This window comes from Populus nigra, chromosome 8, assembly GCF_951802175.1.
Source record: "Populus nigra chromosome 8, ddPopNigr1.1, whole genome shotgun sequence".
Classification (NCBI taxonomy): domain Eukaryota; kingdom Viridiplantae; phylum Streptophyta; class Magnoliopsida; order Malpighiales; family Salicaceae; genus Populus; species Populus nigra.
Window position 1 is genome coordinate 10,367,784 of NC_084859.1, and position 102,164 is coordinate 10,469,947.

General features: G+C 31.3%; 11 protein-coding genes and 1 non-coding gene across 18 annotated transcripts; 5 read left to right on the forward strand and 7 right to left on the reverse strand.

The window, feature by feature from the left end:
• Positions 1–3,863: 3,863 nt before the first annotated feature.
• LOC133701338 (pentatricopeptide repeat-containing protein At3g47530) lies at positions 3,864–6,566 on the reverse strand. Its single transcript, XM_062125218.1, has one exon. The coding sequence runs from the start codon at positions 6,387–6,389 to the stop codon at positions 4,479–4,481; it is 1,911 nt and encodes a 636-aa protein (XP_061981202.1). The 5' UTR covers positions 6,390–6,566; the 3' UTR covers positions 3,864–4,478.
• Positions 6,567–13,378: 6,812 nt separating this feature from the next.
• On the reverse strand, positions 13,379–13,462 carry TRNAL-CAA (transfer RNA leucine (anticodon CAA)). Its single transcript has one exon. It is a non-coding gene; the product is annotated as a tRNA-Leu (tRNA).
• A 12,595-nt stretch (positions 13,463–26,057) lies between these two features.
• LOC133701182 (polygalacturonase QRT3-like) lies at positions 26,058–29,303 on the forward strand. Its single transcript, XM_062125010.1, has 3 exons — positions 26,058–26,581; positions 26,678–26,929; positions 28,063–29,303. Exons 1-3 carry the CDS (start codon positions 26,372–26,374, stop codon positions 29,065–29,067), a joined length of 1,467 nt encoding a protein of 488 aa, XP_061980994.1. The 5' UTR covers positions 26,058–26,371; the 3' UTR covers positions 29,068–29,303.
• Positions 29,304–33,868: 4,565 nt separating this feature from the next.
• LOC133702116 (UDP-N-acetylglucosamine diphosphorylase 2-like) lies at positions 33,869–40,707 on the forward strand. Its single transcript, XM_062126336.1, has 15 exons — positions 33,869–34,146; positions 34,245–34,299; positions 34,384–34,535; positions 35,855–35,894; positions 36,500–36,592; positions 36,681–36,793; positions 36,889–36,963; positions 37,187–37,226; positions 37,342–37,424; positions 37,520–37,597; positions 37,906–38,049; positions 38,629–38,696; positions 39,425–39,539; positions 39,625–39,781; positions 40,427–40,707. Exons 1-15 carry the CDS (start codon positions 33,991–33,993, stop codon positions 40,522–40,524), a joined length of 1,467 nt encoding a protein of 488 aa, XP_061982320.1. The 5' UTR covers positions 33,869–33,990; the 3' UTR covers positions 40,525–40,707.
• Positions 40,708–44,519: 3,812 nt separating this feature from the next.
• LOC133700731 (uncharacterized) lies at positions 44,520–45,193 on the reverse strand. The gene is made up of 2 exons (XM_062124374.1): positions 45,046–45,193; positions 44,520–44,959 (listed from the first exon to the last, which is right to left on the reverse strand). The coding sequence occupies exons 1-2, from the start codon at positions 45,191–45,193 to the stop codon at positions 44,649–44,651; spliced, it is 459 nt and encodes a 152-aa protein (XP_061980358.1). The 3' UTR covers positions 44,520–44,648.
• Positions 45,194–45,254: 61 nt separating this feature from the next.
• On the reverse strand, positions 45,255–46,728 carry LOC133700730 (uncharacterized). 2 transcript variants are annotated; one of them, XM_062124371.1, is made up of 2 exons: positions 46,617–46,728; positions 45,255–46,266 (listed from the first exon to the last, which is right to left on the reverse strand). In XM_062124371.1, the coding sequence occupies exon 2, from the start codon at positions 46,165–46,167 to the stop codon at positions 45,517–45,519; it is 651 nt and encodes a 216-aa protein (XP_061980355.1). In that variant the 5' UTR covers positions 46,168–46,266; positions 46,617–46,728; the 3' UTR covers positions 45,255–45,516. The 2 variants fall into 2 exon arrangements, with proteins under 2 accessions (XP_061980355.1, XP_061980357.1); XM_062124373.1 differs by having other exon boundaries at positions 46,528–46,676.
• A 2,390-nt stretch (positions 46,729–49,118) lies between these two features.
• LOC133700522 (organelle RRM domain-containing protein 1, chloroplastic) lies at positions 49,119–53,191 on the forward strand. Of its 2 annotated transcripts, none has more exons than XM_062124086.1 (4): positions 49,119–49,454; positions 52,217–52,285; positions 52,415–52,521; positions 52,617–52,838. In XM_062124086.1, the coding sequence occupies exons 1-4, from the start codon at positions 49,280–49,282 to the stop codon at positions 52,629–52,631; spliced, it is 366 nt and encodes a 121-aa protein (XP_061980070.1). In that variant the 5' UTR covers positions 49,119–49,279; the 3' UTR covers positions 52,632–52,838. The 2 variants fall into 2 exon arrangements, with proteins under 2 accessions (XP_061980070.1, XP_061980069.1); XM_062124085.1 differs by having other exon boundaries at positions 49,123–49,454; positions 52,603–53,191.
• Positions 53,192–55,526: 2,335 nt separating this feature from the next.
• On the forward strand, positions 55,527–61,330 carry LOC133701725 (choline-phosphate cytidylyltransferase 1-like). 4 transcript variants are annotated; one of them, XR_009843611.1, is made up of 9 exons: positions 55,527–55,959; positions 56,078–56,191; positions 56,692–56,787; positions 57,372–57,414; positions 58,260–58,415; positions 58,510–58,590; positions 59,963–60,073; positions 60,884–61,004; positions 61,076–61,330. XR_009843611.1 is itself a non-coding variant. In XM_062125769.1 (8 exons), exons 1-8 carry the CDS (start codon positions 55,805–55,807, stop codon positions 60,905–60,907), a joined length of 780 nt encoding a protein of 259 aa, XP_061981753.1. In that variant the 5' UTR covers positions 55,527–55,804; the 3' UTR covers positions 60,908–61,330. The 4 variants fall into 4 exon arrangements, 2 of the variants coding, with proteins under 2 accessions (XP_061981753.1, XP_061981752.1); XR_009843610.1 differs by adding an exon at positions 60,178–60,469 and having other exon boundaries at positions 55,539–55,959; positions 60,884–61,330; XM_062125769.1 differs by having other exon boundaries at positions 60,884–61,330.
• Positions 61,331–66,642: 5,312 nt separating this feature from the next.
• LOC133701933 (polygalacturonase QRT3-like) lies at positions 66,643–68,460 on the reverse strand. The gene is made up of 3 exons (XM_062126132.1): positions 68,398–68,460; positions 68,028–68,255; positions 66,643–67,671 (listed from the first exon to the last, which is right to left on the reverse strand). Exons 1-3 carry the CDS (start codon positions 68,458–68,460, stop codon positions 66,643–66,645), a joined length of 1,320 nt encoding a protein of 439 aa, XP_061982116.1.
• Positions 68,461–72,692: 4,232 nt separating this feature from the next.
• LOC133701934 (polygalacturonase QRT3-like) lies at positions 72,693–74,295 on the reverse strand. Its single transcript, XM_062126133.1, has 2 exons — positions 74,056–74,295; positions 72,693–73,751 (listed from the first exon to the last, which is right to left on the reverse strand). Exons 1-2 carry the CDS (start codon positions 74,293–74,295, stop codon positions 72,693–72,695), a joined length of 1,299 nt encoding a protein of 432 aa, XP_061982117.1.
• A 2,516-nt stretch (positions 74,296–76,811) lies between these two features.
• On the reverse strand, positions 76,812–79,507 carry LOC133700353 (polygalacturonase QRT3-like). The gene is made up of 3 exons (XM_062123854.1): positions 79,274–79,507; positions 78,889–79,116; positions 76,812–77,955 (listed from the first exon to the last, which is right to left on the reverse strand). The coding sequence occupies exons 1-3, from the start codon at positions 79,457–79,459 to the stop codon at positions 76,864–76,866; spliced, it is 1,506 nt and encodes a 501-aa protein (XP_061979838.1). The 5' UTR covers positions 79,460–79,507; the 3' UTR covers positions 76,812–76,863.
• Positions 79,508–94,907: 15,400 nt separating this feature from the next.
• On the forward strand, positions 94,908–99,142 carry LOC133701387 (protein RGF1 INDUCIBLE TRANSCRIPTION FACTOR 1-like). Of its 2 annotated transcripts, XR_009843560.1 has the most exons (5): positions 94,908–95,560; positions 97,072–97,146; positions 97,235–97,375; positions 97,820–98,437; positions 98,532–99,142. XR_009843560.1 is itself a non-coding variant. In XM_062125287.1 (4 exons), the coding sequence occupies exons 1-4, from the start codon at positions 95,270–95,272 to the stop codon at positions 98,120–98,122; spliced, it is 810 nt and encodes a 269-aa protein (XP_061981271.1). In that variant the 5' UTR covers positions 94,908–95,269; the 3' UTR covers positions 98,123–98,530. The 2 variants fall into 2 exon arrangements, 1 of the variants encoding a protein (XP_061981271.1); XM_062125287.1 differs by lacking the exon at positions 98,532–99,142 and having other exon boundaries at positions 97,820–98,530.
• Positions 99,143–102,164: the final 3,022 nt, after the last annotated feature.

The window sequence follows — 102,164 nt, forward strand, 5'->3', positions numbered from 1 at the left end:
TATCCTCAACACTTGACTTATGTACAAGAAATTTATATACATTATTATTGTATGCATATCCAATAAATGTACAATCCATAGTTTTTGGTCATATCTTTACCTTTTTAGGATCATATATTTATATATTTGCAAAACACCTCTACACTTTAAAGTATCTGTAGGAAGGTTTTTTTTACCTCTCTACAATTTATATGATATTTTTTCAAACTTTTAAGAGGCATTTTGTCAAATATATAATTAACAGTTAAAATTATCTCTCCCCATAAATTATGAGGTGTTCTTGAACTTATCAATATGACATTCATCATTTAGTTTTTTACATTCCATAACACCATTTTTTGTGGTGAATAAAGGTAGTGAGTTGTTGGATAATACCATTTTGGGAATATAATTAACCAAATGATGCTTCATATTCTTCACATTTATCATTTTTTATTGCCTTTACCTTTTTGTTAAGTTGATTTTAAACTTCTTTCTTATAATGTTTAAACATTTTAAGAGCTTCTTCTTTGTTTCTAAGAAAATAAATATAATAATACCTTGTATAATTATCTATAAAAATAATATAATAATTTTTTTCACCTCTATTTTGTATAATTTTAAATCAATAATATTCGAGTTAACTAAGTCTAGAGGTTCACTAATTTCTTCAATTATTTGAAAAAAAAGTTTTATAAATTCTGATTTTACATAAATTTCACATTTATGATTTTTCTCATAAATTATACTTGGTAATAATTAATGATTTATTTGCATAAAATTTTAATTCATATGACCTAATCTACCATACCACATATCACAAGACTCAAGCAAATAAGAAGAAAGGGCAATCTTATTATTATTCTCATCATTGGTTATAATGGTCATTTTGATTATTTTACACTTGGTCTATTTATTATCATTTTTTTTCTTATCTTTATTTCTTCATAATAGTTTTTTGTAGTTTCTCTTCTTTTTCTTTATACTTTTTTTTTGAAAAAAATACTATTTTTTGTTCTTTACACTTGAAATATTTATCACTCTGCACTTGGTCTATTTATATCTTTTTTTTTGTTCTTATCTTCATTCTTTTGTAATTGGTTTTTTATTTTATTTTTATTTTTTCTTTACACTTTTATTTGAAAAATTATTTGACAAAGACTAAGAAAAATGTGTTTCATTGTAGTAATTGTAACATTGTCTTATTTTTCTACTATGTTAAAAATTAGTTTGAGATCTTACATGTTTTTATTATTGTATATGATTTTTATTATATTTTATTATATGTAAGTATCAACTTTTTTATTCATATTAATATATATTTTTTACTCGATGTAAAAAAAATACCTTCATAACACTCACATATTAATTCTTTTGCATTTGAAAACAATTATTCAACTTGTAGCTAGGTGAGTTGTATAGACACATTAACACTTATTTATTTATTTATTAGCACAAATAGTTCTTGATTTATTTAATTAAATACATGCATAAGCTTTTTTATTTATAATTAGAATTTTTTTTGTAAAAAAATGCATTTTAAAAGCTTGCATTTTTTCTTTACCAAAAAAACAACTATCTAACCAGTGGCAAAAAGTGAGTCAAATAACTAGTTAAAAAAAACACTAAAAGCTTTCAATCTTTTATTGTTCACCAAGACACATATTATTGTGGATTGAAACAATATAAAAATGATGCACCTCACCACTCCCATCACGGTGGTGAGGCATGGGTGCAGAGATGGCACGCGGAGGAGCTCTGGCCGGAGGTTTTTCCCTCCCTCCCTCTTTCTCCTCTTCCCTTATAGAAAACCGCGCTAGCCATTACAAAAAAGCAAGAAAGTTTGACTCTTTATTTGTTAAGTTAAATTAGGTCATCATTCTTTTGATTGCAATGTATTTGATCTTGAATCATTTATTGAGTTAATTTGTATTTTTAATTTCATCCATTCACACTTGATTTTGTATTAAATTTGATCCTCATTCTTTTAATTACAATATATTTGGTCTTGAATCATTTATTAAGTTTGTTTTCTTCAAATTCGTTTCTTTACACTTGATTTTTATACTAGATTCGGTACTTATTCTTTTAATTGTAATGTATTTGGTTTTGAATCCTTTATTAAATTAATTTGTCTTTGGATTTTATCCCTTGGAATTTTATTTTTATATCAAATATCCCCTTCTAATTTGGTTTTAATTTTTTTTTTTGTCAAATTTGGTTCTCTTCCATTTTAAATCTATATTTTTTTAAAATTATTTTTTTTATTTTTCAAGTTTATCCCAAATTATTTTGGTTGGTTAGGAATTTTAAATTGTTATTTTTTTGAGTTTGACTTTCATGTTGTGATCCGGCCTCATGATCCATGTTACAAGTTTTGAAAGTTGGGCCAGATTAGCTTCAGTCATTTTTAATTATTTTCTTAAAATTTCATCCATCATCATTGAGTTCGTTGGAAATTAGTATTCGTTGTTTTTTTATTTGTTCTGGATCCATTTGTTAATTTGATTTTTTAAAATTTTACCCTTTAATTCAATTTTTTTTTGTCCTCTCAATTTTTTTTCCGAATGAGGTCCTTATTCTCTTAATTGTTATTTCTTTATCTTTCAATTTTTTTTATTTCATCATTCAACATTTTATTTATTGGAATTTGATCTCCTAGGTTTTTCTCATTGTTTATAAACCCTACTTAGGAGTTAATCTAGGACAATTATCGAGTCATAGGTCAAATGGGTTGACTCAAGTTAACCTAAGTCAACCAAATCCTTTTGTTTTATAAAAAAGATCAAAATTATATAATTTTGAAGAAAAAGAGAAAGTAAAATAGTAAATGGATTTTGACCCTATTTTGACTAGATTTTCCCCAGGTTAACCGAAACATGGGTCAACCCGAGTTTTTAATCGTTTTACACTTGATCAATTCTCCTCCAATTTCTTTTGAAACTTGGTCTAGTCTAAGTTAAGGGTCATGGGTTAACCTAGGGGTGAGCAAAAAAACAAAAAAACAAAAAAACTGAGAAAATAAAAAAAAAACCGAGAAAATAAACCGTGAAAAAAATCGATTAAAATTTTGAAAAAACCGACTGGTTCGGTTTCAATTTTATAAGTCTGAAACCGAAAAAACAAAAAAAAACAGGAAAAAACTAGCCAAACCAAAAAAACCGAGCGAAACCAGTTTTTGTCCAAAAAACCGAATTGAATCGAAATCGGTCGGTTTGAACCGGTTTTGGTTTTTTTAAAAAAATTGGGTTTAGTTACTTTTTTCTTATAAAAACCGAACCAAACCGAAAATGATCACCACTAGATCAACCCGTCGGGTCGAGCCAAGTTTTAAAATAGTAACTTTGAAGATGTGATGCTTCCAATTTAGTCAATACCTAGGGTTATGAGGTTACAAAGTTAACACAAGTTGAAGTTGTTTTTTTTTTTTGTTTTTTTCTCCAATTATAGCTTTTGAAGTTGTTCATTTTTTTTAAAAAAAGCTTTGTTATTTTCTTAAGTTTTTTTTTTAAATTAGGTTATTCATATCTCATGATCTAGGTGAGAGGTTTCTCCGGGTGATCCAAGTTCATTTTGAAAATCGTCTTTTTTTATCTTTTTTTATTTTGTCCTTTGGAATTCAATTCTTTTTAAAATTTAATTTTTTTTTATTGATTATCCTGTCTGCATGATTCTACTCGCGAGTTTTGATCTACTCGCGAGTTTTGATAACCTCAGTTGATTTTGTTGGTGCTTTGTTTTTAGTTTTTATTTATTTATTTATTTTTATTTTATCTTTCTACATTTTGTTTTCTATGTTCGACTATTGTTAATTTTTTTTTTAGTTTTCTTTCTAGGATGTGAGGTCATAATTTTTTTTTTTTTTTTCATTCTTTAAAATACAATAATAGTAATTGAGCGTTGTTTTTTTATATTACAAAAAGAATTAATGTGGACCCACAACAAAACGCATGCAATCTATCTAGTTTATAACTATACTTCTAATCTCTTGCTCTTGTCAGTTTAGTTAATTTTTGCATGATATCCAAGAGCTCGGTCTCGCCAGTGTACACTAATAGAACTCCCCCAAGCCACCCACTATATACCTTAATGAAGACCATCAGCATGGGATTTAAGTATAACAAAACGGGTTCTTCCGATGTATAAACTAATAATTCCAACGGCTTTTGCTCAAGGAATTTTGTGGGGGAACTCAGGATGAACTCACCAAACTTTGGTCCACCACGGTTGAAAAGTTCCAAAATCCTCCTTTTCCTTTAATGTTTTGAAAACTTCAGAGTGCATCGTCAAAAACCATATTTAGGTATCTTTCACATATGGACTGCACACAATTAGATGTATTCAGAGTGAAATCTGCCTCGCCAAATCAAATGGGTTGACTGGAATCCAAAATTTGTTATCAATGAGCATAGCGTTTGCAAGAAAGCTTCCCAGCTGCCGACTAACTTGTGAGAATGTTTATCAAAGTTCAAACTCACGAAGTTATTATCAAAGTATCATTACCAATAATCATTGCATGAGCAGTGTCCTCCTCGAAAATGATGGAACCGAGTATGATCTGTAATAATTACTTGTCTGTTATAAACCCCTGAAAGGATCTTGGCAAAATTGTGGCAATCAACACAAATTCTGAGATTCTTCGCTATTCTGATTGTCGTGCCTGGTGGTGTTGCAAGAACTCCAAAAGCTATAGCCAACTTCTCACTATGATAAGAAAGAACATACCTTTTTTCTTCTGCATCTAAATTGGGCAACTCGGATGTTATTTCAGCAACATAACCAGCAATCTTCAGCTGCTTACTAATCTCGTCCAACATCTCATAAATCTCATCCTTTTGTGGATGAGAAACATCATCCACAACAAACTCATGGACCTTACCTTTCAATTCAATTGAACTAGAGGCAGGTGTGGTTTGGATCCCCTTCTCCTTCATGAACTTCCTCAATTCTGCCGCCTTCTTCCAATTGTCAACGGAAGAATACAAATTGAACAATAAAACATAATCACCAGCCTCTTGAGCCTTAAGTTCAATCAAATGTTCAACAACATGTTCTCCAAGTATAACATTGCGATGAATTCTACAAGCCCCAAGTAAGGTCCTCCATATGGTTGAATCTGGTTTGACCCTCATTGACATTATAAGCTGATATGCTTGATGAAGCTGCCCAGCACGCCCAAGAAGGTCAACCATACATCCATAATGATGAATATTTGGCACTATCCCAAATTCCTTGCTCATTCTAGCAAAGATAATCATCCCCTTGTCAACCAACCCACAATTACTACAAGCGGACAGAACTCCAGTAAAAGTCAGATCATCAGGCAAAACACCCATTTTTAGCATCTCTTCAAATGCTCCAATAGCTTCTCTCCCGTATCCATTCATAGCAAGACCTGAAATGATAGCACTCCATGTAACCACATTCTTATTGTGCATGCCCTTAAACACACCAAAAGCCTTGTCCAAATTCCCAAACTGCGAATACATTGCTATAAGCGAATTACACAAGTTGGTCGCATTATCATACCCTCTTTCCACAATATGACCATGAACCTTCTCACCAAATTCTAACGCACCCAAGTTTGCACATGCTTGGAGTAGAAGCAAGCACGTTACATCATCCGGTTCACATCCGAGCTCACCACTCAGCATACCATCAAATATTACCAAAACATCTCTAGTCCTACGATTACGCATATAACAAGATATTAACACGTTCCAAGCAATAGTGTCTCTATGACGCATTTCATCAAACACTTTGCAAGCTTCGCTACCCTTATCGCAAAGTGAATACAGATCCATCAAGTTAGTAAGCAGCAAGCTATCAGATTGATGCCCACCACTTAAAATCCTTGCATGAACCTGTTCACCACCAATTAACGAACAAATTCTAATATAACACCTGATAACAAAAGATAAAGATACAGGATCTGCACGCAAACCTTTTTTTCTCATTTCTTGGTACATAAAGAACCCTTCAATAGGAGAGTTACTCATAGAATAAGCTCTTATTAATGTGTTGTATAGAAATACAGATGGGTTCGGAATTTGAGAAAAAAATTGGCGGGAATATGAGATATCTCGGATGGGAGAGTGTGCCATGCGAGACAAGAAAGGGAGAGAAATGGCAGGGTAGTGAAGGAGCGAGTTGCGGATTAGATGGCCATGGATTTGGAGCAAATGGGACTTGTGGGTGCATGATTTTATGAGGGAAATCAAAGGTTGGTGGCTTTTTCTTTCAAGGCTTGAAAGGAGAGGGTTTGTTTGGTTTTGTTGATGACGATGATGTTCTTGGAATTGTTTTGCAATTGATGGAGGTGTTGTGGTGGTGTAATGAGAAAGACAGAGGTAGTGTTGGAGATTGAGAGAGGAACGGTTTGAGTTAAAGAGATGGAAGGCTGGTGTCATTTGATGCTTCTTTCTGTTACCTTCGTTTTGATTGAGAGAGGAACGGTTTGAGTTAACGAGGTAGGGTTTATGTTTTGCTACCAACGGCTAACCAGGTTTTGTTCGCTTTTGGGTCTGCTGTTGCTGTTTATAGAGACGGGGGGGCCTAAGCCCTGCCCAAGAGATCAAGGATTTCACACGGGGTAAAGCGATCCTTGCACTATCATTGAATAACAAGGAATAGATATCAAAACCAACATCTAACCGGAATACATAAACATTTTAGTTCTGAAAGAACCGAAATCCATAAATGTTTTACATGGTATCAAAACCAACATCTAACTATATATGTTTTCCTCATCCTCTTCCTCCTATCTTAGTTCTGAAATTCAACTTTTCAATCATCCCTCTGTTCTTTTCATATCTAATATAATCACTGTCAAACTTAATCCTGATAATTATCTTCTCAAGAAAGCACAAGTGGTGCCTTATTTCAGAGATCAGGATCTCTTCGGATATCTTATATAATGGTACCATACCAACACCAACCCAAACCATTTCTATCTCTGACAGTGGATTTATTTCTGAAATACTAAATCTCGTGTATACTTAGTGGGCATGACAGGACAACCTCATTCTTAGCACACTAATGTTTTCCCTCGCTAAAAGGGTGCTTGCACAGGTGGTCAATTACTCAACATCTCACATAATGTGGCGTGCTCCTGATGAAACCTTTAATTTCTTCCAGGTCTTGTGCGAGAATTGTTCAGATATGCACATAATTGGCCACTGCAACTAAGGGAAATCAATATGCCATAGATTATTTTCTCTTCTTCAGGAAACTTACAGACGAGTTAGCCATTGTTGGACAGTCTATAACTCATGATGATATTATCACTTACGTGCTTGCAGGATTAGGCCATGAATATGACAGCTTCGTGGCATCCATCTCTGCCCATACAGACACTCTAACACTTGAAGAAATTTATTCTCTTTTATTGACTATTGAAGCTCGCCTTTCTTAACAACAACTTGTTTTTACAGTGCAACAAGCATCTATTAAAGTTGCTCAATGTCATAATTTCTAGTCTTTTGGAAGATGTAGACGCGACGGTCCTCGAGGACGGAGGCGTGGACATCATGGTGGCTTCAATTCTACTACCTAAAGCAATGACCAATCTTCTCTTATTTTCCAGGTTTGTGATAAACCATAACATTATGCTCGTAGATGTTACCATAGATTTGATCTTGTTTATTAGGACTCTACACAATTTTCACTCAAGCAAGCTATGAAAGTAGTGAAAAATAATGATTAAAAAACGGAATGGCATGCAATATACAAGTGCAATTCATCATCTCGTCAATGATGTGGCTAATCCGAATATGACAAATAATGACTACAATGGTATAGAAAATGTTATAATAGGAAATGATAAAGATTTTAAAAGAAATGACAATAATCAATATAATCCTTTGATACCATGAGCTATTTAAATACATGAAATAAATAATCAGTTTTTTTAAAATGTTTTAATTGTATCCCTTTTTAATGCTGATGCCAAGAATCCTTTGGCATCTTTAGCTTTTCTTTCAAGAGTAACTAATCAAATATTCATTTCATATACTTTTTTTTCTTCTTCCATCATTCATTTACTTACTTACTTATACAATAATATCATAATAAATAAATAAATTTCACAATAACAACATTAACATAACATAAGAATGTTATCAGTATTGGGAACCTACCTCCTATGTTAGAAGCTCCTCCTCTAGCTCGGGTTAGTAGCGCAGCTGCTAAGGTATTTTCTATAAATCAATTCTCTTATTAACCAGCACTAATCTTAACAAACTCGGTAATAAAAAAAAATCACTATTATATTTAACTTTTCATTCTTAATGTTCCATTTTGATTTATAATGGAATTAATCGTATCAGCATTTAAATTTCTTACAAATAAACATTTCATCATTCTTATCTTTCTTTGTTCATTTATATTCTAATTACAACATATATCATATCTTGATAACATCCTTATACTAACTTAATACATGACTAATTTGACTCTTCCTTTCATTATTGTTGGCCAACCCTAAGAAAAAAAACATGAACTTGTTGATTTCTATAATTTTTCTTATTCAGAAACCATTTTTCTTATTTTTTTTATTTAACAATTTCTTCAATTACACTAAATTCGCAATTTATTAAACTCACCATCATTAAGTGAAATAACATCAAATACTCAAAAAAATCATCATTAATAGCACAATTACAACACAATTTATAAAAACTATCAAGAAAACTTACTATTCATTACTTTACACATGGCCGACCACTTAGGGTCTCAAAAATCCCCCCCCCCCCCAATTTATTCATCAATTCATCATAAATTCATTCATTCCACACTGATTCTAAAAATCCAATTTCAAGATAATTTACATTTCCCTTAAATTTCCATCTAGAACCCTGATTTGATTTTGCAAGAATTATAATGAAAATCAAGAAATTTTTATTCAAATTGACATAAACACGTTCTAAATATCCTTCTAAGTCATAATTTAAGTTTCGAACACAAACCACTTTAGGTTTATTCCAAGTCTTTTTTTTCCTCTCCTCCTTTCTTCATTTTCTCCTTTAAACAATCTTTCTCTCTACAAATCCTTCATAATCTTAGTGTTTTCTTGTGTTTAATCCTTCCCTAAACCCACCTTAACCCTTAATCTCTCTTTTCCTAAGCATTTGCAGAAGAATTCTTTTGAAAAGTTCTCCTTTCTTTCTTTTCATATGTTGTCGCCAGCCTGGAAAGAAATAAAAGAGAGATGGAAATTTTCAAATTTTGAAAATTTTCCCCACAATTCCTTCATTTCATTATTTAGTTATTTTTCTAAACTTCTCCTAACATTTAATGCCCTTTTTTATACTAACTTGGTTCAATTTTCTTTTCTTATTTTCAAAAAAATCCCTTTAATCATTATTTTTTTTTGTCAGAATAAAATCCTCATGATGTCTTATTTATCCATTCTTTATTATTTTATAAAAAAATTCCTAGGGCTTACAACCTGTAATTGTCATCTTACTTCTACATATGAAAAACATTTTGAAAATACTAGTCTCTGTTTAAGTATTGTTGGTAGCATGCAATATTTTACATTTACAAGGCTAGATTTAGCATTTGATGTATATAAAGTTAGCAAATTCATGTATAAGTCTCTTGATTTTCATTAACTTGCAGTCAAATGCATAATGTGTTATCTTAAACATACAATTTCTACAAGTTTACATATCATCAAATATCCAAATTTCATATTGCAAGCATATTCTTCTTATTCATATTGGGTAGCCGAGAGAGATGATTGAGGATTTGTTGGTGCTTATTGCATATTTCTAGGATCTAACTTAGTCTCCTGGAGTTACCAAACAACAGTATTGAGGTAAAATACAAGGCTCTATAAAATACAACAATATTACTTACATGGATCAAGTCAGTGTTATCTGAATTGGTTTTCCTCAATAACAAGCTCCAATCCTATGGTGTGACAATATTGGACCAAATTATCTCAACTCTAATCTTATGTTTTATAAAAAAAAAACAAATCAAAATAGATTTTCACTTTGTTAGAGATCAAGTTTGTAGAGATCAGTTGATTGATGCTTTGACCAAGCCATTACCACTAATAAAATTCAAACAAGTGCAAACCAATATGAATGTTCATGCTCTACCCTCTAGATTACGAGGACATATAGAGGATCAAACACTTATAACTAAAGATAAAGAAGATAAGTTTTTTAAGTGATTGCCAATGATATAAGGCACATGAAGTGCCAAGATTATAACAACAAACGTAGAAGGATAATTATGAGCATATATAATCTTAAGTTATTGAAATTGTATGGATATAGGAATTTGATTTTGAATTATTCAAGTAAAGTAGGAAATCTATTGTAATTCTATTAGTATAAAATCCATATGTATGCTACATAAAAACACATAAAAAAAAACATTTTAGCCTTTTAATTTTCTTACAATTACGAAGGAATGATCAACTCCAAGCACTTGGATAGATGCATCCAAAGTTGGCTAGCCAATTAGGACACATGTTCCCTTCAAAAATACTCTTAACCTATTGTATTATAGCTAGGATCAACCAACAAATTAGGTAGACTTGTGATGCATTGCCATTTGGGGTAATAAGCCCACAAATATTCGATAGGCAACTCTTAACCGCTGGCATGTATGGGGCTATTGATACAAATAACCCACAGCTGACCTCACAGCACAATTACCTAACCAATCTTTTCGTTGATTTGCCTCTCCCTGGCAGCACTGCTACGTGTTTTTTTTTTTTTGTCAACGGTCCACATATGGGTTGAAAGTTGCAAGAGACTAAAAACTCCATCCAAGTACAAAAGAAAAATAATAATAATTGCAACCTATTCTGTATAGTGTAGAAAAATTAATGCGGTGCCTTTTTGCGTTAATTTATTTTTTATATAAAAAAAGCTCATCTATCTATCTTTGAGCTTGGACCGACCTGCCCATGTTCAATCTCCTAGACGTTATTCATTTCAACCGTGCGATTGGATTATCTCTCCCTCCAAGTCTTAACACTAGAATTATAGCCTTTTCAAACAATGGCTCGAGCATGACATCTACTCAAGGAGCCCTATATAGTCTTAAGATTATCAAGAAGAAATCTCAAACGGCGAATGATTTTACTATTCATTTCTTCACATATAAATACCGATTGTATAGTGATTTGTGTTTTTTTTCCTTCAATTTTTTATTTTTTTAACATTATATTTATTAAAAACTAGATTTTATAATTTATTTTTATTTAAGTACTATTGATTTATATTTTTTTTATTTGATTACAATTAATTTATTACGATCTCAAATAAACATCTTTATTTTTTATTAATGCATGATTTTTCAATAAAAAATCAACTTTTTTGTTTGAATGAGATTTAGAGTTACAAGATCAAAATTGAAAAGAAAAGAAAATGGCAGCCCTTTTTATCTAAAAAAAAGTGTCAATGTTTTCTAACTTTAAAAATTTTCAAAAATCACTTTTGGTCCTATTAATTTGATAATTATATATTTTAGTTTAAAATTTTATTTTATTTATATTTTAATATTTGAACAGAGAAACAATTTGTTTCTTTTTCTTTGAGAGGGGGGGGGGGTTGTTTTTTATGGTTAAAAAGCATTAAAAATTGGATTATTGTGTAAACAATTAACCATATCCAGACAACCATTGTGGTGGTTAGAAATTGAAGAAGTAGATGATGTCTTATCTAGCTATACGAACTATGCGTTATTTACCTTTAATATTTTTTTTTAAAAAATAAATAACAAGTTATTCATCTTTATGCCATGATAAAAAAATATTAAAAACCCGGACATGCGGACCTAGCCTTGTAGGCTTGTGCATGTGGCCTTTTATTTTAGCCAAGTTCTGGGCCATCGAAGGCTAGGTGCCTAGATATTTTTTTTTAACTTCTATCTCTATTCTTTTTCTTTTTCTTCTTTGGTTTACACTATATTATTTTAAAAAAATTAATTAAGTATATGCAGGGCAAGCCTATCTGGCAGGTATTCAATTCTAATTAAAATTAATTATAAATATTTTTAATAAAATATCATTTAAGTTTTACTTGGTTTTTGAATAAAATTATATTTGTTTTTTTTTATTAGCATGTGTTTTTTTTATGTAACCCTACATAAATTTTTTTCCCTTTAATTTTATTTAACCACTTCCCTATAGTTATTTATTTTTATTATCATTTAATTAAATAAGTAATTGGTTACAAAAAATAAAGTTAATAAACTCAATCAGGTCTAGTGGTCGTGAAGCTATCAGATATCTTAATTTGCACGTCCAGGAGTCGTGAAGCTATCAGATATCTTAATTTGCACATCTCTCTCATCTTTTTGGTTCAATCTTTAGTTAGTATTGACACCTTTTTTTTGCATTTATAAACATATATGATTCTCAATTTATATAATTAAATATATGTATTAGTTTTTTTTATTCACAATAAAAAGAAATTAGTGTAAAAAAATACATTGGAAACACCTGCACATTTCTTTTTTTTTTTTCATTAAAAGACTTTTGATCCGACTCACGCAAGTAAATGAACTTGATATTATTTTATTTAATATCATTTAATTTTTATTGTGTTTTTGAATAAGATTATGGATATCTTTTTTAAAATTAGCAGGTATTTTTTGTGTGCAACCCAACATGATTGTTTTCTATATATTTTATTGTGATTATCTATTTTTGTTATTATATAATTAAATAAAAAAATAATTTTTAAAAAATAAAGTTATTGAATTTAGCGGCGTTCATCACCTTAGTTGCAGACTTGACATGTTAAACCAATTTGGCCATTGTCAATTTGAGATGTTGTTACATCGTTATTAAAAAAAAAATGAAATCTTGAAATTTTGTTTTAAATCAAATTAAGTTTTAACCTATCGTCTATCTTTGGACCATATATTTTTATCTATGTTTTTCTTTTAATTTCACACCATTGTTATTGATGGATGTTGGAATCTCTTTTTATATTTGTTTGTGTATATAATTCTTAAACTATTGTTTTAAATTTCTGCATTAGATTTTGAACTCTGGTAAGTATATTTTTTTTTCTATTAGAAAATATATCAGCAATGCAAGGATATTTTTTTTAATATTTTTTTTATTGGACTCATAGCATAAGTACCACAAAACTAGTAGAATTCTAAACACCAACCAAAGTATTTTTGGGTCTCTAGACTGTTTAATTTCAATAAAATAAAACTTGATGAGATTAGATCTTTTACTTTCAATTAAAATGCACAAGTGATGTTATGAAATCGTGTATATTAAATAATATAAAAACAAAATTGTTAAAAAAAGCAATAAAATACAAACATATGAAATTAAAACATAAATGTAAAAATAAATTTTAAAATATGAAGCTCTTTAAGAATAAACTATTCCCATATCCTTTACGTTCAACAGTCATGTCAGAAGTGGGATTTGAACCCACGCCCTCTCACGAAGACCAGAACTTGAGTCTGGCGCCTTAGACCACTCGGCCATCCTGACAATTTTGTTAGAAGTGTTGTTTAAATAATACATATAAACAAATCTGGCTAATTTGATCTATTATAAAAATTTAATAACAATACCAAAAAAATTTCTATAACTTAAATATTATTTTACATTGATTTTTTTTTTATCTCCTAGCATGTAACTGTAAACCAGCCACTTGCTGTTGCATGTAAACTATATATAAGTGAAACTAAAATTTCGTACCCCGGCCAATATGTCAAGGAGAATTCCAAATTTGCAACACAAGCAATTAAATGTTCAATTTTATTTATTTTAAAATAAGAAATTACATCATCTTATATTTATTAACATGAATATTCAAGTCAGCTTATATGTACCTCGATTAATTCTATAAACTTTAAAATTAACAATTATATAAATTTTTAATTACTTTTAAAAAATTCTACCTTATAATTATTGAAAATCAAACTCAAAAACTAACATTATAACATTTTGGGTGGCCTGTGCCTTGCAGTCACCTGTTCACCCTCTTTCATCCAACCAATCAAAAGAAGAAGAAGAAGAAAGATTAGTTGACAACATGGCAAGGAATTGCTGAGGAGATTTACACGTCATGACCATGCAACTATTAGAAAATAAAAGAGATTAAGTGTGTTTATTTTTTAAATAGGTTTTATAGCTGTGATTTAAAAAAAATATTTGTAGTTGTAATTTGTTGGATTTAAATTAATATTTACTAAAAATATTGAAGTTTTTTATAACAAAAAATATATATAAAAAAAACAAATAAAGAATATTTACAAAACTTAGTTAAACAAGTATATAATAAAAACTGATGCATAAAATTTACGTTTTAAACTTAATTTTTAGTGAATCTTGCAATATAAAACTTAATTTTATACTATATCAATCATGTTGCTGCATTTATTTTACCGCCAACGTGAAAGCTAGACAAACACAGTCTTAAGAAATGAGACAAATAAACACCATAGTTATTAAATCACCTCTAGTGTTTTGGTTCCATTAATTTTGTTCCTCATCAATTTAATTTTTTAATATAACCCTTGCCTTTTATGATTTTATGTAATATGAACCTTCCATCCAAGTCCATTCTACGCATTATTAAATATATCCTTTTAAGTAACCCCGTTTAACAATTCAAAACTTACGAAATTAATTTGAAAAACATTGTTTCTAACATAAAACATATGTAAATTAAGTCGAATAAAAATAACACAAATAATATAAAAAAAGAAGGAATTGATCCTAAAAACCATTTATTATTTTGCGTTAAAATAAAATTATTTGATATGTAGCGAGGCGAGTCGAATAGATGTGTTAACACTTTTGTTTTTGTATTTATTGGCACGTATAATTCTTGATTTATTTAATTAAATGCATAAATATGCTTTCACTACCAGAAAATCGGATAACACCAACGGAATTACCGACAGAAACTTTCTGTTGGTAAAAATTCCCGACGAAAATAATTCTGTCACAAATTATGTCGGACTTCTCCGATGGACAAAATCTGTCGGTGATTACGCTGGTATATACCGACGGAATTATTCCGTTAGTATATACCGGCGGCATCGCCGACGGCGAGAAATTTTTTTTGAAAATTACAACGGCAGGATGACGTGGATTTTATTCAGACGAATTTACCGACGGAAATACTGAGGGATTCAAACCCGGACAGACAAGCAGGGACGTGTTGCTAACACCGGCGAAATCACCGACGGTGTTACCGACGGAATATTTCTGTTGGTGAGTCCGTTGGTAAACGCCAGTATATACTGCCTCTGCCGACACTCTCTCTTCCTCTCTTCCTCTGTTTCTCCTTCTTCTTCCCCTTCTTCTTCCACATCCCACCTTTCCTCTCCCAAACTGCAGCCAACCACCCATCTCAACTCTCCCCTCTTCTCAACACAAGCTAGCACTCAAGTTTCTTATACTTTTGTACGTGGTCACAACATCGGTTAATTCTTGTGGATTTTATCATTTTTTATAAGTAAATCTATCATTTTTAGTTTTGACTTTTAAATGTGAATTTTATTGTTTTTTTAGTATATGTACTTTGTTAAAGAAACTTCTTGTATAATTTTGTAGTTGTTATAGTTTGTTTTAGAATATTTTATGAAATTATATTTATATGTAAATTGTTGAAATTTTGTTTGAATTACACCGAATTATATTATAGCCTGTTTAACGGGTATGTTTTAATTGTTATCAATTCTACTGCGAAGTTGTGATTTATGTAAATTTATATATGTATAAATTTATGTGTATGAACGTTGATAGTTGATAATTGATAATGAATATTTAACATAAGTGTTTTTTTAGTTTGTTGGATAATTGATAGTAAATATTTAACATAAGAAACCAATATTTTTTTTTATGTTTTATAGAGATTCAACAGAAGTCATGGATGATCGTTCATGGATGTATCGGGACTCACTCCAAGGATTGTGGAGGATGAATTATTGTAACGGTGTTCAGGGTTTTATTAATTTTGCAACATCTATCCCAAGGAATTTTACTGATGGCGGTATTAGGTGTCCATGCAGGAAGTGTAAAAATTTAAAATTTTTGCATCAAGATGTTGTAACGATGCATCTTCTAACCAAAGGGTTCATGCAGGACTACTTGTGTTGGTATGTACACGAAAAACTATTTGTTCCTAATGAGAGCATGGTTGAAAGGGTGGTCGGGTCAACTTCTAGTGCTAGCAACATGCATGAAGTTGGAAATGAGAACAGTAATCGTTACAGGAATATGGTTATGGATGCAATGAGAATGAGTGAAGGTAATGCCAGTGAATTTCCAAACATAGAAGAAGAACCTAATGCAGATGCAGCAAGGTTTTTTGATCTGTTAAAAGATTCTGATGAGCCATTATGGGATGGTTGCACGAACCACAGTAAATTATCGGCCGTAGCACAGGTGTTCACCATCAAGTCAGATCACGGGTTGAGTGAGGCCAGTTATGACAAGATTATCGAATGGGCGAGAAGCATTTTACCTGAGGGGAACAAGCTGAAAGAGAACTTCTATGCTGCCAAGTCCATGATGAAACCCATCGGTTTAGGATACCAGAAAAAGACAACAGCGGTGTTTGTATTAAAGGATCGACTTCTAGTGAGTTTGAAGTTGACTACTATGGTAGATTGGAAGAGGTCATGGAACTGCAATATCATAGCGAGCAGAATAAAGTGTTTTTATTCAAATTCTATTGGTATGACACAACTGACAGAGGAATCAGAGTAGATCCTCACTATGGTCTCGTTCAAATCAACTCAAAAACTAGACACCGCAACGTAAACGACGTCTTTGTTTTTGCAAAGCAATGCCAACAAGTTTATTACACATACACCCCTTTCTTTAGAAGGGACCGATCAAGAGTTGATTGGTTATCTGTTTTAAAAACAAAACCCAGGGGTCGTGTCGAGGTTGTTTAGGATGAGAACGAAGACACAAGTGTGATAGATGAAGTCTTTCAAGCTAGTGAGTTGGTTGAACCATACCGAGTTGCTCCTTCGATTGACTTAGAAGAAAATTTGAATTTTCGTGTTTTTGATGATAGTCTTGTTGATGTTGACGCAGAGGAGATGAATGCCGTTTTAAGCTCTACTAGTGCAGTACAGAATGTTGATGAAGAAGATGATAACCACATTGAATAGCGTGATGAAGCGGATGATAACAATTCAATTGAGGACAAAGATGAAAATTCTGACTAAACACGTTGTAAAACCTTATTTTTATAACGTAATATTTTGGAACATGAAATATTTATTCTTTTTTAATTGTCAGCTCCTGTTATTGTGCTGTGTGTGATCTAAGTGTGCAGGAGGATAGAAGAAAATTAAAGTAGAAGCCGCATAAATATTGACTGTTTTACCGACGGTAACACCAACGGAATAGTTTCATCGGTATTTCATAGAGAGTTGGAAAAAAATTACGGGCTTGTGCCACATTTTCCGACGGAATCACCGACGGACATCACCGCTCACCGACGGATATCACTGACGGAACTATTCCGTCGGTATATCACAAAGAGTTGGGAAAAAATTACGGGCTTGTGCCACAATTACCGACGGACTAACCGACAGATATTACCGACGGACATCACCGACGAAATGGTGACAGAAATCACACGTCCCAAAGCGCACGCTGTCAGAGGCGCGCTATTACCGATGAAATTAAATGCCGTCGGTAATTCCCGACGGCATTACCGACGGATAAAAACAAAAGGCGGCAATTTCAAAAATTTTGGTGCGCATTTCAATTTATTTCCCGTCGGCATTACCGACGGAAATAAATGCCACCGACAACAATTAATGTTCCGTCGATAATTCCGACGAAAATATTGGCATATAAAACCCCCCCTCCCCCCTTTCGGTTCATTTTTTCTCTCGGCTCTCGTCTCTATTTCTTCTCCTCTCAGTTTTTAGTTTAAGTTTTGGAAGAGATTTGATTGTTTTGGTGGTAGTTTTAAGCATATTAAAAGGTATGTCATGTTTTTCTTTATCTTTGTATTTTTTTTATTTTAATTATCATTATTTTTTTGGTGTTCTTTATTTTGTGTATTTTTATAGATAAAATCTAAAAATCAACAGTATTAAGGTATGCCTTTTTTATTCCAAAATTTATTTTGAATTAATGTATTGTTTTTTTAGTTTTGTGTATTGTTTGTTTTGTATTTAGGATGTTTTGTTTAGTGTTATTAAAATATAGAATTAAATTTAATTAGTTTAGATTAATTTTAGGATATTATTGTTTTTATTTGAATAATTGTTATTGTTGAATTTATGTTATAAATGTGAATTGAAATATAGAATTAAATTTAGTTAGTTTATATTCATTTTAGGATATTATTGTTTTTATTTGAATAATTGTTATTGTTGAATTTATGTTATAAATGTGAATTGAAATATAGAATTAAATTTAGTTAGTTTAGATTAATTTTAGGATATTATTGTTTTTATTTGAATAATTGTTATTGTTGAATTTATGTTATAAATGTGAATTGAAATATAGAATTAAATTTAGTTAGTTTAGATTAATTTTAGGATATTATTGTTTTTATTTGAATAATTGTTATTGTTGAATTTATGTTATAAATGTGAATTGAAATTTAGAATTAAATTTAGTTAGTTTATATTCATTTTAGGATATTATTGTTTTTATTTGAATAATTGTTATTGTTGAATTGATGTTATAAATGTGAATTGAAATATAGAATTAAATTTAGTTAGTTTAGATTAATTTTAGGATATTATTGTTTTTATTTGAATAATTGTTATTGTTGAATTTATGTTATAAATGTGAATTGAAATATAGAATTAAATTTAGTTAGTTTATATTCATTTTAGGATATTATTGTTTTTATTTGAATAATTTTTATTGTTGAATTTATGTTATAAATGTGAATTGAAATATAGAATTAAATTTAATTAGTTTATATTCATTTTAGGATATTATTGTTTTGATTTGAATAATTGTTATTGTTGAATTTATATAGATATTAGGTTGTATATATGATGTTGATGAAGATTATATGGATTGTGGTTATTGTAAAGATTGCAGGTTTGAAAACTGTGGGTAGTCTTCAATATAGGGAAGGTGCTGCCGAATTTTTATTAATGATTGAATTCCTAATGATATTAGGTTGTATATATGATGTTGATGGAGATTATATGGATTGTGGTTATTGTAAATATTGCATGTTTGAAAACTGTGGGTAGTCTCTAGTATAAAGGAGGTGCTGCTGAATTTTTTTTTTTAAATAATTAAAGTTAATTTATGTAATAATTCATATACATTTCTGTAGATGTGTCGAATGAAATCTACAGCACGTCGTCAGCAGACGGCTGCGCATAGTTCTTCTAGCAGTGAGGAGGACATCTCTTTAGGTGCTGATCACGGCGATGCATCTGCACCACCATGTGATGCTTCCTCTTCTAACGCAGTTTCACAGCGCAGGAGCGGCGTGCCTTCACAGCGGGGTCAATTCACCCGCAAGTACCAGGCATAATGGAAAGATGACCTCTCAATGTAAGTTTGTTTAGGTTTTAGTTTTTTTTTAATACTTATAACATAATTTATGAACAAATAATTAATTTTTTTTATTTAATTTCAGGTTCACAAACATTGAGGTTGCCAGGACAATTACATTGGTGATGAAATCGTCGATGGAGATTCTATTGTTTCAATGGAGTCAGGTCTCCAGACATCCTGAGTGGAGACCTAATATCGATGCCTGGTTTCGGCAATTTCAGGTAGGTGTTAATTTTTAATTTTCAGTTTATTTTTAATAAATAATTTTTGTAATTTTATATCTTGTACTCTTTTTATTTTCAATGAATTATTTATATATACAGAATAAATTTGAGTGGGAAAGCGCGGACAACAATGTTGTCAGGAGAGTATGGGAGAATCACGCGACAACTAGGTAAAATCGAAAATAATATTTATTTTTGATTTATAATTTTATGTTCTAAATTCTAATTAGTTACTATGGATGTAGGTTGCGTGATTTTTGATACGACACGGTCTTGAAGGCTGGAATGAGGTGGCAGTTTGACGAGAATTTAAACCGCCATTCATCTCGGGGCATATATGGGCGGCATATATTAAGCACGTGACGTCTGAGCGGTTCTCACGGCGCTCACAATTCAGAGCCATCAACCAGAACCGGGAAATTCATGGTTAGGTGACCACGCACACCGGCGACTCCGTCCCGTTCAACGCACATGCAAAGCGGATGGTAAGATTATTTTAAATGAAATATATCGTTAATTAATTTGTTGTTTCTTATAAATATATTTCACTTGCAATCTTTTTTTTCCTTACAGGCTACGTCTCTTGGACATGAGCCAAGTCCAATGGAGCTATTTGTAGAGACGCACGTGTGGAGTCAAGACCGCCAAAAGGGGGTGCAGCAGTACGTGGACAATCGTGCTCAGCATTTTATGGTATGTTCGATCAATCAAATTATTTTGTAAGTTATTATTTTCTTGAATTGAATATGATGATTTAAAAAAAAATTCAGGAGACCTATAATAGCCGGTTGAGAGAGAGATATGAGGACGATCCTTTGACCCAACCAGATTTCGATCCGGATTTATGGATGGAGGTCGGATCGTCTGGTGGACCTGATAAAAATTGGGTCTACGGTCTCTCCAACACGATGGCTGATAAATTACGGTCGGCCCGTAGTGTCTCAACCGTTGGGAGCTCTCCATCAGTATCGAGCACCCAGTTAGAGGAGTTTTTAGCCTTGAAACAACAATATGAACGCCTCTCGACGGATTATGCTCAGCTCCATCAAATGGTCATGGAGATTAGATCAAAGATGGGTGATGATCCATGTGCTCCTTCTTTTTGGCCGTACGGTCCCGGCAACAACCAACCTCCTCCTCCTCCTCCTCCTCCTCCTCCAGCTTCGCCGCTATTTTAATTAGTTTAATTTTGTTTTTTTAAAACATTAAATTTGTAATGAATATTTTGATGAATATTATTTAACATTAATTTTACATTTTTAATGTCTAATGAAAATTTATTTGGTTATAAGTTTTTTTAATTGTTAATAAATAATTTTTTTAAAATATTTTAAATTTATACCAAGAGTATTGTAGTATCGTTTACAATATTTATGGTCGTGTCACAATTTCTGACCGAATCATCGACGGACTTCACCGACGAAATAGTTTCGTCGGTATTACACAGAGAGTTGGAAAAAAATTACGGGCCTGTGCCACAATTACCGACGGCATCACCGACGGATGTCACCGACGACCATTATCGACGAAATATTTCCGTCGGTATTTCACAGAGAGTTGGAAAAAAATTACGGGCATGTGCCACAATGACCGACGGACTCACCAATGGAATTACCGTTGAATAAAATTAAGCACAAGGTACAATGAATCTGTGCAAGTTTCAAGCCTAAAAACTTTTACTTAAGGATGTGTTAGAGAATTATATAAATTATATCTTGGGGTTTTACCTAACAGTTTAAGCTTTTAGGTTAAGATGGTTCTTTGACATGGTCTATTCTTACTACTCTTATTCAATTTAATAAAAATTAAGCACAAGGTAGTCTGATGATGATTCTTTAACATGATATCAGAGTCTTGTTGACAAAAAGATCATGAGTTCGAATCTCACCACCCTCATTTTACTTAATAAAAAGTAAACATAAGTTAGTATACGAGTTCAAATCTCACTACTCTTGTTCTATTTGATAAACATTAAACATAAAATAATATAAATTATGCAAGTTTTAAGGATAAAAAACTTTAATTTGAGAAGATATATTAAAAAATTATATAAATTATATCTTCAGATATCTGAATTATATAAGTTTCAAGTCTCAAAATTTTTATTTAAAAAAATATATTAAAAAATTATATAAATTATATTTTAAAAGATCATCTCACAATTTAAATTTTTAAATATTTAGTTGATACCTCTAGCAGTATATTAACAATTTATCCCGTATGAAAGGTGTACAGTTTTTATATAGTAAATAGTGAATAGTGGTATCAGTTAAAGATGGTCCTTTATTAAGAAATTAAAGCTGCAATCATCAGGAATAAACTAAGCGACAGCATTTGTAGAACGCACTTGCCTGCCATGAAGACTATTGTCATCACAATTCACTGACAGCAGTTGTCAATGAATCACTGCCAAGAAAGTGGGAAAAAAAAGGAGGCTGTTTTGTTTTCGTTGTTCTAAAGAAAACTGTAGAGAAGCGGGTTGCTTTCCATGATAGCAAAGATTGCCTTTTTTGGGGGCCTGTTGTTATAATTTGCTTCATTTCTTCAAGATGAAGCAACAGTTGAAGAAACAACCTTAAAGGCTTATACCAACAACGTTAATTAAGACATCATCGGCATCATTAATCTTTTCCTCGTCGTCTTCTCTTTTGCCAATCAATTACTCAACTCAATCCCCTCATTCTCGTTATATTATCGAATAGCTATTCCATTAATTATTGTTTCCTAATTATCTCTTTAAGCCTAAGCATGTATGCCCCATTGAAGGAAAAAACCCCACAGGCAATCATAAGGTTCCCACACTCCTCTGCGCTAGCGCTCTCTTTGTTTTTATATTTCAAAAGTATTTTTAAAAATTTTAATTTTTTAATTTTTTTTGTTCAAATTAATATTTTTTAGTGTTTTTAGATCATTTTGATGTGCTGATGTTAAAATACTTTTAAAAAAATAAAAAAAATATTATTTTAATATATTTTCGAGTTAAAACATTTTAAAAAATAACTATAACCACACTTCAAAAACATGCTTATAACCTCATAAGGGAAGGGGAGGCAAAATATATATATATATATATATATATATATATATATATATATATATATATATATATATATATGTTACTTTTGAGAGGGTTAGGATATCTACAATTACCTAATTTTGACAATATTTGATTTTGATGATGCAAGAGGTTGATTTTGATAGGGGTAAGTGCAAAAAAATAAAATAAAAAAAGGGTCCTAGGAAGGGCAGGGCGTACGTGCACTTTAAAAGATTGAAAAAAAAAACCATTCAAGACTTTGAAGCAATTTTAATAGATACCATAATCTTTGGTCTGCAGTTCGGAATCAATTATATACATTAATTTTGGGTTTAATACATTCCACGGCTTTCATTAAAAGAAGGGGAAAAAACAAAGGACGTTCTACTGCTTTGTTCGTGTTTATATTTATTTATTTTGGCTTTAATTGCAAGGTGTTTATCTTGCGCACAACTCTCTTTCTGTTTTGTTTGACTATATTTAATTCATTTGCTCTCCTTTTTGCTTACGGATCTCTACATGTACCAGTTTGTGCCCTACAAATTAAAGAAAGTCTAATTCAAACATATATATAAATATTAAAACATTATTGACATCGAGTATTCCGTGTTATTATTCATAATAATAATAATAGTGTAATTATTATTTTATTATTTCAATAAAAATAAATAAATGAATTTGTTTTTGAGAGTAATATGGTGTATCATTAGTCATTATAACATTGACGAGAATAATTAAATTTTTTTATCTTTTAAATACATTGTATAAAAACTATATTATTTTTAATAGAAAATTTTTTTTATAAGATTAATTAGTAACAATTCAGTACTTTTATTTTGTTAAGCAAAGTGTAAAAATTATATTATTTTTACAAGTAAAATTTATTAAAAGGCTTATGAAGGGGTAATTTATTTTTTTTTATATTTTCAAAGCATAGTTTAAAGATCGTATTAATTACCCTTAAAAGAGAAATTTACCAAACTGCATTTAGGGATTTTTTTTATATTTTCAATCAATATTTTTAGTTATTAATAAGTTGACTAGGGGTGATTTAGTCTTTTGATAAATAAATTTTATTTTTTCAAAAACTTAGCACATGTTAGCAAGAGGGCGGGGCATGCAATGTCGTTACATGTACAAACACTATCTTCTAAGGCAATGTTGGAAACATTTCGTCATTATCTTTTTGTTTGTACTGCGCATGTACAAAGCCGTATAATGGTTGGGCTCCAATAATTTTTTTTCTTCTCCTTTCTATTTCTTTTTTTTTTCTCCTTGCCAAAATATAAAGGTATCTTTTCATTTATTTTTTATTCAATTTGGTCATTATTCTTTTAATTGTTATTTGTTTTGTTTTTTCATTTTTTTTCAATTGATTTTTTTCTTCAATTTCATCCCTCATCATTTAATTTTATTTAATTTTTATATTGAATTTGATTCTTATTCTTTTGATTGTTGTTTTTTTTCTTTTCCTAATTGAATTTTTTTTTCATTTTTATTCCTCAACATTTGATTTCAAATTATTTTTGTATCAAATTTAGTCCACACTCATTTTATTGCTATTTATTTTGTTTTGGATCCTATTTTTATTGTATTTTTTTTCTCAATTTTATCCCTCAACTTTTTATTGATTTAGAATTTTGATGCGTCATTTTTTAGGGTTTGCTTTCTATTAGATTGATCCCAAGCTCATGACAAAAGTCATGAGTTTTGAAGGTTAACATGTGTATTGTTTAAATTAACCAAGTTTATTAAACCCTATTGAGTCAATAACCTGAATTTCAAAAAAAATTGATTTTCTAGAAATATTTATATCACCTCAACATTTTTTTTTTACATTGAAAAAATTTAAGTGAGCCTAGATAATTCTAACCCTTTTAGCTCATAGGTATTATTTTTGTTGTCCTCAAGAGGCGTAGCGTGGTGGCAAAGGGTGAGTTCGAGTCAGAGCGTGTACCTCTTGTAAAAGCTTGAGACAGCCAGGGTTTTACTCATTTATCTGGACCCACAAAGTACGATTTCCGGGAAGTGAGGTTTCCTCGAATCCAAAAAATAAATAAATAAATATTTTTATTTATAGCATATAAACTGCTATTATAAATAAATAAATAAATAAATAAATATTTTTATTTATAAATAAATATTTATTTATAGCATATAAACATATAAATAAATATTTTTACTCACACTCCCACACACATATCATAAAAACTCCTACGTACAAATAAACTGCTATTATATTATAATATTTTTAAATTAATTTTGTTCAATAAAAAGGATAACAATATTTTATCAATAGTCATTAATTAATTAACTCTCTAAATTTTTCAAAACTTTTCGAATTCGGATTAGATATGTAGGAAATGGTTGCATTCTACTACTCTTATGAACGTTTTCAAGTCATAATGAATTAACTAGGAAATGTTAAAGTCACAGCCACAGCTACACTATTTGCTTTAATTAATACTAGGGTTTTTTTATAAGGATTTTTCCTTTGAAAAAAGAAAAGGGGAAGAGAGGTGAACAACGTATGGCTTGGTCTATAATCAAGGACATGGATAGGTAGACCGAAACATCATAAATTATCAAAGAATCATCTCAACCTAATAGTTGAAGCTATCAGATGAGGTTCCAAGATATAATTTATAGTATTCTCTAACACGTTCACTCAAGTGAAAGCTCTTTAAACTTGAAACTTGCACATGCCTACATTACCTTGTGCTTAATTTTTTATTAAATAAATGAGGATGGTGGAATTCGAACTCGAGATCACTTAGTTATCAAGGCTCTAATACCATGTTAAAGAATCATCTCAATCCAATAACTTAAGCTATTAGATAAGATCCCAAGATATGATTTATATTATTCTCTAACAAAAACAACATTGTAATTTTACAAAGGCAGACGGCTACATGTTTAATTTAAGAGATAAATTGAGAAATACCATGAATTGAATTTACAGTGATTATTCATATATATATATATATATATATATATATATATATATATATATATATATATATATATATATATATATATATGCGTTGTGCCACATCATGACATAGATTAAAAACAAAAAACCACATCATCACATACAGTTATATAATTTATTCACGAGCGAGCTTTGAAGATTGCCCTGTCTCAAGTAATCTTGATCCAGAAGATATTCTCATAGCATGACAGAATTGCCTTGTTTTGTAAAATTACCTTTTTTCTCACAGAATGTCAAACTTGTTAGGAGGATACATAAAGTAAGAAGTGGGTAACTTGCTCTCTCACCCTTTCCTCCTTCTTTTTTCTGTTAGAAAAAATTATTTCGAAAGCGCGGATCCTGTAGCCTAATTCTCTTACATTAAAGAAAGGAAAAACCAAACATAGGTGCCACATATATAAATGATCCCTAGCTCTACGAGAGGGACATCATTATGTTTGCTTATAATAAAATCTTAGTTACGCCCTCCTCTTGATTTCCATGTTATAGCTTGTATGTCTCTCCCAGCTCCTTCTCCTTCTCCTTCTCCCTTTCCCTCTCCCTCTCTCTAACTCTGTGTATAAATTTATACACGAATGCCTTCTTTTTCTTCAACAACTTCTCTTTAACATAGTAAGGGTCATCAAAGAAAAATGATCATGATTATTATGGGGTTGGCTAGTTTGTTCATAGTTCATGTCAATGGAGAGGATTCTCTTGCATTTGATCATCATCAAAAACCCTCTACTGATGGTCACTATTATGACCAAATGCAAAGTATGAAAGCTTTTAAGCACTCTTTGCTAACTCGTCGACAGTTGGCCACTCCCACAATCTCCTCCTCTCCAGCTCCGGCACCACAGGTAGACCATATCAGTGTTTGATTAATTATTCTTGGTTGGTAAAGAAAATAATTATTTGAATTGAGTACTTGACAGTTTAATTTGTTGGTGATGCAGGCTATGAATCAGCCACCTGCGTCTCGTCCACATGTATATGAGGTTACATCATACGGTGCAGATCCAACAGGGAAATTAGACAGTACAGAAGCCCTTCTAAAAGCTATAACAGATGCATTTAATGGTCCCAGTGAAGGGTTCTTGATGAAGGGAATCGCTAATCTTGGAGGTGCTTACATTAATCTTCAAGGTGGTAATTACAGGATCAGCAAACCTCTGCGATTGCCGGCTGCTGGAGCTGGAAACCTTATGGTACGTATCCCCACAAAGAAATCTCAATTTCTTAAACAGATGAAAGTGATGTAAAATGTGTCTTTTTACTCTTGGCATGCTTGATTTACCATGTGTATTTATCATCGTACTTTTCTTCTCATTTTATGGTATAAGGTGCCATGTGGCAATATGAAAGTAACCCACATGGCGGGACAGATTCCCGATATTGGGTGCCGGTTTGGGTCAACATTTTTTAGGACTCCTGCTTGTGACTGATTTCTGCTTCTAGATAATTTTGTGTGTGGAATGGTTGATCTGTCTAAGATGAACTAGGAAAATATGCATAACTTGTAAAGGAAAAAAGACGCCTCCTCTACAAGCTTGAATGTTGTTTTTCTGACTGTCAATTTAAGCTTTAACTTTTTTCCTTTTTTTTTGGGGTGAAATTTCGGATATGAAGTTGGGTACAAATCAATATTGGAAAAGCACCATATGACTTTTTTTTATTATTTTTTTATTGATTATTAGTTTATTTAGCTACCTTTTGAACAAATTCGTGAAGTTAGTTGAGTCTGATTGTTATTGTTGTTATAGTTATATTTTATTTAAAAATATATTAAAAGAATATTTTTTTTAAAAAAGTATTTTTGATATTAGCACATTAAAACTATCTAAAAATATCAAAAAATTAATTTAAAGCAAAGAAAATAATAAAAAATTTATTTTAAAAAAACACTTTTAAAACACAAAAATAAACAAGCTCTAAATAAACACTACTCCAATTATAAAGTCCTCATAGTTCCATTTTGCTTGGATGCGATCATAACTCCTTTTTCTATCTTCTAATTAGGCTTTTAAATAAATTAAGGACGATATAATAAATAATGAAGCCTTTAAAGTAACTTAATCTTTGATACAACTAGTTAAATAAATAAAGAAAATGTGTCTCATGAGAATTTGAACAAAAAAAACTATAATCAATAGTTTCCATGTTTACCATTCAATATATACGAAAGTGTAAGAAAGCTAGCAATTATAGGTGAGAGCATAATATTGTAAATTTCAGGAATATCCAAAGATTGCTTAATTGTAAATTATATGAACCACAAGCATCAATTTTGATTATTCACTTACACTCATAACTAGTGTAATATCATATTTTGGTTGAACAGATTAGTGGAGGGACATTAACAGCCTCAGATGACTTCCCAACAGATGGATATCTTATTGATTTATCAGCTTCGTCGTCGTCGTCATCCTATAACTATGAGTATATAACTATCAAAGACCTCATGCTGGACTGCAATTATAGGGGTGGAGGCATTTCAGTTATAAACTCACTCAGGACCAGCATAGATAATTGTTACATTGCACATTTCAATACTGAAGGGATTTTAGTCCAAGATGGCCATGAAACCTATATCCGCAACTCCTTCCTTGGCCAGCACATTACCGCAGGTGGTGATCCGGGAGAAAGAAACTTTTCAGGCACTGCAATTAACCTAATGGGAAATGATAATGCTGTCACAGATGTGGTCATTTTCTCAGCTGCTATAGGAGTAATGATTTCAGGTCAGGCGAACACACTCTCTGGTGTACATTGTTATAATAAGGCAACAGGTTTTGGAGGTACTGGGATTTATTTGAAGCTGCCAAGTTTGACACAGACCCGGATTGTGAATTGTTACTTGGATTACTCCGGCATTGTTGCTGAGGACCCAGTGCAGCTAACGATCTCTAGCAGTTTTTTCCTTGGTGATGCATACATCCTATTTAAATCAGTTAAAGGTTTGGCAAAGGGAATCAACATTGTCGATAACATGTTTTCTGGAGCTAATAAGGGGATCGAGATTGTTCAGTTGGACCAATCAAAAGGGCCTTTTAAGCAAATCGACCAAGTTGTGGTGGACAGGAATAATGTCAACGGGATGAATCTGAAGGCAACAGTTGCAAAAGGCTCTGTGCAAGGGAATGGCACTTCATGGACTATAGACTTTAGTCCAGTGCTCTTGTTTCCTAACCTTATTGATCATGTACAATACTCAGTAAGTTCAAGTGGCACATTGTTTCCTAGCCATGCTTTAAGGAATGTTTCTCAAAACCGTGTTGTAATTGAGTCTGATGTCGCCGTGCCTGCAAGCGTTTTCGTCACCGTGGATCAGGGAGTATCAAGTTGAAGCTGACTTATTTTTTGAGTTTACAGCCATCCGAATGGACAATTGTGAATAGGAGAGCAGCTTGACCCTTCTTCATAGATTGAACAAGTTTCTGTCAAATTCCATCCTGAATATATTGTAATACTCAGACTTATAGACTATAACACGTACGACAATGGCAGGATTTCTGTTCTCATCCTGGTTTCTGCAATTTGACCTTGCTTTATTTGATATTCATTGACAGATTCAGCAGTTCATTACGTTTTATGTCTCTTCCAAAGTGATTTTTTTCCTTTTGCCAGGTCAGTACGTGAAACTGGACAAAGATCTTAATTCGTTTCTTTTTCTTTGTTAATTGCGAGCACCACAAGCTTTTATTTATATCTTGTCTATCGATATTTTGATTTTGATACAAGCTTCAAGTTGTTTTGACAACCAACGTTTTGAAAATAGCATATCAAATTATTTATTAGTTGACAAAAGTCTTGGAAATGTTGCGAAATAAGGAAAGAAATCTTAGATTTTAATAATTTCGTTGACCTAACGAAGCTATTGATTTGATGCCCAGACCTCATCCCAAGATTTCGTTAATGTGAATTCGTTTATTCGAATTAACCCTCGCTATTTTCGATACTTCAGTTCTTGGACATTATTTAAAGTTGGTGAGCCAACTCAATTGGAAAAAAGTGCACTATGAAAATTAGATAATTTGCATGGAGAAAAGATCAAGTTTCCAAGTCCAAAGTCTAAGGCACGTCTTTCTACGAAATTGTATTTTTGAGCTCATACATCAATCAAAACTACTTTGAGATAAAATGATGTTCAAAACTACATCAATCAAAACTTTGCTAGGGGTTGGATTATTATTAAAAAATAACGTTTGAAAAAATATTAAAACTTCTTTTAAAAAAGTGATATTGTAAAAAGGATTTAGCTACCTCAGGTTAACCAGTTAAATCCACAATTTAAATCATAAGATCAAAATAACTCGATGAAAAAAAAATCATAAAACTTATTTTTTAAAAAATAATCAACGTCAAATGATGAGTTCCTAAAAGAAAACAAAAAAAAATGATGTCAATCTGTATTAACTTTCAAAACCTATAGCCCAAGTCATTAGATCGGAAGCAGTCCCATGAAATCTAATTCCTAACCAATTAAATATTGAAAGATAAAATTAAAAAAAAACTATATAAAAGGATCAAAAACAAAAATTAATAATTAAAAGAATGAGATCAACATTAAAAAATAAATAAATTAGAGGACAACTAAAATTTCTTGATTGAAGGATGAAAATGAACTAATTAAATGTTAAAAGATGAAATTTAAAAGAAATATACACAAAAAGATCCAAAATAAAAAATAGCAAGTACAAGAATGAGTATCAATATAGGAATAAAACGTAAATTTAAGGACAATTGATTTTTTCATTAAATGATGAAATTGAAAAAAAAAATCAATTTTAACAAAAGGATCCAACAAAAGAATGAGGACCAATTTGAAAAAAATAACATATCACAAAATGGGATTGAATGATGAAATTGAAAATAAATCAAAATATTACAAAAAAAAAGACAAGAACTAAAATAAAAAATCAAAAGAATAAGAATCGAAGTTAAAATTTCAATAAATAAGGGGGCAACTATGAAATTTTCGCATGACCAACATAAATTTTGAGGGAATGAGAAAGAAAAGATGAGAAAAAAAAGTGTCACTGGCATTACACCAATGCTGCCATGTGCCGCCCAAACAAGAAGAGAATGGCGTGTCACTTAACAACATAGTGGAAGGGAATTTTTTGCTTCTCTCAAACGTTGGCATGTGAGTTACACATTTTTTTGTAATTATATTTTAAATTTATTTAAATATTAAATTGCTTATAAGTTAACCTGATAATAACAAAAAAAAACCAATATAAAAACATCACTAGAAACTGGTTTTAATTTTTTTTACTTTAAATAATAATTAAGTCATTCCATTGTATTTTAAAAATATAAAAATATAGAATTGTCACTAATTAATTTAATAATGGCCAACGGACTTGAGAAAATCTCACTACCTCCAATAGCCACTTCAATAACTTTTTGTGTGAAAGATAAACATATCGTTATACTATTGCAGTGAATTTCCATGGGTTTTAAGCTTTTGTTAATATTCACATTAATTACAATATTTAACGTGCTTTTGAATTTATTTTTTTATTTCATTAACTAAAACTCTCTCTCTCTAAAAAAAAAAACCGCTGGCTAGAGAATCATTATGCTTGTTCCACCAGCGCATACAGACAGCAGGAAAACGAGGAGATCAGAATAAGACTCCCACCGATTTCATCAATGGAGAAAATATATTGCGAGTTCATGTGAGCATATCCAAACTCTTTTTAGTACAGATCATCGAGTTATTAATCTAGCTAGTGATGATCAATATATAGATTTCAATTCCCATACTGTGCAAACAGACAGGAAAGAACAAGAACTGCAGAAATACGTGTATGGCTTCCCTGTAAAATTAATTTATGCAACTGCTAGAATCTGATTACAGTAGCGTGCCTCTTAAGTCTTAGAAGCTTACATCCGAAGAAATTTGTTGTTGAATCCTTCATTCAGAAAAGAAAAGGGCTTTCCTCATCATTTGATTTGGCAGTTTCAACCATTAATGGGTCCAAACTGCAAACAAATTCATAATCTATTAACTCAGGAAAACATTAGAGAGCTTGGTCGGCAAGATGTACCAAATTTAGCAAGATGGTGTTTGGACTTTTAAAGTGTTTTTTTATTGAAAGTTGTATTAAAATAATATTTTTTTATTTTTTAAAATTATTTTTAATATTAACTCATTAAAATAATCTAAGACACTAAGAAATATTAATTTAAAATAAAAATAAAATAAAAATTTTAATTGTTTTTTTAAAAAAACTTTTAAAATATAAAAATAAATAAGATTAAATAGGTCCCACCATGTATGCAACCTATAAATGTTTTGTTTTGTTTGGTGGTACATCCTCCTCTTCTCAACCCTTCAACCACCTGAATACTATTATTACAACAGCCACACACGTTATCAAACTACTAATTAAAAAAAAAAAAAAAAAAACTACTAATTAATCAATTGTAATTGTAACAAGAAGAAATTATTATATATTTTGAAATAATTACAATTTATACATTACTGTTTATCTAATTGGTTTTATTTTTAATATTAAGTCAAATATCCATGAATTTATTAAAAAAAAAAGTTTTGAAAATGCTACCATAATATTGTATCATCAGGGTACTAGAGGCATGGAGCCCTCCTATCTAGCTGGCTAACAGTTGCAGGGTAGGAGGCAAGCATAATGGACCCTCAATTATGTATATTTCTCATTTTAATCCCTCAAGTACCGATTTTATCATTCAAGTCCCATCGACACTACATCTTTCCGTAATTGGATTCTTCCAGTAAAGTCATTAGAGTTAATGTTAATTAGGTCACATGCTATTCTATTTTTCTTAAATGATGAAATAAAACTCCCAGTTATTGTCTTGGATTTTAGACAAGTTAAATTAAATCAAAACAGTAATGAATGATATTCATATTCTGACCACACTCTTATTATTGCAAGTGTTGATTACAAAAGATAAACAGGTGACAATCATTTTAATACAAGGACTTGATTGAAGAAGGTAGAGTTGAGAGGTGGAGGACTCAATTGATAAAATCGGTAGTAAGGAGACTAAACCAAGAAAATATTTAAATGTAGGGGACTAATCTAGTTACCCAAGAGAAAACACACAATAGCAAGAGTCACTAATCATGTGACCCGTGGTTCGTTGTCTATTAGATAATTTTATTTTTTATAAAAAAATTATATATACAAGTTTTTTCAATGTATTACTGTAGTTTAAAAAATTTAAGTTCAAATTAAAAATTTTATGCATACATGTAATCAAATAAATCGAGAACTATGTGTGTCAATAAATAAATAAATAATTATTAATGATTCCTAAAAATAAAACTTGAAAAATTGAGGGATAGGTGTAAATTAAGATATTTAATCTTGAAAAATAAAACATTTACCCGATTATATTTGCTAATTTATTTATTAAAATAATTTTTTATTCAAGAAAATAATAACAAAAATAGAGACACAAATTAAGTTAATTAAATAAAATAAAAAGGAAGAAAACATCATTCAAGACTATACATATTAGAAATATTATCTAAAATTAAAGTTTATTTTTATTTTCAAAAATAAAATTCATCCATACAAAAGAAAAGAATATATAGATGAATTAGAAAAGCTCTTTAGATTTAAATATATAACTAAAAAAATAATTATCATTTAAAAAAATCTCTCCAAACAAAATAAAAAAGAGACTGAGTTCTAATTTAAATATAAATAAAAAAAGTATTAGAGAAAAATTCATAAAAAATTATTAATTATTTTTAAAAGTAAAAATATGATCGAGTACTGTTGGATCTAGTAAATCAAGTCAACTTGTCTGATCTATTTTATTAAGACTTGTGTAACTTTTATTTTGTTTTTGTTTGTAATTAAAGTGTAGGGCATGTTGTTCATCTCAAATTTTTTTTATAAAAATATTTGAGATATCGCTAAGCTGAGTTACCTAGATTTCAGCAGCTATAATAACTGAAAATTCAGAGTTTATACTTTTTTTAATCTAAAATCCTGTGTATCTTTTAAAATAAGAAAAACAAGCCTTTTAGAGTTATAACTAATTAATTATTAATTTGAAAGTTGAAACTGCCACACAGGGTTAGTTCCGTAATTTAATGGGATGGAAAAGGTCGTTACTCACAGGGGAGGGGAACGAGACGTACAAACTAACAAACTTGATAGCTGCTACTGTTCCGCTCGCTCGCTCGCCCACCCCCTCCCTCCTCTCTATATAAATAAGCCTTTATAAACAAACCGAAACCGAGAGAGAGAATCTTCGTATTGAAATGAGGGAACCCATTGAAACCAACAACGGATCGCCTCCACCACTACCTCCACAAGCTTTGCTCGAGAGGCTTAAAGATTATGGCCAGGAAGACGCTTTTGCCCTCTGGGACGAGCTCTCTACTGAAGAGCGAGAACTCCTTGTCAAGGACATCGAGGTCAATTCACACCCTCCCACCTCTGTCCTTCTATTAGATCCTTCCCTCTCTTTTTCTCCTTAAGAGTTTTTTACGCTATATCCGATTACTGATTGCAGAGCTTAGATCTTCCAAGGCTGGATCGGATAATTCGATGCTCGCTTCGATCTCAAGGTCTCTCTAATCGTGTGCTGCAATTAATGAATTAATAGTAATGTGTAGATAATTTATTGTTTCATTTTGTTGATTAATTTACAGGGCTACCGGCGGCGGCAATTGAGCCGGTTCCGGAGAATACCGTGTCGACGGTAGAAGATAGAACGGTAGAAGAAAGAGAGAGATGGTGGAAGATGGGATTGAAAGCAATCTCTGATGGCAAATTGGCTGTTGTGCTATTATCTGGTGGCCAGGTACAACTGTTCGCCTTCTTCTTATTAATTTTTTTTTTCTTTTAGTAATTAGTGTTAAATTGTTAATTGCTTTTTGTTTTTTCTCCTTTTGTTTTCTGGTGAATTCTATACTTTTGAACTTGAAAAGTGGTTGTTGTTTGTTGCTTGAGGCAATACATTCATACATACGTGCATCTTTTTATTTATCTATTTATTTATTTATCACACTTTCAAGCATGATTATGGTATGATGCGTACCTTTTGGGATGATGTCCACGCAAAGACAATTTGATAATTGGATTTGTGTGTGTGTGTGTGTGTGTGTGTGTGTGATCAATTAATGATGTTAAAGTAGGAACCGATGAGTGAGTAGTCAATCACTGTTTACTTTATTGAACACTATTTTTTGAATGATAATGATTGTTACATTAGGTTTGTCTGTCTTTCTCTATATCTCTATATGGGTTGGTGTAAGAGTCTATTTAAAAAAGTGTTTTTTTACTTAGAAATGTATTAAAATATTTTTTTTTTATTTTTGATATCAGTATACCAAAACAATATGAAAACACAAAAATAAAATTAATTTGAAAGAAAAAAATATTTAAAAAAAAAACACTTTCAAAGCGTAAAAACAAATTGTCTCTAAGTAATGTTGCATCTATGGAAGCCTAATTTTTACCATTTGCTAATGGATATGTTTAGATAATAATTGAAAAGTAAGGGCTGTGATTTGTTCTTTCAGGATTAATTATTAGCACATACCTAAAAGATGCTTTAGGCAATTCTGCACACTTTTTTCATCAGAATCTATTTGTATAAGATATGTCGGCTGATGCCTTTTTTTTTCTTTTTTCTTAAGACCAGCTAGAGTGGTATGTACTGGGATTAATTTGAGCATCATTGGATGTGGATGGGAAAATGTTAAGATAATAATTGTCTTCAGATCGAATGATGTGTGGATTTGGGCATATATCATCTAGTTCCTTACCGGCAAAATTTATTTAGAAACTAGTGTAACGATTACAGTGATGTTCAATAATTATATATTATTTTATCTGTTAATTTATTGGAGCCATTTATTTGTGGACCAGCTTCTAAGATTCTTTAATCCCTGTCCTCGTATTGAGAACTCTTTACTGTGTTGAATTACAAAAACTATCCAGGATTAATATATTTCATGCTTGGATGGTTGCAGACACATTCTTGCTTGTGTTGCATGTGTATATGATCTTTTTGTCCTGTTTCATTTCTCCTTTATACTTGCTTAATACTTGTTGCCCCATTTCTATTGTGAGCTTGACAGGGTTTTTGGTGTGTTTTTTAATAACTGAAATATCCAGGGGACAAGGCTTGGAAGTTCAGATCCAAAAGGATGTTTCAGTGAGTAATTGTCAATTTCTTTTGATCTGGATAACCATTTCTGCAGTTGTGGTTTTTTTTCTTTCTTTGTTGATGCTGTCTTGCAACTGCACACACAGACACAGACTCCCATCCAAAACTGCAAATGCACTCGGTAGAGGTAATGGAGAAAATGAAATGCATTTAAATGTGGGTAATCACATGCTAAGTATATGAATTGAAGCAGAAGATAGTTTAGTGGCTGACTTGGATGTAAGATAACAATTGAGTGAAGAATGGATTGAATAGATGATTCTGCAGCTCTATTATTTTAAATATGATTCTGGAACATTTGGTGTAATTTCCTTTTCTCTACAACTTTGTAAAGGTTTTTTATTTTAATTTTGAATAAGGTTTTTTCAATAAAAAAATAACAAGAATAATTTCCTTAAATTCCTCTTTTTTGCTTATATGTACATGATTAACTTTAGAATTAACTCCTCTCCAATTAAAAAAAAAAGAATATTATGCCATTCCATATACTAGTCAGATGTATCTGAAACAGAGAACTTTATTGATTTGAATATGAAAATAATATCAAACTTTTCCACAATTGTCTGTATTCACATCATATATTTTCATTTCAGATATAGCGCTTCCATCTGGCAAATCACTCTTTCAACTTCAAGCTGAGCGAATTTTGTGTGTCCAAAGATTAGCAGCCCAAGCTTCAAGTGAAGGTTAGGTTTTATCCTTTAAGCTCTGAACCTTCATGCCTTGTTTGACGTGCTATCCTTAAAATTTATCATATGAATTTATCATGGGCAGGTTCTGGAAGCTCAGTTTCGATACATTGGTACATAATGACCAGCCCGTTTACTCATGATTCCACACGATTTTTTTTTGAAAATCACAAGTACTTCGGCCTTGAAGCAGATCAGGTAAGAAAGCTTCAATTCATCAACTATCTAGATAAACTCCATCTAATATTTTATCCTTTTTTGCTTAATTTGAAAGAGAGACTTATTGGATGCAGGTTACCTTCTTCCAGCAAGGCACCATACCTTGTGTTTCAAAGGATGGCAGATTTATCATGGAGACTCCATTTAGGGTATGGTTCCTTCTCATAAATGAGCTAATTAGAGCCCAAAAGATGTTTTTGAGCCAACATAGATGATAATACAGTCCCCTGGTTTTTTCTTTGGAATCCTTAATAGGTTTTGATGACTTCAATTTTCCTCAAAAATAATGATTCTATCTTCCCATGTTTTTGAGGGGTCTAAATTTATCTTTTACTTCAACTATCATATTAATTCTTGATTTTTTAAAATTAGGTAGCTAAGGCTCCGGATGGGAATGGAGGAGTATATTCAGGTATTATTTCAAAATCTACTGCAACATGCTAGAAACCTCTTTTCAACTCAGTTCCCTGTTTTCTCATTATGACTTGGCTGCCTGTTGCCTTGGTTTTATCTTAATTGCTCTTCAGCGCTGAAATATTCAAAATTATTAGAGGATATGGCCTCAAGAGGGATCAAGTACGTGGACTGCTATGGGGTTGACAACGCACTGGTGAATTTCTCTTTCTGCTCCTTCAGTCCTTCAATTCTATAAAATTCCATAAGTTTTCATAATTAAAGATGTAGTGATTAGTGTAATGAAAGCAGGTACGTGTAGCTGATCCAGCTTTTTTGGGATATTTCATTGATAAAGGTGTAGCAGCTGCGGCAAAAGTTGTTCGTAAGGTATGTAATCTTCCTGTATGTTGAGAACATCTTTAATAAAAATATAAGCTGCTGCTACAAGGGTTCTTCTCTACAAGTCAACAGGGGTTATAAGAACGAAAGATGTTGAGTAAATGACTGACGAAAAAGTTAATAAATAATTGAGAGAAAATTGCAGTTTACAGTGGTTGAATGCATTGATCTAGAAAATTTAGAAGATAATTTTCTTATCATACTTTTAATCAAATGTTGGATTTAGTGTTTTTTTTAGTACAACATGAATTCTCAAAATTAGTGCAGCTTAATAGCTATAAGCTATTTGATTGCAGGCATACCCCCAAGAAAAGGTTGGTGTTTTTGTAAGGCAAGGTAAAGGTGGACCTCTTACCGTGGTTGAATACAGTGAGCTGGATCAGTCACTGGCTTCTGCAGTCAATCAACAAACTGGACGCCTTCGTTTTTGTTGGAGTAATGTATAGTCTGTTCTTACCTTGTACTTTTAATCTCTCAGATTTACATAATACATATTGCGTTTCCAGATGAAAAAATCAAATTATTGATTTTCAGAAGTTCGCTTGAGTTTCTAGGGTTCAATAATGTTTGCTGTTATATATGAGATCACAATTTCTGTCTTTTATTGTCTTCATTTTTCTTTTCTATTTAATGGGTTTTATTTCAACAGTTTCGTTCAGGTCAATATTTGGTTGAATGAGACTTATATTGATGATTTCTGGAATTGCACTAACTGATGCTCCTATGCTTTGGAATTCATAGTGTCTAGTTAGATACTCTAGGCAAGAAGTGTGCATATTTACTTGGAAAATTGCAGGTTGTCAGACTTCTATGAAACTTTGGTTGTTATTAGAAGTGGAGTGAACTATTGAAAATGGTTCCAAAAAGTAATGCTACATATTTGATAATGGTATTTCATCATATTTCAGTTTTCATTATGGGTTGCAATGTGCTTCGAAAGGTAATGCATTGATCACGGTTTAGCGTTCACTGAACATTGCCTTCCTGAAGCTGACACTATTGTGACTTTTTGTTTTCAGGTGTGCTTGCACATGTTCTCTTTGGATTTTCTAAACCAAGTGGCAAATGGCCTTGAGAAAGACAGCATGTAAGTGACTCTTTCTCTTGCATAGAGTGTGGTTGAATAAGATTCAGCTATTTCTATGTGATATGTCTATTCTTTCCTGCAATGTAGTTACATACATGTTTTTTTTAACACCATTCCTCTTACGTGATTTTGTTGATTTAATGCTCACATTGGAAACATATGCAAGCAAGGACTGCACATAAAACATAGTTTTATGTGCAGTTCTTATTTCTGCATCATTGACATATTTTCTATATGTATTCTTGTTCAATATGGATATTGCTTCAGCTCCTTTGCTTTCCCTTTTTAATCTGTAGAACTTATGAAATAAATTGGTAGAACATTAATCCCATCTGTGCTTGGATTGTTTGAGAGAAACAAAGAAGATATTACCAGCGTGGTTCCTTTAATTCACTTGATGCTAGCACACACTGAATTTTGAGAAGAATATAAAAAATTAAGCTTATATGGTGGGGTTAGGCAGGGGATTTACAAACCCCCGCGAGTGAAGAAAGTATGGACTAATTGAGCTCCTTTCCAGTCTTTAAGGGATTATATCCTACCTAAACCAGTTTGGTCAATGTATACAATCAATATTCTATATATGATTTTTCATGTTAGAATAAGACAAAATGATGATGCTGCAGAACTAAGGTCTAAGCTAAAACCTGAACTTTGCTTTAAATTACAAATATTTTGAATAAATATATCCTTATTAAGCAGTTTGAGCACCTTCATTGTGAATGCAGTTACCATCTAGCTGAGAAAAGAATTCCTTCTATTCATGGTGATACGATGGGATTAAAACTAGAGCAATTCATATTCGATGCATTCCCATATGCTCCTTCAACTGCTCTTTTTGAGGTGATTATGTTTACAACTCTTGCTTCATCGACCCTTGTTCTTTTTTCTTTTTTCTACTTTAAAAATTGTTATAATACTAGTGCAGGTACCACGTGAAGAAGAATTTGCACCTGTAAAAAATGCCAATGGGTCAAATTTTGACACTCCTGAGAGTGCTCGGCTGCTTGTTCTTCGACTGCATTCTCGCTGGGTGGTTGCAGCAGGTGGCTTCTTAACACATTCGGTGCCTTTATATGCTACTGGTAATTTCATGCTTTACTTTGCTTGCTTTAATCACAGTATTATTGTGAAAATTAAGCGAATGCCTCAATATAGAAATAGGAACAGAATATAGTACTAGGGAAAGGAGAGGAAGGGATGGTACTTCAATCTAGTCAGATCAATGAAGACCCGGAGATCTTTTCTTCTTCGAGTGATAATTGAGATCAATCAAAAACAAAAGGCTTCGACTAGCTTAGTATTATCTTCTTTTGTTTATATAGATGCGAGATTTGTCCATGCTCAACCATTTCTGTTACTCTTAATTCGTTTCTTTTTTTGCCAGTAACAGAGGGGTTTTCCGGTAGAAAGGAAGACCTCCTCCCATCATGTCAGTCTGGCCCTTCCTAGTGATTAATGGGATATGAATTAAAGTACAGTTTTTCATTAGAAGTTTTTAAAATTTAAACTTGTATAAGTTGTCCACGTTGTATGCATTCACATTTGAGTTCTGCTCTATGGCATTTTGCTCAAGATGGGTCCAGCCCTGTGCGAGTTTTGCCTTGTGGTCTTGAGAACTAAGATCAGCGGAGAGTGGGAAAGAGCCGTAGTTTCATTTTTCAGATCACTGTTCCATCTGCGAAGAAGTATTGCAAAGTATAACTGTCTGCCTGCTTGATCTGATACAGGTGTGGAGGTATCACCACTTTGCTCTTATGCTGGAGAAAATCTAGAGGCCATATGCCGGGGAAGAACATTTCACGCACCTTGTGAGATTACATTCTAGTTAAATTTGTATCCAAATATTCTTGATTTGTACGGATCCCATTGGAAAGGGGTTATCCATCCCACGCATGTGTTGTGGTAGATTGGCGAGGGATAAGAGTTGCAGGTTTTGTTACATCCTGGGTGTGATGTCAAGAATGATACAATTTGATTAATGTATATCATTCAAGTTATTGTTGAGCAATGATAATCCTCTCTTCTTTTTTTCCAATTAATTCTCATGTGCCTGCTGTAATGTGTCTACCATAAATCTACCACTTATGTCGAGTTTCCGATGATGTTGTAGAATGCGGTTTCACTGTTCTCTAGACTCACCACCACTCCTCATCCTTTTTTGGTCCCTTAAAAAAAATTTATTTTGGTCCCTAATTTTTTTTATTTCATCACCGTGCCATGTTTGCGGGTTTTATCATGGATAAATATTTTTTTTATTCATGTGCAATAACGGTGTAAAAAATATGCAATGGCATTTTTTATGCTTAATTTAGCAAAATAGAATTTTATTTATCAATTTTAAAAAAATAAAACAATAAGGATGAACATTGATACATCAAAATAAAAGCATTCCTTTTTTTAATTTTGCATGGGAAATTATAATTTCAATACCTATTGTCTTAAGTTTTTCATTTTTTATTGCTCTTTTTACATGGGATTCATGTTTTAGTATTAAACTTTATTTGTTTTATATTTCATTCTTTTAACTTTGAAAGAAAAGAGAGGGTCATCGAAAAATAAAGGAATGGTAGAAAAAATAGTTGATTGGCCTCATTGACTATTAAAAAAGCTAATCTTGGTGTCATTGGTTTTCTCTTGATGAGAGAGGCATCATTAAGGTCTTTTAAGCCTCCGTATTGCTGGAAAAAAAATATATTGGGGTTAAAGAAGAATTTATTTTTTCAGTTTAGTTTTGTATTGTTGAGGAAAAAAAATGAGTATTGAACACTCGACTCCCTAAAGACTAAATTTTCACAAACAAAAGTTTGGATAACTATAATGGCCTTACCGATCCAAAATAGAATGTATAGAATGTGCATGGTAGCTTAGAATTGGTCATCCAAAACAATGACTCAATGTGCAAAATCTTCCCCACAACCTTCCAGATGTTTGCACGTGTATGGTATACTAATTTGGAGTCCGACCCTATTGAAAGGTTCAGTGACCTCTGCGCCTTGTTAGTGGCATGCTTCAGCACCAATATACCATCCAATAAAATCTCCATGGAGCTATTTGGTATTACCCAACAAGAGTGCGAGTCTACATGGGTATATTTGAAGAGGTCCAGTGAGGAGATGCTCAAGGTAGAAAAATTGCTTGAGCTAATAATCTTAGAGATTTAGATAAGAGGGGTAAAAGAGCATGTCATTCGGAGAAAACTTTATGCCTTACTAGAGAAATTTGCTCAAAATAAAGCAAGTCATGGAAAATCAATGGGTCTCTTTGTTTTTATAATGACAACTAGCATGAAAGACCTTCTAAATAAAATCATTCTCCTAGTATAAATAAAATACCGAGTAAGAACCATGAGGATTAAACCTATGGGTATTTGATGTATCCCAAGGATTTATAACTCCCTTGAATCAAAATAAAATCACCTTTTCAAAGTTATCAAGGCAGATAAAATAAATATCTTGGTATTATCACCAAGACATGTTCCTTCTAAGGACCTCCCCCATATATATCATTTAAATCACCTTAAGTTGCATAATCCTTAAAAGAAATATAATTTTATTTTTGAAATAAAAATAATATATTTCTAACATACATTCCATATCTACAGATCTCCAATAAAGGATTTCGGGTACTTTTCAAGGAAGGGATTGACTTGGTCTTCTTAGGACAATAACCTCACAATCTCCAAATTATAGGCATAAGGTCTCTCTATTGCAATAGCACATTCTCTAGATGATGCTTAAGGACCTCTCACTAATTCGCTAGGAGTTGATCTTGGATCCTCTATTCTTCAGTGTAGTCTTGGACTGGCACATTCTCCAGATGATGTCTAAAGACCTCTCACTAATTTGTCATGGGTTGATCTCAGATCTCTCATTCTCCAATGCAGTCTCAAACTGACACATTTTACAGGTGATGCGTAAGGGTCTGTTACTAATTCATCAAGGGTTGATCTCATATCCCTTATTCTTCAGTATAGTCTCGAACTAACACATTCTTCAAGTGATGTCAAAGCGTCTTTCATCAATTTATCAGGGATTGATCTTAGATCTCCTGCCTCTCTAATGTATGATAGGTAGTGTTTGTACCTATTTTTCATCTCTAATAGATCCAAGCACCTTACCCAAGCCTAATATTTCATTTGGAATTTTTTTCATAACCGTACATAGGTCTTTTAGTATTTTATACTGATCTAATACATATTATTTTGAGTTGAATACAACTCAAAATATCATAAGGGTGATATTACTCTTTAGCCTCTCATATCCACAAAGGTACAAGATTCTTGAGCTATAAATACATCATAAATCATTCAAACTTTAAGTTTACAATCTCTTCATTCTTAACATTTTTAACATGTATATTTTCAGAGTTTATCTTTCTAAAATATCATTGTACTTTACTGACTTAAGCATATAATAGTCTCCATATCCATCAAATAAGATCTTTTACAGGTACCAACTACCAAACACCTTAACTTACTAGGAATCATCAATTACTAGCTACTAACCACCTGAGTTCTCCGTATCAATCCACTCAACACCTTGACTAAGAAGAATTAATTGGATTACTTAAACTAAAAGATTAATTTATTATCTCACACATAAATCTTATTCCTAAACATCTTAAATTTTAGAACCTCATCAGTTATACATCTCTTCTTTTTCTTTTCCCTACATGCTTATAGTTTGCACAACAAAATGAATCAAAAGTTAGGGAAACAATAAAACTATAAAATGCATTTTCTAACATGGCAAAGTTAAGTGAGCAAAAGAAAAGATAAAAAGATAACAATTTTCTTTTAGATGCAGAGAAGATTGTGCAGGCATAAATGAGGTTTATTAAAAAGAGATTTAGTTTATTAATGAAGAATATAAAAAAAAATGAATAGATGGGCTATAAAAGAATGATTGAAATTTGTGAACTGAGGAAAGTTAATAAATAAAAAGAAAAGTTAATTAATAAAAAGGAAAAATTGCAAGGAATCTCTTGTAGTTTAGTAATTTTTTAATTATTTTTATTTTAAAAAAAATACATTTTACATCCTCAGTCAATATAATTTTTAATTAAATTTAGATGAAATGATGAATTTACCCTTATATATAAATTCTCAAATTTTCTAAATCCTAACACTAATCTTAAACTCCTAAATTTTCTTATCTAGTTCCTCACAAATATTTTAATCATTTAGACATTTATCCTTTTTTTTTTCCTTTTTGTAGACATTTTTTCTTAGCCTTCAAGTTCATATGTGAAACAAAAATGAGTATCCATATCATTTCTAGACAACATTTGCAAGGTAAAATCGTTAACCATAAGCATCACATTACACCAAAGTAAATTAAAAAAAATCCACTGACTGCAAAAACTAATTAAAACATCGAATATTTCATTCTAATATATTGTTTTTAAAAGTAAATATTAGAGAGAGAGGAATGATGACTTTAAAATACTTTGACCAAACTAAAATATTATTTTGACTTTAAAATGAAACATAATGTAATGCATTTTAGCTGAATTGGAGTTTTATAGCCCTCAAGTCATTGCTTTTCTTCTTGTTGATATTAAAAATGAATATCAATTTATTTTTTTATAATTTACTTTACGAGTTATTTATATCTTTATTTTGTTTATTGCGATTTACTTTCACGAGTTTATGCTTTATTTACATGTTTTCATTACGTTCTTTTTGTTTATTTATTGCTTTTACTTTGGTTTTTCTTTAGGATATTCACCGAGGGTTGGTCTCCAATCAATTTAGTAACAACGATTTTAGATATAAAATCTTCAATTACGCACGTAAACACACTTCAGTATTGCGGGATAAGTGATGGAAATTATTTTAGTGACACAATAAAAGATGAATCTGTCATGTTAGTATCATCAGAGCTGTTAGAGAAATCCCAAGTTCATAAGCCGCTTCATTCAAGAATTCCATCTTGCAGTGTGATATATTCAGTAACATCGACTCCAATCACCTGGATGGTCCTCATCATGTACAGTTATCACCATGAACACATGAGAACCCCAAATCATTGTAAGATGCAACACTCCACTCATCCTCATGTGTAACCTAAACAAATGGCAACTACTGTGGAAATGAAACACTTTCAAGGAATTCTCTGCAATCATGTTAGCAACTAGAAAAAGTTCTAGGTAACAATATAGGAGAGTATATTTTCCCAACTCCTCTGAAGTTCGAAGTTCGAATTTCAATCTTGGCTGCTTCGTCGTCTGGGATTGGTTCCGCAGGCAGTAAACCCCATCTACACTTCGAAATGAGCCACTCAAACATCATGCAAGGAAATTATTATCATAATAATCTTACACTGCTTACTATCACTAGAAGTACCATGCTCTTTCTCATCGAAGTTAAGACACTTTGGAGACGGGTGGAGGATTTGCAGAGGCAACACCAAACGGGAATAGATACTGGATATCCATATAAAAGAAGCATGGTGAAAAACAGTATGCAACATTCTAGCCTGATTTATTTTCATTTATCGATAAGAAATAATTCTGGCCTAATTTAGGTTTCTTTTATTCAAAATTATGTAACAATTGAGGAAGAAAATGGAATTAAAGAACATTTGAAGCCACACAGTTAAGATTATCCTCCATAAAAAAAAAACTATTGAGTCACACACCTATCCAGCATTGTATATAAAAATGTCAAACTTCAAGCGCTTGTGGATGGACTCTGTAAGGGAGTGAGGGCCAACAAATCCTCAATTGAAATTCGGTAAACATGAGAAATGGAAGTTTCTGAAGTAAATAGTAACTGGATTTAGAAAATTCCTGAAGGTAAACACATGGCTTCCATTCATTCCAGCACGACTTTGGCCCCAATAGCTTTCATCTTCTCAATTATTTGCTCACCTTCTTCCTTCGATACTCCTTTTTTCAACACTGATGGTGTCTTCTCCACCAAGTCCTTCGCTTCCTTAAGGCCCAAATCAGTAAAACTCCTAACCTCCTTAATTACCTTAATCTTTGAAGCTGCTTCAAAGGACTCCAATTTCAATTCAAAAACAGTCTTCTCAGCTTTCTTCTCTTCTTTAGCAGCAGCAGCAGCTGGTGCCTTCATTGCCATTCCAGCTAATCCAGCAGCACCACCCTTCAAAACCCCAATAGTTGGCGGTTCTGTCATTTTCATCCTTTTCATTATAATGGTTCCCAGTTCAGAAATTTCCATCAACGTAAGCCCCTCAATCTCCTCAACAAGCTTGAAAACACGCTCTGTTGGAGGACTCCGATGCTCTGCAGGATCAAAAGTAGCCGGATCATAATCAGTTGGGAGCCTCCTCTGATCAATTTCCACCTCTTCTTCCTCTTCCGCCTCAACTTTCCTAGCAGCTTCGGCAAAACCCCGAGATAGCACAGCATTGAAATTCAATGGCATTAAAGGAGAGATCGTGGGTTTTGTAGAAAACCCATTGGGTAAACAATGCCTTAATCTTGAAATCAAGCTCATTTGGAAAGTTTTAAACTCCTACGTTCTCTACTTTAATTGGCAAACAAAAATCTACAAATAACCCATTTTTTTCAGCTCCTGCTTGACAAACTATATGGCCTGAAATCCCCACCAAAAATATAATTATAAACAGTAACAGATAAATAATCCCCAATGCACAAAGAACAATAGCTGAAATTTAAGACTGGAGATGCAAATACTAAAGCTTTAACAGTCACACAGCAAGCAATAGCTTTTATTGCAGAAGAAAAAAATGAAATTTATCAATTCATCAATTCCCCAATAACCCCACATAATTTGTACAGGCAGAGATTTATGTAAATTTTCATGAACAGAAAGTTGTATGCTAGGAGAGACCACCTAATTAGACGAAGTGTGATCATTGTTCAATCAGATTTTGCTGCAATTAAGTAATAACTTGTGTAGATCCAGAGAGGAAGAGAGAGTACCTGAGAGTGAGAGGTTTTAAAACCCTAGTGATTAGTGAAGTGCAGAGAGAGAGAGAGAGGAGAGGGGGTTTTGCAAGCATATGCTGAGCGGCTGAGGGGAGTTCTCGAGTTCGAATCCTTTAAGCAGAAGTTCAAAATTTCGGTCAAGTGTTATTTGACCCTTCCAGTTTTTCAAGTGTTCTATACCGATTCTTGAAGATTTTAAAAACACACCCCTCACCCCAAGATTTGAATCTAGAAAATTAATGATCGAACATACATGGTAGCTTTCTTGTTCATCCTCTTATATAATCCATTGAATGCTAAAATATAGATATACCACTTGCAAGCGTTAAAATTAACAAAGAAATTAAAAGAGGATGGCATTTCATGGTAGCTTTCTTGTTCATCCTCTTATATATATGCAAATTTCATTTTTGCTCGGTTTTTGTTTTTTCAATCTTGTCATCTCGCTACAATTTCTTTCAATTTGGTCCTCGAGATTTCTTCATTGTTGTCTTAGGTTTTTTCATTCTCTTTAAATTGTATATTTGTGTGTGTCCTCGAAAGTTTTTTCATTCTCTTTAAATTGCATATTTCTCATTCTCTTTAAATCTGAGATATCAAAAATTGTATTTTAAATCTTAATTAAAAGTAAGATATAATTGGATGAGTTTTTTAAATCTTAATTAAAAACATTCATTATAAAATTAAAAAACAAATAAATAAAAGTTTAAGGTAAACCCAAGAGCCTAATCTTTTTTCTAGGGAATGAAACATCATCTGAATGGGCAAACAGCATGTTTTTTTTGTATATTCTATTTTAAAATTACATAAATTTTCTTTAATATTATCTTAAAGATATATTTATTTTATATTATGTCTACATCTTTACAACCAAACATGTTACTGTTTACATTGTCTTTTCTATTCCGTAATAATAACCAAACCGCAAATGTTACCTAAAAACTCAATTTCCCATTTAATTTCACCTAAAATCACATAAAAATTATCATAGAAAACTTAATAACCCTATTAACAACCCTAAAATGCCCTCTAATATGTCTAAAATCTTAAAATTAAATTGAAAAACCTTTTCAAGCCTAATTCTATTTTTTTTCCAGAGTCATTGAAAGTGGAAATCACATCCATTGACTTTTGTTTTGAAGACAAATATATAAATACCAAAATTAAAATTATTGTTAGACATAATTGGGTCACCTGCGAATTCTTCTCTCATCAACTTTTCCATCTCCTCTCTCTTCTTCCAAGTACTAAAATGTGACAAAAATGAAATCTAGGACTAAAACGTCATAACCTAAAAGAACATGGACAATAAAAAAAAGGTTAAAACTTGAGGGATCAAATAGAACTTTTACAATCCATTTATGGAAAAGGGTCATATTTCTTCATTCATGTCATTTTTTGTCATCAATCTCTAAATTTACTTTAAAAAAAAACTAAAATTATATTGCATAAAATTGATTGTCAATTTAACATCATAACATTTAACAACACACCAAGAAAGCGAGGGAAGAAAAGCAAAAAAAAATCAAGTTAATAAAACAATATATACATAACTTTAAAGGATGCAATTAAAAAAAAATGATAGATAAAGTTGTGAGCAAGGCAATATGATAAACAATTTCTTAGAGCATTTAAGCTTAAGAAAAAATTTCCATTTATTTTTAAAAGGAATCTAAAATTGTATTGCATAAAATAAATTATCAATTTAATATCAAAACATTTAACAACACACTAAGCAAGCAAGAGAAGAAAGTGTAAAACAAATTCAAGTTGATAAAACAATATAAGCATAGCTTCAAAGGATGTAATTGAATAGAAATAAAGTGACGTGACCAAATTGAAATAAAAACTACAAACTTTAGGGACAAAAATGCAAAAAAAGGCAGATATAGTTTTTGATAAGAACATGAATATGAAAATAACATATTTTTTCAGTTTATTTGATAAAGTATTGCAAAAATCAATTGTTCATTTAACATCAAAATATTTAACGACACACTAAAATACTGAGAAAAGAAAAGGTAAAACAAATTCAAGTTAGTAAAACAACATAAACATAACTTTAAAGAATATAATTAAAAAGAAATACATGTAATCTGAGCTAATTGAAAGAAATGCAAACTTCAAGGATAAAAAGGTAAAAAAAAATTTTTATAAAGGCAATAAAATAACATGTTGTTTCAATTTATTTAATAATGATAATAGTAATAATGAAGCAAACCAATAACATATGTTTTTTTTAGGGTATTTTTAAGGGAAGAGCTAAAAGAAAAGCCAAAAGAAGAAAAGGGCAATATTTTGGCAAAAATAGAAGAGCTATTCTTATATATCAGTCAAAAGAATTAAAAATTTGTTTAATATATTTTTATGAAAAAAATATTTTAAATGAAATTGTATTAATTAGTTACTATTAATAAATAAATAGTTATATTAATATTAAATATAGTAAAATACAAATAGCTTTTCTAAAAAGATTTTTTTAAAGTACAGATAAAAAAAAATTATATTACCATTTGGCTCTTCTACATGGTTTCTCAGAGATGCTCTTAGGTCGTTGAGTCGGGCAACCGGAAGTTCTAAGCAGCAGCAGCATATAGCAACTAATTGGGATACGAAGTCCGACTGAGGCAAGTAAGGAATTGGAAAAGAGAAAAGACATGGAGGTAATGATGATGATGTCTCAAACAAGACCGCTTTCAACTGTCTCTATCCCCATACCCTCGTCGGCAAACGCAATATCTCAAAGAAATTTCAAGAACCCAAAAACTTTGAAACTCAGGGCATCAATTTCCAACCCCATTTTTCCTCTTGCAAGCAGAATTATGGTTACAAGTAAGTCACTTCTTTGACTGTTAATTCTTTGTGGGGGTCTTTGGATTACTTTTCTTTTGTAGTTTCTTGTTTATTGGCGTGAAAAATATATATGTTAAAATAGATAATTGAATAAACTTTTCTTGCGGAAGCCGAATAAAGAAATCAAATTCTTTGTTTTGCTTTTGAGCACCATCAATAAATTATCATCCAGTACTTTATTTTAGTTGCAATTAGGTGATCTTGAGAATAGTTCCAGGGTCTGATTGGTCCAATGAAGGCAGTTTGTTTGGCTATTTTGAGCAAAAAGTTAGATATCTCAAGTTTGCTTTCAAACAGAATAGAAGGTTTCCCGAAGGGGACAGAGGTGCTAACTGCTCAGGCGATGAGATGAGGCCAAATACTTTATTTTTGCATGATTAACGGTGGGAAGACGACTTCTGAACAGTATTGAAGTTATTTGAGGCTTGGACCGTTTAGTCTATACAATCCAAGTATACATGCTGAACAAAAAGTTGTTGGGTAGTTTGATCCCTATGTTGCTTAGGCTTCAATTGCGTGAGCTTTAGTTGTTTTGCTAGCTTTGAAGGGGAAGCTTTTGAATGCTGAGATTGATCTTTACAGGAAGTAATCCTAGGAATATCCACACCTTGGTAATGTTTGGTCTGTGGAGGTGAAAAAATAAAATATTCCAAGGTGCTAGCTTTACTGCTAATGCAGGAAGTTGAATCATTTTGCAGGCCAATGTACTTGTCTAGGTTTAAAAAGATGGAATTCGTTGCACTTGCTTTACTTATGATGGAAAGAAGTACCAGAATTTTTCGAAAATTTTTCCCGAGGAAAATGATAGCTAATGGAGTTTGTGAAAGATATAAGTTTGAGATTGTTATGCTGGGAAAAATGAGTATCATGGAGAATAGGGCTTGCTCATAGAACCTGCCAATGCTATTCATGAGAATGATAACTAATGGAGTTTGTAAATGATATAAGTTTGAGTCTGTTATGCTTGAAAGAATGAGTGTCATGGAGAATAATAGGGCTTGCATTATCATAGAACCTGCCCATGCTATTCATGAAAAAAAAAAGGTCGAAGTATCAGTGGAAACCACCATCTTATTTTGTCAGGACCAGGTCCTTTACTGGTTGCAGAAGAGGGTTTTGAGTAATTATAAAGAACCACGAGTCTTGGCAGTGACTTTGGAATGATTTTGCAGCATTGCTTCTGAAACAGATTGGTCTGCATCAAGTGCTTCCATTCCCTGCGTAAGACTGAAACATGTTCATATTTGGCATGCTTAAGGGCTGACTGAACTAAGGTAGTGCTATGGGCTATTGCTTGAAAGTTATTCATGTAATCTGTGCAATTAACCGAGGTTAAAGATATTATTGGCTCAAATAAGTGAGCTTAAATCGCACTGAGTTTCTGATCACAAAATCATGGACTCAATATGTCATAGTTCTGTAAGGATGAATGCTATCCATGAAAACCAGTCCTAGTCAGCACAGAATTGGTTATTACGATGGTACAAAGAAAATATTGATGCCCATGCACATCTTTATCAAAGGTTTTCTAGAATCTGCATTTCCTTTATTCCTGAAAATGTTGGAAAACTAATTTTCAAACATTGAGTCCAAGGATGCACCATCAACAATAGCTCCTTTTCTTTTCCTTATAACCATCATTGTGGCTTCTATAGGGAGAAGAGATGTTTCTGACAATCAGGTTTTACTTCTAGAAGTGGCGTTCATCTGCATAAAAATGTTTAACTTTGTTCAAAGGAGAAAAAAAAAATTCTAATGGAAATCTTACGTCTTCAGTGTTCAGTTTCAAATTTGTTTCATCTATTTTTTGCAAGTCTAATCTAGCGGGGAAAATGCTCACAACATGGGGTTTGAATTTTTATTGGTCATCCTTAGTTGACTCTGGCAATTCAAATTCAAAACAAGGAGAGGAATTAGAATGACAATCTATATGTTGGTGACTTTGCCATCTGCTGAGGTAGTCACCTTGTTGTTGGGCTCACAATTTTCTCCTCTAGCGTTTGTCTTCAGGGGCAGCATGTAGAATACTTTTTCAAACTTACAATAGCTTGTTTCATAAAACTACTAATAATGTCCCTTTTTAATGCCGTACTTATATTGTAACCAAGAACCCTTTAAGAAATTCATCCAAGTTCTGCCCTTGTTTATCTTTAACTTGTTGCGAAGGTTTGCAAATGCTCAGTTAAGCTCACACATGGGAGTCTCAAGGTGTCCAGCCTCTAAACTTCTATACTTCGGCGAGAGTTAAGTGTCATGGTATAAATCAACTGGGATGGCTTTTCTTCATGTCTTAATTCCCTGGTCAATATATAATGCTGCTCCAAACACAATCAATCCATGCACCTTTTGAATTAACATGGAGAAGAGAAACTATTTCTACGGTCCAAGCTCTTTCTTTCTAGTGGAACTCTTGTGTGTATTCTTTAATTTTGGTATTTGAAAGAATATCGAAGGTCCACAAGACAATTGATACACCAATAAGAGAACATTTTATACTGTAGAGTTGTGCATAACATCATGAGTTTCATATTAAGGATAATGGACTATTTGGACAAGGATTTCTGAGTCTAGCCAAGAAATAAGAATATCATTGCAAACAATTTTCTTGTGTGTGAGTGTGGTTGTTTTTTTGCACCTTCATTGTACTTCAATGAGATGGTTAAACTTCTCATAATCTTATAGGGATGTTTTAATTTTTTTTAATCTCCTTTGAAGTACTGGTTATGAGTTTTGACTTGCAGATATAGGACATTCTATCAGTGAAGCTACTTTGCAAAAGGAATTTTCAAATTTTGGTGAAATAGCTGAAGGTAAATACGCCTTTCCTCATTGTTCAAAAAACAGGCTTAAATTGGAAGTTTTATAATATTAAAAGATTCCCATTGCAATTCCAACACAGGCTTCAAGGCTTGTAACCTTTTATTTTCAATCTATGACAGTGAAGCTTGTGAAGGATGAAACCATTAAGAGGTCCAAACCATATGCATTTATTCAATACACTTCTCAGGATGATGCCATCCTTGCCCTGGAAAATATGGACCGTAAGGTTTGGGACCATCATGTTGCACTGTCTTTTCAGGAACTTTGAAGTTGGAAAACTCATGTTGTTTTGACCTTTTATCATCAGACTCTTGATGGCAGGTTAATTTTTGTTGATCTTGCCAAGCCTGGGAAAGACCGGTTTAGAGGATACATGAAAACTTGTGGACCTCCAAAGAAGCAGCAGGTGCAGGACACACAAGATGAGGTTGCAGATTGCTGGTACTGATTAAGTTCTCTTTGATACATTGCTTAAATCCATTCAAACCAGAGATTTTGTAAACAAAGGAGTGAGTCAAAATGGAGCACTTTATTCAAGTAGAATTGTCTAGTACTATCTCTGCAACCGAAAACATATCATATCGTACACAAGCACCATAGCGGTGAGAGTGGCATGGATTTGATCAACTAGATTGGCTTCAAACCACATTACATCACTTTATCATTGTAAATTATCGACACTGGTGTGCGTGGTATTCGTCTATAGAACTGTGCTAAACAGAAGCAAAGCAGCATTGCCTGGAATCAGACAAGTCATGGGCTCAAGGACCACGGAGCACAGAACAATCAGTAATGTAACATATTGTGGAATTTGGTCGCTGATTTATTCAGATCAAATTTTCCGTGCTTAAGTACAATGATGTGATTTTAGTAAATGTTCCTGCTTCTTGCTGCCACCAATGTTTGTTTCGTAGTGTCTTTCGCATCACTCAAGTGGAGCTGGTTGTGTGATTGTTTGCCAGCATGCATGAGAATGGACCATTGAATGCTCTGAAAAAATTATGATCTATTCTGTAGAGAACAGAAAGGAGTTGTTATAGATGATGACTACCTATGGGGCCTGCGCTTGGGGCCTGCGCTACACCACTGCCTTGCCTGCACCCAAAATAGTTTTTGCTCTAAATATTTTATAAAACCAAACAAAATAATACTATGAATATTTCATGTTATATTTAATTAATTGATTCATTTTAATTAAAAAAATAAAATATCTTTGAAAAAAGATAAATTTAATAAAGAACAATAAATAAAATCAAGGTAATCTGAATTATTTTAAATTAATAAAAAATCATAAAGGAAGCAAATAAAAAAATTAGCGGAATTTAATTTTTAATTAAATAAATATTAAAAGATAAAATTAAAAAAAATATGAGCTAATTTAATTTTAAAAATTATATATTTTAAAAAAGCTAAATTAACAAAAAAAATAAAAACTCTTGGGATAACCCGAGTCATTCTCAAAATAAGTAAAAATTCCTATAAGAAGCAAAAATAAATAAAATTAACGGAGTCCAATATTCAATTAAATAGATGTTGAATGATGAAACTAAAAAAAATATGAGCTTAAAAAAAAGAGAGTAAAAATCAAGCAAACATGGACGAATCTTCTAAACTTGGATTAATATCTAAAACTCGCAACTCGTGAAATCTTAAATCCTTTGGCCACAATCGTCAATGCTAAACCGACCGACCGACCGACCTTTGGCCACACTCGCCATCTCATCGTGGAGGGGATGTTGAGACGATTCCAACGCTGCTAGGAAAGGTAACGTTTGGTTATTAGACGACCTTATACGCATCAATTATTTTTTTAATAATATCTATATTTTTACATTACAAAATTACCCTAATAACAAAAAAAAAGTGAAAAATGCTAAAATATCCCTAAACATAAGCTAAATAAAATTCCACTTCTACGAGGATTTAAGTCATTTAACTATTCTTAAAAAATTAAAATACAAAATGACCCTAGGCATCAATTTAAAAAAAATATTTCAAGGGAAATATAGTCATTTCATTGTGCATTAGAAATAGAAAAAGACTGATATATTCTCTATCAACATGATAATAACTAATAGACCCTTGTGAAAATACCATAATACCCCTCAATAGCTAGTTATGTGGATTGTTTTGTGAAGGGTGAAATTGTCTTTTTTATTATGAATTGCTATAATATTTTTTCAACACCTTTTAGTTATTTCACATGTGCTCCTCCACAGATCAGATATTTGCTTTTCCAACAAAAAAAATTGAATATATATTTTTTTTTGACACATTTATTTTACATAAAAAAAAATTATAAGTGTAAATTTTAAAACTTTATGCATGTATATAATTAAATAAATCAAGAATGTTATATGTCAATTAATGAAAAAACAAAACATTAACGTTAACTAAAGATAAAACTGGAAAAACCAATAAATAAATATATATCAAGGTTATGAATTCAATTGGGTTCAATAATTTTTTTTTATTTAACTCTATGATAAGAAAAATAAACACTCATAAAATTAAGAACAAACTAAATATCAAGTGTTTATTTGAGATTGTGGAAAGCTTGCAAATATCTAATGAGAAAAAAATTATAATACTTAATTCTTAATTAACTTAAGTTAACATTAAATAATAAAATTAGAAGTAAAAATATTGAATTTAAATAAGAAAAAAAAACCTAAATTAACATCCAGGAAAAAACAGGGGCTACTCATGACACTAAAATAAAAAGTAGGTATAATATTTTTAAAGTTTGATAAAAAAAAAAGCATTTTTTAAGTAAAATTTTAAAAAAGGAGAAATTTAAAAACAAATAAAGAAAGAAATAATATTATTTTTATAAGCCTAAGAAGATTGAAAATATCATCGCTATAAGAATTTGGACCGATACCGTTGACCGACCTAATTGACCCAGAATCTAGGGTAAGTTGGATTTTAAAAAAAAAAAAAAACTAAAAAGATGAATTGACCCGTGTGAACTGCATAAAATTACCATCGCTATAATTTGCTTGACCAGTTGCTCATAGGATAGGATGAAATAGAAAAAACAATAAGCATCCACGAGAAGAAGATTTTCGAATTGAAAATTGAAAAAAAAAACACTATATTATCAGCAAATTACATATGAAAAAAAAGGGCAATGGGAGAATTGGTGGTAAAATTAACAGATAATTTCCATCAATCAATCAAGTGCTTGCCTTTGTTTTTTTTTTTGGGTTCTAGACTTCGGGTCCCGGTTTTTGTTTTTCAGGGAAAAATTATAATTGGAGAAGAAATATTCTCTTTTGTGCCCTATGGTCTGAAAACTCGTTAACCAATCAAATAAAAATATAATAAAAAAGAAGAAGCATGGTTTGTGATGCAAAGGAGACACACAGATTGACAGATTCTGTGTGCGCAGCGCAGTGTATAGTTTCAGCGCTGTTCTAAGCAACGCTAAATAAAGTCATTCATTCTTTCTTCACTTTAAGAGAGAATCACTCCACAAAACAACACAAAAATAAATAAATAGATAAATGGAGGAAGATAAGGCGAAGAAGAGCTCGAGGCTAGTAGAGGCAGCAAACGAGGAGGAGGAGGAGGAGGAGAGGCCGGTACGAGTATATGCAGACGGCATCTACGATCTCTTCCACTTTGGCCATGCCCGTTCTCTCGAGCAAGCCAAGAAACTGTATCTTAATTATTTAATTATTATCACTCTCACAATCTCTCTCTCCTGTTTTAATTCAATTATTGTTTTTTTTTTTTCAAAATTCGGTTACAAATAATAGTATTAATTAATTTGATAGATTCCCAAACACGTATTTGGTGGTTGGATGCTGCAATGATGAAGTAACTCACAAATACAAGGGTAAAACTGTGATGACTGATCAAGAACGCTACGAGTCTCTTCGCCATTGCAGGTAGGTTTTGCTTTCAATTTTTGAATCTCCATTTCTCTGGTTTGAAAAAAATTAAAAAGGGTAACAAATGTTCCCAAATGATTTAAACTGCTATGTATGTTCTTTTCATGGCGTCCTAGATATCACTTTTCATGGATATAGATTGCCGTCGTGCTTCAGATGTGCTTAATCTCTCATTGCTGGCATCAATAATTTTTCGACAAACTGAATTGTATAGACTGCACACAAGATAGTATGCCATGCGAAAAAAAATTCCCATTTGTGTCTGTTTGGCATTCCTGATTCATAGTGATCAATGAAAAACAGGGCTAATTGATCAGGTTAATTTTTCACAAGTTTTATTTTCGCAGTTTTAATTTGTTGACTTGTTTCGTACCAGGAACTTGTCTGCTGGCAAAACCTAGTTGTCTACTTTTATCTTAGATATCAAATTTGGACAAGTGAAATTTCTATACTGGGAATAGAGTGCATGTGGCGTTGACTGACTGTAAATTTTGCAGGTGGGTTGATGAAGTTATCCCTGATGCACCATGGGTTATCACACAAGAGTTTCTCGACAAACATAGGATCGACTATGTGGCTCATGACTCTCTTCCGTAAGGTTAATCAGTCCAAATGGACTTGTCTGCTTGTCTTCCAACAATTAAAAAAAAAGAAGAAAAATTCATGGAAACTGCATGCTTGCATTGTTTTGGTCTTTCTATTTGAAGAAGAAAATCATTGCTGAATTAGATGACATGTTAACTTTTAGTTGAACCATTTGTGAAACTGCATGGAAACTACATTTATCCCCATGTGTATACGTTTATTGTATGTGCAGGTGCTGTGTTTAATGCTTCTATTTCTTGTTGTGCAACACATGTTCAAGACCTACTTCAAATTAATTTACTGACCCTATTTGTAGTGGTTGCTTCTTTGATTCCTTCCATTTTATCTAAAGTTACAACAAGTGCTTTGTTGATTCTGTTACATAAAATTGTTCATTTAACGTCCCTATGTTCTTTGCTATTTTAATTTTTCTTGTTTGCCCTCATTTGACATGTTATTTTGGTAGTGCTTTCATTTTGCATTTTGTACCATAATATATGCATTCATGTGCTCTTGAGTTTTTTTTGTTCTTGTTTTAGTTCCTTTTGCTTTTTAATATGTTAATTGTTTTTTGTTTGCCCTAAAACTGTAGTTATGCTGATGCAAGTGGAGCCGGAAAGGATGTCTATGAATTTGTAAGTTTAGTGATAGCGGAGCTTTGCTAATCACAAGAATTGTCTCACCATGGCTTGATAAAGCCTTTCAATAAATGGTGATTAGAATAAAATTCTTGTTCTATCTGGGCATCATTCCTATCTGGCTCACTTCATTACTTCATAGCTTTCATCTCCTCTTCCATCACCATGGCTGATCTTTTATGTGCTAGAACTAATACCTAGAAGCTTTTGCTATCATATCGTCAGTGCTACCTGTATTTTCTCACAGCTATGGGGACCATCTTCGTGATTGTTTCCTCATGCATAAGAGGGAAATATGTCTAAATTCTTTGGTTGATTGTTTGCTGAGCTGTATATGACTATCTGTTTTACAAATGTTGGCATTACTTGCCTTGGTAAAGACTGGTTCATTGTTTTTATTTTTTAGTTTCTCTTGATTTAACCATCTCGTACATTTGAAACCATTCCACTAATGGAAATGGGAAAAGTATATTTTGCCATTCTTCTCCTTCAAAATCTATCCGTACCCATAAAAACACTGCTGTTGGGATACCTTTTACTCACTCAAACTGTTGCTTCTTGACCTGTATCTTGTCTATCAATTTCCTTAGTCACCATTATAAGGCTTTTCTTAAATGTTCATGACCAAATAATTTTGCCAATTTTCTGTTCATTTCTACTATAGTTTCCCGTGGTTTTGATGACTTTTCATGTGCAGTGAAATCCATAGAAACGACAGGATACTGTAATGTTTGACATAATTTCTTGACCTGGCAAATCATGATTACTTAATAGCCTCATCACCATGACAACAAAGTATGACTAGTTTCAACAGAATGCATTTCTACAAAATGTTTGTACAGGTCAAGTCTGTGGGGAGATTTAAGGAAACAAAGCGGACTGATGGGATCTCCACGTCAGATGTTATAATGAGGATAGTTAAAGATTATAATGAGTATGTGATGCGTAATTTGGCACGTGGATATACAAGAAAAGATTTGGGTGTCAGCTATGTGAAGGTTTGCTTTACTTTATTTGCTTTCTCGTTTCTGAGTTCTGACCATTGTGTTCTTGCTGGAGAATTGATCTTTTTCATTCCCCATTCTTTACTAGGAAAAGCGGCTGAGAGTTAACATGGGGTTTAAAAAGCTGCGTGAGAAAGTGAAGAAACAGCAAGAGATAGTCGGGGAAAAGGTATGCAAATTGTCTTGCAAAATTGCTAATACTTAATAGTGACCTTGCATGGCATGTGTTTTGACAATTTGTTGCATGTGAGACTTTGTGCTTCTTTGTTGGAGGGATAGGTACAAAATTGATAAATAATATTATTCTTCTTGTCATGAATTCACCATGCCATTTTGTTTTCCCTTTCCTTGTTTTAGATTAGATGTAATTGTGCGAAGAACAAGGATTAAACCCTAATTATTGTTTCACACATGTGCTGAAGAGTGGAGGCAGTATAGGAGAAGCTAATTTTAGAAAGACACCAAAATATGGTCTGGCATGCAAACAATATTATGAAATCTAGCAGTCATCACTCTAGCGTAGAACTTGACACCAGCCAAGAAATTCATCATTTTTTTTTACACTGTAGCATCTCTTAATTTAGATTTGCAATAATTATCTGTTTAAGGATTGTTTTAAGTGCTTCTGTACAGACAAAATGATTTTGTGAAGCTGGAGCTTCAGAAATTTCCTTATGTGCATCCTATATTGAAACACATAAATTTCTCCATTTATCTGGACAAGTTGCATGATTGAATGCTGTTGCAAATATAGGATAGCATGTTGCGAATTAGGATGTGTAGCCTTGAAGCCTTAGGATTTGTTGCTTGATCATTCATTTTCTTCCCACATTCTTGCTTCTGCAGCCAAGTAATACCATATGAATTTAGTCAAATTGATTAAGTAGAGGGGGGCTAGAAATTAACTGATTGCTCTCAACAAAACAAGATTTCTTGCTTCACCCGTGTGCAATGGTTGCTCATGTTATGTTGTAGTATGGCATCATTTAGAACTAATGTTTTAGGTTTGAAGTGTCTGACTTTAATCTTTGCCCACTTTCCATCCTGGTGCGATCTGATGTTCAAATTAATTGTTGAAGCAGTTTGGTTATTTGGGTTAAGATTAGACCATATAGCAGCCACCTACTTTATTAAGCACGTGCATATTGCTGTTAGGATCAGTATTGGAAGTGTTTTGTAAGCATAATCTGTTATACTGAACCATCCATTTATTATGCTGGCATCCCTTTTGGAAACACATGATGCAAGTTATTGGTGTAATGGTGCTCTAATTGGTCCTTTGGCCTTTGGAGCCTCACTCTCCCCATATCTGCCCCCTATCCCTCTTCAAGTTTGCTTCTCATTGCAAACAAACCCTAGTGGTGGTTTTACTTAAAGATGAGTAGGCCTAGCTAATCAATATTCTTGTGAGATGCTATCATTAATGTTGCGCACCACTTCCCATTCAATAGAAGAGAACCAGAAATCAATTATATGCATCACTGCCACGTGGCAGATGGCTTTTTATAATTGGATTGATAAATTCTGCCCTCATGCCGCAGATACAAGTAGTCGCTAAAACAGCCTGTGTGCATCGGAATGAGTGGGTGGAGAATGCTGATAGATTGGTCGCTGGATTTCTTGAAATGTTTGAAGAACGCTGTCATAAAATGGTCAGTCTTTGTTTCCTGGCCTGAACTAAGTAGGTGGTAGTGTATGAGCATGGATGATTTCTTTTTGCATGCTTATGGCACATTTTGGTTTGCATATCTATCAGGGAACAACTATCAGAGAGCGAATTCAAGAGAAACTGACGAAGCAGAAGTTAATAGGGCTTATATATGATAGATACTATGGTGATGGTGATGGTGATGGTGATAGTGATCAGTACTACTACGATGATGACACAGAAGAAGAATACAGTGACTAGGACATTTGAATAGCTTCTTTGGTTATTTATAATTGATAGGAACCGATACTTCAGTTTTGATGTTTGTGTATAAATATGTGACGGTTCTCGTTTGGGAGAGGAATATTGTTTGCAAAATTCGTGCTGTCTAAAATTTGAGGTTGGTCCTCTATGTGAATAAATAAGGGTGTGAATTTAATATCTTTGCAGTTTCTAATTCCCCTTTTCTTCTCACAGGATTTTACATCCGAGAAAAACATGGGTTTGAGAACAAAATGATCCTTTTATGTATGTTATAAACGCCCGACTGTTGACACCAATGACTACAGGGCTGCTGTCAGCAATTGCTGCCACAGCCACTGTTGCTGCACCTCATTCAGATTCTCATCACTGCTTATTGCCATCACCACGCCCACCTCATTCACCGCATTTATTATCATCACCAGATCTGCAGCCATCATCTCCCCCACCATTTTTCTAACATGTTTCGTTAAAATTATAGGCCAGGGTTTAAATCTCATCTGATAAATATGAGTCTTCTTCTTCTGATCTTAGCCATGATTTTTTCTTGCAGAGGACTCAAGCTCTACACTCTTGAAATGTCTATGAGTTCAGAACATCAACATGAATTGCACTGTTAGTGAACTGAAGCCAAGAAAGGTAGTGCCAGCAGCAAGATGGAACTGCAAGAACACGTACGGTAACCTCAATCTCTCAAATGATTTGCATTTTCACCACATCCACATAATCCTTCCATTCAAATCAGCAAGTGGAATTGAATGCGAGCAAAGTAGGTGGTGGATATGGATTCCTTAGACGTGCAACGACAAAACACCCCACCAGACATACAGAAGAAGAGCAATGTGGCCCTTATTGTCCTATGCCATTATTGCTTGCTTTATATTGTCCTACAGGCTTCTGTGTCATCATGTCGAAAATCCGTGCAATTGCAAGTCCTTCACACATACAAGGTGGAGGTACCTTTCATGATATCTTTTTCAGCAACAAATTTTCTCATCCATCTTCGAGATTGCATTTTCCATAAAGTTTAAGAGTTTCAAATTAGACACCCTTGGGCAATGATGCAATGAAAAGACAAGGGGAGAGAGAATTAATAGCTACCCATTCTTTTTGATAGATTGCTTAGAAGAAAAAAGAGGAGAGAGAAGAAAGAAGTAGATGGCATGATAAAATATAAAAAGAAATCCCTTCAATTGAATCTCTTCTTCTAGTTCCGTTCAATTAAAAAAAAAATTGTGAAATTGAATGATGGATATATTTTTATTTTTTATTATGCCCAGCCGTTTTTTTAAAAAAAATTAATTTTTTTAAATGTTTTCAAGTTATTTTGATATATTGATTTTAAGAATAAATTTTAAAAGATAAAATAAAAATATTTTGATGCATTCAATTTTAATTTAGATGCATTCCTTTTAATTTAATTTTTTTAAAGCTAATTTAATATTAATATTAATATTACTTCAAATTTAACTTAATACGCCCACCAAGAAAAATGGCATCCACAAACGAAAGAAACACATGGTAGCACCATTTTACCTGCACAAATTTATTTCAAAAGAAGATGAAGCAACATGAATATCTTATCTTAAAATTAGAAGCAATGAGAATAAGCTATGAAGCTATTGAAAGTTTATGCTTATTTGATGCAAAAATTTGTTTGCTCATACTTGAAACTAGTGAATAACCCTCTGAAGCTATTGACATGTTGTGGAATAAGAGGAAATAATAAGTGCAATTTAAATTGACAGAGAAACCAAAAAGACTAAAACCAAAATAAAACGAAAAATAATCCACCCTCAAACTAAGAGAGTTTCTTGACATAAGGAAGCAGAAGCAGAAGATGCAGTTTATGCTTATTTAAAGAGTTTAATGATGCAAGAAACCAGGCTAGGGCTAGCCAATTAAGAAGAGGAGAAACATATATATATATATATATAAACGGTCAAGTAATTTTTGACTTCGTTAGACAGTGACTATCTGCTCCAGAGAAGGCACTGATTCATCAATGGACTTGAGCCTATGCCGACAAGTAGGACATGAAGAGTGAGAGAGTAGCCACTTGTCAATGCAATCAACATGGAACTCATGGTTGCATTTAGGCAAGACCCTTATTTTATCACCGTCGGTGAAGTCTGCTAGGCAAATAGCGCAACCTGAAGTTGACGATGGTGAACCTTGATGGGCGTAAGTTGAAGTTGGCAAACCTACCATTTCTTTCTTCTTTAAACCGGAGTTCTGTCTGCTAGAAGATATCCATCCTGCTGTTTCCGTTACCGCACGTTGTGTGCATTGAAATACACATTGTAACATGGAATTGAGGCCCAAGGCACAAACGAAGGCACATAACATTGCAGCAACTATGACCATTACATTGAAATCCATAGTTGGTTCCTGGGATTGATCATGGCATGAAGGGGCGCTCACTGTGGGACTAGGTGTGGGAGATGGTGAAATTTGAGCCATGAAGAAGGGAATGAGAATTTGGGAGAAAATGAAAGGTAAGTATGGGTGATAGAGAGGGAAAAGGTGGAGAGGAGAAACACACATAGTAGATGTTACATAAAACACCAAGGGAACATGAGGTCAAGAACAAGGAACCTAGTGGATGGTGGTTTTAAGATGATTGGTGAAGTGTTGGCCTGGGATATGCTTACTTGATAATCCACTGTCTTTCTTGCTTTTTGTTTATGCGCTCTCCCAGAAAGAAATAGGCATCTCTTCCTCTTAAAGATTTTCCCCGATTCCTAATTGTTGCTGTCATCAAGTTGCATCACACAAGAAGTTTTGGAAAAAGTTGACGACTAATTCTCAGCGGGATCTTCACTGGAGTTGAGTAGAAGCCCGCAAGCTTCTGCCAGATATTTTAGTGGCTGTGTTCTTTCTTTAGAGAAGTGCATCACAAGTTCTTGAAATTTATCTTCGCTAAGAAATTTTTTCAACAACAACGTCAATTAGAAAGAATCTTAGCATTTTTTTGCTTAATTGATTTTTTAAAAAAGTAAATTCCTTGAAAAATAAATTATTTTTTAATGTCTAGTAGTGTTATGGAAAATAAGTTGGAAAAAACTTTCTAGTATTTGGTTATGTTATGGAAAATGAGCTGAAAAGTAGTTTATTGATGTTTTATTTTTTTTTCAAGTTTATTCAAACAATGAGGAACAAATCTTATAAATTAAAAAGTTCAATGAGAATGAAATTGAAAAAAATCTAATTTCATAAATTATCTCAAATAAAATAAATAGTAATCAAAATAATGGAGATCAAATTTAACAAATAAAAAAAATTGAAAGATGATGAAATTAAAATAATAATAATCACAATTTCATAAATTATTTCAAATAAAATAAGTAACAATCAAAAGAATGGTGATCAAATTTGATAGATAAAAAATATCAATTAAAAAAATGATAAGAGAAAAACAAATAACAATCATAAAAATAAGGACCAAAGTTAATAAAAAAATCAAATTAAATCAAATTTTAAGGGATGAAATTAAAAAAAAAAGATTCAAACAAAATATATATCAATCAAAAGTTTGAGGACTAAGTTTGATATAATCAGCAAATAATATGATATTTCTAAATTTTTTACAACTTCTGGAAAGTGTTTTCCGCCCAAAATAAAAGGAAAACACTTTCATGGAAATCAAGCTAAATTTTCTTTTGACTGAAAAGTGTTTTCCATTGACTAACTTTTTTATTGATAAACAAACAAAGAAAAATTTGAAAAATAACTTTTAAAAAACCATTTTCCGAACAAACAAACTCATACTGTCGCAACATACATTGCATCTAATCAATTAATAAAAAAATTAACATCCGGTGGTGAGGTTTGTTTGGACCTTCCTTGAATTTTGGATGCAACATCAAAGAATCAAAGAAGATTCATCATTCTAAAAGCTGAATTTGAATTTTAGAGTCAACATAAAAAAAAAATTCATTCTAAAAACAACAAGTTAATACGAGGACCTGGGTAAGGGGTTCATAATTCTCATTCTCAACATATATACATCATTTTCTTACAATACTTATTTTCATATCAAAACAAGAATAAACAACCTTCTTCTTAAAATTTAATGCTCTTTTACACATTTATTATATTTTTCTTGCTTATCTTCTCAGACTAGTAAGGCATTACAACTATAAATGTCCCTCCTTGTCAGTCATTAGCCCAAGCTAGTTGTTCTTTGGTTGTAATGTTATCCTTTATATCATCAGGAGCCCTAAGTAATTTAAGGTTCCTTAACAAACAGGCACCAGCTCCTCTAGTTCTAGAGTTAATTTTGATCAATCTAGATCCTCTACTAGACCTTCTAGTTTCTGGTGGCCTTAGCCTAAAAGTGAAGTCGCTACTAAATGTTATTTGTTTTCCTCTCTTTAGATTTTGTTTTTTACAATTACATAAAATACTAAATATATATGGTTACCTTAAGACAAGTCTTCAGATACCACGTATTATGCAAAACCCATACACTTCATATAATTACTCTCCTCCAGAAACACACTTCACACATAAGAACTACTTGACAAGATAACTTAGATAGAAGTTTAGAGAGAGGAGCTTCTGGTGTGTAACGAAATGTAATGAGAGGAAGTCTTTATATAGTGGGAGGCCTCCCTTATCCTCCACTAAATCATTGACACATGTCACCACCTTTAGCATATTTATAAAGCTGAAGCTGAAGACTACCATAAAGTATTTCTCTAAGTATTTTTTATATGAAAGAAGCATTTTTTTTGTTGTTGTGGAAAGCACATTTGCACACGAATACTTTAGTGATGTGCCTTGAGATATATGTCCCTCTTCTTATATAAAGAAAAACCAAGAATCTCATCAAAGAAATCAGGTACATCTTTAATTCTGTGTATTTTTATCATAAAGACTTGAGGGGTTACTAATAGACCAAGATTTATTAGTATTTTATAATCAAATTTTTATTGGCTCAAAGTCTATTTTAACAATAACTCAGGCTTTAAAGGATTTCTGCAAAAAGGTTCGGGTCTAGTCTTAGGTCGTGGGCCTGACACCCTTGAACCCAGATAATATGCTTGGTCTTAGGCTCTCAAGAGCTCAGGAAATATTAAGCATATGCCTACCACTAGTTGGCTCAAGCACCACGTTTGAGCCCAAGCACTAGACATGTGCATAGCACTCGTGAGTCTAGGCAACGTGTTTGGGCCTAAGTGTCAGGTATATGCCTGAAACCTATTGGGTTCAGGCCACATTTCTAGGCCTAGTGCATGTCCTGGTGCCTCTTGGGCCTTATGGCTTGGACCCAACACCTAGTCTCTAGAGATTTGTTTATCTGATTTAAGCTATTTAGTTTGGATCCTATTCAATCTTCGCCCCTAGGTGTATAAGAGTCCCTTATGAGTTACCACATTTCTATCTCATTAAAATATGTGTTAATGATATTTATCTCTCATTAATAATTGTGTAAGAGATATTTATCTCTTATTAATGTTTATGCAAGAGATAGTTATCTCTTATTAATGCAGGTATAAAAGATATTTATCTCTCATTAATGTTACCGAAGTGTATTGACTTCCATCATCTTCATTCAAGCAAAAAAAAAATAACAGTTCATGATGTATAAATACTTTTTGAACCATCCAGGTAAGGGTTCATAATTTTAATTCTCAACATACACATTATTTTCTTTCAATATTTATTTTCATACCAAAATAAAAACAAACAGCCTTGTTTTTAGAATTTAATGCTTTTGCATATTTATGCACTTGAGAGATTCTAAGGATTGTTTACAATCTGTTAGGATTTTTATATTAAATTACCATCTTTCTTTGCTAAAGAAAATGAATCTATCAATGTGAACACTTGATCAAAGACCTTATTTTTTAAAGGGCTTAAACCTTGTAGAGGGTATTTCATTCTAATTTTATATATTATTTATTTATTTCATGTGCAATTATGATGGTTCTAAGAGGGGAAAAGGGTAGTCTCGAACTAGAGTATTCTAGGGTGTAAAATTGTTTTACCATTGCAGCTAGCTATTCTTCTTTAATTCTTTTTTTTTATTTGATAATTGTGAGTGTCCGGGTCAGTTTACGTACATCACGACTAATTTTTTAAGACTCTAAAATTACGACTAGATATACCTCTAGTAACCCTGAAGTTTGCAGCTAGCTATTCTAATTTTTCTAGTTATAAAAAGTTCAACAAAATTAAAATAAAACATGGTGCTATAAAGTATAAAGAAAACAATATATACGAACATATAGTTATGGCTTTATCCGTCGAAAATTGCAGAAATGTGATATATATTCAATGTTGAGTAAAAGCAAAATTGAATAATTACAAGTAGTTGATCTCTTCAACCATGCTACTCTGATCAACCACCACGGAAACAACTGCATTGACGACCTTGTTGCTCTCCACGACCACCATGTTATTCGATACATTGGTCACTGCATGCACTACATTCCCTGTCGGTACACCTTCAACATAGAACGAATACTGGAAGTTAGTGATTTTGTTAGGGAATATCAACACCGACGAAAAATCTGCCACCCACTTCGTTCCATTTCCGGCCACGGTTAGTTTCCCCACTGTTGATTTCAAGCTCATGCTCCTCACATTGTTACGTTCAATCACCACTTGATCAATTATAGTGAAATTTCCATCTAATTCCACTATTGGGTTCAAGTTTCTGCCTTCCCCTTTGAACATGTTGTCCACAATGTTTAATCCAGAGATTTTGCCATTGATTGACTGTAAAACTATATAGGCATCTCCAATGAACAGCCCATTTGTGACTTGAACTTGAACTGGGTCTTCCATGACAATATTGGTGAAATCTAAGTAACAATTGGTTATCCTAGTTAAAAATGCAGTTGGTTTTACTATAATTCCTATGCCACCAAAAACATTAGCCTTGTTGTAACAATGCACCCCTGTCAGAATATTTGCCTCTCCTCTTAATAGAACACCAATGGCTGCTGAGAAAACTACAACATCAGTGATTGAATTATCATTACTTTCAAGATCAATGGCGGTGCCTGAAAATTTATTCTCATTTTTATCCCCGCCAATTGTTGGATGCTGTCCAAGGAAGGAGCTTGATATGAAGGTCTCGTGGCCTTCTTTGACCAAAATCCCTTGTGTTGTGAAGTGTATAAAGAAGCAATTATTAATGCGAGTTCTGACTGAATTCATAGTGAAAATCCCTCCACCTCTATAGTTTGAATCAAAGAGAATATCCCTGAAGGTGATGTCTTCATAATAAACCTTTTTGTTATGCATCCTAGACTTTGGTGACCACAGTTCAATAAGATGCCTATCACCGGGAAAGGTTTCCGATGCTCGCAATGTCCCTTTTTTCACCTAATTGTAGAGCATTTTTCATATCAATATCTTTGGTTAGAGATTCGTAATTTATATATACGCTAATATATATGAATTATCCAAAATTTAATTATAATTTATGCGAAGGCAAACAAATACTTCTGAAGGACATGCCAAATGGCAGAAGAGTTTAGACTTCATAAAAAAAAACTTGCACAAATCTTATTCAATCTCTTAATTAGCACGCGAAGAGTTTTCATGCTTCAAGGTTAAATAACTCTGTTCCACTGTCCTCCCGTTTCAAATTTAAACTATCTTTCTTTCTTCAGAGAAAAACATTGTTCCGATGAAATAATTGAAGAGACTAATCTAGTCATGTGTAGAAGAGTACTAACCACAATGTTGCCTCCACCAGAAGGAAACCTTATGGGTTTGCTGATCTTGTAGTTTCCACCTTGCAAGTCAATTACAACGCCACCCAAGTCATGGACATCAGGCAGCAATTCTAGCCCATTTTGCACTTGAAAAGCGTCGGATAAAGCATCCATTATGGCATCACAACTCTCTTGTGCGCCAGTTGGATCAGCTCCATACCCAATTGGATAAAATACTCTCCCTACATTCTAACAATTCAATGACATCCAACGAAAGTTATTTGATCAAATAAAATCCCAGTAAAAAGCAATATGTACACACACATTCACATATGTTTGTTACTTGTATATGAAGTCGATCAATGTATGTAATACAGGAAGAAAGTCTCACCTTTTTGGTGTTTGATGCCTTTGGAAATGACAAGGTAGCGTTGACAGGATGATGGCCTTCCATTTCTTGTAGCTTTTTGTGGAATTTTATCGTCATGATCTGTCGTGTGATGGAACAAGTCGCACCTTGTACAAGAATTAATACAATAAAACAGCATGCTGAGAAAGGCTCCATTGTCTTAAATTTACGCCACTTCGAGGGAGGTCATGGGCTTATTTGGTAATGAAATTTGTTATATTCTATGCTGGCCGATCTGCCAACATAAACTCCTATGAAAAGAAATATGATATACAAGTTAACGTACAATTCTTTGGCCATGTTAAGCAGAAAACATGAAAAGATGTAAAAGGAAAGAAAGAAAGAAATCTACATGGGAGAGAAAAGCAGAGAATTGAACAAAAAAGTTGGAGGACGAAGCTCTAAGATTTCTATTTCTTGGCTGTTCTATTAATTATTACTCCTCGTTCATAATGCTAATGCCCCACCTGTTACAAACCTTGTTTTTTACCGCGAGAACAGTAAAGCACTGTGAGTTATTAGCGTAAGACATTAAATGATCATAATTACCATGGTAGTTTATAAATTGGCATTAATCTCAATGCTACTTAATGCCCATTTTTTATTTGAAATTTGGTTCGATACAAAAATAGTAACTGAAATTAATTACTTGTGGCTGTTGGGAACTGAATATTTTTATTTTTATTGTTTTTCCTTTTGCATTTTGGAGCAGTTGAGTTATAAATTTGGTTTAGTAAAAACCAGTCCTTTTGCTCACCCGGTAGAATTACAAAAGTGAAGTGGTGATTTTGCCATTCACTTCAAAATTATTAAGAATTATTAAGCCTTACATGGGGTAGAATGATCTTTTCTTTAATGGTCAAAATGTCATTTATAAATTGAACGATGTCTTTACATAATTTTTCATCATAATAAAATTATTTAATTTCTTTTAAAAGCAAAATTTTCTAAGTCCAGCTCTAAAGACTTTATTAGCTTTTTATTTTTTTAAAATATTGAAATGACTTATTTGACTTTAAAGCAAATGTTTTATAACTTAAGTCCAAGGCCTTTATGTTGTTTTTCATATTATATATATATAAAATAAGCAAGTTGGTCGAAGGTCTATAATTCACTTAATATAAAATATTATTAAAAAAATAAATTTGGATAGCGCGTGCAATACACATATGGACGTGTGGTTTGTTTATATGATTTTCAGTCCACGTGTGAAAAACCATAAGGTGGTAAAAACCATAAGGTGGTCATATGATGGCTCCCAGGGTGGTGTTCAAGTTATCTCGACTTTCCTTTCTTCCCGATGCAGCACGTATTCCAAACAAATCTCTAATTTGACGAGTGCGACCCTTTCTTCTTCTTTTTTTCTTTCCTTCTCGATTTTCAAGCTTATCCTGCAAAATTTTAAAGCAACCCTTCAATTTGTTATATCTTCACATTTGGTCCATATTTTTTTTATTTTTATTTGTTTTATTTGAGCTGATTTCTGAAATCAGTTTTTTTTAATTTCACCCCCTTTAATTTTTTTATCTTTCAGATTTGGTCCCCATTTTATTAATTGATATTTTCTTTAATTGAGATGGTTTTAAAATTTAATTTTTTTCTTGTGATTTCATCCTTTTTAATTATTTTTTTACCAATTCGATCCTTATTATTTTAATTGTTATTTTTTTTTCCTTGTCAATTTTTAATTTTTTTTATTTCATACTTCACATCGTATTTATTGGAAATTGAGCTTTTTAATTGAGTCTAGGTCTAGGATTTCATGGGTTATAAGTTTGGGAGATAAACCTAGATTTAAGAAATTTTCTCGGGTTTGCTTTTTTTTTCTTTAAGCTCATGTTTTTTTAGTATTATCTCTAAGTATTTTTTTTAATTGGAAATTACGCTCTGTTATTTTTTTTTCATTTGCTTTCTATAAGCTCTTTCTCTAATTTTGATACTGACTCAGGTTTTCTCCAGTTTTTTTATTTATCTTTCTTTGTTAAATTTATCCCTTTTTTTAGAAATTTTGTTTTTCAATTATATTAAATTGATTGATTGAATATAAGTATGAAATACTCATCTCATAATATTTTATTTACTTTACTTTTTGGGTCGTTGCTCTGACTGCATGTGCAACCTCTCTTGGTGTCGTCAAGTGACCTTTCGTAATGATATTTGAACTGTCTTGATAAGTTTTTTTCTAGTTGTTAAGCAGCATCCATGGCGGAGCAATGGCAAGTCCCCAACAGAATTTTCTTTATTCTCCTTTAGAGTATGACACTAACTTATTATTTTTTATGGTTAATTACTAACTCTTTTTTTTCATTATTTATGATGTCTTTTTAAAATTATATTATTAAATTAATCAGGCTTACTGAACATGGTTAAATCTATAATCTAGGTCTCATATTTTTCTTGTTTCTTTAAAAACACTAGCATCGCCTTAACATTTTCTTTTTACGTTAGGAAAAAAAATTAGTTGACCCTATCTAGTTTTATTCTATTTAATAACTAAAGAGCATGTACAATATTAATATTAAAACTTTGCTATTAAATTAAAAACAAAGGCCTAGCCACCATGGCTAACCTACTACTTTTTTATCTTTCTTTTTCTTTTTAAGATTCTGTTTGTTTGCTGTAAAGTTTTTTTTTTAAAAAAAGTTTTACATGAAAAGTAAATTATTTTACGATATTTTGTAGTATTAATGAAGATGAGTTAAAAAAATATTTTTCAGTATTTGGTTATGTCATAAAAAATAAGTTTGAAAATAACTTATTAATGTTTTGATTTTTCTTTCAAGTTTATTAAGAGAATGGAGACCAAACATAACAGATAAAAATGTTGAATGAGAATAAAATTAACAAAAAAAATTAATTTTATAAATTATTTCAAATAAAATAAATAGCAATCAAAAGAATAGAGATCAAATTTGATAGATATAAAAATTAAAAGAGAATGAAATTGAAAAAAATATTATAAATTATTTCAAAAAAAATAAATAGCAATCAAAAGAATAAGGATCAAATATGATAAATGAAAACTTTCAATTAATAACAGGATAAGAGAAAAACAAATAACTATGAAAAGAATGAAAATCAAAATCAAATTAAATCAAATTCTAAGAGATAAATTTAAAAAAAAAAGATTTAAAACAAAATATATAGAAATCAAAAAATTAAGGATTAAATTTAATATAATCAACAAATAAAAAATTATTTTTTATTTTTCACAACTTCTTAAAAGTATTTTTCACTCAAAATAAAAGAAATTTTTTTTTCAAAAACCAAGTTAAATTTGTTTTTACCGGAAAATATTTTTTATTAATCAATTTTTCTAATGGTAAACAAATACATAAAAGTTATGGTAAAAAAACTGATTTTTAAAAAATTATTTTTCATTAAAAAAAAAAAGAGATTAAATATATGACAAGCACAAAAAAAATAATTGAAGCCATTATTTTTTCTTTCTTTCTTTTCCTTTTACTCTCTTACCATTGATGCTTTAATCGACATATTTTCCCCTGTAAGTCTGTAACCACACTTTCTCTCCATCTTTCCTACAATCTCCACCATGGTTCCAACCACTCCATTAACTATTCAATCCTCCATTACAAACCACGCCGTTTTGTCCTTCATAAATCACACAAGCCCCAATAACTCTGCTATCAACCTAATTAATATAATATTATATAATTATAATGAATCGGAAGGAAACTAGAGCCTGCCGTCCGTCACATCGGAACATGCATTTTGTGGATTTACCTCATTCGACGAATCATCAAGCCGCCCAAGTAAGTCTACGTCACCAAACAATATGGGCTTCTTGTTTCGTAGCAATTTCTACTCATGCGGGTCAAGGCTCAAACTTGATAGCCCGCGTTTAAAAAAAAAAAAAAAATAGATTTAATTAATGATATTTTATTTATTATTTTCTGAATCTATTTATCATAAAAATAGCTATAATTAGAAGAAAGAAATCCTAGGTAAAAATACTTTTATTATTTTGGATGGGTTATTTCCTTTTTTTATTTTTATTTGTTTTTTTAATAAGTTAAGAAAATAATTAATAGAATTTTATTAATTAGTCTTTGAGCACCATAAATTTTTTCATATTTTTAATGAAAATAGATTTATGAAATAACCAATAGAATACTACTAATTTCTCTCTGTACGGTAAAAAAATATTGCATAACTAGTATTATCAAATACAAATCTTAAATAAGCTATATATGCATTTAGTGGATTCACAAAAATTACCATTTGAATATTATAAATATTTAGAACAATTTCAATCTCTACTCTCCCTTCCTATTATACTGATCAACAGCAACAGAAACTACTCCATTAACACTTCTGTCACTCTGGACAACCACCACATTGTTTGATAAACTGGTCACTCCGTGTGCTGGGAATGCCACAGGAACCCCTTGAAAATTGAAAGAGTACTGGAAATGATTAATCCGATCTGGGAATACTAATATGGATGAAAAGTCTGCCACCCATTTTGTCCCATTTCCAGGCACTGTTAACTTCCCGGCCGTTGATTTCACGGTCATACCGACGGCATTGTTGTTATCGATCACCACTTGATCAATGCTAGCAAAATTCCCATCTAATTGAACAATAGGATTCATAGAATTTGCATCCGATTTGAACATATTATCCACAATGGTTACCCCGGACATTTTACCCTTGGCTGCTTTTAACACTACGTTAGCATCTCCCAAGAAGAAACCATTAGTCACATGAATTTGAACAGGATCTTCAATGACTATAGCTGTCCAATCTAAGTAACAATTATCCATCCTAGTCAAGGATCCTTGTGGTTTCACTAAAATCCCTACGCCACCGAACCCAGTTGCCTTGTTGTAGCAGTGTACCCCTGTAAGAATGTTAGCTTGACCCCTTAATAATACTCCAATAGCAGCTGAGAAAATGGCAACATCTGTGATTGCATTATCATTACTTGCAAGATCAATGGCAGTTCCGGTATAGTTTTTTTCTTTTGGATCACCACCAATTGTTACATGTTGTCCTAGGAAACAACTTGATATGAAGGTCTCGTGGCCCTTTTGGACTAGAATTCCTTCGGTTGTGAAGTGGATAAAGAAGCAATTATGTATGCGAGTTCTTGCTGAATCAATGATGAACATTCCCCCTCCGCGATAGCTTGAATCGAACAGGATGTCCCGAAAGGTGACGTCCTCGTAGTATATCCCAACATTTTTTTTCTCTCCCCCGTCGGGATGGATATTGGAAGGTTTGGGAACAACCGTAGAACTTGGTGACCACAGTTCAACGAGGTAACGATCACTTGGAAAATCGTCAGATGCCCGCAAAGTTCCCGCGTGTACCTTATGGATTAGTCAACATGCTCGATTGTTATATTATGAAAAGATGTTTCATTTTCAGTGGAAGATTGTAGCCTTTTTTGAATTATCTCTGATAATATAGCAAGTAATTAAGTTTGATAGCTACAGGGATTAATTTATAATAAATATAGAAATGTATTTAGTCTAAAGAGAAAAATGATCAGGAAGTGTTTTTTTTTATTCAGTTCAGAAGCTAGTGCTACTTATTATGTACATTCTAAAAAAGATGATCGATATGTAAAATATCGCTGTTTATGGATAAGAATGAACAGGACGGGATACTCACCAGGATATTGCCTCCACCAGCTGGAAACCTAATGGGTTTGCTGATTTTGTAGTTTCCACCCTGCAAATCAATCACAACACCAGCCAAGTCATTGATGCCTGGCAACAACTCAAGCTCATTTTGCACTTGAAATGCGTAGCTTAAAGCTTTCAATATGGCATCACTGCTGTCTCGCTCCCCAGTTGGGTCCGCCCCATATTTAATTGGATAAAATACTCTCTCCTTCAAAAAAACACACATCAAGAGAAAAAATATATATATATCATTCAATTTAGTGAAAATTAAAAGGAGAAGTTGGTATATTCTTAGGGGATTAATCATTGACATTTTTATTTTTTTTTTGAAATATTATATCAATAGCCTCGACCTTGTCAAATATCTCTCACTACCTTATTGCGTGAAGTTTTGTGCTTTTGACATGAATGACAAGAGGTGGTAAACTTTTGCAGCTTTTCTTGAAATTCTAGTTGTTTTTCTTGTTGGATGGAGCAACTCGTTTGTTGTACGAACAATAGGGTTAACAAGCAGAATACCAAGAAACCTCTCATTATTTTCAGCTAAAACAATTTTCGGTGATAAATCACAAAATATGTGCAGCTGTTGTACGTAGCTGGTTTTTGAAGAAATCACAGCACCAAGGCACACATTTATATATATGGGTGAGCAAGAGGGTAAGGAAAAATGTTCGGTTGAGCTGATTTTCTTGGCCTTTTTTGTGGAACCAATGGATTTGTATTGGACTTGCTTCTCTGTATTGATAATCCTTCTACGAGTTCATCTATCTGTCGTTTCTAATATGATCATATTGTTACTGGATGATGATTTGCTTGCGCTGTTGCTATGGTCATTATTGCTGTTATTACGGATGAGATGGAAAATATTGGATTAGGCTAAGCCATGCTAGTTTATAAATATCCTTTAGGTCCTATTTGTTTGCTGGAAAGTAGTTTTTTTTTTGAAAATAAATTCTGGGGAAAGTGAATTCTAGGAAAGTATTTTCCGATGTTTGGTAGTGTAATGTAAAATATGTTGGAAAGCATTTTCCAGTATTTAGTTATGTCATGAAAAATGAGCTGGAAAATAACTTATTAATGTTTTATTTTTCTCAAGTTTATTAAAATAACGAGGAACAAATCTTACAAATTAAAAAGTTGAATGAGAATGAAATTGAAAAAAAATATAATTTCATAAATTATCTCAAATAAAATAAATAATAATCAAAATAATAGAGATCAAATCTAAAAAATTAAAAAAAATGAAAGGTGAAGAAATTAAATAATAATAATTAACATTTCATAAATTATTTCAAATAAAATAAGTAACAATCAAAAGAATGAAGACCAAATTTGATAGATAAAAATTTTCAATAAAAAAATGATAAGAAAAAGGCAAATAACAATTATAAAAATAAGGACCAAAATTAATATAAAATTAAATTTTAAGAGATGGAATTGAAAAATAAATATTTGGTTATGTCATGGAAAATGAGCTGAAAAATAACTTATTAATGTTTTATTTTTCTCAAGTTTATTAAAATAACGAGGAACAAATCTTACAAATTAAAAAGTTGAATGAGAATGAAATTGAAAAAAAATATAATTTCATAAATTATCTCAAATAAAATAAATAATAATCAAAATAATAGAGATCAAATTTAAAAAATTAAAAAAAAAATGAAAGGTGAAGAAATTAAAATAATAATAATTAACATTTCATAAATTATTTCAAATAAAATAAGTAACAATCAAAAGAATGAGGACCAAATTTGATAGATAAAAATTTTCAATAAAAAAATGATAAGGAAAAAGCAAATAATAATTATAAAAATAAGGACCAAAATTAATATAAAAATTAAATTTTAAGAGATGGAATTGAAAAATAAATATTTAAAACAAATTATATGTAGCAATTAAAAGTTTGAGGATTAAATTTGATATAATCAGCAAATAATGACATTTCTAAATTTTTCACAATTTCCGGAAAGTGTTCTCCCCCAAATTTTACAGGAAAACACTTTCCTGAAAACCAAGCCAAATTTTTCTTTGACTGAAAAGTGTTTTCCGTTAACCAACTTTTCTAATGGCAAACAAACACAGGAAAGTTTGGAAAGTGGTTTCCCGAAAACCACTTTCCAGAAAACAAACACAGCCAAAAGGGAAAAAACTTTCCTAGAAACCAAACCAAATTTTTCTTTGACTGAAAAGTGTTTTTTGTTGACCTAAAAGTGTTTCCATTGATCAGAAAGTGTTTTCGTTGACCGGAAAGTATTTTTCATTGACCAACTTTTCTAATGATAAATAAACATAGGAAAGTTTAAAAAATAATTTTTCAAAAAATAAATTCTAAAAAACAAACATGTTATAAATTTAATTAGGTTTCTTTCTTACAACGAAAAGAGCAATGCTGCACCACTAGGACCACACATGAACAGAGATCCTTTGTAAGTTACCGAGGTGTAAGTTGAAAGCATGCGCTGACTGCGCAATGTGTTTCTGCTTCTTTATCAGAAGCTTCTTGGTTATCTTTAATTGTTCTTTCATCAACTTCTATAAGTTAAAGTTTGAAACAAGTAGTTGTAGTTATTATTTTATATTTTTATACAGTAAGCATTTTTTGACCGAGGGAGAGAAGATGCAAACGATAAAAGTCTAAAAGCTTGCATCAGTCTATATATATATATATATATATATATATATATATATATAAAGAGAGAGAGAGCATGAAGTAGCAGACAACCCATGATTCTAGGCTTTAATTTACCACTGAGTCTCCTTAATGATTTCGATGATTTTAAGAGAATTACAACGACTAAATTGACATAACATTACTCTCACCAGCCATATTACATTGATCAACAATCACAGAAACCACAGCATTGACCAATTTGTCACTCTCCACGACAACTACATTATTTGACACATTTGTTATTGCATGAATTGGGAACCCATTAGGCATTCCGTGAATGTAAAATGAGTACTGAAAATGATTAATCTGGTTAGGAAACAACAAAACCGAAGAAAAATCTGCGACCCATTTCGTTGCATTTCCGGCCACTGTTAGCTTCCCCACTGTTGATTTGTATTTCATGCCACTCACTACATCATTCTGATCAATGAGCACTTGATCAATACTAGTAAATGTCCCATCTAATCCTACAATAGGAATCGTACCTTTTGGGTCTGCGTTGAACATATTATTCACAATATTTACTCCAGAAATTTTGCCATTGATAGCTTTTAAAACTATATTGCCCTCTCCCAAGAATAGCCCGTTAGTAACATGAACTTGAACAGGGTCTTCCATGACTATAGAATTATAATCCAAGTAACAATTATCTATCCTAGTCAGTGATGCGTATAATTTCACCATAATTCCTACACCACCAAAGCCGGTTGCCTTGTTATAGCAGTGTATCCCTGTGAGAATGTTAGCCTGACCCCTTAATAACACACCAATGGCTGCTGAAAACAGAGCAACATCTGTGATTGCATTATCATTGCTCCCAAGGTCAATTGCGGTGCCTGAAAAATTTCTCTCACCTGGATCCCCTCCAACTGTAGAATGTTGTCCTAGGAAGCAGCTGGATATGAAGGTCTCATGGCCTCCTTGGACTAAAATTCCTTCTGTTGTGAAGTGTAAAAAGAAGCAGTTGTTTATTCGAATTCTGGCTGAATTGACAACGAAAATCCCTCCTCCTCTATATCCCGAATCGAAAAGGATGTCACGGAAGGTGATGTCCTCATAGAGGATGGCGCCATTTTGTAATTTTCCAGCAGAGAAACCATTTGGATCATGTACCTTGTTTCTTTTATCAAGTACTTGAGAATTCTGTGACCATACTTCTATGAGATGCCGATCGCCAGGAAATATGTCCGATGCTCGCAAAGTTCCTCCTTTTACCTAATAATTTGAGCACACCAACATATCTCAGAATGCTTGGGAATGAGAAAGTGGAAAGCATAAATGAATATTAAAACATGTTCTTAAGTGCTATGATAATCAGGCGCCCGCAGAGTGACCATAACGTCAACGAGGAGCTCCAATAAGTATTGCAACCTTGGAAGGTTTAATGTCGATGATGAGTGGCTATGGTTCCTGCAGTATCTTTTGGGATTTAAAGCCAATTCATATTTGTATGATTCTTTTAAAATTCAACCTGAAAGAATTTATTCTCCATGTAAGAAAACTATTCACTAATTGCTAAACAAAAACGAAACTAAAATCCCCCCTCCCCTAAAAAAACATCAATTAAAATTATGATTATAATTATATATATATAAGCAAAAAAAAAATTCTGGTGTTTTAGAATGGATGAAAATTATGACCAGAATTTCGGTGATTCAAGAGTAAAGGTAGTAACCAATTTTTGTAAGTTCATTTATTTCTACATTGAAAATTTCTACCCAACCCAACCACTGCTCTGCATATAGCAGTACCTTTTGTTGAAGTGTACACTCGGATTACATTGGAAGCATTTATAGAGGATGAGATACTGGAAGGATTAATAAAATTAAAAATTATGCAGCACAAGAGCTGTCTTATTTAATGCTTCTCATGCAGAAAACTGCAAAATCGTAATGTGGCACAGACCCACATGCAAGGATGCAAAAGTTGCCTCAATATCTTCAAGTTTCTTTCCAAGGTCTACCGTTCCGACCACTGTAAAAGTCCAAGAACATATAATTACGGTTGCACATGAAAAAGTGAATGGAGGAAAGAAATATATGCCCTAAAGGATTTAAATACGTTGTAATGAATTAAATAAACACATTGTATCATTGATAGCATTTGGCATGTGTATATTCAGAGAAAGGAAAAGCAAATTAGTCTAACCACAACGTTGCCTCCACCAGAAGCAGGAAATCTGAGGGGCATGCTGATCTTGTAGTTTCCACCTTGCAAATCAATTACAACACCACCCAAGTCATTCACACCAGGGAGCAACTGAAGCCCATTTTGCACTTGAAAGGCATCATTCAAAGCATTTAATATGGCATCTCTGCTGTCTTGAACCCCAGTTGGATCCGCTCCATAGCCAATTGGATAAAACACTCTCCCACTCTTAAAAATGAACATCCATATATATATATATCAATAAAAATGCATCGACGTGTGTGTGTGTGTGTGTGTGTCAAAAACACACGAATATCTAAATATACAAATATAGTGCTGTACTGTCCAGTTATACATATAATTGGAGGGGGAAATGACTTCCTACCTGTTTGGTTTGTGAGACGGCCGGGGAAGGTGGTGGAATGGGACTGCTTGAGGCCACCATTTCTTGAAGCTTTGCTTGGAATTCTATCAGCTTATGTTTCTTGATGAAACAAGTTGTTTCTTGCACCGACCACAACAAAAGGAAGCACAGCGTTGAGATGTTTTTTATGGCTGTCTTTAACCCCATATTTGGAGACAGGCGGGGGGGGAGAGAGAGAGAGAGAGAGAGAGAGGAGCAAGGTCGTTTGAAATGTTCTCTCTTTCTTACAAAGTGCCAGCCAGCTATATAGTACCTCTAGCCTCTAGGAACCCCTCGTAAATTAAATTAAATTAAATTTATAGGGTTAAATGAATTTTAATTTTGAGGGTTTTTTAGGCATTAATTTGAATTTTAAATGAAATTTAGTTTATTAAGAAAATGCAAAGGTAAATCATATGGGAGAACTTTTGATTTTTTATAATAATATTTCTGAAAATAATATTTTAAAAATGCAAACATGTTAACACAAATTCTATTTTTACCCTGTCTCTCTTGTTTGTTTATTTTTTTCTCTCAAAAATCCATTGCAGCATTGTATCTTTTCTCATCGAACCTTATCAAGATATTTTTATTCCTTATAAAATATGTTATTAATCTTTTCTTTTTGTTCCTTTCTTTTTTTTTTCTTTTTCTCTTTTTTTTTTGTTTGTTTTCTTTGCCTAAATATTTCCTTTCCTTTTTTTATTTTTATTTTGGTTTTGCTAGCCACGTATGATTTGTACGTGATATATTTTGAGTTATTAATTAAGAATTATTGTATCTTTTTCACTTATTAACATTATCAAGGTTATGTTAGTCATTAATTAATTAATTTATTTGGTAATATGATTTGCATTGTTTTAATATTTATTTTATTTAAGTTTGATTTGAGTAAAATATTACAATTTTTATTAGAATATTTCTAGAACTTTTTTTTCTAAACATTCCAATGAAAGAATTTTGATGGAAAATTTTTTAAAACAAATATATATATTTGATATTTTTCAGCAAATATTTAATAAAAATTAATATGAGATATGTTTATTTAAAATGCCTATATTTATGTCATTTTAAATAAATATAAGAATCCTAATAACAAAAAGTAATGATTTTTATAACAAAAATGATTTCTAAATTAAGGATAAAATAGTCAAGATTATTAATTCAATTCAATTCCAATGGTATTTCAAAAATTATAATTGAATTCAATTCTATGATTTAATATTTTATTCTAAACATAAGAGTAATAAGAAGTTATCAATTGAATTCAAATTTATTTATAATTTGAATTCAATTCATCATAAATTTTGATTATAAACAAGTTGCTTATTATATAGTCTAGATATTGCAATTTTTATATATAAAACTGCATTCCCCACTGCAATCCTCTAGATAAATCTCTTCATAAAGGAATAACTAAAAACTTAAGACTTAGGTTAAGTTTGTTTTTCTAAAAGTTATTTCCGGAAAACCACTTTCCAAACTTTCTTGTGTTTGTTTGTCATTAAGAAAGTTGGTCAATGAAAAATTTGGCTTGGTTTTTAGAGAAGTGTTTTCTTTTTATTTTGGACGAAAAACACTTTCCGGAATTTGTGAAAAAATTTAGAAATGTCATATTATTTGCTGATTATATCAAATTTGGTCCTCAAACTTTTGATTGCTATATATATATTTTATTTTGAATATTTGTTTTTCAATTTTATCCCTTAAAATTTAATTTTTATATTAAGTTTGGTCCTCATTTTTATAATTGTTATTTCCTTTCTTCTTATTATTTTTTAATTGAAATTTTTTATCTATCAAATTTGGTCATTATTCTTTTGATTGTTACTTATTTTATTTGAAATAATTTATGAAATGTTAATTATTATATCTTTCAATTTTTTTATTTTTTAGATTTGATCTCTATTATTTTGATTATTATTTGTTTTATTTGAGATAATTTATGAAATTATATTTTTTTCAATTTCATTCTCATTCAACTTTTTAATTTGTAAGATTTGCTCCTCATTATTTTAATAAACTTGAAAAAATAAAACATTAATAAGTTATTTTCCAGCTCATTTTTCATAACATAACCAAACATTGGAGAATATTTTCCAACTTATTTTCAATTACACTACCAAAATCGGAAAATAATTCACTTTTTTTGAATTCATTTTCCCGGAATTCACTTTTCAAAAGGAAACTACTTTCCAACAAACAAACGAGGCCAAGAAAGGTCTACAAACAATAAATGATACAAAAAAATTATTATTAACGTGGGTGTCCGGGTCAGCTTGCACGCACCTCGACTAATCCCACGAACCCTGAAATTAACGACTATGTAAACTTCAAGTGACCATCATATTAGCAAACACAGGGCTCAAACTTGAGACCACAAGGCGAGCAAACCCTTTGGTCTCAAGCTTTTATTACTATGCCAATTACTAGATGGTTTATAAAAATTTAATATGAATTGATGTAGCCTTGATGATAGATGGAATTGCCATATAAAAGATATGATATTATAACACATTAATTGCTTTCTCTTTATGTGAGATGTTTTCGGTATGTTTTGTTTGAGATGTTTGTATAGTTTTACTTGAAAATTAAATGGTGTGCAAAAAGGGTAAGCAAATATCGGAATATGATAGGGTTACCTATACTATTATTAATTAATTGGATAATTTTAAAAAAAATACTCATATGTTAACACAAACTCTATTTTTGCTTTATATTTCTTGTGCGTCTCTTTATTTCTTTTCAAAAACCCTCAGCAACATAATATTATTTTTTTTCTCAACTTAGCAATCAAATAACCTGGGATTGTTGGCTCTGATACTAATTGAAGTAGGTGAAAGCAACACATGAAAAACAGTAAGCACAAGAATAAAGAATAAAGAATAAAAAAAACAATCACATGGAAACCCTAACTCACAATTTTATCATTGAATATTTCTTTTCAAGTAGTCTTCCTAGTTTACAAATACTTAAATAAACCCAAAATCTAAATGAAAAAAAAATTAGAAAACTTGAAAATAAAGGAAAATCAATAAAAGTCATAAATAAATTAGAAAAAATATCTTATAGAGGTATAATCTAAATAGAAAAAAATAATTATAAATTAAATAAAAAAATATAACAAATCTCAAACAATAACTCCTAAACTTTATTTGAAGGTCTTTTCGAATTCCAATGGGTATGGAATTTTAATCCTATAAGGAATAAGACCTTTGAAATCTTTATCAAAATTAAGTGCAATCCAAGAGTTAGATCAAAAGACATGCCTATTAATATAAAGATGCATATTAGAAAAAGTATCCCATGCATCACTTATTTTACTGTTAATCGATTATATGATTTTTTAGGATTAATTATGTTATCTATCTTTCTTTCTTCTTCTTTTTCAATTTCAATAGGAGAAACTACAATTAGAAACTTAATTCTAGATTTTTTTTCTTTCAAAAAAGAGAAGCTACAATTAAAAACTTAATTATAAGCAGAGGCAGATAACAGCTTCATCCATCAAATAAAATATGAGTGTCTAATATTCTATTTTCTAAGAAAGGCCTATTGTTACAAGCATTTGTTAGCTAAAGAATAAAAAGGTAAAATAAAATAAAATAAATTTAATTAATTAATTAAAATCTAAAGAAAGTTTATAAATATAAGCACCGAAGGAAAAGATGAAATTGCAAATGAGTTGTAAATTGCATTTAGCCCCGTTTGTTTGCTAGAAAGTAGTTTCCTTTTGAAAAGTGAATTCCGGAAAAGTGCATTATTTTTTTATGTTTGGTAGTGTGATGGAAAATAAATTGAAAATAATTTTACAGTGTTTGGTTATGTCATGAAAAATGAGCTGGAAAATAACTTATTAATGTTTTATTTTTTTCAAGTTTATTAAAATAATGAGGAACAAATCTTACAAATTAAAAAGTTGAATGAGAATGAAATTGAAAAAAAATATAATTTCATAAATTATCTCAAATAAAATAAATAATAATCAAAATAATAGATATCAAATTTAAAAAATTAAAAAAAATGAAAGATATAATAATTAACATTTCATAAATTATTTCAAATAAAATAAGTAACAATCAAAAGAATGAGGACCAAATTTGATAAATAAAAAAATTCAATAAAAAAATAATAAGGAAAAAGCAAATAGCAATTATAAAAATAAGGACCAAAGTTAATATAAAAATTAAATTTTAAGAGATGAAATTGAAAAATAAAAATTCAAAACAAATTATATATAGCAATCAAAAGTTTGAGGATCAAATTTGATATAATCAGTAAATAATGACATTTCTAAATTTTTCACAATTTTCGAAAAGAGTTTTCCGCCTAAATTTTTCAGGAAAACACTTTCGTGAAAACCAAGCCACATTTTTGTTTGACTGGAAAGTGTTTTCTGTTGACCAACTTTTTTAATGGCAAACAAACACAGGAAAGTTTGGAAAGTGGTTTCCCAAAAACCACTTTCCGAAAAACAAACACAGCCAAAAGGAAAAACACTTTCCTGAAAACCAAACTAAATTTTTCTTTGACTGGAAAGTGTTTTTTGTTGACCGGAAAGTGTTTTCCGTTGACCAACTTTTCTAATGGCAAACAAGCATAGAAAAGTTTGGAAAGTGGTTTTCCAAAAACTATTTTCCGATAAACAAACATGAATAAGTTGTTTATTCAAGGCAAGCCATTTTTTTCGATTATTAAATAACATATTTATAATAGTACAATGTAGAGTTTTAAATAAATATCCAATTTATATACTGAATCAATTACATATATTATTTTTTTTATGAATAACCACATGAATGATGAATCCTAACTAGTTTATAACACTGATTAGCTCCTATATGATGTGGACTCTCGCTTTTGAATAGTATTGAACCTTGTAATTGATAATGCAAAGTCTTGTTATTGTGGTAGATTGCTCTTCTTTGGCCAATCTTTAGTGTTAGTTAACTGGTCAACTTCCTTACATCTCTTCTGGTCAATCCAGACTCTTTAAACATGGGTGATTTCTTTTTTCATGATCAATTTAAGTTTTTTTTTTCCTTGTTTGGTAGTGAAAATCACTATTTTTATCAAATCTGATATATGAATGTTTATTTTTAATATATAAACACTTACTTATTATATATAGATTATAAAATATATATCTATTATAACTTAAAATTTGGTTGAAAATCACCATGCCCCTCTACGCTTGCTTTTCATTATCTAACCTGTTATTAGCAATTTTGATAGTTTTTAACAAAGTTTTAAGACCCGGCCCGGTAGCCGGCCCGGTCTAAGACCCGGGTTCCGGGTTTTGGCCGGGTCACCGGGTTTGACCGGGTCGGCCGGGTCGGCCGGGTCAATTCTTTTTTTAAAAAAAAAATCAAAACGACGTCGTTTTAGTAAAAAAAACAAAAAAAAAAACAAAAGTCAACGGGTTTGTCACCGGGTCTTGCCGGGTCAGCCGGGTCACCGGGTCGACCCGCCGGGTCAGCCGGGTCACACCGGGTTTTTCCTTCCCCCGTTTTTTCATCAACCCGGCCCGGTTCCGGCCCCGGGTCGGCCGGGTCCCGGGTTGACCCGCCGGGCCGGGCCGGGTTTCAAAACTATGGTTTTTAACTCTTTCATCAACTTGTGTTACTAATTGATTAGATGGTTTGCCAAATCCGTTAATGAACTTTAATGAAGAATGTAGATCGCGCCAAAAAAAAAAAAGAAGCCGTAAAGGATTAAAAAACAAGGAGTTGGTGGACAAACTCCTTGTAATGATTTCTTTCTTGAAGGGTTTGAACTTTGAAGAAACCCTGAAAATCGCCCATGTATTTGGATAATTCAGCAAATAAATCCATATGAAAAAGATTCATTCGGAATTTACTTTGTGTTAAAAAAATCTAAATCGTATAAAATTATAAGATAATGAATTAAATTTTGAAAATCCTTAAGAAATAAAACATTTTTAAACACCTTTTTTATAATAAAAAAATAATATTTTGAAGAAATAAATCATTCCAACAACACTCAATCAATAAAACTTCAACCTTCGAAAAAGGTTTAAAAATAAAAATAATTTCTAAAATAAACTTAAATCTTTGAATTGTTAAAGAATCTTCTTAACCCAAAATCTTAAACTATTAGATGAGGTCTCAAAATATAATTTCTTTAACACACCCCCTCAAGTGAAAGCTCTTAAAGCTTAAAACTTGCATAGACTTATATTATTTTGTGTTTAATTTTTAACTAATAAATAAAGGATGGTGAAATTCAAACTCGTGACCGCTTTGTCATTAAGGTTCTGATACTATTTCAGAGAACCAATTTCATCCATATTAATATTTTCAATATTCAATATAAACTAAAGTGAAAAAAAATATTTAATTATTTTTTAAAACATGTGAGTTTGACAACAATGTATATTAAGGGTAAAACATATTTTTTTTTATTTTTTTTTCTCTCATTCACCATAACTAAACAGAATACAAAGATAATTATCTTGTCTTGTATATCATTACCAAATATAATTTTTTTATTTATCTGCTTTTATATTTTATCTCATTTATTTTTATTTTTTTTAATTTTTATTTTATTTCAGAAGAGTAACTAAACACTACTAGATGATCATAAACGGATTTGTTTGAGGGACAATTGAAAAACCAATTCACGTATTTTATGCAACATGGTACCACGACCACAATCAAACCGGAACACCCCAATACAAGAAAGCCATTTTGAGGGCGTTAGATCAATAATCCATAAATAACTACACAGAATTTTTCTGTATCTTTTGAATGATTTTTTTCTCATTTAAATTAGGACCTTTTTTTTTTGGCACCCTTCGTATTACATTTCATTCCTTTTTTTTTTCATAAAATAGCATTTATGTTGTACATATTTATTTATAAAATGTAAATGATACCAAAATTTGGTGAAAAGAAATTATCAAGAAATCAAGCTTAATCATATATAAGAATGTCTGATAAAAAAAAATACCAAGAAATTAATATGTAGCTCTTTTATGACTTTTTTTATTATTTTTTGACAACTCTTAAGGAAAGACACGATTTTCATATAATATTTAATAGATAAAATAGATAAATCTAACATAATGGTTGTCTAACACCATTCGGTTTAGTGCTAGGAATTGAAAAAAATAAATAATTCAACAGATCTTTCATTTTCAGCCTTGTTTGACGGCCTGAATATTTCGGGATTTAGGCCCTTCGGCTTTAAATGGGCTTTTAATAAGGACGAAATAATACACTAGCATCCATTAAGTTTTAATTTTGAACATATTTATATCATCCAACCCAAACTTCTAATCCAGCCTAAGATTTGGATTATGGATTAGGCTTATCAATTTTGCATGTTAGGTTGATTTAAGTTTTAATTAAAAAAAATATTCTGAAATTAGATTGTTCTAATATATATATATATATATATATATATATATATTCAACATAAAACCTAGCATAAAATAAGCTTCAAGTTGGTTGATTATCGGATTGACCCGCGAGTTAATATGACTATGGTTTTGAAGTTGCATGCAAGTTTTCTTTTTCTTTTTCAAAACCGGAGAGAATACCTTATAGTATTAACCTAGTCTGCCCCAATGATATAGGGCTTTAGCCAAGTTGTACACAATAAAAAATTCGAGTCGTTGGACTCGTTTGTTTGTTTGTTGAAAAATTATTTTTTTAAATAAATTCTAAAAAATTGAATTATTTTTTTATATTTAATAGAGTAATGAAAAATAAGTTGGAAAACACTTTCCAGTATTTGGTTATATAATGGAAAATGAACTGAAAAATAACTTATTAATATTTTATTTTTTTCAAGTTTATTAAAATAATGAGGAACAAATCTTACAAATTAAAAAGTTGAATGGAAATGAAATTGAAAAAAAATATAATTTCATAAATTATCTCAAATAAAATAAATAATAATCAAAATAATAGAAAACAAATCTAAAAAATAAAAAATTGAAAGATGAAGAAATTAAAATAATAATAATAAACATTTCATAAATTATTTCAAATAAAATAAGTAACAATCAAAAAAATGAGGACCAAATTTGATAGATAAAAAATTTCAATTAAAAAATGATAAGGGAAAAGAAAATAATAATTATAAATATGAGAACCAAAATTAATATAAAAATTAAATTCTAAGGGATGAAATTGAAAAATAAATATTCAAAACAAAATATATATAGCAATCAAAAGTTTGAGGATCAAATTTGATATAATCAGTAAATAATATAATATTTCTAAATTTTTAACAACTTCCAGAAAGTGTTTTCCGTCCAAAATAAAAAGAAAATACTTTTCTGGAAACCAAGCCAAACTTTCATTTGACCAGAAAGTATTTTCTGTTGACCAACTTTTTTAATGATAAATAAATACAGAAAAGTTTGGAAAATGATTTTTTAAAAACTACTTTTCAAGAAACAAACACAACCATAATTAACTTGGTTAAACTTAAATGATGTATCAAACAACTCAGTAACTTGGTGTAACCTGAGCAAAGTAGGTAAACCTCGATATAGTTTTCAATTACCTGTAATTCTCCTTTATTTTACACTTCCGAGAGTAAAATAGATTGCTCATTTTTTTAAAAATCATACTAATGATTTCATACCAATTTTGCTTTCAAAATAATTTTTTATTTATATATATAGATTTAGATATTTGATTAGTGAAATTGGAGATTTTATTAGACACAGGATATAAAAAAGAGAGAATAAAAGTTCTTCCATTTGTTATTTATTCATCTATTTTCTTAACCTTTAATTTTGAACTCTGCTTAAAAATTGAAATTGCTAAGTTGTCATTCATTAACTCTCTCTTAGCATTATGGTGTGGTGTGATCAGTGGAACTGAAAACTCTGTAAACCATTCAACTTCCATACGGTGGCGTTGCGAAGGGAGATTATGGAGTTGGCAATGAAGAGAAGGGAAAAGATGGTGGTAGTGATACAGATCACAGAGGAGGAAGATGAGTTTGAGATATATAGTCTTTTGATTTTTGTGTTTGATTCGGTGACGAAGATGAATTTAAAATTGGGCTCTGGTTTTTATAATCCTTTTCTAAGAAAAAACAAAAATAAATGGATCAATCTAAATTAATCCTAGAGGGGCCACGGCCCAAGAAGAAAATTGGCGTCCATATTCTTTTATTCCTGTCTGCTGCGACCCGATGTTCGGCGTGCTGTTTGGTATTCTTCCTCTGTTTTCCTCTGCTCAAATTAATGAAAATTTTACAGCAATATTTTCCAAATCGTACTTAAAGAATTCAATGATATTTCTTTTTCCAAATCACTTATTTATATCCAATAATAAAGAATATTTACGATTAATCGAATGGTTTTAATAACACATCATCCATTAAATTCATTCCAATCAGGCCTCTTTTTATAAAATCAGACACTTCTTAAAATAAAAAATAGTTTATCTAATTATGAGGAGTAACTCATCTTATAGACCTTGAATTTAATATTTATGAAATTAATTAAAATATATATAAACCAGTCCGCATATTCATATTAAAAATAAAAATCAACTCGTCTTCTAAATTGATTGAACTCTGGCCTCGTGGGCTGGACATAAAAAAAACCCTAATTCACTGGTGGAGTTTAATTACTCCAGTTAATATGAGATTTGGTGGGGATTAAAATGGGACACGCCTTCCAAAATTAATAGACAGAAAGACTGCAATTGGGTGTTTTGAGTAATTCAATACGCTCAATTTATTAAATTTAGTAGTTCGATGAATTAAACGGATATAAAAACTGCAGCCCACGTTAATATACTGTTCCTCAGGCAGAAAAACAAAACAAAAATATCCCGGCGAAATTAAGGATAGAAAAAAAAAAAAAAAAAAAGGGAGGGCCGACCGTATCATACATGTGCACGACATTATGTCATAGGACAAGCTTACAAACCGAGGAGAGTTGCTGTGTATAAGGACGATAGGGACAAAATGACCACTCCTATCTAAACCCTAAAATACTGAAAGGACATCCTATTTTACAGAAAATAATAGCTCGTCTTGTAATTTGGGATTTCCTGTGTTTAAAAGAATCGGTAAAACACAACAAATTGGGATGGGAAAGGGCAAAGACAAACCCCAGAATCATGATTATCATTAAACTTTTTTAGTTCATATCACAAAACTGTTCAAGATGTTCTTATTTAAGGATTTTGGCTCACTACAGTGGCATTTGGAAAAGAGAAAATATCAATTTGTTTGACTTCAAAAGACCTAGTCACCATCTGATTTTGTCGTGTTTGAATGGTCATAGTGGTTAATTTTGAAAGTAATTTTTACTTTAAATTATATTAAAATAATATTTTTTATTTTTAAAAAATTATTTTTAATATATCACATCAAAACGATCTGAAAACATCAAAAAATATTAATTTAAAATATAAAAATAATAATTTTTTAAAAAATACTTTTAAAACATAAAAATAAACAGGTTGATCATCTTTATAATTTAGAATTCTAAAAGAGATAAGTACACAAGCAAATACATGGTAAATGTTATAGTTTTTTTTATAGTGGTTTCAAGTTCGAGTTATGTAGTTGCTAATAGATAGCCACTAGAAGCTTATATGATCGTTAACTTTAGGGCCCGTGACATTAGTTAAAATACGCGTAAACTGGCCCGACATCCACGTTAATAATAATAAAAAAAAAGTTATAGTTTTTCTCTTTTTTTTTTCCAAGATATCCTCAAAAACATTTTAGGATTTTAAGATTGTCTCATCACAATCACAAGTTCATTAACATGACTCTAATATTACCAATGAGCATACGCTGATAAAATGGTGATTCCTGATAACCTAGAATTCCCGGTTCAATTTTCTTAATGAAGAAATTCTCTTGCAATAACCTGTTAAAGTACGTAGTCACAATAAGTACGAGAGATTTATATAGTGTATTCAATTAAAAAGCTGAGACTAAATTATATTCAAAATATTATTTTGTATTTAAAATTAATTTATATTTTTATATTTTTTTTTATATATAGGTTTATTAGCACTCTCTATCAGTTGCCATTCATTTTTTCTAATGTTGTCAGGTAGTTTGGGTTCTAGAATTTGTGGAGGCCATGGGTCAAAATGATTGTCGATATTTTGATTTGATGGTTGAATCTGAATTAAATCTAAAAATACTTAAACCTCATGATTGAGTGATTTGTTTTCAGATTTATTTATCGAAAAGTTCTTTACAAATTACAACGGTTAACAGTACAACATTTTAAATTAAGATCTACTGTCTTTCTCAGCAAAAAAAAAAAAAAAAAACCAAGAAGAAGAAGAGGAGGAGGAGGAGAAGGAGGATAGATGAGCGTTTGGGAATGTGGTTACGGTTGCGTTTTTAAAAAATTTGAAAATTTTTTTGTATTATTAAAATTTAATATGATTTATATGTTTTGGATCGTTTTGATGTGTTAATGTCAAAAATGATTTTTAAAAAATGAAAAAATATCATTGACATGTATTTTAACACGAAAAATTATTTGAAAAGCATCCATATAACCACACTGTCAAACAGGCTTTTAAAGTATGATGTCCACTATTTAAAAAATCTGGTTTTTTTAGCAATAATTTATCATGCACGATTCGTTCAATATTGAGGTCAAAACTAGATCGTTCATCAATGTCGCTGTCAGTCATTTCAATTTTTTTTAACATAATATTCATAGCATCTTTATTTTATTTTATGTTTTTCAATAATTTAAATAAATAGAAAGAACTTAAATCAATGTGCTAGACTCCCTACTTGAATCAGTATAATTTTATGAAAAGTAAATAAAAAGATTACAAAATTAAATTTTCAATTAATTTAATGTTAAAGGATAAAATCGTAAAAATATCAATTAGAAAACAAAAAAAACAACTCGAGTTAACTCGTATTAATCTATTTAATTCATGACCTGGGTTACAAGATTAAGATAAATTTATGGACTATAAATAAAAAAAATTATGAAGTCTCACTTCCAACAGATCTGGTATTGAAGTTAGAAATCGAGAAAAAAAAAACTAAATTTATAAGATTAGTATATAACCCAAAACGAAAAAAAACACAATTTTCAAAATAACATAATATTTAAAGATAAAATTGAGAAAATATTAAATAAAAAAATAAAAATTAAGTTGTTAAAGGTTTAAATCGAAAAAAAAACACAAAATACAAAACACAATTATAATAAATAGTATTTTATGGGTATAGCTACATTTATCTAGACATACCCATTAGTGCTGTGTTAATCATAAGAGACTAGGAATTGTAAAATATTATTGCAAAATTTAATTTTAAAGGCCGACTAATATACAATTATTTTTTCTTTTTTCAATTTGTGACTAGAAAGTATCTTTATTCCAATTTTCATTAAATTAAGTTATTTATTCTATATTTGAAATGCACATACACAGGCTAACTTCTTATCGAGAATCATAAGAAAAGACACGGGTTATTAAATAAAAGATTAAAAAAAAACATTTGATTATTGTCTATAGAAGAAAGGATGGAGATGATAAATATATAGAAAACATGTTTCTTGGTATTTTTTATTTAAAAAATATAAAAATTCATTTTAAAATTGTGCTAGAAACAAATTTATTTTATATATTTATTTTTATTTCTTCAACAAAATATATATTTTTTATTTTTTTTATTTATTATTTATGTCATGAAACATTAATCAACTACAATCTTAAAACTTTTTGCATTTTAAAATATAAATATAATACTTTTGACAAAAATATAAACTAATGATGCATAAACACATACAAAATCAGTTTTGTTATGTTTTTAAACTTTGAATGTGGATGGGTTAATGCTGCTTAAAATGGCAAATTTCAGTAAGAAATTAATTAGTGACAACTATAATAAATACACTTTTAACAATTGCACTATTAATATTGTTCTATATATAACTAATCAGTTGAGTGTTTTGCTGTTGATACGATAAAAACAAATAAATATTCAAGTATTTAACGTTGACATTTCCTTTTAATTTATACTTTTTTTTAATCCTAGAGGTTATTCTTTCTTATCAAGAACAAATAATGCAAATACAATTTATATATATCAATTATAAAAGAAAAAAATAAAAATAAATTATAATAATCTCTTTGAAACATTATAAAAAATAAAAAAAAATAAACAAATAATTGAAATTTCTAAAAGGTGAAGTAAATAATTTTAAAAACAGAGAGAGGGTAATATTTTAATATAAAAAATTAGCACAAAGTAAAAAATATATAAAAAAGGGTATTAATTAAAAAGATAATTAAAATTTAAAAAAATTGAGATTTGTTGGTGCCAGTATATATTTATTTTTATTTTTGATGCAGCGAACTACCTGTCATTGTCAACCAACGAAAACTTATTTTTAACCTATCATCTCTCGAAAACACCTAATCAAAACCTTTAAACGTAAATAAATCAATTTTTAAACTTAAAACACCTATAAAATTGGTTCTAAAACACAAAATTAAAGAAAAAGTTATTCTCAACCCTGATTTATTTTTTTTTTCAAGATGAAAGGTAAAAGATACATTAATAAAACTTCTCTCGTTGAATAAATTCATTGGCACCAAAAACATGTTTTTTATTCAAAAGTGAAAAATCAATAACTTTCTCTTTTTTATTTTGTTTATTGATAATTTTTTTTTTCTTTCCCGAACAAGGGACTTGGATGTGAACAAATTGAAGTTTTGGATAAAAAAATATATTCGTTGAAACTAAAAAGATCAAAATAGAATCTAAAAATAAAAAATCTCAAGACATTTGGTTTTCAAAAGACGCTCAACAAACAATGCTAGGTCAAAAAAGGTCTTGTTTTCCACTCATTTTTAATTTTGGTCCTTTGGTTTGTAATTTTTCATAAACAAAATCTTTTTGTGCAAAATTGAGCATCCTCCCGATAATGGAATGATTTGTCGACTTTGAGATAACCCGGTTAAAAGTAAATCAAAATAAATTATCAAATTCAGTCCTTAATAAATACAATGTGAAAAAATAAAAAAAAAATGAAATGATAAATGTAGAGAGAATTCAAAGGAAAAAAAATATAATTACAAATCACAGTGTTTTCACTTTACAACCCTCTAAACATTATACAAGTGTATTTGTTTTTATGATTGGGGTTAAGATTTAATATAATCTAATTATACACAAAACTCAATGACAAAACACTAGTTTTCGATGGGTCCCGTACATAAATCCCAGCCACAAAACACAAAAACACCTCAGATATGACTATGCCAACTTGTGTACTAGCTTTATCTTTATTACACTGTATTTTTTAAAACTTAATAAAATAAAAAAATGTGAATTTAATTTTCAACGAGTAATAGTAGAATAAATGAAAGAAATAATAATGTTTACTTTTTGGCGAGAAACATGTGTTTTGGAATAAATAATATTGCGAGACAAAGGAAAGAGTAACAATTTTAAAGCAATAATTATCAACTAGCGTGGCATTTGTTATTTGAGAAGAGTTTTTTAATATCAATATTATATAACTCTCTTGAAAATTACACAAAAACCAAAATATGAATTTCTAAAACAAATAAACTATAAAGAAGACAGATTTGCTTCACTCCTTAGGCACCGTTTGGGAACGCGGCTGCGGCCGCGTTCCCAAAAAATTTGAAAATTTTTTGTTTTTTTTTTTGTTAAAATTTAATATGGTTTGTACGTTTTGGATCGTTTTGATGTGCTGATGTCAAAAATGATTTTTAAAAAATAAAAAAACATCGTTGGCATGCATTTTGGCACGAAAAGTTATTTGAAAAGCACCCGCAACCACACTGCCAAACACAAGAAAAGAAGTTACCTCGCTTGTTTTTTTAATTTTTGGAAATTTTGGAAATGTTTACTTTAAGTTAATTTTATTTATTATTTTTATATTACGTTATAAATAATTTTTTTTAAAAATAAATAATTTTAATTTTAATATACTTTTAAATAAAAAATATTTTAAAAAATAAATACTAAGCCAGTACTGCTACACCACACCAGCTCTGAAACAAGGGCGGGCGCGCACACAGGGTCATTTGGGTAAAAGTGGTGTGGTTTGGCTGGGTGCTCATTTATCATAGGTAGGAGCGCTCAAATCAAAGCCAAAGCTGTGTTGTAGGCATTAGGCAGAAGAAAAGAAGACAAGGTACGGATTGGTGGGCTGTCTTCCCGCAATTTACACCACTCCCCATCACACACACACCTCACCATCCTCCCATTTTCATAATTTCTTTCTTTCTTTCTTTCTTTTCAGTAATTACTTTGCCAAAAAACCTCAATATCTTCCCACTGTAACTGGGCTTTTGGTCTCTCCTCCTGCTCTCTCTAATTTTCATTTTCATTTTCATTTATTTATTTATTATCTATAACCAATTTTATCCTAAATAGTGACTCAGCCTAAGAGGACGCATCCCCCCCCCCTCGCTCTTAATCAATGAGTTCTTAAACAGTTTGATTTAAAAAAAAAAAATTTAATTATTTTAATATGATAATATTAAAAATAAATTTTAAAAAATAAAAAAATTATTATCCAAATATAATTTTAAATAAAAATACACTTTAAAAAACGTCAGCCATTGTTATCCCAAACACCTACCCTGAAACACAGAAGCACCCATACACTCACTCTCTCACCTATGTACAGTACCACACACCCCCTCTCGAAAAGTTTTTAACTTTAGTGATTCCTTCATTTTTATCTCTCTTCAAGCTAGAAACGACAATAATTCTGGAAGCTACTGAGTTTAAATAGAGGAGAAGATATACACACTCCTAGGCCATTTGCATTTCATAGAGTATTAGAATTATGTGTAGGGTTTCTCCAAGAATTTGAAGGGAGCTCTTAAAATTTTAATTAAAATTCCTCTACTCTTTTTTTTTTTTTTTTTTTTTGTTTTTTGTTTTTATCAAGATCACCGGTGTCCATATTGAATTACAAGTTCCAAAAAAGTAGAGCGAGAGATGGTGAGAGAGAGAAGGTACAATTATAATAATAGTAATCATAATAATACATCATCAAGGAGCAGAAATGGAGTTGGAGGTGGTGATGATGATGATGAAATGATGATGATGATGAGCAGTAAGAGTATGAAGCCTGCATGGCTAGAAGGATTGATGGCAGAGACATTCTTTGGAGGTTGTGGGGTCCACGAGAGTCGCAGAAAGAATGAGAAGAACGTCTTTTGCTTGCTCTGTTGCCTTAGTATCTGCCCTCACTGCCTTCCTTCTCATCGCTCTCATCCCCTCCTCCAGGTACACCGTTCATTTCTACATAGCTGGCTATCAGAATTCCTTGTGCATATGCATGCCCCTTTACACCCATAAATAACTGTACCGTTTTCTCAAAATCTGATCTTTTTAAAGGCTTTGATTTCTTTTTCAGATAGAAAAATCCTTGATTCCTTGTTGGGTAATGGGTATTCATTATTTCTCTCTCTTTTTTCTTTTTGTCCTGAAGTTCTTCATGTGCAAGGGGAATTTTCTTTGAGTTCATAATTTCCTTTCACAGTCAATTACACCCCGTGTGATTCACATTCAATTTTCAATTTTAAACTCTTTTTTCGAACTTTATTTTTTTGCTCCTTTTACAGAGGTTTTCTTGACTTGTCACCTTGAATTACTTGATGAGTTCTTGATGATTCTTTGAAATTAATTAAGAAATCTTAAAATTCTGTTTAGGTGCCATATTTCTTCTGTCTCTTCCATGAACTCTGGTTTTGCAGTTTTTTAGTCTGCACAATTGTGGATGTTTCTTTGCATGCTAAAATATTTGGAGGAAGTTTTCTATAATTCTCTGGATTTTTTGATGCAGAAGTCTTTTTCAAAGAACGTCATGGAATTTTTATTTTTTTAGCTTCTGAATATTATATATCGGCATGTGTCTTTCTGTTTCCCAATTCTCATCATTTAATAGTTTCTTATCCCCATGTATGTGGTTCATCTCTAATTACTCTCTCCCCCTATATAAATACATATAAAAATCTGTGAAATCGAGCACTCTAAAAGTCTGAGAATAAAAACAAGCTAACAATTCAAGGTCAATTTCCTTTCTGTACATTGAGCAAATCGAACATATGTTCTGGTTTTTCTTCTATCTTTTATATAATTCCCATCTATGAGAATCCAAGATTCACTTATACATATTTTCTTTCTATCAAGATTTTCTTAAGATTGATTCTATCATGAAGTTTTAACTTTTTTATTGTAGTGTATATGGTGTCCATAAATGGGTTATCTTGTCTCCCTTGATTCCCACCTTTTGGTTCGGTTTGTTTCCCTTATGTGGGAGATTTCTTTTCTATCCATTTCCTCTGCCAAGGTTCCTCACCTGTTGCTTTCAAGAAAGCGAAAGTTTGACCGTATTTTTTACTGTTCATTTTCTTGTACAATATATACAAGTATAAAAGCTTCGGGTTCATAATTTATTCTCTGCTCAACTCATTTGCTATTCGTTTTTTTCCTTGTGATGAGAGAGGCTGGTTGCCTAACCTTTTCACCTAGAATTTAAGTTGGTGGGGTAAAAGTCTACATCACTTTCAGGAAATAATTACAGTTCTGTACCCCAAGATGCTGTAAGTTCACATGTCCGTTGCCTTCACGACATTGGTTTGTACTTCATTGATGACAATTCATATACTCTCTTGTTAATGATTTTTGACTCCATAGGGAGAATTCCATATGATGTGCTCAAATATTGGATGGCCATTTTAGTACATAATTTCTTTTTACTGAGAAGCTTTACTGAGATACCATGCATGTAACAGGTGAGAAGATATGTTTACCATGATGTTGTTCGATTGGGGGATCTTGAGAAGCTTATAGACTGTTCTTATATTCAGGTAATTATTTTCGAAACAATCGAGTGATCTTTATGTGAAAATAAAAAAGATGAGATAATGATATCAGCTGCTGTTATTCGTTCGACAGCCCTATACAATAAACAGTGCCAAAGTGATATTCTTGAATCAGAGACCACAGTCAAGATCCTGCAAGGGCTCATCCAACAATTGCTTCACTTGCGACAGGATACTCCAAGATCCATTCCATTTCTGCTCTCTCTCATGCAAGGTCTATTTGATTAGTCATTTTAATTTTATTAATATGGGTTTTCAGAAGTTTTTAAATTTGCACACACACTGTAAACTATAAAAGTCTACAGATACTCATTTTGGATAGGATTTTGTGCGTGTGTGTGTGTAAAAGGGGAGTAATTACCTTATTGATTCGGTTGCAATACGAATGCCAAAAGGGGAATCGTTGTGTGTGACGTTAACTAAACTCTCTCCCGAGTGGATGTGTTTTTAGCTTACCTGTTAGGTTTGTGGGTTTCAGCTGTCTCCAGTAGAAGTCAAATTTGCTTGAAATTCTAGAGATTTTTTCGCTTTCAGATTACAAATTGTTTTCTTATGAAGTCTCCATTTTTCTGTCACGTTCCATTTTGGGGGCTCTTTTTTTATCCTTTCCTCTTTTGGCCTTAATGCACATTGACTTAGAAATGTGCACTTAATGCAGGTTAATCACTTGGTGGATCAAGGGGATGATCTCTCAGCTATTCTTTACAGGATTGATGAATCTGATTTTGCATTTTCCCAATTTGAGGGATTGAGGATGGACGGCTCTGAAATTATTGATGATGATGGTCAAATTACCCCGAGCTCCATTTTTGAGAACCCATCACAACACAGAGGCTCGTCATGCTCCAATGAACCGGAGGTCCTAGGAAAGAAGGAGAAAAAAAGTGGCTTTCTTCCGGGGAATTTCTTCTCTCTGAGCAGCAGGAGAAAGGGATCTCCTCATAGGGCTCCTCTCTCGTAATTGTCTACAAAATTCAAGAAGAAAGAAAGAGGGCGGTTTATATATATATATATATATATATATATATATATATAATCGCTAATCTGTTGTCTTGAGGTTGGCCATGTTCTAAATCAATCAGTATAGTTAGCTTGCATGACTCAGAAATTGCATGGAATGTTTATTTAAGGATTTACTTCCGTTTTTTTTCTTTGGTAAGCCTTATTAGGATAGGAATTAGCCCGGGCATTTCCATTGCTGACTTTAGGTGGTGATAGAGAGGTTATACGTCTATCTGAAAGCTGGCTAGGCTCTTCACTCCAATTTTGCGTACATGTAATGGAATTTGCTCGTATATACATATATATGTTGTTTGCATAAATTGTATCCGATTCTAATTGTTCTTACCTTTTCTGGTTGTTTTTTTCAGGACTAAGTGTAAAATTTTCCTTTATCTTAAGGTCACAAACCTCTCCCCCAACCGATCATATCAGATTATCGAACACGAGAACTTTTGACAGTTAGCCAAGATTCTTAGCTCAATGCTAGTCCTGGGCATGGTCTATCTCTTTGCTGATTAAGCCAGTCTCGGACATGTTGATTTTTCGCCTTGATTATTCACTTCTAAAAGAGTACAAAAATGGTGAATAGACATAAATAAATTGAGATGCCCACCTGAGCCTGTCTTGGAGTTTTACTATTAAATAGAGCGCTGTATGAAGTAATCTTCCTATTTGGAGCTTGAAGATTAGTGATTTTCTCTTGCAAGAGTCAATTGGCACTGGCTCGAACCTTTGGTGAAGATTGAAAAGATTGGTGATTGACCAGAGATTGTTGAACAATTCATTTATTGATAAGTAGGTGGAATAGAGATATTTTGTTCTGACCAACGTTGTTGTGGTCGAAAAGCTTGATTATTTGGTCATATAATTGGCCAATAATCTTGATTAGAATTGTCGGCATGCCTCCTAGGGCTTGAAGGGTATGGAGACATAGCCAAGCATCGTATAATTGAAAAAGAAATTCATAGATGAGACCAAATATAGTCTAGATGAGAAGTGATTTATAGAGTAATCCATAAACATCACTTTAGCGAATGTTTGAGACTTGACTTGTGACCAAACGGCAACTAGCTCCAAACCAGGTTTCAAAGTAAGAATAAGGTCAAAGAAGGTCAAATTAGATGGTAGGGTTCTAAGCGAATCAAAAGGATTAAAACAAAATAGAAAAACTATAAATAAATCACAAGAAAGTAGAGAACAAGCGATAAATAAATTAATTATAAGAAATAAAAAGTATAAAGGTAGAAAACTTCAATGATAAATTACACAGAGAGAAAGTGTGTATCGAAGTCAAGCCAAAGACCAAGCTAGATTAGACTCCTAGGTAAAGAATGTTTTAATTGAATTGATGCCCAAATAAAGTCTCTCCATTTCTCGTTCGGTGCTGACGTTAACAAGCCAATCTAAACAGTTGTTGCAATTCATGCTTCTAAGAAATTTGCCTTGTCCTTATGTAACTTGATCCCTCATGTTGCTCGAGTGTTTGAATTTAGTTTCTAAATATTAAAAGTCTTGCAATTTGGCCCTTACTCTTGGTCTACAAAATGTTTATTTTTAGTGTCAACCCTCATACCACCCCTACAAAGCCTATTATGTCTCTCATTTTTCAATGATAGAGATTTGCTTTAGCCAATAAAGATTCTTCATGTACTTACACAAAGTCTTAACAAAATCATTATATATTAATGCCATGTTTATTTTTTCATTTTAAAAATATTTTTAAAAAAAATTAAATTTTTTTTATTTTTTTCTTTGCTTTAAAACAATATTTTTTTAGTATTTTAAGATCATTTTGATGCGCTGATGTCAAAAATAATTTTTAAAAAATAAAAAAAATATTATTTTAATACATTTCCGAGTAAAAAATACTTTGAAAAGCAACCACAACCACACTCCCAAACACATTACATTTAGTATATGGATCCTAATATAAAAACCACAATGCCTCTAAATTTATACTAGAAATCAATATGTATGTGACCCAATAAGGAAAAATATGAAATTGATCGGTTCATAAAAAATTAATCCCAAGTCATGCTCACAATACTATATATTATCAATCAAGTTAAGCTTTTATCCATGAAATGAAACTAAAAATGAAATCCCTTAAAAAAAATCGTTCGGTAGCACCCATTCATTACCCATTAAAATCCAATAAACTCAAACATATTCAAGAAAAAAAGAAGCAAGAACGATAAATACACATAAGAACTAGCCGGTATAATTATTAATAGAAGCTAAATCACCCATTCATAACAATCACTCATAATTAAGGAGAAAACACTGATAATAAGATGAAGAAACAATAACAATTAAAGGGATGGATGGAGGAGAAAAGTAGAATTGAAGAAGATGATGAAAATGACAAAGTAGGAGAGGCAATATAACATTAAAAATTAAGAGACAAGGCAACATAATAAAGAGGGAGAAGCAGAGAGAAAGAGAGAGACGATACGAGTGAGAGATGGAAAAAGACTAATCTTCAAACTCCATGTATATATATATATATATATATATATATATATATATATATATATATATATATATATATATATATATATATATATATATATTAAATGTCCTGAATATAGTTCTTTCAAACTTTAAGGACATTCAATTGAAATTTTCATCCTACTCCCAAGACTTGAGTCCTAAAGCTCACCCCTAATCTCTAGGGTCCCCCAACATGAAAATTACACTAACAGTCCCCTAGTTTTGTTCCTTTTTTTTTTCCATTTTGATTTCATTGTTTTGAAAATTATAGTTTATACCATTTAGTTTATAGATTAATAATATTTATATCCCTACTAATGCACGCAAAAAAAATAAAATAAAAATAAAATTATTTATAGAATTAACACTATATTTAAATTAATGATTAAAAAGCTGTAATATGTTAAATATTATAACTTTACTATCAAATAAAAAACAAAACTAGCTAACAACAAAAATACAACCCGCAGAACAGTAGTCACCCCCTATTGACCACTCCAAACAACCATAATCACACCACCACCCACTACCGGCTAGTCTAGACAACCACAGCCATGCCATCAACCATCAGCCATCAACTACCACAACAGCATCCGTTTTGATAGCCACCAGGTTTCGCCTCCAGCAACAAATGGCCAGCCACCACTCAAGGTTAGATGTGGCAAAATCACCCAACACTTATAATCCAAACACACCTCAATAACTCCTCTCCATCGGCTTTGATTTTTTTATATATAGAAATCAAAATACACCGTAACAGTTTAAGTACTATAAATTTTAAAGTTATTGAAGGTTTATATAATTATTAATTTTAAAACCTGTAAAATTAATCGAGATACACACAAGCTGACCTAAACATCTATATTAATAAAAATAAAAATAAATTGTACCCAATTATTAAGAAAACCTACAACTCGTGATACTTTCATCGTTTCATAATCTTTAACAACATAGTTTCCTCCTCTTTTCTCTCTTGAATTCAAATAATCATATATAAGCTAATTCAACCTTCCTGCTTTACAATTCTCCCAATAATTGATAAAATTAGCTACAAATTCTTTCATGGACTGCAACTTCGTTGATTTCTTGTTTCAGTTTTTCTTTTTCTGAATTATTATCAATCCAGTTTATTTGGAAGGTTTTTGTCATTTCTCTTCATTGATCCTCAATTTTCACTCCTTCTTAACCTTTTTGTTCATAAATCAAAAGAATCAACAATTATTGAGTTATTTTTTAGGGTTTGCACGTAGAACAAAATTGTTCCCTTTTCTTTATAACCAAGCTCTCTTTTTGAATTTAGCAATTTATTGGAACTTCAGATTATTTTAATGGTTTTAAATTATTTTGATGTGATAATATTAATTTTTTTTAATTTTTTTAATGTGTTTTTAAATATAAGATATTTTAAAAAATAACTATACTATATTATCAAACATCCAATAAATAACAATATTTGAGCTACGAACATGAAAAAATAATAATAATTTGGACACTAGCTAGTGAAAGAG

What these genes read in the sequence shown, in the direction of transcription:
- LOC133701338 (XM_062125218.1), bottom strand. Translation starts at nt 6,389, where the DNA reads ATGACACCAGCCTTCCATCTCTTTAACTCAAACCGTTCCTCTCTCAAT.
- LOC133701182 (XM_062125010.1), top strand. Translation starts at nt 26,372, where the DNA reads ATGATCATGATTATTATGGGGTTGGCTAGTTTGTTCATAGTTCATGTC. An exon ending in CTCCAGCTCCGGCACCACAG is followed by an intron (nt 26,582 to 26,677) that starts GTAGACCATATC and finishes TTGGTGATGCAG; the next exon opens with GCTATGAATCAGCCACCTGC. An exon ending in CTGGAGCTGGAAACCTTATG is followed by an intron (nt 26,930 to 28,062) that starts GTACGTATCCCC and finishes TTGGTTGAACAG; the next exon opens with ATTAGTGGAGGGACATTAAC.
- LOC133702116 (XM_062126336.1), top strand. Translation starts at nt 33,991, where the DNA reads ATGAGGGAACCCATTGAAACCAACAACGGATCGCCTCCACCACTACCT. An exon ending in TCATGGAGACTCCATTTAGG is followed by an intron (nt 36,964 to 37,186) that starts GTATGGTTCCTT and finishes TTTTAAAATTAG; the next exon opens with GTAGCTAAGGCTCCGGATGG. An exon ending in TTCGTTTTTGTTGGAGTAAT is followed by an intron (nt 38,050 to 38,628) that starts GTATAGTCTGTT and finishes TTTTGTTTTCAG; the next exon opens with GTGTGCTTGCACATGTTCTC.
- LOC133700731 (XM_062124374.1), bottom strand. Translation starts at nt 45,193, where the DNA reads ATGAAAATAAATCAGGCTAGAATGTTGCATACTGTTTTTCACCATGCT. An exon ending in CTTCGATGAGAAAGAGCATG is followed by an intron (nt 44,960 to 45,045) that starts GTACTTCTAGTG and finishes TTCGAAGTGTAG; the next exon opens with ATGGGGTTTACTGCCTGCGG.
- LOC133700730 (XM_062124371.1), bottom strand. Translation starts at nt 46,167, where the DNA reads ATGAGCTTGATTTCAAGATTAAGGCATTGTTTACCCAATGGGTTTTCT.
- LOC133700522 (XM_062124085.1), top strand. Translation starts at nt 49,280, where the DNA reads ATGGAGGTAATGATGATGATGTCTCAAACAAGACCGCTTTCAACTGTC. An exon ending in AAGCAGAATTATGGTTACAA is followed by an intron (nt 49,455 to 52,216) that starts GTAAGTCACTTC and finishes TTTGACTTGCAG; the next exon opens with ATATAGGACATTCTATCAGT. An exon ending in TTTTGGTGAAATAGCTGAAG is followed by an intron (nt 52,286 to 52,414) that starts GTAAATACGCCT and finishes AATCTATGACAG; the next exon opens with TGAAGCTTGTGAAGGATGAA.
- LOC133701725 (XM_062125768.1), top strand. Translation starts at nt 55,805, where the DNA reads ATGGAGGAAGATAAGGCGAAGAAGAGCTCGAGGCTAGTAGAGGCAGCA. An exon ending in GAGTCTCTTCGCCATTGCAG is followed by an intron (nt 56,192 to 56,691) that starts GTAGGTTTTGCT and finishes TAAATTTTGCAG; the next exon opens with GTGGGTTGATGAAGTTATCC. An exon ending in GAAAGGATGTCTATGAATTT is followed by an intron (nt 57,415 to 58,259) that starts GTAAGTTTAGTG and finishes ATGTTTGTACAG; the next exon opens with GTCAAGTCTGTGGGGAGATT.
- LOC133701933 (XM_062126132.1), bottom strand. Translation starts at nt 68,460, where the DNA reads ATGGAAGGCCATCATCCTGTCAACGCTACCTTGTCATTTCCAAAGGCA. An exon ending in AGGCATCAAACACCAAAAAG is followed by an intron (nt 68,256 to 68,397) that starts GTGAGACTTTCT and finishes TTGAATTGTTAG; the next exon opens with AATGTAGGGAGAGTATTTTA. An exon ending in CTGGTGGAGGCAACATTGTG is followed by an intron (nt 67,672 to 68,027) that starts GTTAGTACTCTT and finishes CTCTACAATTAG; the next exon opens with GTGAAAAAAGGGACATTGCG.
- LOC133701934 (XM_062126133.1), bottom strand. Translation starts at nt 74,295, where the DNA reads ATGTGTGTTTTTTTGAAGGAGAGAGTATTTTATCCAATTAAATATGGG. An exon ending in CTGGTGGAGGCAATATCCTG is followed by an intron (nt 73,752 to 74,055) that starts GTGAGTATCCCG and finishes CTAATCCATAAG; the next exon opens with GTACACGCGGGAACTTTGCG.
- LOC133700353 (XM_062123854.1), bottom strand. Translation starts at nt 79,459, where the DNA reads ATGGGGTTAAAGACAGCCATAAAAAACATCTCAACGCTGTGCTTCCTT. An exon ending in CCGTCTCACAAACCAAACAG is followed by an intron (nt 79,117 to 79,273) that starts GTAGGAAGTCAT and finishes TTCATTTTTAAG; the next exon opens with AGTGGGAGAGTGTTTTATCC. An exon ending in CTGGTGGAGGCAACGTTGTG is followed by an intron (nt 77,956 to 78,888) that starts GTTAGACTAATT and finishes TCAAATTATTAG; the next exon opens with GTAAAAGGAGGAACTTTGCG.
- LOC133701387 (XM_062125287.1), top strand. Translation starts at nt 95,270, where the DNA reads ATGGTGAGAGAGAGAAGGTACAATTATAATAATAGTAATCATAATAAT. An exon ending in TAGACTGTTCTTATATTCAG is followed by an intron (nt 97,147 to 97,234) that starts GTAATTATTTTC and finishes TTCGTTCGACAG; the next exon opens with CCCTATACAATAAACAGTGC. An exon ending in TCTGCTCTCTCTCATGCAAG is followed by an intron (nt 97,376 to 97,819) that starts GTCTATTTGATT and finishes CACTTAATGCAG; the next exon opens with GTTAATCACTTGGTGGATCA.